The sequence below is a fragment of the Vanessa atalanta genome, chromosome 29, assembly GCF_905147765.1.
Source record: "Vanessa atalanta chromosome 29, ilVanAtal1.2, whole genome shotgun sequence".
Classification (NCBI taxonomy): domain Eukaryota; kingdom Metazoa; phylum Arthropoda; class Insecta; order Lepidoptera; family Nymphalidae; genus Vanessa; species Vanessa atalanta.
In genome coordinates, this window is record NC_061899.1 from 121,814 (window position 1) to 241,830 (window position 120,017).

At 33.5% G+C, this 120,017-nt stretch overlaps 6 protein-coding genes across 7 annotated transcripts; 3 read left to right on the top strand and 3 right to left on the bottom strand.

The window, feature by feature from the left end:
- Nucleotides 1-385: 385 nt before the first annotated feature.
- Nucleotides 386-9,068, bottom strand: LOC125075071 (wee1-like protein kinase). 2 transcript variants are annotated; one of them, XM_047686649.1, is made up of 12 exons: nt 8,719-8,854; nt 4,814-4,923; nt 4,296-4,307; nt 4,167-4,252; nt 3,584-3,672; nt 3,294-3,511; nt 3,065-3,211; nt 2,830-2,975; nt 2,351-2,476; nt 2,060-2,187; nt 1,502-1,668; nt 386-1,407 (listed from the first exon to the last, which is right to left on the bottom strand). In XM_047686649.1, exons 2-12 carry the CDS (start codon nt 4,879-4,881, stop codon nt 1,233-1,235), a joined length of 1,362 nt encoding a protein of 453 aa, XP_047542605.1. In that variant the 5' UTR covers nt 4,882-4,923; nt 8,719-8,854; the 3' UTR covers nt 386-1,232. The 2 variants fall into 2 exon arrangements, with proteins under 2 accessions (XP_047542605.1, XP_047542604.1); XM_047686648.1 differs by having other exon boundaries at nt 4,167-4,307; nt 8,719-9,068.
- Nucleotides 9,069-17,000: 7,932 nt separating this feature from the next.
- LOC125075072 (homeobox protein DBX1) lies at nt 17,001-51,159 on the top strand. The gene is made up of 6 exons (XM_047686650.1): nt 17,001-17,727; nt 19,778-19,783; nt 35,353-35,472; nt 37,216-37,287; nt 38,291-38,436; nt 50,809-51,159. The coding sequence occupies exons 1-6, from the start codon at nt 17,001-17,003 to the stop codon at nt 51,157-51,159; spliced, it is 1,422 nt and encodes a 473-aa protein (XP_047542606.1).
- Nucleotides 51,160-74,731: 23,572 nt separating this feature from the next.
- Nucleotides 74,732-82,090, bottom strand: LOC125075057 (zinc finger protein 630-like). Its single transcript, XM_047686625.1, has 3 exons — nt 81,881-82,090; nt 80,616-81,552; nt 74,732-77,511 (listed from the first exon to the last, which is right to left on the bottom strand). Exons 1-3 carry the CDS (start codon nt 81,947-81,949, stop codon nt 76,271-76,273), a joined length of 2,247 nt encoding a protein of 748 aa, XP_047542581.1. The 5' UTR covers nt 81,950-82,090; the 3' UTR covers nt 74,732-76,270.
- A 379-nt stretch (nt 82,091-82,469) lies between these two features.
- LOC125075000 (protein dj-1beta-like) lies at nt 82,470-87,770 on the top strand. Its single transcript, XM_047686529.1, has 6 exons — nt 82,470-82,627; nt 82,962-83,067; nt 83,713-83,832; nt 84,360-84,474; nt 86,598-86,740; nt 87,544-87,770. Exons 1-6 carry the CDS (start codon nt 82,521-82,523, stop codon nt 87,646-87,648), a joined length of 696 nt encoding a protein of 231 aa, XP_047542485.1. The 5' UTR covers nt 82,470-82,520; the 3' UTR covers nt 87,649-87,770.
- Nucleotides 87,771-89,477: 1,707 nt separating this feature from the next.
- LOC125075036 (uncharacterized protein C1orf198) lies at nt 89,478-103,506 on the bottom strand. The gene is made up of 3 exons (XM_047686588.1): nt 103,164-103,506; nt 102,445-103,048; nt 89,478-91,756 (listed from the first exon to the last, which is right to left on the bottom strand). The coding sequence occupies exons 1-3, from the start codon at nt 103,293-103,295 to the stop codon at nt 91,623-91,625; spliced, it is 870 nt and encodes a 289-aa protein (XP_047542544.1). The 5' UTR covers nt 103,296-103,506; the 3' UTR covers nt 89,478-91,622.
- Nucleotides 103,507-104,033: 527 nt separating this feature from the next.
- LOC125074985 (zinc finger protein 37-like) lies at nt 104,034-117,368 on the top strand. Its single transcript, XM_047686497.1, has 6 exons — nt 104,034-105,803; nt 112,139-112,433; nt 114,443-114,617; nt 115,084-115,236; nt 116,053-116,151; nt 116,652-117,368. Exons 1-6 carry the CDS (start codon nt 104,201-104,203, stop codon nt 116,880-116,882), a joined length of 2,556 nt encoding a protein of 851 aa, XP_047542453.1. The 5' UTR covers nt 104,034-104,200; the 3' UTR covers nt 116,883-117,368.
- Nucleotides 117,369-120,017: the final 2,649 nt, after the last annotated feature.

The window sequence follows — 120,017 nt, forward strand, 5'->3', positions numbered from 1 at the left end:
ATACACAATATAAAAGTATTCCACAAGTATCAAAGGTCGTCAGACCGCGCGTTAGTTTAAAACGTCTGACAGGTCATAATTTGTTAATGAATCCAACAACGAAATATTCCATAATTTCGCTGACTGGTCTCCAATGTCAAATCATTGCGTTTATTTTAATTATCAAAACACAATTGACAAAATTCGTGTCTACGTTGAAACGGGATTATTTAAAATTGAATTACAAGTCTCGCTAACAGGCAGGCGGCATATGGGCCACTCGATGGCGAGTGGTCACCACAATCCATAGAAACTGTCGCTGGAAAGAAGATTTAACCATTCCTTACATCAAAGCAACTAAATAAAATTTAAACTTGTAGGTGTTTATTATTGAAAATATATTAGCGAGACTAATCTACCCCAGTCGTGGAACAGGAAGAATGTTGTACGTTGAAATATGTCCTATATAACTGTCTCTGTCACTCGCGTATTGCCATCGCATTCACACACAGGTGCAATGAACGCCGTCTTCAGAATTTCAGACCTTATGCCCTAAACAATAAGGTACGTGACTTTTTAGTACGCTTTTAATTTAAATTTCTATCAAACTATACACATGTAGGAAGGTTTATTGTATATGTTTAGTGTTATGTATAAAATGGACACGTTTACACAGACACTAATTACATACCTTACATATTTGGTTTCTCTTTACTTATTCGCAATATTTTCTAATAATATTTAAACACCCGTCTGGTCGTAATAACGTCAATATCCGAAATTTTCCTGTTCCGTGACTGTATTGAGTCCCCCCACACAGACTATTAAAAATGGCTAAAGAGTTAACGTCCGCGCGTCGGACACTTCAGGGTCGTTTCATACTAAATATTCTCTCGTATTATTTCGTTTCCTATTGTACTTACAGTGTTTTGTAAATTCGACAATACTTAAAACAAAACGCCGTTTTAATTTATTACTACTACATAATATTTATATTGGTGTGATACTTTTTACTTATACTAATATTCTGCACGGTTCAGTTAGAGCTTTGCGTTTCCGGAGCGCTCGTGTTCACGAGGAGCCCGTTCGAAGTGGCAATCGTGTGGTCGCCACTGCGGTGCCGACCGTCGACCGCACCGACGACTGAATCAGAGTTAACCGGCGACACAGATCGTTACCACTGAATATAAAATTTCTCTGACGTTTATATATGTGTCAAATATTAATTTATGCGATAATATAACATCCGTATGCTACACTCTCTTCCTCCTGTCCGTCCGTCGCTCTATCCGGAGCGGCGACGACACCGACTGTATGATTTCGACGATGTTGGAGTCGATGCGCGGCTTCTGCAGGCGCTTCGCCGATCGCGTGCGGAACTTGGCCGACTCCTGGTTCACGAGGTTCGGCGTCAGGGACTTGATGCACCTGCAAGGAGAGCAGCTCCGATTAGCCGTCCGGCCGGGGATGAGCCTCCGTGCGGCGAGGCGGGGGTTGGGGGGGGAGGGGGTCGCCCGCGTACCTGGCGGCCTCCTGCAGCTTGCGCGCCAGCAGCTCGTTCTTGAGCTTGGCGGCGGCCAGCTCGCGCCGCAGCTGCGCCTTGCTCTTGTTGCCGGCGGGGTGCAGCAGCGGGTGGCGGCGCAGGCGCGCGGCGGACGGCCGCTGGTTGGGGTCCGGGTCCACCATTTTCTGCGACACGAGCACGACATCAGTATCAGCGTGGAGGAACCCGCTTTCGTAGGGTGGGTGAGGTGACGTATTCGATTAACGAATCGATTATCGACGCTAGTCGATATGGGGTAAAAATCGATAATAGATATCCATTTTTTTCGATTAAAAAATCTTTTTTGAATAAAAAAATCCTTCATTATGTTGACGATTTGAATGCGTTGTTATTTTCTGCCCAAGTGTCAGATTATCGTCGGATCAGATTGAGTTTGAAAGAATAATCAATCAGTGTGTACACAAGCACACCCTAGTGGTGTCCCTAATAATTCCCGAGAATATAGCAGGTCTTTGAGGCTAACGCCGGACTCTATATTCGTTTGGAGGTCCGTATAAAAATATAAACTATTCTCACCTTTAACAGCTGATTGAACTCCCTGGAGAGGTTCGGTAGCACCGGTAGCTTTCCATCTCTGATGTCGTGCCACTCCTGACCGTTCTTGGGCAAGGCTCCCCCTCCACCGGCCTCGTATAGAGTGAGACCTAGACGACAAAATAATATAATGTAAAAAAAATATATTACAAATTTTCTTTTTGTTAAAGTACACTTCTTTCAAACAAATTCTTTTAATTTTAAATAACAAATAACAATAATCGAACACTTGCAAAGTATTTCAATACAAAGTAAATAACTATTTCAACTCACCGAAAGCAAATATATCAGCCTTGGTCAAATGCGTGAAGTCCTCCTGGAGCACCTCCTTGGGAAGGTACCTGCAGTCGCCTTCCTCCACCGACGGTGACGACACGCAGGTCACATGACCCAAGTCACCTATAGCAGCGGCACGGTTGAGGCACGGATACGGGACAGGCATAGGCACTCAAATAATGTTGTAATGTAAAAACAATAATTGTGAAATATGACAATAAAATGAAAAACAATCTCGCTGGGTTTCTTTAGCCAGTTCTTCTCAGTTTCGAGGTGTTTGTTTCCGAGCCGGTGGTAGATTTTTGTCAGTCAATAAGCAAGCGTAATGCTTCTATATGGAATAGAGATTTTTGACCTCGGGAAAATAAACTTTTTTGTTGCAACTACTCAGCCGATTATCAACGACGTCTCGTCTGTGCAGACACAAACATGTGCAGAGTCAATGTATGTATGTATGTATGTATGTAATGCCTCACCGATCTTGTACTTGTGGTGCGGCAGGTCGGGCTCGTCGTCGTCGTAGCCGTCGTCGGAGTCGGGCGCCGCGCCGCCCTCGCCGCGCACGATGAAGATGTTCCCCGGCTTCAGGTCCATGTGCACCAGCTGCTGCGAGTGGATGTACCTGCACACGGCACAGTACAGTCTTCCCGATGCCGTCCTCGCGAAATAGGCACGCCAAGAGACAGATCTACTTCTCCGGCGGGTACTCACGCAAGGCCGTCGGCGACGTGCGCCAGCAACAGCAGCAGCTCGCTCTCCGGCAGCGGCCCCGCTTCCATGAGCTGCTGCAGCGAGCCGCCATCGCAGTACTCGCTCTGGATGATCATGTGGTCGTCCTCCGCCCACGCCGAGTAGTACCTGCGCGAGTATTCAACATGAGCACCGACGGCGGAAGGCGGAAGGCGAGGGAGGCGAGGGGGGCGAGGAGGAGGGCACTGACCGCACGAGGTGCGGGTGGCGGCCGAGCGCGGCGTGCGCGTACACCTCGGTGAGCGCGGCGCGCTCGGCGGCCGAGCCGGCCACGGGCCGCAGCGAGCGCTTGAGCGCGTACACGCAGCCGTCCAGCTTGTTGACGCAGCGCGCCACGCGCCCGAACGCGCCGCGCCCCACCACGCCCAGCTCCACGAACTCCACGTTGTAGCGCGAGATGTTGGACTCCTGCGGGGGCGGAGCGGGGTCTGATTACACAGGTCGGCTACTCCGGAGCTTTCGATCGAACGGTCGACTCACCCGGAGCCGCTTCGCCGGCTGCTCGGGCGTCGCGTCCCCCCACGTGGGCGTCTTGGACAGGGCTCTCTTCTTCTTATTTAGTGCTTGGCCTGAAACGAATTATCGCATCAAACATATAACACTAATGTGACGATAACATTGATGAGCAAACGAATTCTATAGTGCACCTATACTCAACATAATATAATATTATTTAGATAGTATATATATTCTCAACAGTTGTATGCAGTTGTAATTACCTATATATTATATCAGTCCAAGGTGTTAATATACAAGTGCCGACTCCTTGGACCCTCTTGCCACACACTTACCGACAGTATCCAGACACCCATGGTAGCTTAACATTTATACTCTAAATCTTACGAATAAATAACTTAAATACACTATAGATTATGTTACTATGTATGATAGATATAACTACACGGGTGATTCCTGGATCTGATGAAATAGTAATAAGATTACTAATGTCTAGACTCATTGACAAAATGACAGTGAGTCAAGTCTATGACTATGTCCATATAGTAATAACAAAATAATATTGGGAGACGTATGAGATTATACTGAGACTGCATCTAGGTGTTACCGTCAGGTGTGAAAGGGTTGATGTTTGCAAGTGGTCGCCTCGCAGGCCTCGTGTCGTCGAGCTCGTCCGGCGGCAGGCTGCCGAGCGCGCTGTCCTCGTCCGACGGTGGGTGAAGGTGGTGACTCGAGCCAGACGGCATGCCTGGTGCATATAAAAACAATAATCAGATGTTTTCATAGACAATGAATACTGTAGTATATTATTATTGGATGCTTGTGATCAAGCCAAACAGGACCAACATTTAAAACAAATCAATCAAGTAAAAAACGCATTCAAGTTAAGACAAACATCAGTGAGTTTTCAGGAAAAGCTTTGTTTGTGTTTGAAATTCCTCACAAGCTCGGTGGAGTAAGAGATCACACATACTCTATTCAAACCATAAGATGAGACATGCCAAATAAACAATAATTGACAGCAAATTGAAGCAATATAATTGGTTGATAGAATAAAGATATATTAATCATAAGCTCTTAGTAGCACAATATGGCTGAGTTATTAGCAAATCGCATCAAATTCGTAAATCTAAGGTTTGTTTATCTTTATTCCTACTTCAATCGGAACCTATATAATGAGCTGAGACCTTGCCCAGCAGTGGGACAATTAAAGGCTGGGAACATTTAACATAGTGAATAAAATGTAATTCTTACCAGTAGGTGCGTTGACTTTTGGCGGGAAGAGTCTTGATCTGGGGGGGTGATGGGAGGGCGTTGAACATTTCTCTAGAAGCGTTTTCGGCGTGTGAGGACTATCGAATAATCTAGAAATAAAAAACAAAACATGCTACTTACACACCAGTTTCGATTTTGAATTATTATTATTTATAATTAAATGCCAAATGCTTATATGATATTTTAAACTATTAATACTCCGTTTACGTTAGCCTTAGACATCAAGACATGACATTTTATCACTTAGATTATTTATTATTATAGCTCAGAATTTGTCTCTTCTTTAGTAGTTATTGCTCTATATACTTCAACCAAGTGAGCTCGTATATTGGTATATTTTATAGATATTCTTTTACAATAATTTGACTACTATTCTATAGAGAATCAAAAATAAATATTGTATTTAATGAAGTCTAGCGTCAATATAGTCCGGGTAAGAAAGGTGCGCACGGGAGAACGGATATGTTAAACTGCAAAAAACGAATACTAGACGGCACACAAAATAAGTTTCGTTTTACAAATAATAAAACTAATGATATTATTTAATGTTTTCAAAAGATCTCGCTCAAGAGTCGCAAGAATATAGCCTTTGTTCAACTTCCCCTAACCTCCCCTCACGCACACTTGCATAAAGTCTATAAAAACACTTGTAACCAAAGATTACACACACAAGTTCACTTCATCTTGAACACCTGAAGTTACAAGTGTGTTAAAAGTGATTCCTATTACAATGCAGTAAGGCACTTTTTTTTAAAGAGTCAATTTTCGTAAACTTAAATGCCATTCATTTTTAGAACACCTGACAATATTGCAATAAAGAGGTAATTTATTTTAAAATGAACTCTAAAGTTTAACAACTAAAGACCAAATTTACATATTCAGCTATTTCGAGAATATTACGCAATAGAAATCGTTTCCAAATTTGAATATCACTCTTAATGTTAATAAAATTTGAATATTATGCCTATAGAGTTTCGAGATTGGAATTGGTATTTTAAAAACAAGATAAATAGAGTTAAAAGTTGAACAAAAATAATTACAATTAAAAACGGATAAATTTAAATTTTTTTCGAAATTCCGATATATTTTTAAAAACAGAATGGTTTTTTTTTCATCTATTGTTAATACAAAGATTATATGCACGCAATAACCGACGTTATCCCTTTATAATAGAGGCGTAAAAGAGAATGCCACAATTTTTTTATTTAAATGTGTTTTCAAGTTCAACATTGGCGTATTTTTTTTCTGCGTAGGTGTTTTTTTGCGGCAGATGTCAGCTGTTGAATCATATGCTCGTGTTATTGTGCGTATAACTGTTGTTTAACTGATTTCAACCGAAATTTTAAGCAGAATCTTTAGCTAGATCATTTACGTATATTTACCAAACTGAAATGAATAATTCGTGTTTAATTTTTTCATAACTTATATAAAGCAATATAATTTTTAAAGATACATTTAATTGATTAAAAATCTGTTAGTGAAATACCTTAGCCATGAGGATTTAATTAAACAAAAAAAAAAAAACATGCTGTCAGATTACCCACCAAAATGTAATTCATCAAATTATCCTATTACTGAAACATTTTTGTCGAATTAATAGAGATCATGGGACCAATTGAATCATGTAGATAATTCAACTGATTGATTTCAATTGGTTTATCTGTATGTATGTATGTTCAGCTTTCATATACAATTCTGTTCATATGCTGTATAATATGATCTAGTCTAGATATATATTTCAACATTTTCATGATGAGTCTTATAATGCCAATAATCATCTATGCCAGTATTAAACCTTATATTAAGTTACACTGAACTGCATACAACAATTTTAGTTGTATCAATGCGGTAGAGTTTCTTTTGCTTGATTTACACAATGGAATGATGAAAATTGAATTGAACCTATATTGTTGGTCGAGATCTTATATAATCTATGATATTCACTATAGTGGTTTGAATATTGTTTAAGTTCTTTTGGAAATTTTTGAAGTAAAATTAAGAACTGTCTGTAGAGCATTATATAGCCATGTCCATTAATAAAATGCATGAAGTATGTAATTCTAAAGTTTGTTTATCTTAACTCCTTTAAATGGATCAGACATTTCACATTTGTTAAAAGTATTTTAAAGTAGCTTCAAAGATACACTCATGAATAATTTAAAGTTTAATTTAACTACAAGTTCTGAATACCAAGAAACGTCAGCAAGAAACTTAGCTACTAGCTAAGTTTCTTGCTGTTAAGTTTCTCTTTTACATAGATAACATGCAATTAAATTAATATATCATTTATGAAAATAAAAGAATACTCGCTAATTATCATCTACATAATCTTGTACAGTACATACCTTGTTTATTAGAGATATTTATATGAGATTTAAATGTATATATTAGTGAAATGGCAACTGTTATAAAATAAAAATATAGATTATTAAATGAAGGATCAGTTTTTTAAACATTTAACATGGTTAGTTATGTTTTTTATCATAATTTCTACATTTAATAGAACAATACTTTCAATAATATCACTGTAGATTTCTGTATGTTAGGAATTGGTTTTAAAAATTTACACTAAACTTTCCTGTAACATAAACAGGTATGATATGAAAATAATACTACATGTTTGTTTTAAATTCAGTATCTGTAAAAATAAAGACTAAATAAGTAATAGATTGAAGAAATGTAGACAAAACTTTAATTGAATGACTCAATTAATTATTTGGATTACCGAAGAAACAGCAAATTAGTGCAGACTTCTACTGAACATACAGTTGTATGTTATATATCCAATAAAACATATATATGAAAAGTCTTAACTTTTGTTTGGTTATTTATATTAAGTTAATTTTAATCTATATTCCTGATCCTAAGATAGTCTAAACCATTTCTGAAATGTTTATACATCTTGAAACTAATTTGGTAATACTAAGCCCTCTTTTTCTTATGAATGGGTTTATAAAGGACAGTCTTTTAATGATTTAAAAGCTTACTAGCTTAACAGATACAAAGTACAAGTATAATTGATAATCAAAACAATTACATTACAGGCTACTATATATATTTAAAGTAACACAACTTTAAAGAAGTATATGATTCTTGACAAATATTTTGTAGATTTTTTTTTAAAGAAAAGTGCATTTATTAATAGAATAACACAACACTAAATTAAACTTGTCTAAACACACACACATACATAACTTTCTTTTCTTCGACCCAAATAGTTCAAAAACTTGTCAAACCAGTTAACAATGGAATTATTCTTGTTAACGCATGTTTAGACAGGAAATCAGATCGCAATTTTGAATCTAGATGTATATTTCGTAACTATCTGTTTGATAAAATTTCTTATTAATCAAGATAAAACTTAATGTCAAATTTATGTTTTTATTAATTTAGTAAATTATAAGTTTAGAGTTACTTTGCATATTACAATCATATAAATTGTTATGATAGATATCTTTGGCTTTATGAACATGTTTCTTCTTAACTGAGAATCTTCTAGAAAGATCCAAATCAGGTTTTAATTTAGAAATTTCGTAAAACTTACGAGATATTTTTTCACAAGTTATAAGTAGTATATTATTTTAATATAGTAATTCATATTAAATGTATGATACGAAAAATGAATAAAAATAAATTTTATAGTAATTAGACACCAACTTGTTTCAATTTCTCGCAAAACATATTTTACCATAAAATGTTGTTTTTAGAGGTCATTACATAAATAGTCTAGAAACAGTTTGTTATATAAACAACAACTACGTGAATATTAAACAGATAACTATAAATACGTTTATTTAAGTCAGCTTTCTTTTCCTTTACACAATGCTATCGTTATGGAACGTGGGGTTTTCGCCCTGATTAGCTAATGAGAGAAATGTACTTACTTCAGAGCCTTGACCCTTTTGTACGGTGGACTGAGGGATGCAGGAGCTGATGTAGGGTCCCTCATACCCTCATCATCGTCCATACTACTAAAATCCAACTTTCGAGGCACAATTGAAGCCGGTATTGGGCTCAAATTATCAGAAAATATATTAAAAGAGTCTGACATATCACAAGATGTTTCCACTGACAATTCAGATGAATTATGTTTATTGTTGAAGCCGTTCTTCATCCTGTACCACTCACTCATCTTTATATACACATTTAACACACTTTTTAATAGTTTAATCACAAATTAATCGAATTATTACGATTAGCAAACAACATGTACTTTCTCAAAAACCAACGATATGGCGGATGACGCATAGCACCTGTTCAATAGGCCGACCAATCACAGCGCAAGATTTGACCGGTGAGATGAATTCTCGCTTCGTATTGGCTCGGGTTATTTTTTTTAAATAACGAAGTAGCTTTGGTGCTTTTAATTGAAGTCAAATGGATGCGTTCGCATTTAATGTAAGTTTTGTAAATTAAATACTGAACTGAATATTTCTTTCAAAAGATGCATATTGTACTTTCAATTTGAATAATATTTAAATTATTATGGTTTAAATAAATATGGTACCTTTTAAACATTTGTGTAGACTTTTAAATATACTTATTTTTTATTTCTTCAAATAAACGAACTTTAATAGCTGTAAATATAATAACATTATAAAATAATAAATGAATTATGGAAATAATCATTTTTATATAATTATGTTGTATACAAAATGTAAAAAAATAGTTATTGATACGCCATCTTGTATCATCATCATCCTCCTGCCCTTATCCCAATTTTACTTGGGGTCTGCGCAACATGTCTTCTTCTTCCATACGCCATCTAGTATATGTTTTAGTAAACAATAAAGTTTCAACATCATAATAAGAGATGTCGCCTTTTATAGTTGATGCTATTTACCACTAGATGGAAAATAATTTAATAGTTATTAGCATTTCAAGACTTCTTGTATTGTATAACACTTTCGTGTGCCTATTAAAATTAATTTAAGGTATTTTATTGTATTTTCTTATTTTTATTTAATGTTTTGCATAACACAAATATGTTATTAAAATGGATAATTGAATTAATTACAGTTTTCAAACAGTAGGGCGAAATTTATTTTTAAATGGTTTATCTGACTTTAATAAAATATTAGTATAATAGTTGGACATAAAACTAAGAAAAAACACCTTTTATGAAATATGTTCTAGACTTAATAATAAACGAGATAATTATGAGTAATTATTCCATTTATAAATACCCATCACTAGGTACGTAGAGTAGAATTTTAGTTTAAATAGAGACGTTATAATTTTATATGAACTTTTAATTTTAAATTAAAATGTATAGCTTTTATAGTTAATTCGTTTGAATGTCTTTTACATACATTTTTTTTACCGCCGAGCGCGAAATGTTATGTAAACACGAGTCACCTTAGTGAGAGCAAATGGATCACTTGATGGTAAGTGGTCACCACCGCCCATAGATAACAGCGCTGTAAGAAATATTAACCATTCCTTATACTGCTAATACGCCACCTGTCTTGGGAACTAAGATGTTATGTCCCTTGTGCCTGTAGTTACACTGGCTCACTCACCCTTCAAACCGGAACACAACAATACATAGTGTTGCTTTTCGGCGGATTTGAATCTATGTAAATGTCTGAAAATAGTAACTATTGAGTTTATTGCTGGTTCTTCTCCATAAATTCTACATTCGATCCGTCAGGTCCTTTTTGTTAAATAAAATAGGTCGGTGGACGAGTTAATAGACCACCTGATGATAAGTGGTCAACATTACCCATAGACATTGGTATCGTTAACCATTCCCTACAACCTTGGGAACCGTTAAGATTATCTTCCTGTTGTTATACTCGCCATTACCGCCTTTACAAACGTTACCAACAATTTCGTTCATACGTCTGTGCTTACGTCGACTGCTATGTATATTTTCGAAATTGCCATATTTGTAAGAAATAACTAACATATTTATCAAAAGGCTCGTGACGATACTCGATATTAAAAGTAGAAAACTATAGACGTGATTATTAAAGAATAAAGAAAGAAATTAAAAAATTACCGCACCGCTAATTTGAAACTATACTAAAGACATGACTATAAGTAAATTATTTGTACATGGTAGTAAATATTTATTAAAAGGGCCCCAAATTCATGGGTGCCCAAAGGCTCCAGCATAGCTTGAGACGGCTCTGATACTCACCGTGTCACCTTCGACACCGGAACACAAAAATTCTGAGTATTGTTATTTAGTGATTGAATATGGGATATGTATATGAGTAGAGTGTATTCTAAGCTCAGAGAAAGTTATGTTTATAAAGGACAAGTTTCATAACGATTTTATTTTTTATTTTAAGGCATTTTTGTGGACAAAAAAACAAAAAAATACGGAAATAATATCGTTATCCGTCTCATTATTCGTTATCATAAATCAGAAGAGAAAAATAGATTTTACTTGATACATTTTTTTTTAAATAAATTGGTGAAGTAGCATTTTTGACTTATTTTAAAAAAATCTAAAAAACGTGATAAATCAAAAATGATTCACTTTTGCATCATGCACATGGGGGTTTAAATTATCGCAAATAGTCGCCCCTATTACCTCATAACGGGAATACGTCGAATTGCCAATAACCAAAATATCAAATGACAGTTTGATACATATTTAATTGTTGTGTTAGAAAGAGAAAGAGCGCTTTAAGTATTTAAATCATCAATAACATAGCGGTTTAAGATGCCGTCGAACGATGTCAGTTAAAATAAAATTATTTTTATTCGAGCACTTTTGAATCGTCATTTTAGTGTTGAATTAAATGTAAAACTACCGTCGGTTGGGAAACTATATTCTAAAGAGAAGAACCGGTAAGAAATTAAGTGATTACTCTTTAAAGTAAGTACAGGGAACAATTAAGATTATATAGACCCAGCCTAGAAATCAACAAATACTAAGTTCACGCTTTTTAAGTTTTTTATCATTAATATAATCTTGTATTCATAATATAATTATCCAAGTTAGTTAGTTGTTTCGATGCTAGTCTTTTGGGATTTAACGTCCTAGCACAAGCTGTACACTTCATGGGTAAGTTTATAAAAACCATCTAATTAACAATGATAAAATTTAGTATTAGAAAGCCAATAAAACATAGATCGGTATATTTTTTCACATCGTTATTAATATGCTAATAATTAAACTCACCCACAGACAGACACGTTTATTTAAAAAGAAATAAAATCATTCATGGCCAAATGCGGTTGACAGTTGACAGAGATTTCGGCGGGAGCGCACGTGACGCCATCTATTGTCATTTCGTCGCGCTTCCGTTTAGAAATTAGTTACGCAGATTATATCATATTAATTGTTTTTTGTTATTATTATAGTTTTATTTATGAGAAAATATTTATGAAGGATTTAACGGTTCGTTAATTTGTTAAAAATATGGGACGATAGTTTATTGTCAATTTATCTTGTTAGGGATTTAATTGTAAGCTGACGTTACATTGAAATTAAAAATTTATATTCATTGAAAACCATATACATTAATAATAACAATATATATATTTTTAAGAAGTCTTTATCAAAGTCTACAGTGATGTCTTAATTGATCGGTAATGCAATCATTAGATTACCATTATCAATTAAATTTAGTAACATTTCTCTCGAAACGGGACATCTAGAATTGTATTCGTATATTGTGAAGGGAGGGTTGTGGTCTGTGACCGTCAGTGACGTTTTGGGGGACGTAAAGAGGTCGCAGTTTCTTATTTTTGTAGTTTGAATAATTTTCATTATTTATTAACGAGCTTTTGTTACTTGTGTTCGTATATCCATTTTTACCTAAGCATTGAAAACAGTTTAAATTATATATAAAATAAAAAATCAAAATCACAATTGAAAATTACTTTATTTAAGTAGGCACAAGCACTTTTGAATCGGCATTTAACAAACTATATTAAGTGAAGCTACCACCGGATCGGAATGTAAATTCTACCAAGGATAGTTAAGATTTTTTTTTTTTTTTAAATACAATTTAATTCATATGTTCTACTTAAAGTTCCAGAAATACATATCTATACCTACATATAATAAAATTGGAGTGTCTGTTTGTAATATTAAAATAACCCATTTTTACGACATGCATATGTATGTATACATGGTACATATACCAAAATATATTTTTTTTTCAATTTTTGTCTGTCTGTATGTTTGTTCCGGCTAATCTCTGGAACCGATTTCGACGGGACTTTCACTGGCAGATAGCGGATGTAATAAGGATTAACTTAGGCTGCTTTTATTTTAGAATTATATATTGAATAAAAATAAAATCACGCTACATTATCCAAATAACTTAAATTCCAAAAAACGCGCACGAAGTCGCGAGCACAGCTAGTTCTAAATAAATATTGGGACTAACTACTTAGTTATAGTTAATTTATCAACGTTTTTTTTTTGTTGGGCTTTGTAATTTTTTTTATATATAGTATTATGCACATAATCTTACGGAATATTATGAGACAAGGCTTAAAAAGTTAAAAATAATGAATATCTGTATGTGTCACGCGTGTTCGCCAATCCGTATTGGAGAGTCGGAATATCCCCCAAAAACTTTTAGTTCGATTTAGCGAAACTTTCCTCAGAAGTATTTGGTATATTTGGTTTATTTTTAAATAATATAATAAGGCGGACATGTGAGTCACTCGGCAAGTGGTGACCACCGCCCTTAGACAACGACGCTGTAAGAAACAATAATCATTCCTTACATGGTTCATGCGCCATCAACCTTGGGAACTAAGATGTCTTGTGCCTGTAGTTACACTGGCTCACTTACCCTTCAAATCGGAACACACCAATACTGAGTGTTTCTGTTTGGCGGTAGAACATCTACTGATCCAGATATCCAGACGGATTTGCACAAAGCCCTACCACCAAGCGAATGCAATATTTAATTTTATTTTGTTGATGACGTAACACTTAATTGTAATAAAAACGATTTTTATAAACAAACCAGTGTACGAGAGTCGGGCCGGACGGTCGGCGACCAATGATCTCCTCTGTACCCGTGATAACGTGATCGTCTTGACAGATTAAAACGCTCTTGCTTGTGCCCCGTAAGCTTATAACGCCGTTGAATATTCATGTGCTTAATTTGTGTTTATTCACTGCGGTGAAGAAAAACATCGTAAGGAAACCTGCCCGTGTCTAATTTCAACGAAATTCTACCACATATGTATCTACCAAGCCGCATTGGAGCAGCGTCGTTGAATATGGTCCAAACCTTCTCCTCAAAAGGAGAGGAGGCCTTAGCCCAGCTGTGGGAAATTTACAGGCTGTTAATGTAAACAGTTTTGACTGTACGTTGATAGTAAATCAATACAATTTTTCAAATCAATCGATTTTATTAGTATATAATTATTATTTAACAATTTTTACATTTAAAAATCAAAAGATAATACTAAATTCATACAATCCATTGTTAGAGTTCGTATAAAGGCATAAATATTAAACTTTGTTGTGACACGAACCCTTCCACAACTGTCCGTGTCGAATTCTCATAATTGCATAAATACTGGCGCAGCATTGCTGAGTTAGGGGTGGTTTGGATGCGTATTTAACTACCCTTTACCCCGGATTTCGTTTACAACTTTGTCACATATTTGATTCCAATTATTTCCACAAATTTATATACATTTGAAGTTTTAAAAAAATATACAAATATCTATACAAGTGACTTGGTAGGGCTTTGTGCGAGCCCGTTTGGGTAGGTACCTGCCACTCATTACCACCGCCAGACAGCAATAATAATTAGTATTGTTGTATTCCGGTTTGAAGGATGCGTGAGCCAGTTAAAGAGGCACAATAAGATTTAAGTTTGACGCATCGGTGTTGCAAGGAGCGGTTCATATTTTTTACACTGTATGTTTTGTATCTTTTTCATACCGGCCTATGTTTTATAAAACAACAAGACAAAATTATTGTTTAACTGCATAAAAGTAAAAACAGATGTTGAAATCGAATGACGGACTGAATTTTTGATCGTGAATGTTGCTGCATGATACGTACTTACTTGCTGGTAGGAAGTAGGTACCTACCCAGGCGGTAAGTCCTATCATCAAGTTAAATACATATACAGTATATATATTTTAATGTATTATTTTACAATAATATTATGAGAGATATTTTTTGGTTGTAATTGATTGAGTGGCTTGGTAGACAGGATACTTAAATTTCAACCGAAGGTCGCAGGGTCGAACCCAGGTCAGCGGAGATTCAATGCGCTTGCGTGTATTTATAATTAGACCCGTGCTCGGATCATCGTCAGGTTCGATTCCCCAATTTCACTGATAATCAGCCCCGCATGTTTAACTCATATTGGAGTTGTGTGGTGGAATATGATCCAATTCAAAAGAAGCGATGACTTCGCCCACCAGTGGGACATTTACAAACTGTTACTTAATTTTAAGGATTTTATAATCATTTAAGAATAAATTCATACGTTAATTATGTTATATTTGTTATTTACATCTATAGATACTTAAATACGAGATCACCAGGTCACTGAATTAAAGATATATATAATATAATACCACTGTAACATTTCGTTTAGAACAATTTACAAACTTTAAATAAATCAAAGCCGACGAAATGATTACGAAAATAATACGATAAAATTCATACAAAAAAATCTTCATAAAATCTCTATAGTCGACCATTATTCTACTTCAAATACAGTGGAATAATATTCATAGAGAACCCTTAAAACCTTTTTTCTTGTTACCTCCTTCGATACACCCCGAAAATAATATCAACTTTAAATACTAAATCATAAAGTCTAAATTGTAATTCGTGTATTATTGTAGTTAAGACATTCTGCTTCGAGAGAAGTAACCAATAACAAACGCGGGGTGTGGCTAATTTCAAAATCGAAACGCTTTTTTCTTCAACGGTCTTTTTCTTTTAATTTCAAGTCAGTCTTGGACGAGACGTCGTCGAGGGTGGTATTGAATGTGGAATTAACACAAGCGATACTTGTCTCCAATTGGAGATTATATTAATAAAATGACTTAAAACAATAACTATTAATAACTTCTGACTGGAAGTACTGACTTAAATGTTTAAGATTATGATTTATTAATAATTATTCTAAATAAATATTGTTTGATATGTCTAAATATATTCTAATTAAACATGTTTATTATTAAAAATATAAAGGATGTAATTTGTATATGAACTTTGATCATAAATAATTTAACAGTCTTAAACTAGTATATTTTTTATATATGTTAGTTAATTTTCAGAGTTAATGCTGTTATAAGTAGGTGTATGTCATTTATAAACTTAGCTCTACGGCAAGTGCTACGGAATTTCGTAGCTCGCAAAATAAATTATATAGTATTGATATTTATTGAATTATAAAAACTCACGTGAGTTTTCATGAACAATATATTATAAATTTAGTATGTACATAATTGGAATATGAGTTTCACTAATTGAATTAGGATCGTCGTCTTATGTTAACAAAAACGAAACATTATAAAATGTTCACAGAAAAAAAAACGAAGCACTAAATTACAATATGCACGCGAAAAGTTAAGCGTTATTGAAATTAAATATGTCAATATGAGACCATATCATTAATAATATACGGCGTAAGTCAGTGCATTAAGATGGAAATTGCAATCTAAATCAAAGTAATACGCGCACCAATAAATAAAACAACATCAATACACACACCACACAATGGACGCCATTTAAGTTAAAACATACACCCTTCTATATTTAACCTATGAATAAAACTTACATACAAACATAGCGTTGCATACATCTTGGCAACATGAAAACTCCAATCCAACAACGAAAGCAAGGACTCTTTCACAAAGCAATAGAGGCGTAATTGCAATGAAACCGAGGGCAAAATAAAATTGGTCGGCAAAACTAAGTGACCACTATACCAGACCTAAGACATTACATCCTATCTCTCTTTTACAGCGAAATGTTTTGTCCGCCACTAGCACAGGGAGAGGTCAACATAATTTGGCCATTCCAACACAAAAGCACCGCTAAAAACCACCCCAGTTCCCGCCCCTTTTACGTACACACCCCAGCGTCAGTCGAAATCTAGCCAAGCGACAGATCGCACGTCTCGCGCTCAACGAACTGACGAATAATATTACGCTATTTTGACATTTGCGTGACATTAAATAATGAGATTATTTTAAAAATAAAGTTATGTACCCAACCGATCTGAAGAATGGAATCAAGTTAAACCCTTTCGTCTCGAATCACAACATTATGTTGAAAACTATTCAGAACCTGTGCTACAATAAAACGAACGTTGGCACATTTAATATGACATCGCCATTTCTAGTCGACAACATATTGCATCAGCAGAAAACTGTTAATTTCCACAACCAATTCATCAACCAGCAGCTCGAGAACTACATGCAGCGTCAGAGCATTTCCCGAGAAAATACTCCAGACGTCGACGAGACGAAAACAGTTGAACACGAAGATGAAATGCGTGCGGATGAAATCGAGAAAGTAGATGATGAAGATTCTAAAAGTGATGATTTTAATACAAAAAACGATGCCATGTATTACAATCACGATCTATATCAGAGGAACGAAGACAGATGTTCTGATAAAGAAGTTTTAAATATACCGAATCTCTCGCGTCGCTGTCACTGCGGTTCGTTCGACTGCCCGCCGTTCGCCTGTAAGAAATCCGGTATCCGAAGACTGGAAGAGTTGGAGAAGCGCTTCAACTTGCATAGTTACCAAGAGACATCTGGTTATCATGAAAATTCTGGTGACGAAGGAGAAAAAGAGAAGTACAACACGGACGATATGGTTAGGAATTGTGAAGAGTATAATAATGAACAAAAGAAACCTTTGCTTAAATTTAGTGTTAGTGCCATTTTGGGTGAAGAACGGGAAACGACTAAGAATGTAAATGGTGAGTCATCTTTATGAAAGCTTTATTCAATAATGTTGTAGATTATTTTATGTTTGAATCCTTTAAACGTTATAATTATTATATTCACAATTATTATTTATCACTATTTTACCCTTAAATACCTATCTAGCATAGATACCTCTCTCTCCTTGAACATCACTGCTTTGGACTGTGTTGCGCATCTAGGATCGTCGTTTTGGGGATTGTCTATTGAGGGTAGATAGCCGTAGGTAGCCTTAGTATTTAGTGTTTAAATAACTTTGAACTGTGATTTCATTCAAGATATGTTAAACTAAACTAATTATGTTATTATTAATGTCATCTACAAACCTTTAATAAAACATGCAGTTTTCTGCCAAATCAATGACAGAAAGTGGTAAATTTCGTTTCGTATCTAAGTAATTTAGCAATATAGCCAATGTTAGACAATGTTTACCAGTGTAACAGACAGTCGTAAAATTTTGTACCCACGTGTCATTACTCTTGTATATGTAAGACGAACTTGACATTCCATCGTCCAGTACTCAGTCGTTAATAATGTTGTAGAGCGTTCTATGATGATTCGCTATTTTGATGTTTGAGTTAAGTGTTGTAATTAGTGTAGGTAATGACGCGTATCGCTGTCTTAAATAACGAACTCGCGTTTTTAATTAGTTTTTACTTAGCTGTTACAGAATATCTCTACTTAACCAAGTGATAAGTTATATCTTGTGGCTTATGACGTAAATTGTTATATTATTTATAGGTAGGTGGACTGGCCCTCTTGATGGCAAGTGGTCGCACCATCATCATAGATACTGGCAAAGAAATTTTGACCTTTCTATCAATATTGGCAATGAAAATATGCCCCTTGTGTCTATAGTTACACTGGTTCATTCGCCTTTTAAACTGGAACACAACAATTCTGAGAACCGCTATTTAGTGGTGAAATATGTGTTGAGATCTAATGTATATCTAACGAGCTTGCTCACATCCCTACCACTAAGAAAATATTTTATGATGTCTTATTAAAAGGAATATCTTAATTATAAAAAGTTACTTTGAGTTTGTTTGAAACCGAATCGTTAAACCAAATAATCTTATGGTTCGACTGATCCTTACATGAAAACCGTGAAAGACGGTGATATGGAATTATTTATTCCTTCAGTAGCTGGTGCGCGTGTATTCCTCTCTCATTGAACGTCACTGCTCTGGCCCCGTGGGCTGTAGTCTCATGTTATAGTAGCAGTTTCAGGGTTGTCGTTTGGGGATTGACTCCGTTGATGGTAGATTTTTGCTAAGTATTAAGTGTTTACTTTGCTAAAGCCGTTGAGCAGGTTCGCACTCAATCTTAAAAACAACCAACCCACGCGGTGATGATATGTACAGTAGTCATTGTTCATTTTGATCTGTATAAGTAATTACATTTATATCGCACCGCGCATTACGTAAAAACCGCTGATTATTTTGATACGTATGTGTTTGATGCCATTATATTCAGCGTGTTCCAGAGGTTTTTACTAAACATTATTATACTATATAATTCAAGGTAAAATGTAGCCTCTGTTACGCGTGACCGGGTTTTGAAGTTTGTCTATATAAACCTGTTTATATATCATATAAATACAGTTTAAGCGAAATACTACTTACGAGGAGATCTCCAAAATTATAGATTCGATTGACTGGAAATTTAGCATAGTTACTGCTTTTGCTAAGAAAGGTATTTTGGAAATTTCAGCTTCAAGAGGTGAAAATGTGAAGGGTACTTTGGATGAATTAACCGTACTAAGTCGGAATGCATCTATTTAATATATAGACGATATTTTTTGGGAACAAAATTATTTATTTATGATAAGATGGCGCTGCATATTAAAACTGTAATTATACTACACTTCAGTAGTCTTACTAACAGTTTTTATAAAACAGACACTCTTAGATTAACATATTCCATACGATTTGCTAATAGCTCAGCTATATTGTGCACTACTAACAGTTCTTGATGGTGGATTTGGACGGAGAGTGAGCTAGTGTGGCAACAGGCACAAGAGACATAACATCTTAGTTCCCATAGTTGGTGGTGCATTGGCAATGTAAGGAATGGTTAATATTTCTTACAGCGCTACTGTCTTTGGGCGGTGGTAATATTTTCCTATCAGGTGGCCTATTTGCTCGTCCGTCACAGATCCCGAGATTATGGGTTCAAACGCCAGGTCGAGTCGATAAAGAGTAATTGGGATTTTCTGTCGAAAATTCGCAGTAACAGCTCGGAGTATGGAAGTTGAAAGTAAAGCCTGGTCCTGCGCTTAAACTCTTTCCGGTATTGGGGATTTGCCGTGATCGGATTTTGCTGGAGCATGAGGGAATAGAGAATGCACCTGTTTTTGCCTGTCCTGTGCCCTGTCTGGCCGGTCTCCCTTGAAATTGCAAGCCGTAATCTACCATTTATTTATTATTATTTTATTTATTTATTTTTTTTTTTTATGTATCTAGTTTTAGCATTGAATCATCTCGATCAAAATATTTTATTCTTCCCGAAATTTGAGGGATCTTAATCCAAATCAAATCAAAATCCTTTATACAGTATAGAAACATAACACTTACTTATTGTTTGTCAAATTAATCACTACCACCGCTTCGGAAAAGAAAATACCCTGACCTGAGAAGAACTGGCAAAACCATTGACATATATTCTACGATAGACAAGAACGTACATTTAAACAATTTGAATCGTTCATGGTAACATTATTTACCGGTAATAGTTGAAACTAAACTTTATGGCGAACTTTAAGCGATACATTTTCATTATGACATCCAATCAAACAATTAAAACATACAGTGCTAGATCGTCTAATAATATAGAATAATTATCCCACGGCCAAAACGTTATAAGCGATGGCAATTTCATGGCGCTTACGCTTTTCGATATTATTAGCAAGGCATTTAACTATTTGAACAACAGGTACGTTTACTTACTAGACTACTGGATTGTTATTTAAGCAGGTTTACTAGGCCTATACTTTACCTTACACACCGAATGATTAGCAAAGCGACACTAAAGAACTGTGTCAGGTGAACAGTCTGCAGTTCAGTTAAGTCGACAGATTGACTGTTAGGATCGCTATATCTAGTATATATTTTTATATCGACGTGTAAAACTCATGCAATGGCTATCTTCGATAAGGATCAGAATGGTTACGAATTCGTTTCAATATAAGGCATCGCAGCCCAACCAAGTTCCACTCTGGTGGCAGAGCTTTCCTCGATAAAATATCTCTATCACTACAATATCTCGAATGTACATGGTTTGTCTTTGGGATTGGCTGATATGGCCATTTGATCATTTGATCTGGAAGCTATTATGGTTGTCTCTTAAGACGTCGAATGAAAATTATGTGAACGAAAAAAAAAAAATCCCCGATTCATCCTGACCAATCCCTTATTTTGATATGTTTTTTGACGTGATATACATAGAGAATATTATTTATTAATCAGTTATTTCATTTTGTTAATCCAATATGCCTTTTAAACGACCGTATTTCGTTTCATAATTAAATCTTTATTCAATATAGAATCACAAACTGATTGGTCGTCAAAAATGTACCTTAGACCTGAAGGTGACCGGCGAAAGCAACACAAAAACTGCAGAAGTTTAAAGGTATTATTTTTATTAAAGAGGCCTGTGCCACCTGATGGTCAGTGGTATATCGCCAAAGCCCCGTGTAAAGTGGTATATTGCCGTTTGGCAGTGGATTATATGATTAGTGAGTAGTACCTACGCATGGACGGGACGGGCATGCACTAAGCCCTCCCACCAAATAAAGCGCTTTTATTTAATCAACTGCCATAATTGCGGTGCAAATCATGACATGTAGTCCTCCTGTCCATTTGTAGCCTTTTTGCGGAACTAATTTTAGTGCGCATACTCTCTATATTTCCTCGCTCTCAGAATCCGGCGGCACGTGGCCGGCAATTCCGTAACGACCGAAAGAGTTCAAGCACAGGACCAAAGGCTTCCCATGTACACATCCAAAAACTTTTCACTGACCTAGCATAAGGTTTGAAAGAAGGACTTTGGGATCTGTAGCCTCGTGAGGCCTTCATAACAACGTCGCAGTTATAAAAACGATAAACAGAAATATCCGATACATAGAAAACCTTTGGACGAAGCCCTCCTTTCCTCATCCTTAAATATTCCACTAAGTTGTTTCATTATATTTATGCACATGTGACTCGTTTAGACTTCTCACAGCTTCCTTCACAGAGCACAGTCTGAATTTTAATGAAAATTAAGCGCGTGAAAAACTCACTGTCAACTCATATTAGATATTTCTTGCACTAGGTCTAGTGGGTCAATATATATTCAATCCTATTTTTACAAGCTTTTTAGAAGACTACTTGTTCGTAATGAATACTACACCGAGAGAGGCCGAGAGAGTCGGTAGTTTATCTTTCATACGTATTAGGTATAACAGATTCATGAATAAATCATTTATAACTTAATATAATTATATATCACCGTGGCCGATACAGTAAATAAATATAAAGCTATTTCATAAATGTTTCCACAAAAAAAAGCAATTAACGAAAAAAAATAACGTTGCCAATAACAATTTTCTCTATGCTACATCTTAATTCACTAACAGTCACAATATGGCGTCCGGACTTTTTCAATAAAACTGGCAACATCTGGCGGGACACTTAAGCTCGGGGGCGTGAGCGAGATACCGCTATACAAAGAGCAATTGTCGAGACAGAGATGGGAGATGTCGAAATTAATATGTCTTTTTCTTAGCATTTTCGTTGGACGCAAGTCGCTTTATTATTTTATTATTGATGTCAAGATATATCTCTATTATATTTTTGTTGATATTAAAGAGTTATTACAAGATGTTGTTCGGATTTTTTTCTTCACAACTCACGATGTTTAACGAGGTCCTCTACCTACGACTTGGCTGGTAAAGGGAGGTTTCATTTCTTCATTTTTAGAATGGAAAAGTCTAATAATGACTGATGAATAATTAATGATGGTTTCGATTGAGTTATATTATTATATTTATAATATCATTGAAACATATAAATTCAAAATCGCTTTTATAAATAACATTTTGATTTAATTTAATTTAATTGATTTTAATTGAAAATGCTTTTTCTTCATAATAAGTAAGTAAAAATATTACCTATAATATTGAATGGTAGGGACTTTCAGATAGTTTACATAGATTTATAACGTTCTGCATAAGGCGGCAATTGCCCCGGAGTAAGTTGAATTTGGTCAACAATATAACCATTATTAAACCTCAAGCTATTTGCTGATTCCTTATCGCGTGGTAAGTTAGTTGTTTATATACACGTCCATGCTGAATGTTGTAGCAGTTGATATGTGTAGCCTCAATTAGAGGTAAAATACAAAGAGCAATTGTCGAGACAGAGATGGGAGATGTCGAAATTAATATGTCTTTTTCTTAGCATTTTCGTTGGACGCAAGTCGCTTTATTATTTTATTATTGATGTCAAGATATATCTCTATTATATTTTTGTTGATATTAAAGAGTTATTACAAGATGTTGTTCGGATTTTTTTCTTCACAACTCACGATGTTTAACGAGGTCCTCTACCTACGACTTGGCTGGTAAAGGGAGGTTTCATTTCTTCATTTTTAGAATGGAAAAGTCTAATAATGACTGATGAATAATTAATGATGGTTTCGATTGAGTTATATTATTATATTTATAATATCATTGAAACATATAAATTCAAAATCGCTTTTATAAATAACATTTTGATTTAATTTAATTTAATTGATTTTAATTGAAAATGCTTTTTCTTCATAATAAGTAAGTAAAAATATTACCTATAATATTGAATGGTAGGGACTTTCAGATAGTTTACATAGATTTATAACGTTCTGCATAAGGCGGCAATTGCCCCGGAGTAAGTTGAATTTGGTCAACAATATAACCATTATTAAACCTCAAGCTATTTGCTGATTCCTTATCGCGTGGTAAGTTAGTTGTTTATATACACGTCCATGCTGAATGTTGTAGCAGTTGATATGTGTAGCCTCAATTAGAGGTAAAATACATTGAAGTGGATAGTAGAACACGCTTTCCTTAAAAATACAAATGTGAAAGCTTTCATGGTGATGAGTTTAGTCGAGGTATATTAATCACAAAGAAATATACGAATGTACATTTTATATATTTTTTTTTCGAATTTATATTTGATAAGTTTTCATACTTTATTTAAATTAACATAATATAATACGCTTTTCATCGATACTGAGAGTTTTTATGATGTAATATAACATTATATAAACGTGGTTGGCGTTTGAATGATCTAAATCATATACATATAGGCTTATGTTACTTTGTGTCTTGCTGTGTTTTATTTTACATGGATTTCAGGTTGGACGTTACAGAGCTATAGGTAATGAAGTGTTCATAATCTAATTTACAGCTAATCTCGTTATGCTTTGTAATTTTTTGAAGTTTTCTTTTTCGTTATTAGATTTTAATGAAATAATGATAATGCTTAAGCTCAAATTAAACTATTAATAATAATTGGTATTATATGATTGATTATTTTGTCATCATAAATACTTCAATAAAAAAATAATCCATAATTCAAGATTACATGAGCCGTTTTCAATAAATGTCTTACAAAGAAGTTCCTGGAGTCCTAAATAATGGTACAGACGCCAGTCTGTTTCTTAGAGTTTTGCCAAAACAAAAACGGTCAAGCATCTTATTGCCGTTTTTTTAACGGAATTTAAAAGTCGGTCAGTAAACATCATACATATCACACGTCAATCAAAAAGACGAAAACGTTACCTCATTTCGACAATATATGTAAATGTTAAAGCAAAAAGTAATTTAACTATACAGTAAGTAAGACAAAGCCGTCATTCCGGGCTAGTGTTACAATAAGAAGTCAAACATAAAGGAGACCGTTATAAGTCGATATCGGAAAAATTCAATAAAATTATACATTTCGGGTCCCGGACGCTCATATTAACATGTCATTCTACGCCATATTGCGATAATATTCGAATTCGAAACGACTCGCGCGCTCTAACTTCACTCAACTCCGAGTAACGTTATAACGTTAGATATAACAGTTACTCGATAACCGACCTTAACACGTTGCAATATGGTTTAACGTTACAACCGATTGCGTTATATAAGTCGGTCGGAGTTTATATTACTTAGGTTTTTTACGTGAAAGCTATAAAGTTCCGATGTAGAATCGATTGATCGGTATGAATCGTTCTGATTCCGATTCGATTATTGAGTGAAATAAAAGGGGAAAGCGTCTGCAGGTGCGTTTCATTGTTATTCTGTTAGTTAGTGATGTCGGATAGCTTATGGCTGCCATTTTGAATGGAAGGGAATGTGGATACCTTCTTGATTATATCTTTGGTAATAATTATTATTATTGTCGTGATTTAATTTATATTAAATTATTAAAACTTTCAGAGATAGTATATTTGACACAATAGCTAAATCAATGTTATGAAATCTGTCTGATGTCCCAGGAAGTTTTAACACGGTAAATTTACGTTTAGCAGTACTCATAAATACGTACATGTATAGTAACGTATATTTTTACGTTAATAACACTAAAATGCCTTTATAAACATTGAATTAAAAATAAATAAACTTTTTTTAACATTTGAATTCAATAATATGAACAGTTTTAAACATCTCAGTCAACCACACGACACTAATGCACTAATGTAACAACCTGAACACACGTTCTAATTTTGAAACACTCGGTGACGGTTAACACGACCGCAGACGCGTTCTGAATTTAAACGACCCAATGGGATGCGGTCGCGAGTTAACGCTATTCGAATTTGGAACGATTTCGGCTTTACGGGTTTTATATTATCTGCGTTTTGATTTGATTTTTTGGACTGAATTAAGGATTTTTTGGGTAAAAATTATGTTTTTATTTCCGTTATTAGTTTATAATTATGGAAAGTTTCTTAAATAATAAAATTCTGGTTTTATACGATATCTGAGAGCACATTCTTCAGTTAATCTTCTTAATTAACATAAACATTTAAAAGACATTGTTTTATTAGTTTTACTCTCTTTTTCATAGAAGGTATCAAGAATCAAGAACTTCGAAATAATACACAATAGACATAAGCGCCGTTTTAAAAAAAAATGAAATTTAAACCCACGAAAGCATATCTGTACTTTAACTCGCTCTATTTGTGTTTGTAGTATCTCTTGCTATGTTGTGAATGTAATACCTGAAACGAACGAATTATATCTAAAACCTGTAGCTAATAGTGATTTATGGTGGATCAGACTGCGAATTTTATACCTAAACGGCATAGCACTTTGTCCAACAGTAAGGTATTTACAAGTAGAAATACAAGTCTATGAAAACTGAATTTTGAAGAACATAATCAAGCCTTATACTTTTTAGAAAAAAAAAACCTGGACTTAGGCTCGTATCATAGTACTGATTGAACAATAATTATGAATAACAGCATTGTAAATCTGTTTATTTGAAAAGAGCACCTATGCGAGTTTCTCGGTAGAGGTTGCTATCCAAAACGGAGGTAGTGCTAAAATATTGACAATTCAAAAGGCTTCACTGTAAAAATTGAATAAAATACATTTGATTTGATATCAGTATGCCACTTCGTTTCGTGTACACGCAACGACTTTTATTCCTCATGAATATTTAACGAACCACAAAAAATAAGTGAAACAATTTCTCGTTAATACAATATAAACTATCATTTCCAAACATTATAATGCCAACAACACTCCCCGCAGACGAGCACACGGCCGCAATAAATACAGCGGGATTATCTCGTTAACTACATTCGTAAGTTAACATTCTAATTGCATATAAGAGTTCTATTTAATCATTTGCTATGACGCCAATATGTTCTTGTTATATACAAGTTGTTTAAATAACAATAACAAGTTTTAAAATAACGTTATTTTACTTGTACTAAAATGAAGTGTGTTACAACAGCGACAAACATAAAACGCATATTCTACAATATCCACTTCGATTTAGAGGAATGACATTTCGCCCCATTATAAACAAAATAAAAGCGTAAAGGGCGAAGTAAGACTGCATTTAAATATACATATATCTCTCGTTGGTCTACTGGCATATAATGATCATTTATATTCAAACTTATAATATACAAATCCGATTGTGTCAAAATATATTCATCATAAGTTGGAATGAAAAATTTGGTTCTACGCCGAATCTCTGTTCATTTGTCGGATATATAGTTCCTATATGTTTGCAACCGCTAATGTGCAGTTTAATATATTATCCTGCGAGGTTAGTCCTCGAGATTAACCACTTAATTATCTCTTGGACATGGCGCCGTGTTTGGCTGTTTTATTGTCCCTCAAACAGTCCATCTGTCTCCTTTTGGCCTTCCCCGATGTCTCAATATTGTAAATAGTTACTACACTGGTTTAGAACCAGTGTAGGTACTGAAATGTGATAATTCATTAACCACTATCCTTATAATATGATACTATTCTCATTCATCAAGTACTCAGTGCCAAATTGGCGAATGATCGCCTTGGTTCTCGCACACTTTACCACTGGTGAAACTATGATAAACGCCTAGATAGGCAACTCAAAGGCTATTCGCCACCACACAGTCCACACCTTATATATAATTTCGAACTAAATCTGCATTTTATGGTTTTTATTTATCGTTTAGTCGTTTTTTCCAGTAAGGCATTACAAAAAAATACATCTTCTTAGTTATTATAGATATGTAGAAATGTAATAATATCTTTAAAAATGTATTATATTATATTTCGCCATTTTTATTTGTCAATCTTTCAAACAAATCTGTGATTTTCTGTCAAGTAATCGTCCGACATATCCATGCGTGACATCCCGAAACCTCAAGTGAATCAATAGCGGTAGAGCCTATTATTAGATTTTGCTGACACATAATCTATACCCTGGAATAATATTGAAATATAAAATCACTATATATACACTATATATAAGTTTAATCCATTCAAATATATAAGGACTTTTTTGGAATTCCTAACTGAAGAAACTACTAAACCAATATACATAAAACTTATAACAGAAGATGCTTCGCAGCAGGATGGAGCTGATTTATATAACATCCGTTTATTGACATGACATGCGTGAATTTCATGTTCTTGGAAATAAATAATGTGGTCTAAATTAGCTAGTTCAATAACCAAAATATCAGTTTGAGTTGGCCGATCACTAAAAACCAATAGACAAGGCATATTATGGAAATAAGAACAAATAGTAAGAATGCCAGTAGAATTTCCCTGAATCGGAATTCCGAAACTCTGGGCATAAAATGAAACAGGAGAGCTGTTATCAGTGTAGACAAACGAGGTGTTTTAGTTTTAGTAAAGTTTTATGCATTATTACTCCAAGGTGTGTATTTTAACTGCTAATGGGACAAAGACATAATTTGGAATAAGAGACTTATATAAGCATTTGTTAGCTCCAGCTTTTTCCGCGGCCGCTCCGACTCTTAACACTGTTTACCTGATATAAGACGCAACCGGCGTGCCCACGCAGGTTGCGTCCCACACTACATCCCGACTTCGTTCCCAGGGAACTAGAATCAGTCCATCAGGCCTCTGGCCATCATCGCGATGAATTCCAATAAGAGCAAGAACGTTGAAGGTCGCAAGATCATTTTTATGGTATGATTGAAAGAACCCTAGCGGAAAAACTGATTTCTAATCCTTGGGCAATAAAGACCATGTAAGCCGAAATCATTATAAGTATACACTATGTATAATAAAAATTATAATTACATCAGCCTTAGCCTAGCTTTTACCCGCCCGTATTGGTCATACACTCAACGTCCCTTGGTCACCGACACGTTCAGTAATGGTCGTTATTAAAGCACGAAGAGGATTTAAAATACAAAACAAAATTTATTTACATTTTTAAAATAACGAGTCATTACAAATCACTTAAAAATCGTATAACAATACCGATACACGTATAACGTTATTTAATTAACTGTTATTCGTTAAGCGACTCCCCGTAACGTTTCGGCGCCAATTTTTCGCGCGGAGTGTGAAAATAATTGATTCCGAGGGGACGCTGGACTCTGGCGTATTGAGTGTGACTCGCCGTTTTGTTTTGAGGTTACATTTTAGCTGGTCCCTTTTCATGATTGAGAATTGTATTTAAAATAACATATAAATTTATTTCTGTTATTTGAAGTAAATATTTAAGTTTAAAGCGAAAAAGTTTTAGGCGTGTTGTAAAAATGCTACTGTCAATTTTAAGAGTAATTAAAAAAAAAAAACAAAACATTTTTTATTTGAGTACGGTATTAGAATCAAATTTGATATGTCATGATGTAGTATTTTACTAAAATATGTAGTAGCTGTCTACTACCGGTTTTTAATGTAGATTCTTCCAAGAAGTTCCTGTAAGAAACTCCGAAATTATTTAAGATACCAAGAATTAAATACTTTATTTAATATATAAAACATTACACCTACTTATTGATTTTCAACGTAAAAACTATCACTGAGAAAAATCCAAAGTGTTTTTCTGGCTCATACTATAGGTAATTGACTCAAATTATAAATATGAATAAGGTATAGAAATTATTCCCCAGATGCGATATAAATACATTATTTTTTATTTTAGCCCTCAAGACCACCTACCTATCCACTAATTGTATTGTATCTTTCACACACAAACGGTCCAGTACTTTTTTTGTTATTTAGCATCAAAAGGAGTTTGTATACATTAATTAAAATTAGATATAAATAAACCGCGTTCTATACGAACATATATTTTCCAACAATTAAATAAGATTCGTATGTTAATTGAATACAAAAGAATTATTATTAATCTTAACCTTAATCTTTTTGTCTAGGTATGTCATATACCTATTATATTATATTTATTTACTAATAGTCCACCAGTAGCGGAAATAATATCGGCCGCTATATCTCTAAAAATATGTCAAGTGTCAAAACAAACACATTTCACACAATTTTTAACGATCTGAAAAAATTTTTCATTGACATCTAAAGTAAAAAAAAAAAACAAAATGTCACCACATTCGAACCACATTAAACATTCGATAACAATGAAAGAATACAAAATTAACAATTACTAATACCACACAGCTAACAAAACAGCTAATAAAATGGGCAAACAATATAAATATTATTTTAATCCCATACAAAGTCGAATCGTAAAAGATAATTCATCTATTGTTGAAATGGCGCGCCCGCCATGTTGTTTTTTACGTCATATTTTTTTTAGGATTACCGTTTTGTTAGAAGCATGTTTTATTGCAATATTTTATTCGTATTTAATATTTTCTCAAGTGTACGTATTAAGGCACGTCTTTTAATGTTCTTTGTTGGCGAGTTGCGGATTATGGTCGCGATTTATGATAAAATATATTAATATTTCTTTGTATTGCTATCGTTTGTTCAATTGACTGTTAAAATATTGTATATTGGATCTATTATATTGGACATTGTTCCTTGGGCATGATGTTTTCTTCCTTAGTACCTCAAATACTTAGCTCGCCACTTAATAAATTGAAAACGGTTCTAACCTACAGGTAACCTTGGCCATTATACATTTGTAAGTTAAAAAAAAAAAACAATTATTTTATTAATTAGTCGAATATTAAGTCTTGCTTAATAAAGACCATTTTCATAGCCGCTATATCAAATCAAATAATTTTATCACTTATCTCGACTCAGTAATAGTTCATGTTTTAAATTAAATATCAATCATTTAATGTACGCAATTAAAAAAAAAAAGATTTTAATTTTAACAAAAATAACTACAGGTGTATTAAATTTTCCGTTAATTTTATCGGAAAGAAAACAAAAATCATTACGAGACAAAGTTTTATTTGTTAAAATAGAAGTAAAAAATGTTTTTTTTTTTATATTTTTCTAGTAATCTAAAAAAAAAGTTATATTAAGAATAATACTATTTAAACACGAGCAAGAGCTAACAATAAAGCAAAAGATGTCTCAATTTCACAGCACACCCCATCCCTTAAGAAATTAATACGTGAAAATAATTAAAATCACACCGGGAAGGGATGCTTGAGGGCGAAGTTTTCCGCGACAACGCCTCCACAGCCCTTAATGCACCCTGAGGGCTTCGATTATAAAATTAATAGGTTTATTTAATAATTGATTCGTATATTTAACTTCCAATTAAATTCATTTAAATCGCTGTTTTATGGAAAGATTAATCTTTGACAACTTTTTCCAAATTAACAAGGTTCCACAGACGTATCATATATATCTTTATATGTATATATCCTCTGGTGTGTCTGTCTGTTGTTTTAATTGAGTTTAGTAGTTTTATGTGTCTGAACGTTTTTGTTATCACACAGCGTCACAGTTACGAAATATCATTACAATTTTAATATTTTTATCTATTTTCGTTGGGTATATTTTTTGTTTGTAAATTTATGTCTACTATCGTCCTTAAAGGTATTTCTGGAATATGCAAGCCCGTCTCGAGGTATTCTCTCATCAGATTTTCCACCGACAATACTTAGTATTGTGTTCGGGCTCCAGGGACATAACTTCTTAGATGAGATGGAAGAAGTCATCAGGAACTTCCGAGGGGGCAAGTGTTGAGGAAGATTGCCGTTCGGAGTACCTAAGTGATGACTGTGTTGAGAACTGTAAAATATCAAGAGTAGGTAGTAGACTTATTAATATTATCTGAAACCGGGTTATGTTGGATTCTTACGCAACCGTTGCGATGGGCGTCTTCCGCACGGACTTGAGTGTCGATACAACGAAACCGCATCTCGTCTCGTGAATGCCTAATTGAAAAAAGTAATAAACCAATGTATAAAAACATATACACAAACATGCAGCGAGGATTGGAGAAGGTTTAAGTATATTATATTAAGCAGCGCTTTACAGTTTCCCCACTGTGCTTTGCAGTTGTAACAAACGTGAACTCATTATTTTATTATTGTAAATATAATTGCATGGCCGAGTGGTTACAAAGCGTTACAAGCGGGATGCGGGTTCAAGCCCAGGTAAGCACGACTGATTTTACATGTGCTTAATTTGTGTTTCAAATCCATGTCTTAATTCGTGAGGATTGCACATGATTTATTTCAATGAAAATTATACCACAAGCCTTAGCCCAGCTGTGGGATAGAGACAGGCTGTTACTAAATATCATTATATATATCAGACGATACACACCGCAGTGCTTAGCCGCCACACGCTACGTACATAAACGCAGAGAGCCGCCGGATCGCAAGCAAAGATCTCTCAATACAGTTCACATAATATAGGTTTAAATTAATACACGGAGTCAAAAACAAAACACTTTGAACATGATTAATGGTATTACAAAGGCCATACAATATATAACGCCCGGCGTGCCTTTGACAGACGGGGTGGTAAGAAACAGGGTGTCGGGGTGTGGTCTAAGACGCGAGCTGAGGGAAACGAAAATTGATTCATATATTTTTAACCGACTGGAAAAAAGAGGTTATCAATTCGACATGTATGTACTTATGTTACATTGTTAGAATTCAATTATATTCGCGTGTGGTGATCCATTTAGGCTTCCAATTTCGTAAGTTTATGTTTGTATGTTTTTCCAAGAATTTCTCGAAAACTAAAAGTTGTATCGAGATGATCATTTTTATTTCTTATTTGATCGCGTGAATAACAATTCCAAAGGGTTTTCACTATTGTCTTTACTCTATATAATAATATTATAAATAGGGAAGTAACCCTGTCTGTCTTTAAATGTTGAAAAATATTAACTACTGAGTTTCTTGTCGTTTCTTCTCGGTAGAATCTAAATTCCGAACCGGTGGTAGCTGCAGTTGATATAGTTTTGTGAAATGGCGATTCAAAAGTGCTTGTAAAAGCATACATAAAATATATTTTGATTTTGTCTGTGCGCTTGTTGCCCATGTCCAAAACACTGACCCAAATTTGATAAAATTTAAGGGAGGATGAACTACTTTTAAGCCTAATCTAACCTAACGAACAATACCTTGAGCGAAGCCGTGAGAAACGAGAATTGTTTTTCTTTTTATATTTGAACGGGTTTAATCGACCATCTATTGTAATCTATATTTAGACAAACAAAGAGAAAACCTTTATTGTTTATGAGTGTATTCACGACCATTACTGTTATCAATAAAATTGAAAAAATATATAAAAAATTCTTAAACATATCTAGGTTGGCCACTACTACTGAAAAGTACTTTATAAATTCAAAAACCATAAGTTTTAAATTATGTATACATTGTTCTGATTACTTTATTTTGATAAAAATGTAATTTTATAAAAAAAATCGGCAAAATGTTTGCACCTGTTTATAGTTTTGTTGTCAATTTCATAAAATTACGGAAAGGTTCGGTAACATCGCGTGTTGACAACACAATCGTTATCAATACTTTTAATTGTGACGCGTATCTATTAATACGATTTGTTATAAAGTAGTATAGACGCTTAAATTCTACTAAACGGCAGAGTTTTTATCATGACATTGAAGAAAGAAACAAAAATATATGCATTTAGATTTCTAAATAAAGATCTAATAAATAAATACAAGCATTTTCAAAAGCAACTTCAACGCAAAGATTCCAATCCAAAAAAAATACTGTAAATTAAATAATTTACTCCACACCAAACTAAAAATATTTTCTGTGATAGCTGTGTATAGTTATATACCTACCTGCCTACTTAATAAGTAATTTTGTTGCTCAAATAGCTCCACTAATAATAAAGTATTTAGTATAAGTTTCAAGTATGGCCGGGGTGACGTCATCGTAGATATAAAATTAATGAACACGCGGAATCCAGCCTTGTTTGAATCCGCTCTAACCGCTCGCAGCTCGTGAGTTGCGCCGGAAAACGTAGGATACGCTTTCTGTTTATAATAGCGTTATACGATTAGGGTGTTCAGCGATTAGTCGATCGTTTTATGCTCGTTTGAGAGGCGTCTTTACTTAATGGAATAATTGACAAAGTTTAATTTTTTACTTATACCACTTTGCTTTAAGATCGGATTCAATTTATGGATATTTTATTTTTTAATTCGATGATTGATTCACTGCCTCGTTGATGTAGATTCTGGTTTTTAAGGCCGCAGATCCTGAACTACTGGCTCATCATGAGGTAGGGGTCATTTAAAAATTATTTGGTATTTCTCTCGAGACCTTCGCCAAAGCGACACTCACCTTGGAAGTTTATATAGTTACTGGTAGTAGAGATAACTAATAGTAAATGGTCACCACGGCCCATAGACATCGGTGCTGTGAAAAATATTACAATAGCCTACAGCACCAAGCGACTCTAACGTTGGAAGTTAAGATGTTATGTCCGTTGTGCGTGTAGTTAAACTGACTCACCCAACACAGCATTACTTAGTATAGCTGTTTTGCGGTATATCTGATTTTTTTACCTACCCAAACGAGCTTGCACAAAGCCCTGTACCAAGTAAACATACTGTAATACACTGTTTTAATGCGTCTATACTTAAATGCTATATTTATTATATAATTATATGTATATTTTTTACATTAAGATAAAGTATATTAGTATAACGAACATAGCTAATGTGCAAAAAAGGATTCATCATTAAGAATTAGTTCAGTACTGGTACCGTTATCATATAAAACATTTTTTGGAATGAACCAAATATATTGGGCTCTACATTTGAACTGCGATCGTTTTTTAAAAAAGGAACTATTTATACAGCTTTATTTTGTTATGTCATCATTATGTTACGTGTATCTACGATTAAAATACCTATATAGATAATAATATAATATACTTTTTAATGTTTAAGTTACATTATAAAGCCATAGAGCTGTATGTTAAATTAAGTATCTATTTTAAGTTACAAATATAGAAAAATAAAAGTGTATTGTTTGAAAATGTGTGCAAACAGTGATCGAGTAATGGATGGATTTCCTTGATCCCTGGACTGCAAATGAGCGAGGTTCCCGTCACCAGCTTATGTAACACTTTCTTACATTTCACGACCGAGCTCTTGTTAGAGTATATAACTAAAATGTTCGTTAATTATTCGATCGGACAAATACTATTAGAAGTGTCTTTACTGTAGGGCTATTCTGTAACAAGAAACTCGAATCTCACTGCAGAACACGAGTGTTAAATGTCAGAATGTGTGATACGACAGTGACTGGTAATTATACAATTTATAGGACACTCCTATCTAAATGGCCTAGTTGTTAGTCACGAGTGAATTATTACAGAATCGCACTGCTAATTTTAGACTGATGTTGATTTTTTTTTTTTTATTGTAGATCATCGGGGTTGTTATTTTATATATATACAGTTAAGACACCCTTAAGGAGCGATTGCTTATCAAGGGAACTGTCGGTAATCAGTCACTTGTTAAGTTGAAACGGCGCTTGCAATCATTTAATTTATTTTTCTCAAGTAATAGTCTCCACGGACAGAGAAACATGGATGGGCTGTCATCATTTTGTGTAGTTTTTCTATTATTTGGTTTTTGATATTCTTAGTCTTTTTGGAATCAATTATTATATATTTTAAAGTGTATATATATGTATATATGATATTATATTTCTATTAATGGAATACAAATTAATATTTTTGTTAACAGAATACCGCCAACCGGTCCTTGGGAATCCTTGGCCCATCGCGAAGCCCATCGCCAGTCGGCCTATACCTGTCCAGCATCATCTGCAGCACCTGCTGGCCCATTGTCATCACCCCTATTTAGGTAAGGAACACCAAATCTGTGTTCAGTTTAATGCAAAGCAATTTATACATCTGTATAAAATATTAAAGTTATTGATGTTCTTGGTACCACAGTACTCATTAAGTAACAAAGAAAACTAAATCGTATTCATATAGGTTAAATAATCGTAAACTAAATGAATAATCACCCAGAAAGTGATGGAAATTGTAAACCTGTCGATTGTCGATTGAGATTGAAATGAGTAATATTCATTCGTGAAACTCAGTATTACAATATTCATTAAAATCCTGATTCCTAAACTAAGAATGCCTGTGTCTCAGAGGTCAGTAAAAGGTAATGGTAAATATTGGAAAAAAGGACATTTTGAGAGTTATTGTTATTCCTAGCTCCCAAATGCCTGATGGTAGTAGTCGCTCCACTCCAAACACTAGCCTCCCAACTGCCAAAAAAAATGCAATCATACTGCAATCTACATCAGGTGCTCTGTCTCTGTCAAACGGTGGCGAAGTTTATTAATATCATCTATACATATAATAAAATTTGAGTGTCTGTTTGTAATATTAAAATAACCCATTTTTACTAATTGCATATGTATGTATACACGGTACATATACCAAAATAACATTTTTTACAATTTTTGTCTGTCTGTTTGTTCCGGCTAATCTCTGTAACGGCTGAACCGATTTCGACGGGACTTTCACTGGCAGATAGCGCATGTAATAAGGAGTAACTAAGGCTACTTATATTTTAGAATTATCTATATAATAAAAATAAAATCACGCTACAATATCCAAATAACTTAAATTCAAACAACGCGAACGAAGTCGCGGGCACAACTAGTCAAAATAAACGTCATATATCAAAAATGCGTCAAAGCAATAAAATTCTAATTAGCAACACGTGTATTTTATTGTAAGCAGTCAAAAAACCGATTTCAAGATCTGTTTTCATTGCAAACAATAGACCGTTTGGTTTACAAATAGTTCTCTCCTCTCATTGTTGTGTTCTCGACCCTAAATTCTTCGATCAACATTAAAAATCCGCAACAATACGGAGAGATTACGTCGGTGTAATAGGGCGTTACAATGAAAACACTGTTTATAAGGGCATGATTAACTATGTATGTTTTTTAGTTGTCTGAGATCCCGCGGCTGGGCTAGGCCTTTAGAGAAGGTAATAAGAATTAAGTTCTGTTAAAAAAGAAGCAAATATTAACCAATCCTTACATCTCCAATGCGTCTCTAACTAGATATGATGTCCCTTATGCCTTTTGATGCCGAGCCGAGATGGCCCAGTGGTTAGAACGCGTTTTGTGAGTGAATACATCTGTATAACACTAGTTTTCGCCCGCAGCTTTGTTTGCGTTTTAGGGTTTGGTAGTCAGCCACCCACAAATATCCATACATACAAACTTTCGCCTTTATAATATAAGTAAGGAATTAAAAATTAAGATAGGAACTATATTTGTACCTCTTAAATAAATATAATCATCTTCTCTAGTCGTATCTAACATATAATTCATCTCCTTCCCGGCTAGACTTAGTAACAGAAGTAATTCGTATTCGTAAACTTAATCCAAGTACATCTCAAACTGTGTTAAATGAAATAGGTACACATGTCTTATTAAAGAATCAACTCTTACAGGACTTTTAAATTGGTTACGTATTTTTGACATAAACCTGGGGTTGCTGCTGGCATATGTTTTTATGAATTTTGTTTTACTTATAGTGACATTTTTTTTAATTTTAATTTTGTATTTGACAGTGAGGCCTGCGCAGGCACATACTCAAGTGTTCCCATTGCCCGGTGGCTTTCCCTGGGCGCATAGTTCTAGAGGTAAGATATATACATTTCTATGACTTAAAATCCAGTCGCTAAGACAATTCAACAATAAACAGTCGACGAACTTTATAAAAACATTGTTTTCTTGTCATAATAGTTAATTACAACATTCATTGTAGTTGACATAGTGCTTGACTGTTTAAATATTCAGCGTGTGTTGAGTTTAATGATGCCGTCTTTTTCCTTCTTAAGTCAAATAAATTGCGAGAAAGAGAGATATCACTGTTCACCAAACACCCACTTTAATTTACTATTTTTAAATAAACGATATTAAAGTCTTATAATAAATGATTCCCTAATTCAAAGCTACCTCGTCTCGATCACGCTTCTGTCCGAAACGCGTTCGCTCAACGATCGGCCGTTAACGGCCAGACACTAACGCCACACTTATACCTAGAGAAACTCTTACATAAGTATCGGCATTTATAGTTAAGCATTTAATTTCTCATGGAAAAGAAGTCCTTAAAAACTTAACTTACTGAACATCCCATAAACAATATTTATATGTATTATTATTCCAATCAGAGAAGGAATAAAGGTAAACAAACCCTTTTTTAAAATAACACTTCTATTCTACTTAAATACTTATACCTACTTTAATTTAAAGTTCCGATAACAGTTTCGTTGACGTTCAAAACGTTATTTTTATGTTATAAATCCGTTATGAATATCATAGACTATGCAAGCTCTCGAACAACGATATCGCGTCATATTGATATTAAATGTTGTTTATTTGGCTTTTGTCCTCTTGTGGTCGGAATAATGAGATGCGTATAACGTAAAACTACGTATACGTTAATAAATAGGATCCTATAAAGTATTTATCCAAGGTACACTTATGATAAGTGTACCTTGGATACACTTATCATAAGTGGACCCCGAGGGACATTCTTGATTCTACTAAGACCACAAAACTCGTACGATTACATTTTATTAAAGTATTTAATAAAAAAATAACGTTATATTCGTTAAATATTATTTTTAATCTGTTATGAAGGTAAACCAAGACGTGGAATGATGCGAAGAGCGGTGTTCTCGGACCTGCAAAGAAAAGGTCTGGAGAAACGGTTCCAGGTGCAGAAGTACATCTCGAAGCCGGATAGGAAGAAGCTGGCTGAGAAACTAGGACTTAAAGATAGTCAGGTACTGTGACCTTCGAATCTTTAAAATAAGTAGGTACTAAGGTTGTATGTTGTGTTTTAACTGCTCCTATAAAACCCCTATATAACGGGATAAATTATTCTATAATTATATTGGTGGAGGTATTATCTGTAAATAATCTAGATGTAATTAAAAATGGCCCAGTGGTTAGAACGCTTGCATCTTAACCGATGATTTCGGGTTCAAAAACAGGCAAACACCACTCAAACTCAACTCAAACTCAAATTCCTTTATTCAATATAGAAGTATTACACTTTCTTATTGATTGTCAAGTTAAACACTACCACCGTTTCGGAAAAAGAAAACACCCTGACCTGAGAAGAACCGGCGAAAGAAACTCAGCGGGACTTTTTTTTTTTTACGTCAAATTAATTATATACATAATTGTATATGAGTAGAAACAGCCAGGATGCGATCGTTTCATTCCCAAGGTGTGCTATCAAACATAAACTCACTAATTGTATAGTAACCTTTCGCACACAAGCGTTCCTTAACAATTTTTTTAAATTTCGCAACAGAAGCATTTTGAACGCTTTCTGGGATCCTGTTGTAGAAGCGTATACATTGCCCCACAAAAGAGTTACTGACTCTATGCAGTCGAGTAACAGGAGTAACAAGATTGTGTAAAACTGGATTTCATGTGCTTAATTTGTGTTTATAATTCATCTCGTGCTCGGCGGGTGAAGGAAAACATCGTGAGGAAACCTGCATGTGTCTAATTTCAACGAAATTCTGCCACATGTGTATTCCACCAACCTGCATTGGAGCGTGGTGGAATATGCTCCAAACCTTCTCCTCAAAGGGAGAGGAGGGCTTTGTCCAGCAGTGGGAAATTTACAGATACCTACCTACTAATGTAAATTTAAAAATTAGTTCAGTACTGGCAACGTTAACAGATGAAATACTATTTGTAATTAACCAATTAATTTTGGTTTCTATAATTTGAAATGCGATCGGTTTTTTATAAAGAAACTAAGTATATATTTCGACAGCTTTATTTTGTTATGTCTACCTATATATTTTAATCGCAAATACTTTTTAAATATTTAACTCGCATTTTAAAACAAAGGTACTAAGTCCACAAGCCATAGCTAAACATTAAATGATGTAACTATTTTGAGTTACAAATATAGAAAAATAAAAGTTGAGTCAGATCACATAAAATTAATAACTTAAATCATGACATGATTTAATTTTAATTATATTTTATTAAAACAATTCTCATGTTACAAATTCCGAAACTTAAAATCATAAAGTAAATGATGAAAGCAAACGAATATGATATATCAAATATTACTTCCATGTTCTGGGGGAGCGCGTTACAAAAAAATTCTTCATCCCCCAACAAGGGGTGCGTCAAAAACAGCCGCGCCTGCAAGCTCCAACGATTACATATTATTTGCATTTTGAGATTTTGTGTACAAAGCATTTGTAGGCTTAAGATAATACGACAATTGATCCGTTATTTCGATATGGGGGTATTTACACGAACATATCCAATGCGTCGACATTTTTACTTACTTTTGCAAAATAACTTTTATTAAGTAGCATAACGAACGTAACGAAATAACGTTGTGACGTTATAACTAAATAACAAGAATGTAACGATGTTGTATCTTTTTTAATCTGCGATATATTTTTACAGGGTTGTCGGATTTCAACAATTCTTGTTTTTTTTAAAAAGAAGATACCTTAGGGATGTTACTATCTAAATTTTACCAAGATTTGCCAATGGGATCCAGGAGAAATTAGCTAAGACATACATATCTGCACGACATGTTGGCAAATAATTCCTTACCACGTCAACCGCTTCGACGATTATTTGTTTGTTGCAGAGGTTTAGATGCTTCAGAAGTAGTTTATATATGTTTAGTTATGGCAACAATGTCTTATGATCTTGAATGATTGGAAGTTTTTTTTTAAACGTTATCTTGCCATTTAAATAACCTATTTTTGTAAACGTTCCATTGTTGCATTTAATTTTAAACAGATATTAATGTAGAGGAACACTGTGAAAGGATTAGGTACCTAAGCCAAATTTTAAAGTTAAGTCGGGCCTCCTTCTGAACAAGTTAAAACTTCATGCAATCACTTGGGTTTAACGTGTTAAGTAACTCGTATGTGTCTATTTGACCGTCTCATTTTGTTTCATTTATAGATTTCGAAATAAAAGAATTTTGATATCATAGATTTTTAACACCGATTTTTTTGCTTTATTAAATACGCTAGCAAGGAAGTGTGCAATAAAAAGAGTATCCGATTTCTATATTCACTGTATATCTCACTGATATCATCATTGGCTCGTCGTAATTACTTCCCCGATACTGTAACAGTTACTGTAAGATTAACAACTTGTCAAATCACTTATATACATAGATAATCAGATTGCTCGAAATGCTCTATAGCCTATTCCAATGGAAGTAGGAAAAAAGATAAACAAACCTTAGAATCACGTATTTCATGCGATTTACTAATAACTCACATATACACTACTATTGTATCTTTATTTGTAATACAACACTTAACCACTTATTTTTACTTCCAAAATTCCGATAAGAGTTTCGTCGACGTTCAAATCATTTCGCAAATCCATAGTGAATATCATAGATTAATCAAGCTCTCGACCAATGATATCGCGTCAATTTGCTGTCAAATGTTGTTTATTTGGCTTTTTCCCTGTTATGGTTGGAATAGATGGACGTACATGAAACCAAATATATTATCAGTCACGATATATATATTTCAGAACGATGATCAATACCATATAATATGTTCAATATTACCACATCATCTTTTAAATAAAATTTTCACAGATTAAAAATTAAAATTTTAACGAAAAAAAAAACGAACAAACGCTTATGATATTGTTTTGTTATAAAATACAATTTCTGATTTAATAATGCCCATTCAACCCCACGCTGATCTAAATAACCCGCTAAACCATTGAGACGATCATTCCAACCCAATAAAAACACAAATGAAAAAGAAATTGCGCACTAAACAAAAAGTTCATTTCTATGACACCTATAAATTTACAAAATAACCTCTAAACTGCTCAAGACAGGGCGATCTAAGCGAAATGGGAGTATATTTAACGTATAAGTTAGAAAGAGACGGTCGTATACTCCGTGTTACGTCTTAAAACGCGATTCTATTGGACGATTTGTATCGTATAAAAGTGTATCCGCGCGTCGTATTGGTCGTTGAGCGCTTAACTTTTTTTGCGTTTGGTTTCTCGTACCGGCCTTTTTATGATATCTGATTTTTATAGGATACTTCCAAGCAGGTTTTACTGTTTATTGAATGTTTTCGGATTAGGCAGTTCGAATGTGGTTTATGGTCTACTGTTTTTGTACATTTGTTTGATATAAAGGTGGGTTTAGATATACGATTTCACTCGTCGATTAAATTTCGTACTTTTTTAATAATTTCATAATTGGGCTTACATGTAAAAACAACACGTAAAAATCTGTTGGGTTTATTAATTAATTTAAATAAATATGTACTGATTTTAATATACACATGTATTTTTTTCTGGAAATATATGTGTTCATCTATGAAAGTCCATTTCAATGGTATATGTAGTATAAAATTAAAACAAATCTTTGTTATACATTTTCCATGAGATTGGTAAATAGCTCTACTATAATATTATGTTACATAAACAATTCTTAGGTAACATATCTTTATGTTTAACAAGACACAATTTCACAGAACGTCGTAAATCCAATTTAATTTCACTTCCAAGCTTCTGATAACAAATTCGCTTTTATCTAAGTCATCATTTTTATTGAACTGTCAATGGATAGCACACCCTTAACCAAGGTAGTTGGAATCAGTGATAAACTAATTAACTTTAATCGATTCACATATTTTTAATATCTGTTCCTTATTGTTTAAATACACTAAATAATGAACTGCAGAGTTAAGAGTTCTTTATTTAGTGTTGCTATAAATTAAATCATTGAATAATTTAAAAAATTATGACCTAAGATATTTGTCGCTTGTTTTTTCTTGCCAGCGAATTATCATCGTGTCAGCTTTCTTGTCTACCCATCAAAGTATAACAGAAATGCACTAAATAACGAAATATATCATTCGTTACCGTATCATTCATTCAATAAACAACTCATTCTCTATTTCCTCCGATATATTCCTCCTCTTTTGATTGGAATAGACATCGGAACAGCCTGTTTCCATTATTAAGCTCAAGCATCCTTTCCTTGAGAAGAAATATACTAGAGCATACATTTATTTGGTGGTAGGGCTTTGTGCTAGTCCGTCTGGGTATGTAACACACACTCATCATACTGCCAAACAGCAGTTCCCAGTATTCTTGTGTTCCGGTTTGAAGGGTGAGTGGACCAGTGTAACAGGCACAAGGGACATAATATCTCAGTTCCCAAGGCTTGTGACGCATTGGCGATGTTAGGAACGTTTAATATTTCCTACAGCACCATGGTCTACGGACAGTGGTGATCACTTACCATCAGGTGGCCTATTTGTCCCCCTAACTAAACCATAAAACAAAAACTTAACATAAGTTTCAAATTTAGCTACGTCATGCATTTCTAAATTATTCTGCGGAATATTAGTATATAATCTATTATTAAACAATATGTATTATCACATAGAATTGTGAAATAACGCCCATCGTTCCACGTGTACTTAAATTCCAAATCCCCTACACGAAGTTTTGGGATATCCGATATAGTTTAGCCACTGGTCGCCACAAAAGCACCCGGACCATAACTTACCCTCTTATACATCTCATGAAACATATATCTATAGTGTTTAAATATAATTTATTATGGTCTTTCGTATACTACTAGTCGTCGCCCGCGGCATTACCCGCATATGACGCACAGCTATTAGGTAATGTATGTATGTCTTTCTGGACTCCTGATAACGTAAGTATAAAATATTTATGACGATCGATTAAGTTAAGACGTAAAGGATTAACAAACTCCCATTTTGATTTATAATATCAACTCGAAAGAGTGTTATTAAAATGAATTTTGATATCACACATATATAACTAAGTTCATATTTGCACGACGGAAGCTTGAAATTTAGAAATTACGTATCAAAATGTAAAGTCACTTACGATGAAAGTATATATCTACATAGTTTTTTTTAATATATGCCTCAACTAGCCACTGGTTTTGAACACTAAATAAGTGGCGTAGCTACCGTAGGGCCAGGTGGTGCAGTGCACCAGGGCCCCTGAGCTCTGGGGGCCTAAGCTATGAAAGCTATGCTATGAAAAGCGCTTTGAATAGAGATGAAGTATGGATTTAACTTACTATATGTTCAACTCACTGTATCCTGTATCCCATTCTCATTACTATCTATAATTTTGAATGCCAATATACGTTAAAGAGGGGGCGAGAGCCCGATTCTTTTTCTATGCACCGGGGCCCTTACCCACCTAGCTACGCCACTGCTGTTCCACAGTACGGGCTTTTGAATACGAATTAAAGTCGGATTGTAAATAACATTTTATAGTTCTCATTTATATATTTATAAGCTAATTATCTACAAACCCAGTTTCCACCAATCTAGTAGGTATTATTTTCAATTAATTAATCCATTTTCATTACGTTATTTTTAATTGTGATGGTGGAAATTTAGATTTAAGCAAACAAAAATATTTACAGAATCTACTCGCTATTATTATTATTTTTTAGATATATTTATTCGTTAAGTTATATATTTTTTTGGTTAAATGTCACTCAAATTGTGTCTTATATATATAAAAAAATGGATTTAATTGATATTGCAATAACTTAGTCAAACAGCTAGAATAGTAAGTTATAGTATAACACAGTAGCATCGACAAAATTCGTAAAACGGAACACATTCGAATTAAGTGCTTGAAGCGGCACTCATCCATCTATCTATTTCTTATACAAAAATGATCTTTACACAAACGTAATAACTTATAATGTCCTATAACCAAATACATTCGCCAAATTGACAAGTGTTTTTTTTTAATTTGACGAATTTGTGTTGAGCATCTGTAATCGGTACTTGTATCAGACGGATGTTGTAATTTATAAGTTCAATATGTGTACTGTACGTGTTCCTATCTCAAATAAACAAATGCATAAAATTCATTTATAAAAATCTATACCTACGATAAAAGACGTTTCCATTAGTTACTCAAAAAGTACTAAATGAGTAAAAACATTTATAAGTATATAAAAGAATATTTTCTAAGATGTCTAATAAATAAAGGCGCGTTTTAAAAAACAATATCATCTCAGATATTACCATCAAAGATTACACAAAGGTTCCTAATTCGCGATAAAAATATATAAAAAAAATCTCTGCGCCCATCACAATCCGGCTCAACCCCTCAGGACGGCGTCATTAAATAAATTCCAACTTCCTCCCCAAACTATAGACTTAGCAATGAGATAGAGCGGTACTAATAATAAACTGTTTTTTTTTTGTCGAATGGTGAGCATCGTTTTGATTTGAAGCGAAAAAATAAATCTGTTTCTTTTTAATTTGTAATAAGAACTTAGCAATTTATAAGCAAGCAAGCAGGATCTCAACCGAATTAAATACAAAAAAATGTCAGACATATTTTTAAAAACATTATTTTAAATTACGGTTAACGTGTATTCAGTAAGTATCTAATTTTTAAATAATATAACAATAAAACCATGCTATAAAACAATTCTTAAAAGAAAATAAACAGCCGTGTCTAATAGAAGCTTACCGCAACCATCCCCGTCGGCGCCCAACAATTATTTAATGTCAAACGCAAGCAGCGCGCCAAGATTGCGGACACGCTCCGCGGGTGTGGAAGCAGCTTTATATTTATTACGTTCGATATTTAAATTTTTATATCATTCTCAAATTGACTTTTTTTTATAAATAAGTCAAGTTTCATGTCGCACGATTAATTAAGATTAGGTTTTTAAAGAAGGATGTATATTAAATATATTATTATTTTTTATGTTTAAACTAGACTGACAAATACCTACTGGTAAGTGATCACCACCGTCGGTAGACAATGGCACTGTAAGAAATATTAGCCATCCTTTACATGTGTCACCAACCTTGGAAACTAAGATGTTATGTTCTTCGTTATACTGGCTCACCCTTCCACCCGGAACACAACAATACCAAATATTTCCGTTTGTCAGTTGACATGTGATGAGTTAGTGGTACCTATCAAGAGGAGCTTGCACAACGCCTGCTATTAAAAATTAAAACATTTAATAATAATTAATTAAATATTGCAACAGCTGTGTAACTAAATCGCTTATTACCGATTAATCAATATTAAAAAAGTGTAAAACAAAGTAGGTAATAAAAAAAAACAAATAAACAATTTAAAATCACTCAATATCATATTTTATCTATAGACACTATTAAAAATTATAAAAGATTTTTAACTTCAAACTCAAATCCACCGACCGCCATCTTTAGTTTCAGAGTCCTATCAACTCAATCTATGCTTTGTTCCAATTAATTGTTCCAAACAATGGTTTAATCTGTGCTAGCTTTATTGGTTATCTGTGGCTCGGGGCTGCTTGATGTAATGACGAATTTAAGCGTTACTTATTTTATCCGTCTGTTTTATTTATCTAAACTTATTTTTAAATATGTTTGAATTGAATTCTAGTTTGGAATAATAATAATATAGAAATATATTCCCAGGGCCACCTGATAGCGAAATAAAAAAAAAAAATGACGCTCAAATAATATCCGATATTTAAATTAAATAAACATACAGTATCATGTCACTCATTGTGATCAAACTGTAAAAGGGTTATTATAAAAAGATATTCACAAACACTATTTAAATTAAACAAAATTTGACTAAGCAAATACATTCGAAAAAAATATTACCGCGAAATTAAACAAACAAACATGGCGTCGTGTCAATCAAACCGCGAAAACCGCGCCAACAAAAAGTTCCCGATTCAAAATAAATAAATGCAAATATTTCGAAATTGGAACGCCGTGAATGTAAACAGCGGGCCGTTTGAATATTCATACCAAATATGAATATTTCAAATTTGGAACGCGAACGTCCGAAAATCATTCATTGGACGAACGTCGAGTCAAAATAGATCCCTATGCTATTTACGTACGGAATGGACTCTGGAATTGTTAAAAAAATAACAAAAACCTGATCTATTGAAGCTGATAATTAAATCGAATTGATTGCATAAGAAAATGACTACAGCCTTTACGATCGCATCGCTTATACTCTAGTTGTCGCCGGCGCCTTCGCTCGCGTTTTAGGGTAAAAAAGTAGTCTATAAACCTTATAACCTTCCTTGGAGTTCAAGCTTGATTCATATTTTGATATTTCATCAATTCGTTGCAGTTCTTTCGCTGTTAAAAAGCAACAAATACATAGCTTAGACTCGATATGAATCTATCTGGTATATAAACATTATCATAATTAATTAACAATAAGCTATAATCGAGAAAAACCGTCAAAAACAGACTTCCATAACATTAAACTCAAAAATTAACGAGTACCAACTCGATACCATGTAGTTACTTTGTACTAAATTATCGAACAAATAATATTTTTAGAATAAAATGTCTTACTATATTTATAAGTATGACGAAACAGCTTCCAAGCTAATTAATCATAATCACAACACTATAACGGACGTCCCCCTTCCCCTCTTAGTTAGTCGCGCCTATCTCTTTATTCCGTATAATTCGCAATAAAAGTGAATATGCCAAAGAGTAATTAATTCTTAGTCGAATCCACCCCTGTCTTCTTAAGGGATGTGCTGCTATTAAATATTCGATATCGATAATTTACATCTTTTCACATATATACTTATACTAATATATTATAAATGCGAAAGTAACTGTCTGTTACCTCATCACGCTTAAATCGCTTAACTGATTTAGATGAAACTTGGAGTGGAGTTTGAGTTCCCAGGAAGGACATAGGTTTTTTTTAATTCATCCCTCGAGGGGTTAAATTTGTGTGCTAAAGGTAAAGTTTTATAAATTTTGCCGGAAAAGGTAAGCTAGATCATTATAAAGCGAATTTTGATTTAATACGTTTATTTTTAAATTACTTTAGCGAGGAGAGCGACGTACAAAAGAACTTGATGTTAACTGATCCTCTATTTAACTAAAACATTTCCTACATCGTGAAAGTATTTATTTAAATTCGAGTTCGTATTTCGTTACAAATAAGACAAAAACGTTTTGCAATTTCTTAATTAGTGTATAACTTAACTATCTGCCTATTTCACTGTCATATGAAAAAAAAGCAATTACAAAATTATCAAAAACCGCTGAGTTTATTTCATGGTATTTTCTTTTACGAATTTTCCCTTTAATATAACATAATTTCAACTTATCAAGTCGATTGAAACGTTTGCTTATTTCGAAGGAAATTAATAAAACATCGACATATTTAATCAACGACTCATCGACTAGAACCCCATCACTAACGCAAGTCAGAATCAGAAAGGGTCGCGTCATCTGGCGTATTGTCGCTAAATGTGCGAGTACGTGTCGGTCAAGGAGGGTCTTTAGGTATTGGAGTGAGCGGCATACTCGTGCGAGCTACATGCGGTTTTAAGCGATATTCCAAGATAAGCTTCTACGTAATAAGGGTGTAAATAAGACGTTTAACCGTAATCACATGGAGATTCTTATCCAATGATAAGGATGTCCTAATCGTTTTTTGTTTGGCCAAAATACCGCAAAAACGGAAAATATAATCTCGATAAATCGAGAGCAGTTTAAAAGTAAAATAAATAAATAATAATAATAATTTATTAAGAAAAAACACAATCATAATTTAAAGGCCAAATTATAGTTGATACGCAAAATAATTCTATGGACTACCAAGCTAGGATAACCTGTGTCTTGGAAGTCAAAAATACATTTACCTCTATCGTCGTTATGTCTCAGCCTACCTGCCTCATGAATCACTCCGTCCATTAGAGGAAATCTCATGAATATCCGTTCAGTAGTTTTTGATTTGGTCGCGTTTAATCAAACAGACCCAGCGGAGGAATTTTCTTTTATAGTGTGTAGCGACGTAAGCGCTTTACAATCGTTTCCATATACATTTATGTAGCAAGTAAAGTGCTGGATTAATTTTAATTCCACTGAGAAGAACCGGCATAATTCTCTGCTATATATGGACTATAATTTAAGTACATTTGCTTGGTCAATTGAATTATGGGGCTGCTGTAAGTTCTAGGTCATTGAATGTTGTATTTTTAAGTAAGTAAGTGTCCTCACGCGCTGTTATCCGCCCTTGCGAACATCTTGCGTGCGAGTTGGCGGCGGTGGGCGTCCTAGTGTCACGATGTATTTCATCGTTTCTGACATACCTTGGGGATGACATACCTCATATTAACCAAGAAATACATCTTATAATAACAGCCCATAAATGATCCTACCTGGGCAAACGCTCACCACGCTGCCCCACTACGTAGTAGGTCGCGACTTTAAGAGCTTTATTTACTTCTCAATTGCAGCACCAACCGGGTCCTATCTAAACCACCCAGACCCTTTCAAATACATCCAAATTGCATACATATAAAGGTCTCACAAATTAATCCAACATATAGAATAAAGCTGCTTTATAGAATAAGACTGCATGCTTTCTGCTTTGGTAGAGTTTAAATATTGCCGATTCAAAAAGCTATATCCTATTAGTTCGATTATTTTGAAATAAGAACAAATCACACGTTCAATATTTTCCACGTGAAACTTAAAGAGTTTTTTTTTTTAAATGATCCGATATCATTATCAAGATAATGTCAAATTAGACATCCATGTATAATCTGTCTCACGTTTCAATTATCAGATATTCGCGCCAAAAAAAACATTCGACAATCAAAAGTGACAAACGACTCGTTCGAATTTCAAAATCGATCAATAACTGATTGGTTCCGTTCGGTGAGAGTGATTTGTCATTTTGATTTCGTGTAGATTTTTATGCTAGATTTTTGGCTTTTGATAATGTTTCTCTTGTAATTGTTTGGTTCGAAATAACGGTTCTATTATGATATCATATATAATGAATCTTAAAAAATATATATTATAATTATTATAAGCAAAGGAATTTTCGATTCGGACAAAAAATAAATAAAAATGCGAGTCGAGAATATGCTTCCGAAGAGCGTTGAAATGTGTCAGTCTGAACAACATTTACCTAATTGTTTCTTTAGTGTAGTCTCTCGACTCTTATTTTCAACAGATAAAAAATATTTACTTACTGACGAATATGAATACACTTTTTTAATTAAGTAATTTAGGAACGATGACAACGTAATTTTAGTTTATGGTTTATATTTATTTATTGTGATTTTAGTTATAATGCACGAACTTTTACTAGAAAATATTAGTCTCATTTCGCTATAAATATACAAGTCACATATCAAAGACCCGCGCGGCCACGCCCCGCCATCAATAAAGCGTCACCCACACAATACACTCCGAAACTGTTAGATTTCACAAAAATAACCAGAAAATGAGGAATCGATGTTATAAAAACTGCCCCTTTGATGATAATTCATAAATTTAACGATAATGATGGTTTTTTTTATATTTTATCCGAATCACGCACGCGTTGGTTTTTGTTAATATTCATTTATAAAAAAAAAAATATTATATATGACAGTTGACATCTGGTAGTTGATACTACGTATTTGAACAAAAAATATGGAGGTTCTCAATTCGGTTGAATATTTCTACTGTTTATCACCTACCGTTATTTTTAACAGATTTGGTATAATTTTTTTTTCGGGGTGTTTAATTTCCTTTTGGTCCTATTTAAATTAGAAAAAAATATCTCCTTATGGGTGTACAATACAAGAAGAATTTTTAAGGCTCGAGTTTTATATATAAATAATACTTTTTAGAGTAGTACTTAAGAGCATTTTTTTTTGTTACAACTTTACAATATTCAGAATCTGTTACGTTGGTTTAGAATCAGATCTGTTTAAGCTAAAAGTAATTCAGATTACGACTTAAGTCAATAAAAGTTATGATGTTTTTTGAGTCATGATATTCTCAAAAGCAACGAAAATTAGGAAGTCGGTTCATCTCGCACGCGATAGCTCTTCAGCCGTGTAGGATTGTCTTCCTATCAGATAATCAGAGTAAGCAATATATGTATTGCGTGACTAGCGAGCGACTAGCCCATTGTCTAGTCACTGGAGAATTGTCGCGTGGTCGAAATTGGTGGCAGATTTTCATCCGCCACATGTAGGTTTTCTCACGATGTTTTCCATCTCCAGGCTTAATCTCAGAACCATCGGTTAAATTTAATTCTTTTAACCAGCTCACCATGGCTCTTCGATCTATTTATTAAATCATTGTGTTTTTTTACAGGTAAAAATCTGGTTCCAAAACCGTCGCATGAAGTGGCGCAACTCGAAAGAGCGAGAACTCCTCGCGTCAGGCGGCTCGAGGGAACAGACGTTACCCAACAAAAACAACCCCCACCCCGACCTATCCGACGCTGAAGCCGACAAGCCCAAAATGTCTCCAGTTTCGAACGAAGACGACGAAATCAAAAACAAAATGTACACTTCAACTTCGAACTGTCAAAACGATTATCGCTACGACGACAAAATGGCCGCGGGCGGTTTATTTGCGCGGGAAAACGTTTTCACGAACATGGAGGAGGACGACTACGAAAGCGACGCCAGCGCTTCCGACGAGGAGATCAATGTAACATGACGTGTTTCATCATTTGTAATTAATGCCATAGATTAATTGCCTAATTATATCAAGTGTAAATTTTAATGCATTCAGTCAGTGGTTGACAAAATGTTGTCTGGTAACACTAACAAAAGCCATACCCAGTTTTCACAAAAACGTAGACACAAGAAGCTGTTGCTACAACAAAAGAAAATGGGTCTCTTCATATTAACAAAAACGGTAAAATAATAATACCATAACCTTTGAAAATTAACAGACGCGTCTAATAAGATATCGCTAATGTAATTTCAAAAAGTCGTATCTACCAATTACGTGCTTTATCATTAACCATTCCCTTAAATTTTAGTAACCGAACGTATATTATTTTCTCTTCAATTTTTTAGGAAAGCGACATCGTTTTTTGTTTTTTTCTTCCATCTTCTTCTATATTCAAATTAAAAACAGCCACCATTAACCTCCAAATAACACAGGTGTTACACACTACAAAAAATCATACCTCAGTGTTCCCGACTGCAAAAACATCAAGAACCACTGAAATGAACACAAAAAACGGCGCATACAAGCTAATCTTAAATCCTATGCTGGTATTATTTAAAATTAACCAAAATAACATAAATTACGATCCTTTTTAATTTTCTACAAGACATTACCGCATGGTTCGACAAATAAAACTTTACAAAACATTTACATAATATAATCGATCTTTGTAATTTTTAACATAAATTATGGAATATGTAAACGTCGCCGTGCGTATGTGTGTGTATGTATATATATATATATATATTATAATTGTTTAACACTAACTTCAAAGCAACAATTTCATAAATGGCTAATAGTTGAATATATAATGTTTCCGCGTTTGGTGTGACTTTTTACGTTATTGAATATTTGAATAGTATGTCTAGTATTTTGACCTCCTTATCACGAATATCATACCGCAAAATTTACGCAAAAACTATATTTAATATGAAAAATCGGTTGGTAAGGTTTTTAAACGTGATTATGCACACCGAACGAAGAGGTTTTTCCTAGTTTAAGAAGATCAAAATACGTTTTTATAACAAGTTTCAGATAGATTCCTCCCGAATTCCGAAATCCGAAAAGCGCAAACCACCGATATGCGCTTTTCGGATTCGAATTCGCTTTTCGGATCGTTATTGAAATTTTAAATTGATTTTTAAATTTTAACAATATTCTTTGATAGAGGGATGAGAACAATCTTTACCAATCGGAAGTATTTTCCGCGTCATTTTAGGCGTCGTTGATTGGCTCCCGATGACAACATCCTCATCACAGAAGTGCCATAGTGGAACTAGAGACCCTGTTAGCTATCAACTAGACAGTCTTGATCTTGTCCTGCTGAGTAGGCAGTAGCTCGCGAGAGTTCAAATCCCAAGCCGAGCCTTTTGAATTGTCAACATTAAATTCTCAACGCACATTCGCCGTTCATCTCTTGTCCAAAATTTTCTGATATCGTGATCTATCTATGTTGTGTTTTTGTTGGCTCGTCTTTTGAATAAGCTGGGACTATTTGCCGATATATTTATTTTCTGGTTTAATGAACTAACTAACGGGTTCATTTTCGAATTAGTTTTTTCGGTCATTTATTCCGAAAAAGTTATGAAATATTTATTATCTGTAATGTTTTTAATTAATAAATTGTAAATATAGGTCATAAAGTGTAAAATAAAGTAATGACATTATTAAATATAAGTAAAAAAATAAATTCTCTAGTGTAAAATATATTTTTAATTCTTGCAAATAATACTTTATACAGTAATACTTTAACGTTTGGTAAGTGTGGCCGGAGCATAGCGTCGATCTGGATGTAGCTTTACAATCGAGTTTTTCTTTGCACATTAAATTTGTTTGAGAACGCTCTTTGCTTTAAACCTTTTTTCAGATAAAATTTCGGGAATAAACAATTTGTATTTACTTCTCAATAAAAGTCTGGGTATTACTGTACACAAGTATATATTTATTGTATGTAAATTGTCTACATTTATGATTATATAACATTCCAAATAATTGTATAAACTAAATAAAACACGTTTAAATGAATTTTAAAATAAACTTAAAATGCACCAAATATGTAAATATTAATTAAGTTTGAAAAATTACATAACATAATTTTATGTCATCCATGTGAAAAATAAATTTTGAAAATCCATTTTCGTTTTTAATTTTATCAAAACGCTCCTTACACACAAACACAATACATGAGCACACACGCATACAAACATACATAGTTGTAATGTAACCATAGACATCTGTAATATATCAATTTAGACCTGCCTGAAAATATATAATAAAAATAATTTAAAAGTATTTTCTAGTCAAACAAGACGCACTTATTAGATTTTTCGAGAGAAGAAGAGAGAGGTGAGGTTCTCTGTCTTCCTCTTTACGCTAGATATGTGTTTACAATTTTTTTAATGATTGCTATTTTATTTATATTGCGTAACTCAGAAACGAAACTTTAACATTTATAATATTAGAATTTTAAGATAAAACTTAAAAATTAGTGAAATTATTGTCAAAACATTTACATTGCTCAAAATAATTAAATATAACAATAATTCATACAAAAAAAATCACCGAGATTTTTTATGAGCAATATGAAGTTAAAAACAATGGACAGCTACTGAAATGAACGTCAGAAAATAATATCACATCACCCCCCAAGGGGCGGCTCTACGCGGTATAAATACCGAGGTGTCGACACGTCGGACGCAGAAAAGGTTATTTATTTAGCACCTTCGTCGTGTGGTCACGCCTTTAGGTGTTTTTTCATACTAAATTCATGATGTTATATCAAAATATTTAGAAATTATTCTGCGTCAATATTATTATTACATAAAACATAACGATTTGTTAGGAAATGTTTATAGTTACTTGATGGTAGGGCTTTGTGCAAGCCACATAGGTACCACCCGCTTATCAGATATTCTACCTCCAAACAGCAGTACTCGGTATTCCGGTTTGAAAAGTGACTGAACCAGTGTAACTACAAGCACCAGGGAAATAACATCTTAGTTCCCAAGGTTAGTAGCGCAATGCCATGAGCCATAGTATAGCCTATTCCAATGGAAGTAGGAAAAAAGATAAACAAGCCTTAAATTTACTACGTATTTCATGCGACTTGCTAATAACTCAGCTATGTTGTGCACTACTAAGAGTTTATGATTGATATATCTTTATTTATACAAATTTATAAAAATTTATAAAAAATACAACACTATTGCATTTAAAATTTTAGTTCCAAAATTCCGATAACTGTTATCGTCGACGTTCAAAGCGCCATTTTTTCGCAAATCCATAGTGAAAATCATAGACTAATCAAACTCTCGACCAATGATATCGCGTCAATTTGCTGTCAAATGTTGTTTATTTGGCTTTTCTCCTCTCATGGTTGGAATACATGTGTGATTACTATAATAAAAATACGGCTTAAAAGATCGGCTTAGACGACGATGTGACTTTGTTTTATAGATACTATTTATAAAAGTCCTGTATGTTCGTATCATAGCCAGGCTTCGATGAATCTTTTATACCGATGGGCTCACCAGAATAGTTTTAGCTAATTTAACCGTGTAGGTGACGCTGATGTTGATTACCATGTTTTGTTTTAATTTGTAATGGAATAGGCGTTTGTCTTCCATCTCACCTGATGGAAAGTGTAGATGAAGAAGGTGATACACGCCTATCCAAAAGAAACCTGTTCACTCTACTCTTAAAGGCTCTAGAGTTCAACTTATCAGGAAAAATAGACCCAGGTTGCGACTTGCGTTCCAAATCTTGGCGACTCTCACCAAAAACGAGCTGACAAGCCGCTTAATACCATGATTACCATGTTTTTTTAACATTACGACTAATTTCTACTTTTCAGTGCTTTAAATAGAAAATACTTCACCTCTAAATATATTTTTATACAAATATCTGTATTTATAACGTTTAAATCTGTTGCATTCCACTTGTTTTATTTATGTCGAAATTAATTCGCTAAATTAACGGGAAAGCCAAGATATGCCACTAGTTTACAAAATCATTTCTAAATAATGAATATTTTTACTCAGGTCAAATAACACGAGTTATAACTGCTTTGGAAACATCAAAAAATCATGGATCGATGGCCACCAGACGGCCCCACACGTGTCGCCCCAACCGAACTAACGTCAGGCACACGGGTGCGTTTGATCTAAACGCCACTATTTAGGGCAGATTAAATAAATTGCTCCTCGAGATGTTTTGGAAAGACTAGCATGTTATTGTGGCGTCGCTTGTAAAATATCATATAAAAAATTAAAAAATTGTATCTGGTTACCAAATAAACAAATAATGTTTTTTATAAATCAACACGTATGTTTTGGTACGAAGGCACTCATAATAGGCTGAAATAAATATGAACAACTAGCGCGATAATCTTGCTACAATATGTGTGTGTATATTTACAAGCGTCTCTTTATGTACATCACAATCAGTGGCGTAGCTAGGTGGATAAGGGCCCCGGTGCATAGAAAAAGAAACGGGCCCTCACCCCCTTTAATTTATATTGCACTTCAAAATTATAGATAGGAATAAAAATAGGATACAGGATACATTGAGATGAACTTATCATTAGTAGGCTAAATCCATATGTCATCTCTATTCAAAGCTTAGGTTAGAGGGCCCCCTGAGCTCCGGGGCCCTGGTACACTGCACCACCTGGCCCTACGATAGCTACGCCACTGATCACAATTAAAAAAAATTAAGGCAATTAGTTTTAGGAACTGACTAATAAAATAATTACATATTTCCGATACATTAATTGTTGTATACAAGTAAAAAAACACGACCATTATTATTATTATTTAGAGAAACAAGAAAAATTATATTAGCTTCCTATTCAGATAAAAAAAATTATAATCAAAATATACTTCATTCATGTAGGCTTTTTTTACATAACTATATTAAGTGAAACTATCGCTAGTAGGTTCTGCCGAGAAGAATCGAAAAGAAACTCAGTGGTTACTCTTTTTCAACATTTAAAAGCAATAAGCTATCAGCAAGAATTAACCATTATAAAAATTGGTTGGAACGAAAAAGTCTTCCCTATATATTATGTTTTAAATAACACACAATTATTAAAATGATTACTACAAATCTTTATGAAAAAAAGACCTTTAAATATTATTTAGAGACAAAGAGAAAGTCTGGAGGAAGCATGACGCTTTTCACTCTACTGTAAGCGAAAAATAATTTCGTCCCAAAAAGAAAATACAATATAAATATAAGTGTGTTAAATGTGCAAAGTTAATTATTTATTAATAAATTTTAATTTGTATTATATAAACTATATTCTATACCAACCATAACAGGAGACGCGCCAAATAAACAACATTTGACCAAAAATTGACGCGATATTCACTATGGATTTGCGAAAAAAGTGCGTTTTGAACGAATTTTTTATCGGAATTTCGAAAGTAAAACTAAACTACTAGTTAAGTGTTGTATTAAAAATAAAAATATATTAATGATAAACTCTTAGTAGTGCACAATATAGCTGAGTTATTAGCAATTTTTTTTTAAAGATATCTGTAGGTGGATAGATCAAATGGGCCACCTGATGGTAATGGCGCTGTAAGAAATATTAACCATTTCTTACATCACCTATGCGCCACCAACCTCGGGAACTAAGATGTTACGTCCCTTGTGCCTGTAGTTACACTGGCTCACTCACCCTTCAAACCGGAAAACAACAATACTAAGTACTGCTTTTTGGCGATAGAATGTCTGTTGAGTGGGTGGTACCTACCCAGGCGGGCTTGCACAAAGCCCTAACACCAAGAAAATCGCATGAAAAACGTAAATCTAAGGTTTGTTTTTCTTTATTCCTACTTCAATTGAAATGGGCTATATGTAAATAATATCTACAGTGACATGAGTATCGTAAATCGATAACTGAGACTCAATTGTTATTTAGGCAGTCCTCGAGCTTAAACCGGCTGTGAGTCCGGGACTTGAGCACTTGAGCACTCCCGTAAGTCATACCCGATCTCAGCCCCGAACCCTACAACTGTCTATATGAATAAATTACGATCAATATTGACGATAGACAATACAATCTCCTGACTATTGCCAATTAGACTACTTTTCTAGGTTGTAGGGCGAGCCTCTATGGAAAGGTACCACCACCACATATTTACTGTCAAACAGTAATTCAGGCGAACGGACATATCATCTTAGTCGCCATAGTTTGTGGCGCATTGACGATGTAAACTATGGTCAATATTTGTCACAGTGCCTTCCCATTGTACCTTTCCAGTATCTTCCACTTCCACTTTCGAAGTATAAGCCAATATCCTAGCCCTGAACTCAAACTATCAAAATACTTAATTTCATCTAAATAGTTTCAGCGGTTTAAGCGTGAAGAGGTAACAGAGTTACTTTCGCATTTATAAGATTTATAGGGATTTGATTTCCTGAAATATACATCTTTATTAAATAAATTTTAGCACCGGCCAGAGCCCCATCAGTTGCCTACACTGCCTAATGGATAATCCGTCCCTGAGTAGCGCTCTGGTATATATATATATATATATATATAAAACCAAAATATTCTTTAATCATGTAGGCTCATAAAAGCACTTTTGAATCGTCATGATACAGTGTTGAACTATATGTAATCACCGGTTCAGAAAGTAGATTTTACCGAGAAGAACCGGCTAGAAACTCCCATTCTAATAACAGAGTTTATCTCAATAAAAACCGCCGAGCACGAGATGAATTATAAACACAAATCTGAGTTTAAACCCGAAATCATCGGTGCATCTTAACGTACGCGTTCTAACCACTGGGCCATCACGGCTGACTGACTTTACTTACGTTTAATTCAACTAAATAAAAAAATAATCCTTAAATCTAGTCATAAAATAAATCAGTCCATAGCGAACACGATAATTTCTGTCAATAAAATAAACGCACATGTTTGGAAAATCCCGCCAAGTGGACACGTGACCTGCACGTGCCTGACGTGACATCTGCTGTGCGAGCGAGACGGGTAGACGAGAGGTTGATAAGTGAATTACACTCATCTAACTGCAGCAGCCAATAGTGTTTTGAATAATGGAGATAGTATCTTTGACATATATTTAAATAATTGATAATTCGAAGAGCCTAGGTGGCCCAGTGGTTAGAACGCGTGCATCTTAATCGATAATTTCGGGTTCAAGCCCAGACAAGCACCACTGAATTTTCATGTGCTAAATTTGTGTATATAATTCATCTCGCGCTCGGCGGTAAAGGAAAACATCGTGAGGAAACCTGCATGTGTCTAATTTCAACGAAATTCTGCCACATGTGTATTCCACCAACCCGCATTGGAGCAGCGTGGTAATATGCTCCAAACCTTCTCCTCAGAAGGAGAGGAGGCCCAGCAGTTGGAAATTAAGAGGCTGCTTATGTATTTTAATTTTACGATAAGTTTGTTAAATATTTTGTTACATTGTTTATTTGTAACGGAGACCCACCCCCCAGTTCTAAACTGCGTCATGAAAAAAATTGACAGGAAAATCAGATGTCATATTTCTAAACAGATTATAAAATAAATACCTATTCACTCAACGAATTAACCTTTTAACGAATTATATGCCTTATATATTTATAAATAAAAGTGTCTCCAAAGATTAAAGATAAAAAAGAACAATTTAAAATCATGTCGAAGAAAAGCTTATTAGGTCATTAAGTTGTTTCTACCGACAACAAGCGGCAAAAAAACTCAGTTTTTAATCTTTTCCATCAATCATTATTGCATTTAATCAGCATACAGTTAAACCTGTATTTAAGTGCACGATTGACAAGTGCTGATATACGCAATAGTGGTAATTAGCATTATCTAGCATTTAAAGGGGCCCCGCGTCTCTAAACCACTCCTGTATATGTAAAGTGTAGTGGAGGGGAAGAGATGTAGAGGAAGAGCGCCGACCCGGTGGATCGACACTAGGCGTCTACAGGATCAAGTGCCCAGGCTTGCCTACGAATGGCACAGAATAGGAATGCCTATTAAAAGGTAATGCAAAGTGTACAGGTTAGCCACACGTATAGTGGTCATGACCCTCAGTAATGAGGAAACGACTAGGAAGAAAGAAGTCATAGTGACGTTTCCGCGCTATAGAAGTAAAGATATTAGCATTTTTTAAATAGAACATTTAGCCTGTCATAAAACGGGTAGTTAGAACGAAATTGCGATCGCTATATATTATGTAATAAATAAATCAACAAAATAGGACAATAATTGTCAAAAAGATATCAAATTTATGTTATAAAAAAACTTGCCCACTTCTGGGCCAAACCCTCCCTATGAGGAGGAGGTTTCTCATCACGGGACTTAGCCGCGTAAAAGAACCTCGATCCAAACACATATATAAAACTCAACTACAAAACTAAAATGTATTTTGGGGCTCTTCCACCACCAGAAGGCATCACAAAATTAACATACATAAAATATTGATTTAGCCACTGACAACAATAAGATATAACGCACACATACGCGTCTGCTACAGTGTAACGTGTTTTATTGTAACGAGAACTAGTTTAAACGCTCTAAATTAGTTTACGCTACATAAAATCGTTGGTAATTATTACGAGACAAAATAAAATAACTCCCCTAAAGAAATTATCATTGTTGTCGATGTGACCTGCTCTTCGTGCTACAATTAATGTTTTATCTCTAGACTTTTTTTTACTAAATAAGTCGACGACATAGCAGTCTTTTTTTTTATTTTAACGATTAGTCGCTAAGATTATTTCATAGCAGCCGAAATGAAAATCTTTATTCAATATATTTTATGCGTTAAACTTGATAATTGAGTGTCAATAATCAACTACCGGTTCGGAGAAAAGCACCTCAGACCTGTAAAGAACCGGCAAAAAAATGCTCAATTAGATATTTTTTTGGATAATTAATTATAAAACATAAAAACGTTTCGGAAATCCACACTAAACGAACAATTGCAAAGTCGCAGCAAATAACATGCATCCAAAGTTTCTTTTAATTGTGTGTTACTAATATTAAATTAATTTTTAGTATCGTCTTCATTATTATTGTTAACATATATCAAATAAATACAAGGTTTTTTGTCTCTGCAAATATACCGATATACAGAAAAAAAATATGCGTTCCATTTTAAAACTTTTAAAAAATTATATTCGCTCGACACCTGAACTTCTCCCGTGGCGTGTCAAAACCGTTCGAAATTTGAAATAGGCGGGAGGCTCAATCAAAGCGAGAGGCTGCTTCAGGCAGCTGCTATTTTGTAGCGTTCTGTTGTTTTACGTTTTTTTCCCACCTTTTTCAGCCTTCGCAAAATGGCGGATTAAACGAATTCAGAAATTTTCGTTTCGACGAATAAAAATCAGAAAGTTGAAATGGTCATATAAAAAAAACTGTATAAACAAATTAAAATAGTGTTTTATTAAAAATAAGTAGCTATAATTATATATAACTCTATTAAAAAATATTCAAATTAATCAAACTAAGCTTTATAGGTAGATATAGGAGGCATTATACTTATCAACCTTTTAACATAAAAAAAATCAAATGCTATTTCTATTGCTAAAATTGACAATCTTTATTTTTTTCTTTTTTAAAAACTATTTCAAGACTTAGTTGAAGATTATTTTTATTGTACCAAAACAGAGAATTTTTATCAATATATCTCAAAATATTAAATAAAAATATTTTAACGATTTATTATCACAAAATCAATAAATAAACTAATCGTCCGGAAATCCGTTATAAATATTACTGATCAATACTTACGTATTGAATTCCCTGAGTTACGACCCCACAGATGTTATATTAAAATATCGTAAAGTAAAAACCCTTTCTGTTACTTGTCACCTTTTAAAATAAACATTCTATAAACTTGTGTATCTATTATCTGTAATTGTTTTGTAATTTGTAATATTTTTTTACTGTATTATTTAGTGACACAAAAATGATAAAACATTAATCATTATAATTATACACTTAATTTTATTTAAATAATTAATTTGCCTTATTTAGCACCCATTAAAGGGGCTTTACCCGCTTGAAATTTATGAAGTTTTATAGCACACAAACCTTTGACCGTATTAAATTAAAAAAAAAGTAGCCTATGTCCTTTCTTGTGGCTTAGGCCTACTCCGTATCAAAAATCTGTTGAGTATCTTAATCTTGAAAGCATAACAGTTACTTTCGTGTGTATAATTTTAGCAAATAAAAAAAAAAGAACTGAAATAGACATCCTTCTTAATTATATCTTCTAATATTAACTAATAAATAATTTTTCAATAAACGTTTAAAAATTGTTTAGTTATAGTTATATAATTTGCATAATGTTAAATTATGAATTGATAATTATATCAACACTAAAAAATTTACAAATGAAAGTCCGAAGCATATTTCTCGATTTACTTTACTCAACATACAGATATCTAAATATTTTTACTTATATATTAATATTGTGAAGTATTTAAATAATACATAAAAGAAATAAATACTAACCAGTAAAATAGAATTTTATTTAAAGAAATGCTTCCGATTTCGATAACAGGCCAACGTTTCTTAATAATAAAAGTACATGAACTATTTAACTATTGTTTGACATATTTATTTAAAGGGCTCTATCAAGAACGACTTGCAAGAAACTTAGCTTACCTAAGACATTACGACATATTTTTAAGCTGAATAAAATGTCCTCAACATGCATGGCCTGTTAATTTGACAAATTAATTTCTTACAAAACAGGCACAGATAAAAAAATACAAAACAAGTCTTCATATGAGTTAACAACGACAATTCGTAAACATTAACATTTTAATCTTTAAAATTAACTGTTGCGTGAAATAAATATTATTTATAGCTTCTAAATACGAGAGAATGAATTTAAAAAGGCCCATCATTAGTTTCAAAACGTTTATTATCAAAACATCGATAAATTATCTGACAATTGAATTGGCGCGTTTTTTAATGTCAAATTAGCCAGCCATATTGTCAGCCATTGTTCTTTTTTTTGGGTGCGTTCATGCGTTTATTCCTTTTTTTTAATAAGAAGGGGTGACTTTTTTGGAGCTTGAAATTTATACTAGTGTATTCATATTGCCTTGCTTCTACCATTTTATTTAATAAGTAAATATTATATTATAAAATATTTTGAGCTTCACAACGATAATAATTGTCTTTGATTATGTGATAATTTATGTAATACATATTAATTACAAATGTTTTCTTAAAAAAAAAAAATCTACACTCCTAAAAGTCTGTGTTTAAATTGACCTTGTTTAATTTAGTATAATAATGATTTATTTTTATCGTTTTGAAAATTAAACCGGCAATAAATACATACACATACTGACAACTATGCCGATATATTTGTGAAACATGTTGGTCTTTAATATATATTGTTCTATTTTTTTTTTTAATTTAATATAGAATAAGAGATAGACTTGATGGCTTGGAACAAATTTATTAATTTAGTTTAAAATAAATTGGTTTAACTTTTAAACTTTCGGTCGTAGGCAATCATTGTAAGACGGCCACTGAAAATCAGCGTTGGATCTCGAGACCCCGCGGCGGCATTTAAGCTGCTGACATAAGCTGAGTGCTATAAATCTTCTCTGAGCGGACGTTTCCAACTGTAATTAAAATAGATACATTATTAACATATCTCTAAGTATTTAAATTCTATAAAACAAATAGAAGATGGCCAATAATGTCCAGCCTTTGAGTATAACCAAGAGTCATTTTAAAAAAATACTTTTTGCGCCAACGTTCACAGGTTCTATTAAATATTAATAATTTATTTATTTATTTATTACATAGGTCGCTAACAGAGCATACATTCTTACAATTGTACATGCTAATAAACAAAAGAAGATCTAGACTAAATGATGCCCTAATTATAAGCAACACTGCATTCTAATAAGACAACAACATAATACTTAGTACTAATAGTTTAGTGAGCAACAAAAATTTTTTTTAAATAAAAGTTAGTATATGTACTCGAACAAAAATATAAGAATGTGTTTTTTAGTTATTACAATAATTAATTAACCATTTATAGAAGAATGAAGAAATTTAAGTTTTATGGTTTTCTTAAATTTATAAAGTTTTAAGTGAGCATAATGTTTTGTGAGATCGTATCATTCTATTAAGTGGCGCATTTTGACCCAGGTTGGTTTTACAAAGTTTTTCATGAAATAATGAAACATTCTTTGATCTAGGTAGTCTTGATGGTATGGCAAAGTCGATTTGGGTCAATAACCATTCGGACTCAAATACACCTCTTACAAGTTTAAATAGAAAAAGGTTGTCAAGCATATGTCTTCGATCTGATAGAGATTGATAATATAACTACTAACAAATAAAACCTCATTGTTTATATATGTGCAACGTACAAACATACGCGTATTTTTTAAAGACATGATAACTGAGTTGCGTGTGGCCCTATAAAGCCTTTTTGGATTAAAACTTTTTTCAAAGTTAATCCCAACAGGTATGTCTCTAACGCCATTTTGTTACAATTACACGTGTTGCGTGTGAACGTATTAAAAAAACAACAATAACGTCCTTCAAACACATCTGAGTATAATTGCTGAGCCCGAAGTTTTACTCGCGAGAAATTTGGATTGTTTATTTTTTAAAAAATTTTTTATATTCACTGTTATTCTTCATATGTTGTGATATTTTTACCTGTCCTCACCTCTTCCTGCTGATTATGGTCGCTCTAACGGCGAACAGGAGGAGGCACCCTGCTGCATGCTTTTTGCCGACGATTTTGTACTGGTTGGTGAAGATGGACCTGAGATCCAAAGCAGATTGGAAGACTGGCAACAGAAACTGGAGAATGTTGGCTTGAAAATCAGTAGAACGAAGACTGAATATATGTTCTGCGATTTCGGTGGTCTCTCCGGTCCTGAAGCCATAGCGCTTGATGGCGTGGCCCTTCCAGTCTACTCCGACTTCCGGTATCACGGTTCACTCATTCAAGGCGAAATATAAGCACAGGATTAACATAGGGTGGATGAAATGGCGGCAGGTTACGTAAACAATTTCGAGTCGAGATTTCAAGTTCAATTTAAGTTTGAAGGCATAATAGTAGTAGATTATTTGTTAACCCATAACCTAAAACAACACAATAATAAATAATTAGATAAATATAAATGATTATTAAGGCAACATATAAGAACAATCACAAAAATATTCCCAACTTAATTTGATTACGCTCAACGTATTTACATAAAAGTTTACAAAGTGAAAACAAAAATAATTCATAATGTTGTTTGACGGTACGTGTCAATGTCATTGGTACGAGAACTCTACCATCATAGCTTGAAGCGTGCCAACTATTTTAAGGCTAATAATTATCGTAAAATATATAACTAATTTAAATATAATTAAGAGTCAAGATGGCCCAGTGGTTAGAACGCGTACATCTTTACCGATGATTGCAGGTTCAACCCAGACAAGCACCACTGAATTTTCATGTGCTTAATTTGTGTTTATACTTCATCTCGTGATCGGCGTTGAAGAAAAACATCGTGAGGAAACATGTCTAATTTCAACTAAATTCTGCCAAATGTGTATTCCACCAACCCTCATTGGAGCAGCGTGGTGTAGAATATCCTTCAAACCTTCTTCTCAAAGGGAAAGGAGGCCTTAGCCCAGCAGTGGGAAATTTACAGGCTGTTAATGTAAAAAATGTAAATATAATAAAACATTTTTATAAATTATCTGTGGTCTTACTGTTCTTAAACCACACTATATTTATTGTGTCCTAATTAAATATACATATGTATCTGTTATCATAAGAATTATTAACATTAAGGCCTTAATTATATACAAATAAAAAAATGTTACTGTACAAATCATGAGCGCTTGGAATGGTAGCAAGAATGCTAGCAACTGCATTTGAATCCCAATTCCAAACCTCTGAGCAAAAAATTAAGCCGCCCTCCTGTCACCAGTGGATGTAATAAGGCGAGGTGTTATATTTTTAATGAAGGTTTTTGCACCAGTACTCCAAGGTCCAAGTGTTTCAACAGCAAATGTGAAAAAAACTTATTTGGAATAAAAGCGACAGATTTTTTCGTGGCGGTTCCCGCTCTTAACATTATTTCCTTGATATAAGACGGGGCCCACGTTTCAACGCATGTAGCGTCCCACACTAAGGCCTGTCCTCGTTCCCAGGGTACCAGTGTCCGTACATCAGGTCTCTTGCCATCACGACTAATTTCACGGTGCTCAATAAGAGCAGGAACGTCGATGGTGGCAAGAGCCCTTTCTGTTGTGTCATTTAGAGTACCCTGGTAGAAAAGCCTATCTGAACTCCTCGGACAAGAAAGATCATGTAATCGGAAACAGCTCACCTCCTTACCACATAGAGCATCTGTGTTGTGACATGTGTGTGCTTCAAGCAATGCGGTGTTCCTAGTCATATTAAATTATCATTTTTTATGGCTTAAATTGGCGGACGAGAATATGGGCTACCTGATGGTAAGTGGTCACCAGGGCCAATAGACAATAGCGCTGTAAGAAATATTAACCATTCCTTATATCGCTAATGCGCCACCTGCATTGAGAACTAAGATGTTATGTCCCTTGTGCCTGTAGTTACACTGACTCACTCACCCTTCAAACCGGAACACAACAATACTGAGTACGGTTATATGGCCAGTGGCATAGCTAGGTGTGCAAGAGCCCCGGTGCATAGGAAAACAATTGGGCCCTCACCCCCTCATTCCATCCTCTCTTTATCTTATATTGGCCTTCAAAGTTATAGATAGGAAAAAACAAACTCTTTTCAAAGTTTAGGTCAGAGGGCCCCCTAAGCTCCGGGGCCCTGGTGCACTGCACCACCTGGCCTTTTGATAGCTACGCCACTGTATATGGCGGTAGAATATCTGATGAGAAAGTGGTACCTAAGTAAAATTCATACAAATTATTAATTTCAATACTTACCTAGCAGGTTTGATATTTTCCGTTATTCATTAAAGTAGTAAACATAATCAAACTATCTTCTAATTCGTATAAAGTTGCTAAACTCTTGCAATTTAAATTAAATAATTTATATATGAATCACATACAATATATCCATATATTTTATGTCTTGTATTTCTTAGTCGTATTACATCTTATGATAAATTGAATGTTTGTTTAAAGTGTGTTACGTCACAACTCCACAACGATGTGCGAAGGTAATCGAACGTAGGATATTCCCGTGTCCCAGTGCTAAAACGACCAATATCAAGAACACTTACTTTTGAAAATCAGAGGAGAAACAGTGTGATGTCAGTTACTTGATATGACATATGCCACTTTGCGTTATATTGTGATGACTGCGGGTTGAAACTCAGACAAACACCATTGAATTTCCATGTGCTCATCTCTTACTAGGTGTAGGAAAACATCGCGAGGAAACCTGCATGTGTCTAATTTCAATTCTATCTTATTCATCAACCCGCATTGGAGCAGCGCAGTAGATTAAACTGCAAACGTCCTCCTTAAAGGCTCTGGAGACATTAGCCCAGCAGTGGGATATTTATTTCTACTTCTAGTAATGTTAAGCTTATTTGTCTTTAATGGATATATATTTTATTAATGATTTGGCAAATTGCAAAATATGGTTCGTGTTTTACTCAAAATTGTACTTTTAGCATCAGACCACATGTTTGTCTTCAATTAAATAGTTGACATTAATGAAGTATTATAAGAAAACAAAATATTATAAATCTTCGAAAGATAACGTTTCGAAAGACAGGGTTTTGTGGTTTCCTTATCTACTGCCTCACTTCGTGTATTTTATACAAGCATCTGCATCGGTACCGTACACCCAACAAATATTCCGTCTACTGAGTTTTATACCCCGGCAAGAAACTCAATCAGATCAGGTAGAATCAACTTGCCGAACCGGTGGTAGCTTTACATTAATTCAACACTGTAACTCGACCTTTTGAAATTGCTTCATAGTTAAATTGTCTTTTGATTTTGATTCTACCGCCTACCACCTATGATCAGTGTCGTTGCGTTTCGTCGTCAATGTCTATGAGTGGATTTGACCTTAGTTGACAGTTGCTATAGAAAAATACATCGATGGATATACGAATCAGAGGCTACAGGATCGTTTTCACCGACGGTAATTATCTCGTCTCGAGTTTCGCTCTTCAATTTAATACGAAAATAATTCTAAGCTCATAAAGTACTTTTGAATCATCGTTTATAATAATAAATAATAAAATAAAATAAAAAGCCTTATACTACTTGCTTAATTATAAAAAAAAAACTATGAAAATTAAATATTCTTAAGTATATTCTTATTTTCTAAGAATCTTGTTATTTTTTTTTTTCAAGAATTAAATTTTTAATCATATATGTATAACTAAGAAGAACACCTCGTCTCGAAGGTGAAGGTCTCCTCCAGAGTTCGCCATTGGTCTCTATTGCAAGCTATATTCATCCAGTGTTTTCCAGCCACTTGCACTATGTTATCAGCCCACCAATCATCAGTTAACAAGATTTAAATTAAATTAAAAATTGCCACAGTTTATATATCATACCGTACCGTTTAAAACTCCCCTACACGCTGAAACTACACCTTGACTCACCCGCATGTAAAGAGAGGTTGCAAGTGCTATTCCAGACTGTAATCTGTCTGTGTACAACATTGAATTCCATTCAATCATCATCCAAACTTTCGCATAACATTACGTTTAATAAAATGTGTATTTATTGACCAAGCTAAAAGTATTGAGTTTTATTAGAAGGGAAAACCTTGATAATAAACACCATATAAATAACAATATTAGTAAAAAATTAATTAAATGCCGTATCCAAACTATCAACATCGCATAACAGCCATCAATAGTGAACATACAAGCGTAGTGCCTGTAAACACGCCGCTTGACGTCGACAGGGACGGACTTCGACGCCATATTGGAAACTCTATGACTCATACCTTCCGTGGAATACTTCTAACTTAGCTTGGAATGTAAGTGAACTAAATGGGGACGAGTTTGAAATGCAATATTTGACTTTTGTTTTAAAGTAAAATCCGAATATAATTTTACAAAATACTATTGAATCTTATATAAAACCTGTTCGGAGAAGACTCTTTTTCAAATATAAAATAAGGAGTTATGACACTTAAATTCAATGAATATATTATTAAATAAAAAACAAAATTACTTTTAATATATATCTATATAACGAGAATATATTTATTAATAACATAATACTTTTATTAATTCCTGATTTGCGAATATTATTACAAAATAGAGTAACAAATACGCATGACCGATTTTCGCTTTACTTCCCGCCAAAAGTTAATAAATTTAAAACCAATCTGACAGCTTGACATAAAGACGTTCGGATAGTCTGACTAATTCCCCTTATAATATTACGTCCTACTTACACCAACAAATACTAACTCCATGCTTTTTTACGATCTGTATAATCTTGTGTGGAGTATTTTTTATGAAGACACTTCGAGGTCAATTTTCAAACTTTATAAGAGTTAAATTGTATAATCTGTGATATAGGGATTGTAGCTTCGTTTGAATGGGTACCACCAATTATAAGCTAGTCGACTAACTGAAGAGTACGTACGTCGCTTGATCTGACCTGACCTTGCGTTGAAATCTGACTATTGGCAGCCTGGCATTGTATAAACAGCAGTGCTTCGAAATGCGAATGTCCTGGAATTCTACCCGAATATTACAAGTTTTCTGAATGAAAAGAGTAACGGGATAAAGAACTGAAAAAGAAAAGAAAGTGCACTATTTATAATCTATCAGGACAGATTCCTCAAGTTCCGTGCATGGCAAACACAAGCTCGTTTAAATTGAAAAATTTAAACACATTAAACCCTGCTGCCTGATATAATAATAATAAATTGATAATTAGTATAACGAGCGTTCTTGCCAACCCAATCCCTAACAAAACACCAATAACAAGAACATCAAACCATTTAGAGTACGTCCCTGCGCAGTTTCTCTCAAAATCGCGAGGTATTATGTTTCGAGCAAATTACTCACTTCGATACAAAGTAACACACGAATCGCACATAATGGACTTTTATTTACTACATATTGTCCGATAAAATGGAGGATTCGGTACATACGAGTACATTAAATACAGTGACTGGTTAGTTTAGTAGTCAGCTTATTTCCTTTTTACCTCGAGCTCCTGGGTTCAATATCCTAGTCAGATCAATTAGTTGTTTAGTTTTTCTACCGTTTAAAAGGGTCACACTACAATCACTTGCTAATCCATTCCATATGAATGAATATTCGAATTAAAATATAATATAACTAGCCGAACCCGCGTCATCGCCGGCGTGAAATTCAGTTTGTGACAAAAAACTTGCGTACAGCACCTTATCTACCATTTTACCTCCAATGTTTCTCCTTAGGTTCAAGCTTGCCTTGTAGGTATTTTATTTCATCAAAATTCAATAATTACCCGTGAAAGAGCAACAGACAGAGTTACTTTCACACATTATTAATTAATAAATATATAATAACCTTCTATAATTACATAAGTATTTTTTTCTCTTCTTTCTCTTTACTAATAAATAATGTTTTATCTTATGCCTGGAGTTACAATGACTCACCCTTCAAACCGAAACACAACAATACTTATGATTGACTGAAGAAAAATTTTTTTTTTTATTTAATTAACAACATACACGGGCTCACAGTTGCCCGTGCCTTTTTTTACATTTTACTTTTATAAATTTTGGCGTTATTTTATCTTATTACTGAACATCAGCAGATCTTCGCTGGACTTCGAGCTTGGCGTCTTCTTGGAAGACGTGGCTCACACTGACATTTTTTTTTTTTTACTTTGAAGAAAATGTTACAAGTACAAGTACACAGTTACAAGGTACACAGATGAATTAAACCACTAATGTTCGGATAAGATTCACGCGTTCTAACCACTAGGCTATCGCGGCTCGACTATATAATGCTAAAAGCTTATGTATATTCCCAGCCTTCAATCCTCAGCCGTCAACAGCATCTTTAAACCGTATGACAAGAAAATAAACGATTGGAATCCCCCTCTTTATTTACCGAAGCACTTTATATCGTCTCTGGTTACAATATATTGTTACGAGATGACCCCAAACTGTTACTCGATAGTTGCGGAATTAATGTAAACAATATTAATTGTTACTGAGATGAAAATATTTTGTTGGAACATAAATATCTAGTTGAAACTAGCTGAGCACGCGGCTTCGCCCACGTCATCGCCCGGACATCATTACGTGAAAATTTTAAGAAATTTGTGTTTTACCGGCTAATTCACAATATATTCAAGATATTGCAAATGTTTATACGGAAGAATATACAAAAATATTTGATATTAATACTAGAAATTGAAATAAACTTATAACCTCTACTTTCCGCTTGCATACGGTACAGAGGACATTTTCGAGCAATGGTAAACGCATATATAATATAATAACGGAAAATATAGTCTGAATAAGTCTTTGATTATTCAAGAAATAATATTATTCATCATTATACTCTTATTAAACTTTATGCGACAGAGACGTTCATAAAACTTCTATAAAAAAAATTCCTAATGTATCTAAGCAGATAATTGAAAATATTACTAAAACTATTTTTTCTATTAGATCTTTACCCTTCTTTAAAAAAGTACCGCCACAGATAATATAACCCGGGTTCAGTAACCCCGGAAAGATAAAAGATGAAAGACGAATACAGATAAGATAATGTTCTTGCAAGTGACAGTTCCACAATGGGATGCCTTTACCCGGTTCCTTTTATTTCTTTTTAAATTACATTTTCTTATGAGGTTAGTTTTGTTTACATCTTTAAATATTAAACTCCAAAAGTCTGATGGTTAGTTCATGAATACAAATAAATTCTAAATTAATGACGTCATATTGTAGAAAAAAATATATTAATATAAAAGTGTCATACAAATTTATTATTACGTTAAATATGACATCAAGATCTATATTCTAAAAACTGATAATAAAATGATTATTATAAATAATTTACAATTATTAAAGTGGTTTATTTTAAATTAAACAGTTTTAAAGTTTATAAATATAAATGCCAATTTAAATATAAATTTAATACATACTCGTAAAACCATACTGCAATTCAGCTCACAAAATGAAAAGCTACGTATATTCGGACCGTAGCGTCCGTAGCTCGATATGCAAACTTTTTAAAAACTCCCCAGTGTTGCCAGTTACCGAATCAAATTGATTTAAATGAAGGAAGCGTGTGCCTGACCGCGCCTCGGGCCACGTCAATCTATTCGAAATTCGAATTTCCAAGCTCGCTAATTGTTTCTGTTACGGATGGCGGGAAAATGTTTTGTTTTGTAATAGTATGGCGTTTTAATTATTGTTTATCTTGTTTTAAAACTCTGTATCAGTCATAATTAAAGTTACCTTAATTCGCTAAATATAAAAAGAAAAAAATATATCACAGTTACAAATAATTACTGTATGAATTGAATCACTTTTAGTAGTCAATTCTTAATTAAAAATACTTTATAACACTTAAAAAAGTCATTGTCAGTATTATACAATTATACATCGTCTTTTCTTAAATCATCATTTCTTAAATCAAATCGAAATATATTATTCATCAAAAATAAAATACTACTGGTGGAATATAGAATCAACCGAGAAGCCTTAGTAACACAGTACCTAGTTACTCATATCCGACGTTTCAAATACACTTTTTTATAGTAAATATTGGAAAATTTTACCTGTGTGTGTATTTCAATTAATTACAATTAATTAAATATATTGTATATATTAATTTATATTGTATATCCTGTCTGAAAGTCTAAGGGTGCACACCCCACGCTTTTTTATCATCTATCTATCTAAAAGAAAAAGCCAAAAATATGAAAAAAAGGTTATATTCGTCATTTATAATGTATAAATAGAGGATCTCTGGAATTGTGAATTCATGCTGGTGATGTTTTATTCATACATCAGTTTTCTTCAGAGATTAAATTAATTAGACTATTAATATTTGACAAAAACTTGATAGCTTTGTACAAGCACTTATGGATAGGAACCAATGTACCATACTCTCATCATATATTGTACTGCCAAGTAGCAATAATTAGAATTGTTGTAAATGCGGGTGAGCCAGTGTAACAGCAGGCACAAGCGACATAACGTTGGCGCATGGGTTGTATAAGGAATGGTTAAAGTTTTCTAACGGCACCAATGTCTAGCGGTGACCATCGGTGGCCCACTACTCGTACGACTATATTACAAAAAAAAGTATAAATTATTAGGCTTATATACAGAGACTAATCTATATATTTATTTAGTCTTTATTGCACACAATTAAAAATAGACATAAAAGAAAAACAGGTAATTTTTATATATTTAATTTATTCGAGATGTTTAAAATAAACGTTTGTGTCAGTAACGCCATCTACTGTTGAGAAGCTGCTAACCTCAAGGCGTCATCTCTTATTCAAAAGCAATACCATAACGTATAAAAATACTAATTCCATTGTTTTGTTCAAACGTATTTCTTAAATAAGTATGTTGGTTCATATCTCGACTGAATTTTTAACGCGTTTGATTATATAAGTTAATTTATACACGCCACCTGGTAATAAGATCTAAGTCTCCTAGAGGAAGGTAAGCCCTTTCCCAACTGAGGACATTTATAAGATATTACTTTACCTTCCGTGAATGTGTAATTCATTGTACTGTTACATTTAGTTCTTAACAATTCCTACAAAATCCCTAAATTCTGTCCATCCAACATCTGGTCGTTCTTAAGGAAGATTAGCCAACTACGCAGGACATATTTGTGCACAAATGTGTACGCAAACACAGGTGCACTATTTCCCCACGCCCACAACCCGATGGGACGGCATTTTCGACACTACGTGTTTAATGTACGGAAGTGTACACATTTCTAACTTCCTCCACTGACACCGGGATGGTACTGAGTTTTCGTCAGAAAAACACTCATCGGCCCGATCTGGGATTTGAACCCAGGTACTCGGGTTCTGTGATCTTATATGTAACCTCTAGGACGAGTCTTGTTATTAAAAAAATCTATTCATATTTTTCGATTCATAACGTATCAGAAAGCTTGTTAATATTTATAAAGTAAATTCATCTCCAATAACTCGTATTCGTATAAATAATATCGAAAAGCGTAACAGATTAGTTCGGCATTACTAACAAAATCTAACTGATAATCTCGGTTGAACGGAATAAAATGAGCATCAGCGCCATCTAGCAGCGTATTATCAAAAATAATGTGAGCAAACGATGATGGTAACAGGTAAATCGGTGCCGAAGTCTATAATCTCAACAAATACCAACATTATTCGTCATAAGATAAATGAAATGAAAACGCGTAGAATAAATTCTGTACTCATTTGAAAAACAATTGTTTCGTTTGCCAACCATCTTTAAACTTCCAATCTTCGCCACTGGTAGTTATCAAGGGCATTAACAAGCAGATAATATTAAACAAACACTTTATTTCACTTTGGTAAGCGGCGTTTAATTATAAAAAAGAACATAGAAAAGATTAACATTAAAAATATCACTAGAAATCTTAAAATAAAACTTACAATTAGAAAAAAATGTGATGTCAAAACATTAGGTACATTAAAATCTCTTGGTAACGCTAATTTATTATGGAAATACCATCACAGCCTATAGGCATTAGTAGACCATTCCACGAGCCGAATTCCTACGAAAAAAAAAATACTCGCAACTTATTGGTCGATGCGTGCGGCTGGACAGGCGAGACCAATCCCGCATGTAGAAAATGTTTTGACTAATGAAAGTCACACACATCACCAATGAGTGCACAAGAGCTATTTCCTTTGGGAGTTCGTTTCGTGGAATGGTCTCTATATTATGACGACACACGCTCCATACAACATGGAACCGTATTAAGTAAAAAAAAATATATTTTACATAACATTATCTCCTTAGTCTTCAATCAAAATTTAAAATTATACCATAAAAGTCTATCATTACTAATTTATAGTTTTACAAAGTTTTTTTGTCGTATAATCTGTTACATCACAAATCAAGAAACTGTCAAACTTGTCTGTATATCTTTTTTCGCGGTATTTTATAATTATATTTTCGGCACAAATAAAGTCACAACTAAGAAAAAATACTGTAAATAAACGTTTCAATTCCTCTTTTATAAATGTTAACCATTGAAATAAAACTAATGAACAAGATAGTGTTAAATAGTCTTCTATTAATAAATTATGATTGATTTCTTGTATGATAATATAAAACTTGTGCTCCTAACCTCGGAATCAAATCCAAATATGTAACTAATATATTTATATGAAATAAATGAGAATGCTTTTTTATAAATTAAATTATAGGTCTCGCTTTCTTTATTACAAACAAGCATTTTACTACACGGAATCATTTTCTTTACTACTTTACACTTCACGCGATGTTATTGAAAATTATAATTTTTTAGAATAAATTCAAAATCTCAGTATAAAACTATTACAATATCTTAAATATTGTATTACATAATTTAAAAAAATGCATCAGAAAATCAGAAAATAAAAAACTTACAAGTACATTCAACAATTTTCGAAGCAATTTCGAACTCGGCTTTGCTTTAAACTATGGAGATTAGAGGTAAGGATGATTATCTTTGCATTTATAGTGTTAACCAATATGTATGAAAATTTAGAAGGAGCGTACTTGACATACAAACTTAATCATCCACCTTAAAGAGGCGCTACTTTCATATTCTTCTGTGAATCAAGCCAATCAATAAATGCTACTTTAAGATACTCTACACGTACAGTAGTAGTCTTATTATAATTTCATACATTTCGGTACACTAGTTCGGGTGAAGAACCATATGAGGAGCTTTTCCTTACCTAAAACTCCATAGTCACTGAATTGTTTATTACATCGAAAAAATCTACTTAATAGACAATAACTGTGGTTATAGATCCACACTGTAAGACCTGTAAGACCAACAAGTAACATTACTGTAAAGCTAAGTCACACCTGTGTACCGCACCAAAGCCACAACCAGACAACTATTTTCAAAAAAATTCAACACTCATAAAAGTAGTTGTGATAATGTGCTCAAGTCTTTTTTAACCCTTACTAGAGGTCTATGCGGTCACTTTGTACCCCCAAAAACAAACAGTTTTTAAGGTATAATTTACAAATTACTATTAGTATCATAGTTAAACGTCTTTAATAAACAATAATTATTATTCCTTGATTTCCAGAAAGGATATTTGTAAATTTAATTGTACTTCATCAATGTAACTTGAAATTAAAATGATGGAAAAGAGTAACTACTGTGTTTCTTGCTGGTTTCAGTGCAATCTGCTTTTAAATTGGTGGTAGCTTTACGCTAAATGCAACACTAAAATATGACCTTCAAGAGTGCTTTTATGAGCCTACAAGGTAGGCAATATTCTGTATCTATGTAGGCTCTACATGGATACAGAATATTTTGTTATAATATATGAAGATTATTAACGGGCAAAATCAGTATGTGAAAATTAAAAAAAAAGAATTAACACATTAGCTTTACAGAATGCCACATCAATCTCTACGAACAATAACCTTATTTTATTGGAAAGCAATCTTGAGCACAGTTTATTGTAAAAAAAAATTACATGTTAATCCAAGCTAGATTAAAAAAAAAACTTGACAATTGACTAGCTTATAAAAAATTTCAATTCCAGGACATTAAAAGTACATAAGCTTGAATTAATATTGTCACAGTCTACAAACCATTTGACATTCAAATAAAAAAAAAAATTGTCTATGCCAATATCATAGACACAAATGGTATTAAATTTTACAAATCTGTAATAACCTTACCATAATATATTGTGTAATTAAAAAAAATAAATTGACTAAATATAATACACCCAATAAAAACACAGATAAGAGAGCATTAACATTATAAGTACACCGCATATAAATCACACAATCCCTTTGTAATTCACCTAGCTACGTAGCAAAAATAAAACATTTGCACCATTCCATACAAACATATGGAAACCGTTAACTCACAATTAACTTCAGTCACACTAATTCAAAAAATATTTACACTAAAAGCTATGCTACGACTGCAATGGTAAAGGTTCCAACACTTTATCTTGCGGCAGTTCGTAGTCAGCCTTCTTAACACTCAAGTTCTGTATACTATCACATGTATTAGACTTCATTAAATTCAAACCACAGTCACTATCAACGATATCACTATTTAAATCATTATGTTTGAATTGCAAATGTTTTTCCAAACTTGATTTTTGAACACATCTGTATGAACAGTGCGGACACTTGACCGACTTCTGTCTTGGCTTATAAGGCTTGATCGGAACTTTGGTATCAACTTTATCACCATCCTTCTCGTTCAAATGTCTCTGTTTATGTTTCGTGAGGTTCGTTTTCTGCACACATCTGTAATTACACATATCACAGCTGAACGGCTTCTGATCTGTGTGTAAATACATATGTTTAACTAAGTTGGGTTTCTGAACTGTTCTGTAATCACAGAATGGACATGCAAACGGTTTGTAGCCGGTGTGAGTCCTTTCGTGGACCACTAAATTGTTCTTCTGTGCACAACGATAGTCACAGTATTGACAACCGAAAGGTTTCTGTTTCATATGGACAAGGATGTGTTTTGCGACGTTGTTCTTCTGACCGGATTTGTAATCACAGAACGTACATGCGTAGGGTTTCTCGCCGGTGTGCGTACGTTCGTGTATCTTCAATATCGCCGGCGACTGACATCTATAAGCACACTGGCTACAACTAAATTTACCTAACTTTTCTAATTCGCTATTTTCGCCGTTCTCGCACGTTTTTGCGTGTTGTTTCAACAAGCGTTTCGATGGAAAGACTTCGTTGCATTTGTAACAAACATATTCACCTTTTATACTCATTGACAACTCGTCCGGTATTTTATTATTCGAACTCGGATCGTTTTCATTTTTTTCAGCAACCATATAATCATTCGAATATTCGTAATACATTTTATTCTGATCGGTCGGTTTTAGATTTTCCTTCGGCTCTTCGATTTTCGAATCTTTTTTCCCGCCTTCGCCATCTTGGCGCAACTTTTTAAACTCCTCCGTGTACGGACTGGAATTGTCAAATTGTCTATGGACGACTAGGTTTTGGGGATTTTCCCGGGAAACGTCAGTGATGTAGTTCTGGACGTAGTTTTGCTGGCGGGAATATAGATCTATCGGATTTAAAGCCGGAATGGGTATTTGGTTATTATATAGGGAGTATATTTGATCGTGATGGAGGTTCGAACTCGGCTGACTGTGGTCCGCTTGTTGGGGAATTTCACCTGAAAAACGAAACAATTTTTTTAATTTATTTTTTATTTATACGCTCAAATTATGTAAAGGCGTAGACTCGGACTTTTAACACAATGCGAATCTCGAATAAAATAAAAAGGATATCACACATAGAAAAAAAATTACACAATAAAAAGACCTAAAAATATACCAAAAGTTCTTATAATGAAAGATAAAAATAAATGAACACAAATCAAGCTGAAAACTAAATAATGAAAGAAATTGTGTAGACTCAGGGCCCCGTAGATTCAAGGGGACCCCAGCTATGTCAAGTCAAAGTCAAACAAAGACGATAATGCCTATGAAAGAATCCATAACTTTATTAAATTAAACAGATTGAGTCCTGAAATTAATCAAACCCATTCAATTAATTTAATTCAAGTCAGATATGTCTTAGATGGGCCCCTAAGTAGTGTAAGCCCAGGAACCCCTAAACTTAGGGTCCGGCCCTGACTGAACCAGGGTGACTACGGGCACAAGGGACATCAAAATTGGCGTCGCATTGGTGATGAGAGAGATTAATATTTCTCTCAATGGGCAGTTGTGACCACTTACCATTAGGTGGCCCATTTCCCAGTCCGCCTACATGTTTGACATGGAGTAAAAAATTCGACCTTGAATCGACACGACATGATTGGTTGATTCATTTGTTAACATTTTTCGAGCTCTCGTCCAATGACATCTCATCAATTCAATGTGTTTTTTATTTGTCTTTATTCATCTTGTGGAGTAGTGTGTTAGTTTATTTATTCCAACATAACTTTTAAACGCCTTAACAGATTCGGATGGTTTGGGTATCGTTATAATCCTTACATTAAACCCAGGAACACTGGCAAATATTCAAATGAATTCATTCTTCAATTCATGATAGTCTTTTTGTTGTAAAAATTTGTTTTTTATTTTTTAAGTCTGAATATTAGCAAAGGTCTACATCTTGATGTCCCAAAGTTTGATTTCGAGTTTTTAGAAAGTTTGTGTTTAGTATCGTACACATATATAATTATTGTTTATACATTTCTTTGGCCTTGCATATCTTGAGAAATGATAACATTGACTTTAAACATATGTTATCTGACGCGTAATGACATAAAAGCATATAAATACTTTTTCATTCATTTTGATTCAATAATTCAACACGTAGTAGTTGAGGAAGCCATGGATTAAACCCCCAGTTAAACAAAGTAAAACTTATTTAAGTAGGCCTTTAGAGGTACTTTAATATCGTCAAGTTACAGGTTTGTATTAAACTAGTACCCGCATACGACTACGGTCATATGGGGTTGGGGGTCCGGGTATTAGATACCCTACGTTCTTTACTGTGTGTGTAAAGCGATAAAAATGAACAAACCAATATATTCATTGATAACATTAGAGTGTGAAGCTACCACACATATAGTAAAGATAAATTTACGCGGAAAGAAAAAAAAAATAATTGCGGCTCTTCGTTATATAACTGGAACTATTTTTAAAGACTATTTCAACAATCAAAGCGAATCTACTCATACTAATATTATAAACGCCTTCACGCACGCCGCTGAACCGGTTTAGATGAAAATTATTATGAAAATAGTTTGAGTCCCGGGTAAGGGCATATGCTAATTCTGTTTAATTTTTCTCAAGAGGTTTCTTAATGGAAGGTGACGGACGGTAATAAAGTTATACAAATTTTCGTGCGAGTAAAGCCACAGGTTCAGCTAGTATTTAAAAATGGGCACAGATCAAACGTATTCAGACAAACACGTATTATCCAAATTGAAAGAGGATAAATATTGTCACATATATGATATTAGTCAAATCTATTTCCATTACGATAAATGTTATCTGTGGGTAATTCCAGTCGTTGATGTGTTATGTCATTGGCTTAAACAATGTCACTAGAGCCGAGATGGTCGATTTGTTAAAGAAAGTGACTTATAATCTTTAATCCAATTTTTTTTTTAAATTTGTTAACCAGTTTTTATTCAAGAAAAACACGTATAGATTAACAAGTCTTATGATAACACATTCACCAGTTTCTGTTTAATCAAAATACAATTTTCCACGAATCAACATTGAGTACCATAGACAATTTAAGATATCGACCAATGATATCGCGTCAATTCAAGGTCAAATATGTTTATTTGTTTTGACTCCTACTGTGGTTGGAATACTGTAAGCTGCTTTTAAGACGTATATACCTACGCGTAAGCCGTGACGGCAAACGGCATGACGTTCTCCTATGGGCAGAGAGCGTCACCCCTCTCCTCTCCGCCTTAACGCTTTTGAATTCAACTACGTTGCTATATATTATTGTAATCATAAGAAATATACGTTTATTTTAAACCGAATTTATGAATTGTTTTCTTTAATTATAAATGAATCCAAAAATTATCAATTTCGCTGTTTCACATCTGCCGATGCCGGGCGTATCGTGACGTCATTCGTCACGTTAAAATAAATAAAAAACGCTAGTATATATTGTAAGTTTTATCGATTTTTTTTTTAATTCTACGATTGAGTATTTATGCAACTTTAAGGACACATGTTTTACACGTAACATCTTTCCTCTCTCTTTACTGCTATTTGTTTGAATGATTTCTTGACAAGGGACGGAAGTTTGTAACGCGGAGCAGGGGATGCGTACGTTATTTAATTCGACCAATGAGCGCGCGCGACACTAGGGTTGGCCGTTAGATGGCACCAACCGATTATCCGAGAGGATATAATATGTTGTTTATTAACAAAGTTATCCATCAGATTTAACACACCATATGCAATTAGTGTAAGGCTCTTTTTTTAAACATTTTTTTTTCTCAATTTGACACATTCATTTATATATATTATATCTATGACCATGCATAACTTTTTACTGAGTAATCCAAATTAAGTTTATTCTGATTGCTTACGTCAAATAAAAGGTATAAAAATAAAGGATTGAAATACCATATTAAATTATGAAATCATCCTCAAAAACATAACATTATGAAATGAATGTAACTTGTTGTTTTCAGCAATAAAAAGAGTAGTCTCACTAATGTAACATATATAAATTGTTTAATTTTAGAAAATATATTAATTCTAGAGTATTTTGCTTAAAAAAATAAATTTGTCTTACCATTTAGTCCAGTGTTGGCCATGCCTTGATTCATATTGTCATAGAAATACCCATCATCCTCTTGCTCAGATTTTATATGACATGCAACTGAGTACAAATGTTCATTTGGTTCCAACTTTTGTTCGTGCAATAAGCTTGAATTAAACAATCTTTGATCCAGCCTCTGAGCCAACGTTTGATCTAATCTTTGTGGTAAACTCTGATCCAATCTCTGTGCTAATGTTTGGTCGACGCGCTGGTTTAATGGTTGATCTAGTCTATCTAAAGTTTGGTCCAATCTGAGGGCCATGTTTTGTTCCAATCTATGTACCAACTGTTGTTCCAATAAATGACTATCAACGGCAGCTTGGACCGAGTGACTTCTTCTAGAATCTTCTTGACTTAATATAACATCAGGCTCTAAATTTTGCCGACTCAAGTGTGATAAATCAATTTCATTCCCTAGCTCATGAGGAATATCACGGCCTATATTCTGTGATAAGTCATTGACTCTACTTAAACTATGGTTTAACTCTGCACCAATATTTCTTGTTAACTCATGTTCTTGTAAGCTTTGAACGTGCGATAGAGTGTTCTGCAGTTCCAATTCATTATTCAACGTCCGTGCTAGTGTTATATCAAGATTTCGAGACAGATTTTGAGTTAACATATCATCATGCCGCAGATTATGAGGTAAATCGTTTGGTAGAGATATCAGCTCCATTTCCATCGTCAGATTTTTTGGTAAATGGGACGGCAGTTCGTTGAAGTTTAGTGATCGAGTGATGTGGTTGGTTTTAAGCATGAGAGTGGACATTTGTCTTGGTGATAATGGTAGTTGAAAGTTGTGAACCAGTGAGCTGGAGTTGAGGGATGACTGCATCGCTTGGTGGAGCTGTTCCATAGATATTGCAGTATGTTGGTAGTCTGGTGTGTCTATCATATGGGATTTCTGCAACTGAAATAAAACAATACTTTAATGAAATAAACATAAGGGTAAGGTAACTAGTTCAAAAAGGAAATCCGCTTTCAAAAGTGTGAAATTAATAATTACAAGTTAATTTGTTTCCAAGTTGACTTCTAAAACATTTTATCCTGTTAAGATAAAAATCCGATAATTTTTTTTTATATTACTTATTATTTTTTAAATTTAGAGACCGTAAACACAAATATCATTATTTAATTTTATATATATTAGGTTAACGATAAATTAAGCCACTATCATTAACGAAGTACTAAAAAGTTTTAAATCTTCAACAAGTTTTGAAAAGTTTTTTATTACTTACAGTTTCCAAGTACATTTTGTAAGTTTCTTCGTCGAATATATTGTTATCTTCTCGTTTTACGAAATCCATATTTACTTTATTATATTTTAAATGACATAAATGAGAATTATAGGTTTTTTATAACGTCTAGTTCCTAACCTAACAATGTTTTTTACACTTATTAATAACTTAAAACAATCACTAAAAATTATAGGAAAAAACCAAATGTTAGCGGAGTTAAGAAATTACATGATTCATTTATAAAGGTCAAGTTTATTCGTAAAAGTAATAAAACAAAAAAAGAATATTTTTTTGTTCGCTTGACGTTAGCGAGCAAAAGAAAGGAAGCTGGCCATAGATATAATAGAGTTTCCGTCAACGAACATCTGTCGTGTTTGTCATTGGTTTTACGATTACCATATAAAAAAATAATACTTATGTTAAAAATTTATCCAAATATATAGACTAAACTCTAATATTTAAAAATATTTATCATTTCAAATAGATACATTTATGAAATGTATTGTTTTTATAAATAATGTAGATATACATAATCATTGATATGTTATGTTCTTAAATTACGTAATCAAAATTCTTGTTCAATAAAATTTTGATAAAATTGTTTGACCTTGACATTAACTGTCAATTTTCACAGTTTTTAATGTTTGTGTTTCTGCTGAAACGATTTAGTTTGAAAAATCCTAAATCAATATCACAATTAGCTTTAACAACTAAATATACTGCTGATTTTATTTGGCTACAAACTAAGTAAGTCTTTATATATTTTACACTTTTTTATTTAAAATACCTACGTAGTCTAAGAAATTAAGTATAACCTTTAAGCTTAGTCGGTCTTTCGTTAAGAATAAAATTAGTTCATTAAAAATACTAATTTATTTTACTACACAAATTTCGGAGCTATTATATTGTATCTGTTTTTCTACTTTAGACCTATACTTCTTTCTAATATTATCAATGCGAAAGTATCGGTCTGTCGTACTTTAACGACCACACTATTAAGCCGAATCCTTAAAACGTAGGCAAAGTCGCAGGCGTCAACTAGATATATAGATATTACTAATATCTTATGTATGTTATGCAGGTCACTCTCATCATCAACTATGTCAAAAACGGCACTAATGATATTGTCTCAAGGTGCTGAAGAAATGGAGACGGTCATTACTGTTGATATGCTGAGAAGGGGCGGTGTAAGTCATCTATTGTATAATTGTTGTTAGTATTTCGGAAGTAAAATTTAAAGTGGAAATAAGTAGGTTAGTGTAATAGTGTTGTATTATAAATAAAGATATATTAATCATAAACTCTTAGTAGTGCACAATATAGCTGAGTTATTAGCAGATCGCATGAAATACGTAAATCTTAGGTTTGTTTATCTTTTTTCCTACTTCCATTTTAATAGATTTTAATTATCAATATATAAAAAGATAGTTGATTTTTATAAAGGATTTGTTTATGATTGATTGGAAAAGAGCAACAACTGAGTTTCTACCTTTATCTTCTTGGTAGCTTCTATATTTCTGAACTGCTTTAAATTTAATTTGTCCTATATATATTTTTTAATTTATTTAATAACATCCACTGGCTCACAGTTGCCCATACCTCTTTTTAACTTAGTATTGGTTCACAATTTTCTTATTGATTAAACATCAGCAGATCTTCGCTGGGGTTGAGGTGATCACCATTCTTCTTAAATGATATGACCCACACTAACTAATTTTTTTTTAATGTATAGTATTTTTATTAAATAGACATTTGGCTGTAATAGCTGAAAGAGATATAGAGGACATTATTAACTTCAACTCATGGCTACTTATAATTAAACCTTGCTCCAGGTGACAGTGACCCTCGCTGGATTAGACGGGGACGCCCCTGTTCTATGCTCGAGACAAGTAACGCTTGTGCCAGACAAATCATTGGCCAATGCACTGGCTGAAAGTCCTCAGTATGATGCTGTGAGTATGACATTTTTTCTATTTATTTATACAATGTGAAGTATGACTTTAAACATCCCACTACTGGACTCTGGGCTAAAGGTTTCCTCCAAGCATTGGCATAGCCAGTTTTGTTATAGCTGGCTTGTACCAATCATAAAATTATGATTGTCAATGTGATTAATTGTGAACGTAACTTTACAACAGCAGTTTTGAATCATCAATATTTCAACTCTGCCACCGTTTTGGATAGATTTACAATGATTGTTTGAACCTGATAGGCATATTTATCCAAAAAGTATTCTTGTTATTGTTCATTTTTGTCTGAATAAAATTTTAAACTTGTTTAATGGTAAATTGATTATATTTTCTGGTGTTTTTTTTATATAATCATTTCGAGAGTATTAGCGTAGCTAATATCAGGCAAATATTAGTAAATCTTTTCTTCAAAAGAAGAGAAGACTTTAGCCCAGCCATGTGACTTGATTAGTTTTATACATATCAGGTTTCAAGTATTTTCATAAGGTATTATTATTCTTTTATTCCAGGTAATACTTCCGGGTGGGCTGGAGGGCTCCGAGCGACTCTCCAAGTCGGACGTCGTGGGTACTCTGTTAAAAGACCACGAGAAGTCCGGGAAGATAGTCGCCGCGATATGTGCTGGTGAGAGACAAACTATCATTAAAATATTTATTTTTATTTATTATTTTTCTATTCATTTCTTTAGTAAGGCAAACTTAGTAAGGCAAAAGTAGTGTTGCATATCGATAGTCCACTATTGATAGACTATCGATAGTCTGTCGATAGTATCGATAAATAATAGTATCGATACTATCGATAACACCTTGACGTGTTATCGATAGTATCGATAGTTCTCCATGACTAATACTATAGATACTATCAACAGTATTGCAAAAACCATTGCTTTTTATGTAAACTGTAAACTATGTACTATCGATAGCCAGTTATTTTTTGATAATATTACTTTAATTTTATTTCTTTTATTATTCTTTAATGAATATGTTATTTCGTAAACTAGGTAACGACAATATATTTTAATAAGTTTCATTAAATTTGCGCCAGTAAATAGTATAAGAAATAATACATTCAGTACTTTTTTTCGATTTGTGAAAAAAACCTTAGATTAGTTGGTCTCTGTACAACCGACTAATCGGTTAAATAATCGGCAAATTTATAGTCGGGACATCTCTAGTTTTAAACTTAAAAGTATAATATATTTAAACAATTATTTAGTTATTATTTAGTTATTATTTAGTTTTTTAAACTTGTAAGTATAATATATTTAAACAATTTTCCCATACTTTTTGAACTTTCATCAATTGAGTTATAAAATAAATATTAAATTACTCACACGACTAATAACAGCGAAACGCACTTGCTGCAGCCCACCAAACTTGCCGATTCGCCGATATATTTTTTAATAATAATCTGGTAACATAAGTGAATCAAAATCAAAATATACTTTATACAAGTAGGCTTTTACAAGCACTTTTGAAACTTTATTTTTAGTCAGTCAGAAAAGTAAAACTACCACCGGTTCGGAATGTAGATTCTACCGTGAAGAAACGGCAAGAAACTCAGTAGTTACTCTTTTTCAACGTCTATAAATACAGTCATGTTAGTTAAATACAATTATATATGTATGTTATGTCTCCTGCCTGGAAGTCAACAAGCATTAACTCCACGCTTTTTTGTCATCAATATAATCTTGTATCGAAAAATATGCCTTCTTTACCAATGTACTTTTTACGATTGACTTGAATCTGTGAAACGGCAAAGTTAAAAATGTCTAAATTTTTTTATAGAAGCGGATACCCAAGAGTGATTTATTGACTTTGCGGAGTCGGAAACTTGGCGTTCTAAGCTTACCCTTACTTCTTGTGCACATACAATGATTATCACTGATTTTATCAAAGTGATCAATGCCACTGTGAATATACATAAAATTGTTGTAAATATATTGTGATGCAACAGTAGGAATACTTCCTACTTTGTTAAAAATATCCCGAAGAGAGTCCCTAGCTCCAAGATTATAAATAGACCGGATTGCTCTCTTTTGTAAAATAAAAACAGATTCAATATCTGCAGCATTACCCCCAAGTAATATGCCATATGACATAATACTGTGAAAATAACCAAAATATACTAGACGAGCGGTATCAATATCAGTTAGTTGTCTAACTTTTCTAACCGCGTATGCTGCGGAGCTGAGTCTTCCTGTCAGGGTTGATAAATGAGGACTCCACTGAAGTTTGGAATCCAATACTATTACCAAAAAAACCATAGTATCGGCTAAATCAAGGCGGCCACCATTTAAAGATATATTATAATTTTGCTTTCTAACATTGGGTAGGGTAAAAACTAAACCTTTTGTGTTTTGAGCATTCAAACCTAAATTATTTACTGTAAAACAATCGTGTATCTGTGATAATGCACCGTTCACATCGTCATAGTCTGTTTTTTTTCTGTCTACCTTAAAAATCAGTGAAGTATTGTCAGGAAACAACACTATATCACAAATATCTTTAACATAAAAAGGAAGATCATTTATGTATACTAGAAATAAAAAGGGACCTAAAATTGATCCTTGTGGAACACCCATTTTTAACGTAGATCCAGAAGACGATGCCATTAATGAATTTTTATTGGAAATGATTTATAATGTTCCTCTGAGAAAGCAAAGAGATTATTAATTACCATCAGTTCCCAATGTCACTCACATACTCATTTTCATGGAATTGATTGTCTCTTGTTATATGTTTCAGCCCCCACAGCCTTCGTAGCCCACGGGGTGGCGAAGGGCAAGCGCATCACATCCTACCCGACCACCAAGGACAAGATCACGTCGGACTACACCTACGTGGAGGGCGAGAGGGTGGTCGTGGATGGCAACATCGTCACCAGCAGAGTCAGTGTTGCCAGTTGTTAATTAAATATATAAGTAACTAGAGTAACTGTCACAGGACATTGGAACAGATCTAAAACCCCCTCTTCAAGATCTTAGGTCTTGGCCTAACTGCAGGCAAATGTACATTAATTTTTTTTCGAATGGGCAGTAGATGGATGAGTGTTGGTGGAACACAAAGTGGCCTCGATAACGTATAAATAATTAAATACTCAGCTGGATATTGGAAGCCCTCTTGATGGCTCATACACGCATTCCCTGGGCCTCCTGTGAGATCAAACCTCTGCTTTGGACGCTGTGTACACGTTGTCTGTTACTATTGATAATCTTGCTATTATTTAGAGTTGGTTAGTTTGATCTGTCGACAAGTTCTTATTTCGAGGAAGCATCACACTCAACATTAATGGATTACAATTTTAGTTTGTCTTCATCTGGTTACTTATGTGTCGTTCTTGGGTTGTTGTTGTTGAATCGTTATTGTAAGATCTATAACCTTCCGTCTATAACCTCCGCGATCTCGATGGTAGTGATCTGACCTATTCCAGAGTTTAAAGTTTTTTTCTTTGAATATATCAACAACAAATAAAAGTATATAAATAATGATACATTGTACCTTGTAATTTTAATATTATTATAAAAAAATTAAATAATTTCGTATCTGAAAGCGATAAAATATTATTCATACCCAGATCCAAAATTACATATCCATAATGTCACTGATTTGAAATCGTACACTGTTGTCTTATTGACATAATATTATATTTTAAAATAATTAGCTGTTCCTACATGTTAAATGTCTTGTCCAGGGTCCCGGCACAGCTTACTGGTTTGGACTGAAACTGATCGAAATGCTGACCGGCAAGGAGAAGGCTGATCAGGTGGAAAAGGGGATGATCATCTCCGGATACTAGTCTCATCTAAACATATATAATATTGTAAGAGAGTGCTTATTGGCTGTTATTCGAATATGTGAAATTTGATTTCAACATATAGTAAAATAAATTAAGGGAACTAATAAATGTATATAAAATGAGTTGCTTTTAATTGAAAGTGTTGGTTTGGAACCAATTTACTTTTTCCATATGCACATTACAAATTCTAGAAAAATCTGTTTTCTTATTAAATATTGTGTATGATACATACAAAATATATACATATTGCAAATGATATATATAATATGACGCACACACTCCTGTGTAAACATTAGTAAAGAGTACTCTTATAACCTGGGTTCCTTCAAACGAGGCGTGAAGAGGCATCTTGTGGGCCGGTATGGCGAAGGCTTAGTGCAGTTCATTCTTCTTGACTGAACGCGTTCGGACTCCACTTCCACTTACCGTCAGGTGTAGTTATATGACTATCCGGTAAATAATAAAAAAGAGATAATTTTATGGAGATCAATCTGTTCTTTTCAAAAATAGATGGAAAGTTTTATAAACGTAAAACAACCATATAAAAAAACAATAATCACTTTCGTCAATAAGTGTAAAACCAGTGAAAACGGCTATTTTTTTACAAATCTCTTTTAGTCATTTTATAAGTGGTTTATTCAAATGTATATTTAAAGACTTAAGAAATAAAATTAATTTCCGCTTAATAAAATTGCATTAGTTACGGGGCATTACCTCAGAGCAGAATACCATGAAATTTAGGACTTTAAATTATTAAAATACACCACAAGTAGTATCTACATGAGTGTAATTTTTTTTTTGTACCGCGAATAAGGTGAAGACGGGATTTACTATATAATTTATACGATGACCCATTAGAGCCTTTGAAATATATTCAATACATTGATTAATAAATTAATAAATTCAAACACACATTTTTCTATCCATCACAAACAAAGAAAATGAAACAAAACTTCTTATTCACAGTATATTTATTATTACAATTAATAGCACATTTTCGTATAAAAAAATAATAAAAAAATAAATGCAGTGAAAACGAGAGCATACGAAAGTTCAAAGAACAAAAAAACAAACAGCTGAACTATTCTGTAAGAACTCACTCTTGTAATTGAAAATCGACTTGCTCTGATGACACTCTATTTTGAAAAGACAGTGTCTTACTGTTTTAAATGTTATACTACTGTTAAGGGGCCATTCATTTGTTACGTAAGACGATTTAGGGGTGAGGGGTTCGACCATGTGTTATCTTTTCTTACAAGAGGTGGATAGGAGTTTCGATAGTTCTTACGTAAGATCAAAAAAAATTAAATTTATTTTAAAAAACGCAGGAAACGAAAAGCGAAAATAGTCTAACTTAATAAATTAATGGTCCCTAATGTCAGACATAGCTTTCTGACATATTATAGTCTGTGGTGAGTTTCGAATTAGTTCTCAACAAACAATACTCAATAGCTTTAGATATTGTCCCTAGTTCTTATAGAATAGTTCTAAGAACCACAACATAATTACTTAACGCTAAAGGCTTGTCAAGTTCGATTTAAGTTACGACTGTTGGTGAATACAGACCAGACTGCGCCTGCGCGAGCATGAATACGGCTTTAGATCTTCTCAAACAAGAAAAATTTAAACTGCAAACCCGTCTAGGACTACTCTCTTATCACATATTCAACCGCTAAACAACAATACATAATATTGTCGTGTTCCAGTTTGAAGTAGTGGTGCATATCGATAGTCCACTATCGATAGACTATCGATAGTCCACTATCGATAGACAATCGATAGTCCACTATCGATAGACAATCGATAGTCTATCGATAGTTAATGGGTTAGCGATACTATCGATAGTATCGATAGCTCCCCATGACCAATACTATTGATACTATCGATAGTATTGCAAAAACTATTAGTTTTAACCTAAACTATCGATACTATCGATAGACAGTTATTTTTCGATAGTATTACTTTCTCAAGATAAGTTATTCTATATCGTATATATATCGATAGTATCACCGTTATCAATAGTATTGCTCACGGAAAGCCATCGATAGTGTCGATAGTATTGGTCAAAACGATACTATCGATATCCTGAATAGTTTTCGAGGTCAACTGTCGATAGTTCAGCAATCCAGTGTAACTTTACGTCATACGAGACCGTTTTTATTCTATAAGCCCCTGCGTTACATGTACATTACGTGCGATACATAATAACGCACTGTTGATTTAAATTATAATTCGTAACATAAATAACACTTATAATAAACAAACAGTCTTTTACTGAGATTATATATTGCCTCAATATAACGAATCATTGAATATGGCTTACGTAGTAGAAAGGTGTCGAATCTAATGACGCCTTCGAGATGGCTGACTGTAAGTCAATACAAACCTGGGATAGCACCGCTTTTTAATGAACTTAATTTATCTATTGAAGCAGCATAAACTTTACTTCTTTGCTTAAATTGAAGATAATTTTGCTCGGAAGTTATATTTAAAGGGTTATTACATTAATAGCGGCACTCGGCGTAACCTGTTCGCGTATTTACATTAACTGTCCGAACACTGCAATATGTACAGGACGTATGTATTGAGTAATATTTACTGAGCTTGTCGATTTTCATACGCCAAACGAATCAAACACGTCCGTTGTTTCTTTACAGTTCTTTTTGTTATATTTGCAAATACACTTACTTACAATTAAGTATCATAATATAATCGCTACGGGAGCACCTTAAACCGGCGAGTACTGCAATTAGTGACAATGTCTTCCTGACCCAAATCGTCCACATTCAAATGATTTTCCGGCAGTTATGTATAAATGCGTCACAAACAAACGATGCAAAAATAGTAAAATCGCCATTTATCGAGGAAAAATACCTTATAACATTTTTTCCCGCCAATACCAATGATTTGTTATGAGTATTTACAGATTAAAAAAAAAACTTGTATACAATATAAAAAAACACAGGATAATTTATAAAAAAAATGTTTATAATTTTAATTCGTATTATAGGTATATCATGATAAATTCACAATAATACATTGTAAATAAAATTATTCAATTTTAATACTGGGGTGATAAATCTAGGACAAGATTAAATTGAAGACGAAACATTTTAACTGTATTAATCAACTAAGGTTATTTTCTGTTCTCGTAACATTACATCTCAATGACAAATGACATGTTATTTCCGATCGCCGAGAGAACGCGTTGCCGACGTCTGACACGTGACTAGGGAAACATTACAAGTAACAATAAAAATAACAGCTCGATATGACTTTTTTTTTTTTTTTTAATTAAATTTTGTGCCAAATTATAATATTTATCTGAAATTAATTGACATCATTTATAATTTTTTAGTACGGCAAATAATCGATAGTTATATTTTATCGTAAATTCTTTGCTACTTCAAAGTTCCATCGTCCATTCAACCACAGACCTAACATTCTCTCAGCCACCGGACAATATGTCATTCAATTTACGTATTTCATAATTGTATCTTAGCTTAGAATTTAAAAAGTTGTTCGGAAAACTAGTAATAATAATTACGCTCTTTTAGCACACTTTATTATAAGCATTTTTTTAATCTCATTTCGACGCCTTATGCTGACTTAAAATTACCTTCAAATTAATATACTATACCAATGGCGTTTTGGATATATTTCTATCACTGAGAATAGAGTTAAACATTCTTGATAATCTACTCCTATTTTTATATCAAATTTAGATTCCAATAAAAGGGAGACGAATTTTTTATTTCACACTTGATTATTTCAATTAACAGTACTTTTAATCAAATATCAAAAAGTTACGAGTTAAGTTTTTTCCAAAACTGCACAAACTTCAAACTGTCGAATGACATGCGTTACCATTCGATATTCAAACGGACTATTCAATTCTGCATTGAGAGTATGTTAAAGGCCATACATATTGTGGCTAGGTTTTAACAACATACATAATATACAAGTATCATATATTACCAGTTATCTAAGAAATCGTAACCTGTCTTTGGTAGCGTGCTCGTTTCCGTCAACGTCTCCGTTGACTGGAAGTCAGTGCCCGAAGACGCCTGACTCGAGGACAGTAGGCCTCTGTTCTCTTCTGAGAGATCTGAAAAAAATAATCATTAATTTAAATAATACCATAGAAATTAACTTTTAAAAAACAAGATAGCTCCATGGTTATACGTGAATCTTAATATCAAACTTTGCGAGTTTGATAATTCTCACGTGTTTAATGTGTTTATAGTTTATCTTGCGCTCAAACGTAAAGAAAACCATCGTACATGCACCGACTTTCTTTGGAGCATCTTGGTAGAATAAGTTCTAAACAAACTCCTCAAGAGGCTAGGACCTCCGCGGTAAGGTAAATACCTATTTACCCACCAATGGGAGATCCATTGCTGAGTAATGTCATGCTGCTTTTAACTTAAATAAAATGTTAAAATTTATGAGTGTGCAATGTTACAATTTATACGAAAGTTTGGTTCGATGGATGTTTGTCACTCAATCATGCCTAAAAGCTAAGAACAGCTTAAAGGATCTGAATGAAATTTGACACAGAGACTAATTATAGTCTGGAATAGAATATATGTATATATCTCTTTTTTAAACCATTAAAATAAATACGGTTCAATCCTGAGATTTGTTGGAACCAAACAATTATATGCTCCCGTTTCCCTTTGCCTGCGGGCAGGGCCGTGATGCAATATAAATTAACCGAGACCGACATACAGAACTTAATCTATGTATGAGTAACGCGAGGCGTACCGTAATTAATTAAACAGAGATAAGGCATGTTCCACTGACCGACGAATAATAAAACAAACAACGGAACATAACGGAATAGCTGTGATTGTTTATTTTATTACAAACTTAACAGTAGATAAAACATGCTCTTTGATTTAAATTGGTAAATCAAAATAATCTTTTTTCCAGTAAGACCTTATAAGTACTCCTGGTACTAAGAGTACGTGTGTGTAGGGCTTTTGGTGGTTGCAAGCTCGTCTGATCAGGTTCGGAACAGAACAAAACTAAGCAGAAGTACTGGCAGGTATCGACAAGGAAAAGAATGAGCCAGTGTAACTACAGGTTCGAGGGACACAATATATAACTTAGCTCCCGTTGGCGGTTTGAGCGTATCGACGATGTCGATGTAAAATATAGTTAATATTTTAAATAGTGCTATTAATGTCTATGGCTAATGGTTACCACTAAACATCAAATGGTCGACTATTTACACTCAATAATAAAAAAAAAACATACAATCAATTGTAGAATATATTTAAAAAATCCAACTAGAGACTCAATAGTAAATATTTTCCAACAATTATATTACATAGATATGTTAATAAAACCCATTACAATTATTATTTATCCTGCGTGAATCATCGAATACCATTATGCCCTTTGTGTTTGCGTGCATTAAATAAAATTATCCTAAAACGTAACAACATTAACGGAAGCAAAATATCGTCTTCTTATCATATCCTGTGGAATTATTGAATTTTGATAATACTATGCCCAAAAATAGTAGTAAGGAAATATGTACCTAAACTTCAAATCAAAGATTTTGAGAGACCCAATAGATTTTGATAAAGAAAAGTGTAAAAGTTGAGAATTAAAAAGCAGCAGCTTACGAAAAATTGTGGGAAAAACTCAAGGAATTGGCGCCAAAGTTTTATGGTCAAAAGGATTGGGTATGGCTTCAACTCTAGCTTAGCTGGCGGGTGTAAATGTACAAATCAAATCAAATCAAAATATACTTTTTTCAAGTAGGCTTTTACAAACACTTTTGAATCGTCATTTGACAAACAATATTAACTAAAGCTACCACCGGTTCGGAATGTAGATTCTACCGAGAAGAATCGACAAGAAACTCAGTAGTTACTCTTTTTCAACATCTAGAAACAGGTAAATCTGTCAGGTGCCGTGTAAACTACCTTAAGGAATACTTTCTATAATAATGTAACATTGAATATTTTGAACAACCGGAGAAAGAGACAAAAATAAAAACACACTTGTTTTAGTTTTGGTAGCTTGCAAATAGCTACATTACTTATGAACAGGCTATCATTTTGAAATCACAGACAGACACTTAACAGATGCTCCAGTGTGAGACGGTGTTTACATATGTCAGAATTAAATTCCCACTAGCGCTTTCCGAGCACGAGATGAATTATAAACAAAAAATAGTCATGAGAAATCATTATTGGTTCAAAGATTGCATGTTTGTGTGTTTTTATGTATTCTAAATGTGTATTTGCAAAACATTTCGACTGCTTATGGGAATCCTCCTCACATATCTTATTAAGCAATTGCTCCTCAGCACAAAGGTTGTCTATTTATTGTAAGCCTATAATTATTTTAATTAAAATATTTAAAAATAATCATTAAAGGTTGCATAGCTTCTAGCTATTGAGTTATATAATAAAATTGGAGTGTCTGTTTGTAATATTAAAATAACCGGGTTTTACTAAATTCCATATGTGTATACACGGTTCATATACCACAGTTAATTTTTTTTTTCAATTTTTGTCTGTCTGTTTTTCCGACTAACCTCTGGAACGGGCGGACCGATTTTGACGGGACTTTCACTGGCAGATAGCTGATGTAACAAGGAGTAACTCAAGCAAAAACTGGAGCTATTATAATTGTTAATTATATTGTTTATTTAGGTATTTTGTTTTTCATTTGATTATATTGTAGTCATTATATAATATAATCAAAATCAAAGTATTATTTACTCGAGTAAGTTCATAAAAGCATTAAAACTAAATGTAGAGCTACCACCGGTTCGAAAAGTAGCGAATGCCGAGTAGAACCGGCAGTAAACTCAGTAGTTACTCGTTTTCATCAAGTAATTAATTGATAATATGTATTTCTTTAAATTTTATATTATTTAATTAAAATATCCACACACAGCGCGTATAAGCATTAGAATTATTAGCATTAGCAGCCTGTATATTTTCCCACTGCTGAGCTAAAGGCCTCCTCTCCCTTTGAGGAGAAGGTTTGGAGAATATTCCACCACGCTGCTCCAATGCGGGTTGGCGGAATACACATGTGGCAGAATTTCGTTGAAATTAGACACATGCAGGTTTCCTCACGATGTTTTCCTTCACCGCCGAGCACGAGATGAATTATAAACACAAATTAAGCACATGAAAATTCAGTGGTGCCTGCCTGGGTTTGAACCCGAAATCATCGGTTAAGATGCACGCTTTCTAAATTAAAACAGAAAGTAAAACTACACTAAACTAAACTTACGGTCCGGCCCTGAAATTAACGAAATATTCCTGAAACTTTTTATCTGACCAATTGAGGCGTATTAAAATTAATCGTCTAAAGATAACGTAACAAAGCTATTGACATTTTATTTAAGTATAAAATTATTTATGTAAATCTATATGTCAAGTGATTAAAAACTAGAACAGTATAGTGCAAACTTATTTCAATACATCTTCAAATCAATCGGTGACACCTTTCATCTAAATTAAACGCGTGTACGTCAATATTCCAGATTGTTTGCCGAAATACGTAACTCACTGTACTGTAACTTCTCGGGATGCCCGGCAGAAGTGATTCATCGAAATTCAAGGTTATAGAAAGTTATTATTTAAATAAAACCGAAGTTATATAAACTAGTAATTCAGGAGAACATATTATGATGTTGTCTTAGATTTTCGCGATTATTACACATTGAAATAAAACTAGTTTTTTAACGGATTTAATCGCGTATATTAATTATTTTTAACATCCCGAGGTTTCGAGCTGTTGGAATATACAAAAATTCAAGCCTCTATACATAATAGATTTCTCTTTCATTATATTATTCAATCTTTCACTCATTCACATTCGCTCACCACTCATTCAATCAACGAACAGCTTTACTTGATTATTTAATATTCATTATTAAAAACATTGTCAAACAGTGCAGACGTGTCTTATTATACCTACCCCATTTCCCTTCAGGTTATGGGCCCAGGTCATGTTTAAAGTTGTTTAAATAATTAAAATTAATAGTAAAAGTGTTACTCAAAATGGATTCGCGAAGTAAAAGAAATATACAACAATTTAACGGTGATCGCTATAGTACTTGGAAGTTTCGTATAAGGTCACTACTAGAAGAAATGCAGTTATTGCCTGTTATTGACGAAGAACCACCACCAATACCAGATAATGAGTGGATTAAGAAGAATATGCTAGCAAAAGGTACGATTGTAGATTACTTGGGTGACACATTTTTAAGCTTTGCAAGAGGTTCTTCTACTGCAAAATCCATAATGGCCGAACTAGACAAAGTATATGAGCGGAGGAGCTTAGCGACTCAATTGGCTTTACGTAAACAGTTACTTAATATGAAACTACAGCCAGATGTGACACTATTCGAACATTTTAACAATTTCGATAATATCATTACTGAATTAATATCGGCTGGTGCAAAATTGGATGAGATGGATAAAATATCACATTTACTTTTAACTCTACCCACATCATACGATGGTGTTATAACGGCACTGGAAACACTTGGAGAGGAACAATTGCATCTATCTTTTGTAAAAACTCGTCTTCTAGATCACGAAGTCAAACTAAAGAATACCACGACGACAGAACTCAAAGTTTTACATACATCAACGAATAAATTCAAATCGCAGAACAAAATTGGATTCGATAAAAGGAAATCATATAATTATTATAAAAAGAAGTCATACACCGGAAATTCATCATATAAAATTTCAAAATTATATTGTGATTATTGTGGACGACGAAATCATATGAAGAAGGATTGTCGATTTTTCAAAAAGTTACAACAAAATGGAGGTAGTAGCGGCAGTAAAACAGCAGCTGCGAGCGCTTTGCAAATCAGAAACGATAACGAGGACAGTTTCGCATTTATGTTTTCAACGTGTAAGTTGTCAAATTCTTATAAATATCATATTAATAATATTGTTTTCATTTTAGATTCGGGTGCAACTGACCACGTTGTAAATAGTAAGGAATTATTTTCTTCCTACTCAGAGTTCACAACACCGATTAAAATTGGTATAGCTAAGAACAATGAAAGCATTCAAGCGTTTGGTAAAGGTACAATAAATGTCACTACTAATTTAGGTTTTCAAGGGGCGATTAATAATGTATTATATGCGCCGGACGTGCCATGTAATTTAATATCTGTATATCGTATTCAACAAGGAGGTATGGTTGTTATATTTAAAAATAACAGTGTTTATATTAACAATAGTATCAAGTGTTTAGTATCGAGTGTTATCAGTAATAATTTATTTAAATTAGTTTTTCAAGTGCATACGCGATCTCAACATAATTTAAATTTGTCTCAAACTTCTACATCTTACGAACTATGGCATAAGCGTCTAGGTCACTTAAACAAAAATAAATTTAACATTCTAAAAAACTTAATTGATGATAGTTACCTAATTAATGATATTATGCCTAATGATACATTATGTGAGTCTTGCATACTTGGTAAACAGTCGCGGTTGCCCTTTGCAAAATCAAAAGATAAATCAGTCAGAAATAGGCCACTTTTTATAGTTCATTCCGATATTTGTGGTCCTATTACACCACCTACATTTGATGATAAAAATTATTTTATTACTTTTATTGACGATTTTACTCATTATACAGTAACGTATTTGATGCATTCTAAATCTGAAGCATATAAATGTATGAAAGACTACGTAACAAAATGTGAAAATTTATTTAATTCTAAAGTTGTTAATTTATATTGCGATAATGGCCGAGAGTACCTTTCAAACGAATTCAAAGAATTTTGTGTTGACAAAGGGATAATGTATCATTTAACGGTTCCTTACACCCCACAACAAAATGGTGTATCAGAAAGAATGAATCGTACATTAACCGAAATGGCTCGAACATTGGTTACAAGTGCGAAATTAAATAAAATATTTTGGGGTGAAGCTGTTTTAACAGCTACTTATTTAATTAACATACTACCCACTAAAACTCTGATAAATAAAACACCATACGAAATGTGGCATGGTAAAAGGCCGAAAATAAATCATTTAAAAATGTTTGGATCTACTGCATACGTTCATAACAAAGCTAGAAAAACTAAATTTGATGAGAAATCTTTCAAGTCAATATTGATCGGTTACGATACAAACGGTTATAGATTATTCAATATCGAAAATAATCAAGTTTTTATAGCTCGCGATGTTATTTTTGACGAGTTAAACTTTGAAAAATCACGCCCTACACGTAGCAGTAGTGACAACATTGAAACCCTTTCAAAATTTAGTAAGCCCGAAATTGATTCGGCAAAGCTAAAAATAGATCAACAACAAGATTCTTTTAATGACAATTCGTTGGACGGTTCATCGAATACCACTAATTTAAGACGTAGCGAAAGAATTCGAGAATTACCCCCAAAGAAATATAAGCAAATGCACGATCCTGATTTATTTTTATCTCTTTTTAATGATACGCAATCTTTACCTACATCATATACGAATATTTTCGATAGGCACGATTCTGATAAGTGGTTGAACGCTATACAGGATGAAATTGAGTCGCTTCGAAGCAACCAAACGTGGACATTAGTTATTAGACCGAAAAATGTTAATATTATAAGTTGCAAGTGGGTATTTACAATTAAAAATAATGAATTTGGTGAACCTACACGTTATAAAGCTCGGTTGGTTGCTCGAGGTTTCACTCAAGAGTATTTACAAGACTATCACGAAACGTTCGCACCAGTGGCTCGGATAACTACTTTTAGATTTATATTAGCACTGGCAAATCAGTTTGATTTACATTTACACCACATGGACGTTAAAACCGCGTTTCTAAATGGTATATTGAAAGAAAATATTTATATGGAAGTACCGGAAGGTATTTTAGCAAGTAATAACCAGGTTTGTAAATTGAATAAAACATTATATGGCCTAAAGCAGTCGTCCAGGTGTTGGTATGCACGGTTCGATCTCATTCTCAAGGAAATGGGTTTTAAGAACTCTGAATTAGATCCTTGTCTGTACATATTAGATAAAAATTGTATAGATAAAAACGTGTATATAGTTCTGTACGTTGATGATTTAATTATTACTACTAAAAATAGTAATTTATTACAAGCGTTTAAAAACAGTTTAATGCAAAAATTTCAAATGACTGATTTGAAGGACTTAAAACTATTTCTTGGTATTAGAATTCAAAGAACAACTAATACAATTTCTTTAGATCAAACAACATATTTGCAAAATGTTCTAAATAAATTTTCTATGAAAGATTGTAATCCATCGAATTCACCTTTTCCTTCTAAAATCAATTTTGTAGCTTTAAATTCAGACACTCACTATGATGCACCTTGTAAAAATGTTATAGGATGCCTTATGTATGCAATGCTTTGCACAAGGCCAGATATTTGTGCTTGTATTAATATATTAAGTAGATATCAATCTAAAAATAACGAAGAGTTGTGGAAATATTTAAAACATCTCTTACGATACATTAAAGGTACAATTAATTTAAAATTGGTTTATAAAAATTTGAATATAAAGAGATAATAAGTGGGTATGCAGATTCCGACTGGGGAGGTGACGAGAACGACAGAAAAAGTACAACTGGCTATTTGTTTAAGGCCTTTAATAATTGTACAATTTCGTGGACCACATGAAAACAAAATACTGTCGCCGTCTCTTCAACGGAAGCTGAATACATGGCTCTCTTTGAGGCTGTGAGAGAAGCAGTCTGGATAAGGTCATTGTTAAATAGTATTTCTATACAAATAACAGAGCCTATTGTAATATTTGAAGACAATAATAGTTGTATATGTATTGCCAATAACCCCACAAATCACAAAAAATCTAAGCACATAGATATAAAATATCATTTTATTAGGGAACAAATCGCTAATCAAATAATAAAGCTAGAACCTATTTCCACAGGAAATCAACTAGCTGACATGTTCACAAAAGCGATACCTTCCAAGAGATTTATAGAATTAAGAAAGAATTTAAATTTGTTTTGAAAAATAATTCATGTTTTGTGTTAATCAAGTAAATGAAGGAATGAGTTTATTTAATAAATAAAACTATGGTTTATGTAACTAAATAGTTAGTATTTTATTTGTAAAAATGAGTAATGAAAGAAATTATGTTATGGTATTGTTATATTATATTAACTTGTATTTTTGAGGGGGACTGTTGGAATATACAAAAATTCAAGCCTCTATACATAATAGATTTCTCTTTCATTATATTATTCAATCTTTCACTCATTCACATTCGCTCACCACTCATTCAATCAACGAACAGCTTTACTTGATTATTTAATATTCATTATTAAAAACATTGTCAAACAGTGCAGACGTGTCTTATTATACCTACCCCATTTCCCTTCACGAGCACTTTGCAGTGTACGTGGTCACGGGCAGACTCACTCAGTCTGATTAAAAAACTAGTTTTATTAAAGAGTAAAGTAGAGTTAAGAGTCATCAATAGCCAGAAAAGAAAAAGGCTATAGAGATAACAATAAACACTAACAAGTACACGAAACGTACAATATATGCGCATTACCGTCTTTACCATAGGGCACATGGGGCCCTCATCCTGAGAGGGCCCCAAAGAACCAACAATTTCTTTCACACGTTTGTTCTCATATTGACTGCTATGTATATTTTCGAAAGTGATATATTTGTAAGAAATAACTAGCATATTTATCAAAAAACCCTATACAATAGCTATAATACTGTGCAACCAATCAGATTCCTACGAATAGATATATCTACTAAAACTACCGCACCGTTTATTTGAAACTATACTTAAAGCCTGGCCAAAAGCAAATTATTTGTACGTGGTAGTAAATATCTACCAAAAGGGCCCCAGCATAGCTTGAGACGACTCTGTATATGCGCCACACACACAAGGGAAAAATGACGGGGGCGGAGAAGACGCATCTGTGACCTACATGCCGTTTACCGTTACGGCACACGAGTGGACCCTACATCGTTCTTCATTACACACGAAAATTATATTTCCTTGAACAATTACCGACTGTCTGATTCGTGATCAAGACTTATTTAAATACCGTATTATATTCGACCTTCCATCCCACTAGGCTGATTATAGTATGCGTCAGAATTACTGCAATTGTATTATTGAACTTAAACGTTCGTCGCAGATACACACAATTTAAAATTCCCAAACTATTTAAAAACTCATTATATTAATAGTCTGAGAATTTGAATGTCAATAAGAATAACTTATCAAGTACCTAATATTATCACAAAGTAAGAAGTATCATTAGTTCTATATTACTTTGTAATATAACTTGCTGAACCCGCGACATCGCCTGTGAGGATTTCAATTTGCCATGTAAATCCTTCAAGAACTTGCTTCATACCAAATTTCAACAACATTGGTTTAGTTTAGCCTCGAAAACATAACAGACAGACATACAGAGTAACATACACATTACATACATATCTATAATATTAGAATAGATGTTAGTATTACCTATTTCTAAACATTAAAATATTAAAAACATCCTTCTATAGACATGAAGTATATATTTATAAACAATAGTACGTGAGACGGTAATTGAATAATAATAGCTCATACATGCAAGATAATAAGTACATGTAATCCAGAACTATGTTTAGAAATTATATTATAAACTTATAGTTGGGATTATTCATACAAAATAATATATAATATTACCCGCCTATGTTAGATATATTGAGTCAGTATGTATGTTCATCCAATCCCACATAACTTCTAAACTAATAACAATTAAGATATTGTTTTAAGAATATTATTTACTATACCTTTTAAACTGTAATTCTATTATACATGTTTTGGAAATTACGTTCAAATAAAAATTTAATAAATATATGTCATAATATAAAAATTTTGGTAAATAAGTCTTATTAATTTAAAACATCATATAGATGATAAAGAAGCGTGCACGATGAATAACAATTTAATTGTATTTAATTAACATTATTAAAAATCTTAACATTATAATAGAAGAATATTAGTTATTAAAGGAGGGACTCGAGTGGATGCGAAAGACGGAGACGCACTTTTTCTAACAATGGATTAAGATTGGCTGATAGTGATTTATTAAAAATCTTTTATTTCATTGTGAGATGGCCCCCTAATGGTAAGTTGAAGCCATAACTCCGAGCTGCTACCGGAAGAATGACGGAAAATTTATAGGTTTGATACCAGGACCTTTGGCTGTATAAGCCACAATACAATTGCTATATTTAGTGAGAGTTGCTGTTATTATATAGTTAGTATTCTGACTGCAGACAAAGGTATGATAATAAAGGTGTGTTCATAAATTATTACAAGTGTTTCCTGTTGTTATGCATGTATATGCACATTTCCATTGCATTTATTTACATTATTGCGATATATAATTATCATTTAATGTTTAAAATATTTATCAGCATTGGATTATATTTTAAACTATTTTGTTCTAAGATAACTTAATGGTAGGAACATATTATTCATATTCAATGATTATGTTGGTTGGGTTCAAAACTGGGCAAGAACTGCTGATTTGATTTGATTTAAAAATATTGTGGTGGAGATAGATCCAAGCCTTGTCCTTAAGAGGAGAGGCCTGTAATATTTGCAAACTACCCCCGTACTCAACATTTACACCAAAGCGACCAAAACTAATTAGACCAATATTTTTATAACTTAACAAATAAATATATATATTATTATTTTATAATAAATTCTAATATATTTACTATTACTGAGCTACACAAGTCTTTTAAAACTGAAGATAAACAAATGTACTTACCACTATGTGATTTGACAACACTGCTTCTATAATCCTTATCGAATTTGCTATCATTCGGTGGACTCTTAAAATTTGTTCTGAAAAAGTTCTCCGATGAAGCCACAATCTGAGTTTGAGGTAAAGATGGCATTAAACATTCCCGTTCCTCGTCCTTGCTCTTAAAATTCCCCATAAACTTGCTTATAAAGCCAGTGGGAGATATCACATCCCTGTCGTGAGGTTCCTTATCTTTAAAAGTGCTTTTTAATACGTCATGAGATTTTAAAGCGTTTTTTAATTCATTAACAACTTTTGAGTGAGATAGTGCTAGTTCAGTCATTATGGGTGGCGGTGATGTACATTTTACATCTTTGGACACTCTGTGCTCACTCAGCACACACAAATTCAATTGACTCTTCGTCTGATAAATGAAAGGGGCAGAGTGTTCGTCACGATATGATGTGTTCTCATCTTGTATCATTCTTAATCCGTGTTCACGTCCAAAGAACGACATTAAATTATCTTTTCGGACTGGTGGTTCATTTAAATCGAATTCCAAACTTTCCAGCAATGCATATTTGAGTACTATTTCGGGTTTAATGATCGATTCATTTATAATTTCCGCCTGTAATAAAAAAAGACTTTCAAATTTGCCACAGTTTTGTAATTTTTTTTAAACATAATCCTATATTTATCCTATATTGTTTCAGTATTGATGTAAGAGAAATTTTAATAATTACCTTTTCTTTGTCGGTGAGCGTATCCCAAATGTTTTCATACGAATTTTTTGCTTCAGTAATATCTTCGTGAATTTTTGAGGCTATAGGATTCATAGAACGAAAATAATCTTCCGCAACGGCGCTCAACGCCATGATTGCGTGTTAATTTCACTTATTTATAAAAAATATACAATTCTTAATACATTAGTCACGTAATTGCATAAAACATAATTTGCTAACACAAATAGGAAATGCACAACCGATTACGCTCACGTCAAAATACACAAATGAATTTCGCTACATTCAGATTTCAGAATGATTTATACATTATAACATTATTCTGGGAAGCGTACATTCTTAACCCGTAACTTTACATCCAGTTTTTTGATGTCAATGAGCAAACAGTACAGATGTAATTAAATTTTAGATGTTTCAATTTTTAACAATACACCAATATAGTTAATTAATAAATAGGAAAATAACAGTCTTAAGCCATTAATAATTTATTATAGTTAAAAATAATTCTGATATCATTTTTTAAAAAATATGCTTACCATTTACCATATTAAAGAACTTTATCAATTATTTAATTTTAAAGTTTAACATTATATAACATGTACATTTTTTTTAATGTATTGTATCAAAAACATTTTAATAAATACTAACATATATATCAGAATTAAAAAAAAAAACATTGATATAACCTGCGCAAAACTAAATGACGTGTAATATTCTGCTTATTACTAGATAGCACTCTTATCGAAATAATTAGACAGGGATAAGAAAACCACTTCTCCAATGTAGAAAAGGGATAGCAATTGTTTACATCTGTGTTGAAAGGAAAGAGTGTTATTTATGTGCTTATACATAGCAATGTCTTTATATTGGTCGGGTAACAATATACGATAGCACAGGCGTTCCCACATCAAAAATCATTTTATCGCATCGAGTGTATATGAGAATGTCAAAATGGACATCGGGGATTGTGTTTATGCAGTGTTTTTGTGTCGATCGAATTACTTTAAACTAAAACAAATCGGTTAAGTGAGTTTTTAACAATGTTGCATAATACAGGACAGTTTGGAAGCGATGTTCCAATGAACGTAAATCCTCAAACAAACATGACATCGATGAACGACAGGATGAACATTGATAATAACATAAATAATTTGGGTAAAATAGCCCATCCTCAACCTCAGCCGTCTTCTCACTTCAATCTACCGGATTACGGTACTTACGGCTTAAATATGAATACAAATTTGAGTCACTTTCAAAATTTTCACCCGATTGGCTTTCAACCGAGTAACATAGCCCCTAATCCGATGCACGACAGTTGGCAGACGAGCATGTTGCCAATGAATCTGAACATGCACAGTGATCAGCATAGTATGCTCGGCTATCAATACGGTAAGCCGGATCCTTACACCGAACACAAAGAGCACAGTGTCAATAAGACGTTGAACATACCGCAAGTCCAAACGAAGGCCTTTCACAAGCAAATGGGCATGGATGCCCACAACTATCAGTGTTACAAACCTAATTTTAGACAATACACAGATTATAGTTTACATATGAACGCTAAATCAAAACCGGACTTACATAAACAGATGGATGGTTATTCTCACTTAGATAAAGAGAGGCTCGTATCTCCGCGGCCGACGTACTACGAACAAAATATAGACTTAAGCAACAAGCCTCAGAAAATGTTGAATATCTTTTCAAGTCCATATCAAAGCCCTGAAATAAACGTACCGTTGAATAATCATGAAAATGGAGGGAACCAAGACAACCTTGATTTGAGTGCAAAATTACAGAAATATACACCTATCGTACAGAAACCTTTAAACACATACGAAGAACCGGTGTTAAGACAAGATGTTATCCCTCAAAAGACAGTTGAGCCTAGTTTCTCGGACAATCTCAATATTCCCAAACCCCAAAACCTTGAAACTAATTTGACTCCAAATTATCCCTACATTAGTTCAGATTTAGGCAAAGGGTTTTTAAAAGACCAAGATTCAAGACGACGTAGCTTGGAGAATACCGTAAAAATGATAGAAAATATTTTGTCACATTCGTCAAATTCAAGGAAGAGCGATTACATTAGTCAGGATAGCCCTTCTGACGATCGAGGCTTAACAGATAAGACTAAATCAAACTTAAGAGAATCTGAAGCATCAGTTTCAAACAGTAGTCAAGCATTGAACAGTCAATCAAATTCACCCTCACCATCGAATTACTCTAACGATGAATCAAGTCAGGAGAGTACGAATGTAAGTAACGATAAAATGGACACTGAAGATGAAAATATCACTAAAACCGATACAAATACGGAAACTGCTAATACTGATAACAGCAATAATGAAAATGACAAAGCGAAAACTGGTAAAGATAGTCAGAGTGCCAGCGACGAGGAGTCATCTGATAGTGAAGATGTTAAACCTCCTTTAATGACGGACAATAATGCATCAACAGAACATGAAATTATTATAGATAACTCTGTCATTATAAAAGTTGAAGTTGTACCGAGTATTGTCGACATGGAACATTTGAATCCATTTCACCGAGACATATTTGGTATACAGAATGAAGATGTTGCGAATAATGATATAATAGATTCTGAAAGTAGTATTAACGTGGCGAAAGAAGTTATAAGGAACGGTAAGATTATATTCATATTTATTTCAGAAAAGACATTTATGAATATGTTATGATTGACTGTCCTAGCTGGGGCAATTTATTGTGGCTATATATACCCTATAGTTGAAAGTAGAATATTTATAGCCTATTCCACAGAAAGTAGGAAAAAATATAAACAAAAATTAGATTCACGTATTTCATGCGACTTGCTAATAACTTAGCTATGTTATGCACTACAAACAGTTCTGCAATTTGCTAATAACTCGGCTATATTGTACACTACTAAGAGTTTATGATTAATATATCTTTATTTATAATACAACACTATTGCACTTTACTACTTATTTCCACTTTTATTTTACTTCCAAAATTCTGATAACGGTTTCGTCGACGTTCAAATCATTTCGCAAATCCATAGTGAATGTCATAGATTATTCAAGCTCGACCAATGATATCGCGTCAATTTGCTGTCAAATGTTGTTTATTGGGCTTTTCTCCTCTTGTGGTTGGAATAGGGTATACTTGACTATTTTTTTTTTTTTTTTTTTTTTTTTTTTTTTTTTTTTTTTTTTTTTTTTTTTTTTTTTTTTTTTTTTTTTTTTTTTTTTTTTTTTTTTTTTTTTTATTTAAACAAGCACACTTACAACATACATATTAAACATTTACAGCCAAAGCGACTATATTAAAATATCAGATATGTACGTCAATGACAAGTGCACATAACATATACAAACTACAAACAGTGTACAATTAAAAAGTCCACACATTAATTCAAAAATAAAACAAAAACATTACGCAAAAATCACAAAATAAAAACAAAAAACATCACTACATAAACTTAGGAAAACTAATTAACTTAGAGAAGAAAAAAAAAAATAGTCGACAACTTTTCGTTTGAATACATGAAACGAATCACAAAATGGGTCCAGACCTGGCAACTTTTTGGAAATTTCATTACAAAATCTTGCCAATTGCACCACGGGAGACTGGGATCCAAGATTAGTTTTAACGCGCGGGATGTGAAATGTGTTCGGAATAGAATTCCTTGGGCATTTATAAGGAACATTTAGAAGGAAGCGTTCGACTAGGCCACTGTACTGAATATCACCATTAAGTATTTTATGTAAGAAGCAAAGACTCTGCACGCATCGTCTGTCACGAAGAGACAGCATTTTGAAATGCAGAAGCCTTTGAACATATGGTTGTCTATGCGAGAACTCATTTGAATGGAAGGCAAGATGCCTAGTGAAGTTACGCTGAATACTCTCAACACGTTGAGAATGAATAGTATAAATGGGATTCCACACAATACAAGCATATTCCAATTGACTACGCACAAAAGCATTGTACAGCAAGATCTTGGTAGTCACGGAAAATCCTTTTGTGTTACGTTTGATAAAACCTAATGTTTTAGATGCTTTACCAATAATACTGGTAATATTAGAAACAAACTTTAATTGGCTATCCACCATGACACCAAGATCCATAATCTCAGTTATTTTTTGCAATTGTGCGTCGCCAATAGAATAACCTGACACAAGTGGTTTTTTTTTTCGAGAAAATCTGACATGAAAACATTTATTGATGTTGAGAGTCATAAAATTTGTTTTGCACCATTTATAAATTCTATCTACATCGTCCTGAATTATCTTAACATCTGATTGACTTCCAACCCTTCTATATATCTTTAAATCATCAGCAAATAAAGAGACTTTACATGATTTTATGTGGTTTGTGATATCATTAATAAATAATAAAAACAAAACAGGACCCAAGTGAGAACCTTGTGGTACACCCGATGTGGTAAAATAAGCATCAGATTGAAAACCATTGACCGCTACCACCTGTGATCTATAAGACAGATACGACATGAACCATTTTAGAAGAGAGCCCGAAACACCACATCGACTTAGTTTTTCAAGAAGTAACGGATGACTAACCTTGTCAAAGGCGCTGCTGAAATCGGTATAGATAGCATCTACTTCATACCCACTGTCAATATCTTGTGCTAGGTCTGAGACAAAGTTTACAAGATTGGTTTGAACCGAAAAACCGTTTCTGAACCCATGTTGGTCATTTGATATAAAGTTATTTAGATGATTATAGATTATGGGGTAAAGAAGACTTTCAAAGAGCTTAGAAAAACAAGACAGAACAGATATAGGTCGATAATTTTTAATATTTGTTAAATCACCCTTTTTATACACCGGTACAATACGCGCTTTTTTCCATTCATCGGGGAAGGTACCTTCTTCAAGAGACCGATTAAATATCATAACCAACGGTAAAGTGAGGGCCGAGCCACATCTTTTAACAAATAGAGCAGGAAGGCCATCCGGGCCTGCGCCTTTCTTATAATCAAGCAATTTTATTTTATTAAGAATGTCATTTTCAGTGAATTTTGCTTTTGATATAGTCGGAATATTAAAAGGTTCCATAAAATCATTAGAAAGTATTCCATTATTATTTGAAATCTGGGTTGAGGAAAAATGGCTGGCAAAAAGATTTGCAGTCTCATGGCCGGAATGTGCTGTTTTATCGTCCAATTTCATTAATTGAGGCAACGACGAGTTAGTTTTTTTGAGATTTTTAAAATAATTCCAAAAATATTTGGGGTTCTTGGTAATATTAGACTCAACATTCTTTTTATAGTTTTTATAACATTTGTCATATAATTTATGACAGCGAGTTCGTATGAGTTTGAATTCTAATTTATCACGTGGGTTGCCATATTTAGAAAATCTGTCATGTAATCTGTCTTTTTCAGCAAGAAGTCTGACCAGGTTCGGCTGAAACCAATGTGGAAACTTAGATCTCGATACATTTCGTTTCGGCACATATTCCTCAATGATTTTAGACAACAAATCATAGAAAGTTTTAACCATAATATTAACATTTTGACAGACGGAAAACTGATCATGCCAGTCAATCTTTTTCAATTTAGACTTAATTGACGTAAAATCACTTTTAAAATAATTAAATCCTGTACGAGTTTTTGGACGAAGATAAGACATATTAGTGAAAGAAACTTTAATCAAGAGATTTGGATGTGAAAAGTCTAATTTACTCAATAAATCAAGTGGTGAAACAACGGACACATTACAAATATTACTTATTACCAAGTCTAAAATTCTATTGTTACAATTGCTTATACAGTTAAATTGCTTTAAATCTGTTAATGTCAAGAAATCGATTAATGAGAAACCTAATGTGTTCTGATAATTTGTTGGAGACATGAAAGTAGACTCATCACAAGGACTCCAATTTATAAATCCCAGGTTGAAATCTCCCAAAATTATAACATCATTTACCTCTTCCAAGACTGAATCGACACTATCAAACCAGCATTTTAAAGAATCCAATTTAACAGGTGGGGGAAAATACACAACACAGATTGCAAGTTTTTTAGTTACTCCATGAGTCTCAATCTCAAGCACCACCCAAATAGCTTCTAAGTTATCATTGTCAAAACTTGTAATATGAAACGAGGAATAATCTCGTGACACAGCAATCATTACTCCTCCCCCATCCTTCTTAGATTCTGTTGAACATACTCTATCTTTACGGTAGACAATGTAGCGATCATCAATCCATTCGTTGTTAGTAACGTTTGAATTTAGCCAAGTTTCTGTAAAGGCAATTACTTTATAATTTGAATTAATAATATTCTTCAAAACATCATCCGTTTTAGTTCTTATGCCCCTGACATTCTGGTAATATATCTCAAGCATTTTAAAGTTGAATAGTACGCCAACATTCGATATTTATTATTTATATTATTAATTTATCACATGAAGACTATCGAAGCTTTTTATTAACTTTGCCTGGCTAAATTCGTCTTTCCTTACATATATTCTTCCATTCCGTATCCAAGTGAACCTGTATTTCATTTCTTTTGCTTTTTTACGAGTGGCTGCATGAAGAGATTTATTAAATGGAGTTAGGTGCTCAGACACAAATATTGGAGTTCGAGTACCTCCGATGCCGAGATGGTGAGAATTTAACTTATCCTGAACGTTTAATTTATTATACTTAACGACAGCTGCTAAGAGAGCATCACGGTGTTTTTGACTGCGTAATTTGACAATCACGGAGCGTGGTCTATCGCTATCTCTATTTAGTTTTGCCACCCTTGTTACATGTTGTATGTCATCAGAGGACAAAGGATTGTTAACTACTTGGGCCATATGTGAGATAATATTAGTTAAATTTTCGGACTTATGCTCCGGGATACCATTAATTTCTATGTTACACTCTCTCATATGTAATTCTACTACATTTAAACGAGTGGCAAGATCTTTAACAGTATCTTTTAAATGATCATTGTCTTTCTTTAGCTGTTCAATAATTGTAGTTTTCTCGTCTATTATGTTTTTAATCTCTTCGTATTGTTTATTTATAAAAGAAAGGTGAATCGCAAAACTCTGCTATCTGGTCATTAATGTTATTCAACTGCGCACTGACTAAGTCTTTAATGGTTGCAGTAAGTTCTTGCTTGAGTATATGGCGGAACCCTTCCTCAGTAATATAATTCTGCATTCCACTTTCGGATGCCAGCGGAGATTTGCTTTGTTTTTTACGCGTAGTAACAAATGATGTTTCATTATCGAAGTTGTTGCCGCAACTAGCATTAGTAAGACCAGAGCGAATAGGTGTATTGATATTGCCCATTTTTGGTTGTTTACTGCAACATTCGGGACACTTCCAACCATTCTTAAGTTGTAAACTCATTAGGTCATATTGTTCAGAAGACATGTTAGCACACTGAATATCATATTTCAATTTACAAGATGAACATGTCATAAATTCTTTCTTAGGTAAATTTTCGTGGCATCCAGCACAGGTCGGCATTTTTGTAGAATCCTTACTTGTTTAGATTCTTACTAATATATCATTTGAAAAAAAATATTTTGATGTATTGCGTAGGCTCGATCTCGTGTTCGCCGCGACTTGAATCCGCTACGATACCACTTGAGCTACCGAGGATGTTAATGATGTAGCGAAATTGGTGAACGCTTTTTAAAAGTAATGAGTAATTGTTAATATCTTTCTTGTAAGTGGGTATAATTGTTATTAATTCACTATCACATAAATCGTACGCACTTTTTCCTTTTATAATAAATTAACACTTATTTCGTATTCACGTATATTTAGGTTTCAATCAAAAAATTAGTTCACTTAATTGACTTCATCAGACACTTACAAAAATAAAGAGTACTGTCACTTTTTCGATGGTTTCAAACTAAGACAAGATCTTCTGTTTTTTGTTCTTTTTACTTTATTTTGTGTAAAGATAACACTGCCACATTTAATTTATATACTTAATAAAACTTTTATACGGCAAATGACTTAAAAAACATACTTTAAATCTTAAAATCGATTTTTAATAGGACACTGTTAATATTGATGCTTTAATGCAATGAACGAACATATTTAATGACTATTGCTCATTATGTATACAAATATTATATTCAGAGAGTTTAAACTCTTTAACTTTAGAATCTGCTAGATCTGTCTGTCTCTCTCTTGCACGGCCCAACCAATGAACAGAATTTGATGAAACTTTTTATTTAATTTTATTTTTAAAAAAGAAACGAGAATTAAGGAATTAATAATATTCCTAATTACGACTCCTTTTAAGCTTACCACTTGTGTTAGGAGTGGCGACAACAATAGGCCAAGGGGTCAGGGTCGATCCTGCGACTTTTTACACAGCTAGGCGGCCACTTATTTTGGTATGAACCTAGCTAGACTACTTTTACTTTAAACCTGACGACCATCCCCTAAAACGAAATCTGGTAGCTATTCAAAAGAGTAAGACAAACGAACCTTAGATTTTCATATTCCATTCAATGTGTTTCTAGCTCAACTATGTTATACTACAAATAGTTTGTGATTAATATATCTTTATTTATAATACAACAGTATTATAATCCATCTCGTGCTCGATGAAGGATAACTGCATGTGTCTAATTAGAACGATTTTCTGCCGCATACTTACCTACCGGTATTAGAGCAGCTTGGTGGAATTACCTCCAAACCTCCTCCTCAAAAGGGAGGGCAGGTTTTAACCCAGCAGTGTACCATTTGCTGTTACTTAACTTTAGTTTAAGTAAATAGATAAATATTTCCAATCTTATTTAGATGTAGTGAATCCTTAATATTTTTTAAAACACCAATGTCTATGAGTGGTGCAGATTACATCTAGGCGGTCCATTTGCCACGATAATCTTTTCCACCTTTTTCTTTATAAAAGGTAGGCAACCTGTAAAAAAGAAAAAGGTGACAAGGGCTGTCATGGCAGGAACCACTCAGAAATACCATCATCGTTATAATATTGCCGTACATAATTGCAGGTGCATCAGTAAAAGGTGCGTTTTTCGAATGTCCACACTGCAACTTGTACTTCAATCATCCGAAGCGATTCCTTATCCACACGAAGTGGCACTCCTTCGGCCTGACCAACGAGAAGAGACTGGAACTTCAGAAGGAAAAGGAGATGAGGCGCAACATGAGGAAGGAGGCGAGAGTGGTCGAGCGAATGAATCAGAGCGAGGTGACTGATGTGAATACTCCAGGACGGAAGTTCAGCTGTAAGGACTGTGATAAAGTGTTCAACGCAAAGGCCAGTTTAAAGAATCATAAACAAAGGTTCGTTTTTAATCTAATTATCTACTGGTTTCCGTTCGCGGCCTCACCGGCGTAGGGCACTTACCCCACACCTTCCCTCGCACCTATCAGGTACAGCCTAGTTTCCTTTCTTTTGCCCCTTACACACCTGGTCCATATGCTGCAAATCTGTCTACAAATTTCATAATGATCGGATGAGTAGTTAAGTGTAATGAAGAAACATATAAAGGAATATGGAGTGTTTATGCCCGTCTGCGTACAGACACAAGGGACATATCCTAGTTCTCGATAGATTATTAGTTAATTCCGGGATGAAATGCGATTCCGATATACCATATATCACGAAATAAAAACTTTTAGGTCATTTAAAGGCAATAATTAAACAATATTATCCCCAATTTTAAATCTAAAATCGTAAAAAGTATACTAATCAAGCAGTATCAATATCAGTTACTTGTCATTTCTCAAAAATATCTTAAACATTAAAAATAAGATCATTTATGTATAACAAAAATAAAAAAGAACCCAAAATTGATCCTTGTGGAACGCCCATTCTTAGTACAGATCCAAAAGACTTTATTCCATGAATAGACCCGTGAATTTTTTGATTCAAGTATAAATCAATGAGATCAAGAGCTTTACCGTTAACAACGTAATATTTTAGCTCGTACAAAAGAGTTACGTTGTAAACATAAGGCATAATATAGCGTAAATGTGAAATATAGCGATGCCATGTTAGCGATTTTGATCCTTAACACAAGTTATTAAGACGTAATATTGCATATATAGTTTTCATAACCAGTTTCGAGTCACGACAAACTCCTAAACAAACATGGGTTGTTTGTACAAATCGTTATTTGTTTATTGCGTCATAATACAATTGAACATTAATGTCTGACACAAAATTCAGCTTAGATGATATTTAATGGTTAGAGATTTGATGGTGGTCACCACTGCTCATAGATGTTGACGCTGAAACAAACATCCCTCTCTTTATTGGTAGAATATATCCAGATTTGAGAAGAACTGAAGCAAGACCTACAGTGCGTTTGTCTCCTTAGATATGAAGTATTTCTTTGTCAGTCAATCTGCAACTGTAACGCTTACTTGCTACGCCTTATCTTGAAAGTTTTAGACAATAACTTTTATAAATAATCAAAATATACTTCATTAAAGTAGGCTCTTTGATGCTCTTCAATGTTGAAAAAGACTTACTGAGCTTCTTGCCGGATCTTCTCGGTAGAATCTAAATTCCGAAGCAATGGTAGCTTCACTTAATACGGCTTTGTAGAATGACGTTTCAAAACTGCTTATAAAAGCCTACTTGTATAAAGTATATTTTGATTTTAATCTTTACGTGCACTTTACACTTTGAATCAATTTTGGATGAAGTTAAATTTAATGTGAAACTAGTATTATTATTACATTATTACATTGTACAATGCATCAGAAAAATGTCGTCAGACTTCCGGTCGGAACGAAGTATCTTCGGCTATATATTATATATTAAATAACAGAAAAACAGGAATAAAGAATCAACCGAGTTTAATTAAATTAATTAAAACAATAACAAAAAATTAGTTTAAATATTATGATATAAAACCGTATACAATAGACAGAGACAAACTGAAGGAAAAGAGAGAGAAAGGTTGACTGGAGGGGGTATGACCTTAAGATTATTCTTTAAGTGATATCTGCCAGTTCATTCTACTATAGGACGCGTTAAGGAATTTTATTACAAAGAACAAGATGATCAGAGATGGGAAATCTTTGCCCAGTTGTGGGAGATTCACAGGATATAACTCTTACTTAATTTTAATTGAAGTTATATTTCAACATATAAATATATATCACAGTAATGATACTTTCAGAATCATTTATATTTTATGGAATTTCATTTTATATTTTTATTTAAAGAAACACCATATTCTTTATTCTATTCAGGATCGGTGAGGAGGGGTGGGGGGGGGGGTGGTTGACGTTTGGTACATGTTCAGGTTGTTTCTTTACTCCAATACTTATGTTCCCAGGTATCACCCAACTCGGTCTCGAGACTGTAAGATCTGCGGTAAGACCCTCACGGGCTGGATGGCTCTGCGGGCTCACCTCGCGACCCACACCAGCGACTCCGGCTACCAGTGCAGCGACTGCCCCAAGAGATTCAAACATCCACACTCGCTGGCCAAGCATAGAGATACACACTTAGTGAGATTTTGCTACTACTGTATATTAATTTAATAATTAAGGCTATGCCAGCCTACCTACCTATTTCAAATAAAAGAGGAGGGATAGGTGGGCCTCTTATATTTAGTTTTCTTTTAAAAACATTTAATTTGAACTTTACTTATATTATAAATGCAAAAGGAACTATCTGTTTCATCTAGATGACGTTTAGTATTGAGATAGTTTGAATCCTGAGGGAATTCATGGACTATTTTTTTAATTTAACCCTCGAAGGGGTAAGATGTGGGGTTGAAGTTTTGTAAGTTTCGTACAGGTAACGCCGTTTATGCTAATTTAATTATGAGAGACCAAAGACAAGTCGTTCACGGTCATCTATCATCATCGAACCTTAAAGTCACTCAAGCGACGATAGGAGACAATAAAAGTAATAGAGACCAAAATAGTCGGTTCCGGCGTGAGTTGCCAATGCCCCAACGCTTCCCCGCAGGAGAAGACGCACGGCTGCGCGCAGTGCCCCAAGAAGTTCGGGTCGCGCGCGCTGCTCAACGTGCACATGAAGACGCACGAGCGCGTGCTGCGCGGCGCCACGTTCCGCTGCACGTACTGCGGGAAGGGCTTCTTCGAGGCCTACAGCCTGCAGGTGACAAAACTACTTACCAACGTCACGTACTAAGCACGACCCTCTCACTCTCACCACGGCCTCTAGATTCTTTATTTTCTGAACTTTTTTTTTAAATTGGGCGCTTTTGTGTTGTAGTAAAGTTTACTTTAAATAATTTTCTACGAAAAGTTATAATGTAACATTATTGATGATTTAATTTCATTTTATACTCTTCGCACCGTATCATAGGTCTATCCGAGTCGATTATTTATTAATTAGTCATTAATTTACAATCAAATGATTAGTCATTAAACTGATAAATATCATAAATCTGAGTATTATTTAAACAGCTTACAATATCGTTGATAAATATTCGGAACAATGAGGGGCCGAGGTGGGAGCCTTGTGGAACTCCAGATGTAGCGACGAATGTATAGGAGTGATATCCCCCAATAACAACATTCATTTCTCTATCTATTCAATAAGATTTCAGCCACTTACCAAAACTTCCGCATTTACCGTAGCTTTCAAGCTTATGCAGAAAAATATTATGGTCAATTACATCAAATGCTTCAGAGAAATCCGTATATTTGAAATCTTTTTGATTATTATACTCTATGCTTTCCGTCACGTCATCAATAAATAGTGTTAAGGCAGACAATGTAGATCTCGATTAAAAAAAACAGCGCTGATTCATTGATATTACAGATTTCATGTGCCATGTTAACACTGGACAAATTAATGATTCGAAAATTTTAGCAAATGTCAACAAGATACATATTGGTCTGTAATCAAGTCAAGGGAAAGTCGTGGGGCGTATAAATACTGACTTAAACAATGTTTATTCTTCAACAGGTCCATGAGCGCACCCATCGGAACGAGAGGCCGTTCCTCTGTGAGATATGCAACACCAGCTTCGGCACCAACTCCAGTCTGAAGAGGCATTTGAAAGTTGTGAGTGACCTTGGAATGTTACTTAATGATTCTCGGGTGTAGTTCAATTACGGCGCAAGAGGCGTAACATTTTGATGGTTAATATATCTTATAGCATACCTCTATTCCAACCATGAGAGGAGAAAAGCCAAATAAACAACATTTGACAGCAAATTGAAGCGATATCATTGGTCGAGAGCTTGATTAGTCTATTATATCCACTATGGATTTGCGAAAAAATGCCGTTTTTAACGTCGAAGAAACTGTTATCGGAATTTCGGAAGTAAAATTAAAGTGGTAATAAGTAGTTAAGTGTAATAGTGCTGTATTGTAAATAAATATATATTAATCACGGACTGTTTGTAGTGCGTAACATAGCTGAGTTATTAGCAAATAGCATGAAATACGTGAATCTAATTTTCGTTTATCTTTTTTCTTACTTCCATTGGAAAAGACTATACATACCATCACACCAAGCCTAGTATTTTTATCAATTTAACAAAATCATTCTCAATTTTCAGTCACACAGCACATCAAAGCCGTTCGAATGTTCGACGTGCCACCGCTCCTTCATATCGGAGGCCATCCGCGACCGCCACTCGCTGAGGAACCACGGGAACCCGGAGGACTTCAAGTTCCTCTGCAAGCAGTGCCCGTGCAAATACCTGAAGCTGAAGGATCTGAGGAAGCACATGTACAAGGTTCACCCCAAGGGCAAGAGGAAGAAAAAAGTTCAATCGGACAGCGAGTAAACTGTACACTGTCCGTTTTATTATTTATATTTAATTTGGAATGTATACGTATATATTGAAAATCGATATTGTTTTGTTTCAACAAATTTTATTAAATAGGGTTGTCTGGAGTGTTCGGTCTGATTTAGTGATCTGATCGTCTCATGAGATACTCACCGCCCACTGGCTGCAGGAGTCATGTTAAATAAAATACTTTGACCTTGAATTGACATGACATTGAGAACTATATAATCTGTGGTAGCCATTTTAATATCAGTGAATTATTATAACGGAGCTATTAGCAAGTTATTTGGAATGTTTAGATCTTAGTTTATTGTTTTTGTTTGGAGTATTATGTTAAAAGTACTGATTATATTTACTGTAACACGCATCGTAATATGTACTAAGTAATCTTAGTATATATGTTACTGTAAAAGCTCGAACTAACATCGATATGAGTTGGTATATGTAAGTATTTATTACAAAGGGGTCGTCCCTTTTGTCGTCCCTTTTTTCGGACTTTTACCATTCCAACCTAACCTTTTTTTTTCTCGCTGAAAAAACGCGTTACGCGCTTCCCCCACGTGATGGAAAGTGGGGGGGTGTGTGGGACTCCCCGGAGTCTTGGACGCCGAGTGCGCCCAGGTACGCCGGGTTTACCCACTAAAAAACCAGCGGTACCCTCTCCGTCTTTCGGCGTCCAATATACCAACCTAACCTAATCTAACATGTAAATCCTAAGATTTACCAAGTGAACGATGGTAAAAGTTCGAAACCCAAAGTTTTATGGACCTAATCGGTAAATCTTAGGTTTTACTGGAAAATCTTAAGATTTACCGTAGTTCGAGCTTTTACAGTAACATATACATGTGACATCATGGCAGAACTGTCCGGACAACTATATATTCTTATTTTGAGCTGTATGAAGGGAATCTTATCGAAATTGATTCAGAAATTTATGTATAGTGAGTGCAGAGTTACATTTCAAGTGCGTCTAAGTGTTTGTGTGTCTGTTTGAGTAATGACTAATGTAGATGTTATTTAATTCGGACTGCGGTGTAATCTCAAAGTGTGGCTGAAGGTACCACCACGCGTTACTCTAGAAAATAACGTCTGATATTGAAGGTGAAACATATCAATGATTATTATTACACGTTGAATTATTTGAAAATTGAATATTTCTCATTATTATCTACAATAGAAAAATTTTTAAATTTCAACACTCGCTAAACTAGTGATCTGGTGTTGAAACGGCCTGGGGTTGTTTTTTAAATGTAACTTATTTGCCAAAACATTTAAAAGATAATAAAATGATTGTGTCATAACAGCACAAGATTACCCAATCAATCAAAATATACTTCAAATTAAAGCTAGCACCGGTTCTGAATGTAGATTCTAACGAGAAGACCCGGCAAGGAACTCAGTAGTGTTGTTAATAATAATAATTTTACTCAAAAAGGACAATTTTCGTTTCTTTAGCTTTATAAGCCAGTGTATGTTCTTACGCCCTTTCAACACCAGGTCACACAATAATGTAATTATGAAAATTAATAAAGTTTTTAAATATTCTTAAACAATTGTAAAAAAAAATCGAAGTAGGTTCTAATGTAACTATTGAATAAGTCGTTCGTAGCGCTTTATGATGTCATACAAACTGTTGTTTCAGTATAACCGGTGCCAATAAAGATTATTTACAAACGGTGTCCGATGTCGTGCTGTCTCGCTCGCGAGTTATTCGTATCTCTGTCGCACTCGGTACGGTTAGAAAAATAATTCGCGAACTTAAATGAATTTGATTGTATTCATGTTATAAATGTGGAAGTAACTATGTAGATAAGAATTAGTACGGAACCATGCCGTTGTTTGTTGAGGCAGAAATGTGAATTCTGACTGACTGACTCTGCATTGTATAAAACACTTCTAAACTAGCTGTGCCCGCAACTATAACAATAGTTATTGATGTAGCCGAAGTTACTCCTTATTACATCAGCTTTCTGTCAGCGAAAGTCCCGTGAAAATCGGTCCAGCCGTTCCAGAGAGTCGCAAAAAGACAGACAAAAATTGAAAAAAAAATAATGTTTTTTTTTTGGTATATGTACCGTGCATAAATACATATGCATTTATTAAAAAGCGGTTATTTTAATATTACAAACAGACACTCCAATTTTATTATATGCATAGATATTTGTTCTTTAACCTAAAGGTTGCATATAGACCTTTATTCTATCCACGTGAAGCCGCGACAGATAGTAGTATAAAGGCGACAGTGAATTGATTTGGTATTTGTTAAGCTTTTAATTGCTCAACCAATCATCATGAAATTTTTAATAATCGTACTCTTAATTACAGGAAAGAACGTAACATAGGGCACATAACACCTCCCCCCCTCCAAACACGGATACTGCTAGTTCAGACGAAATAATATTATATTTAGTTTTTTGAATAAAGTATTTACGTATTGTTTGTTTTGCTGTCCGTACTGACAAAGGCAGAATATACTTTATTCGGGTAGTCTCTTGCAAGCAGTTTTGAAACGTCGTTTTTAGTGTATTCAATATAAAGCTATCACTGGTACGTAATGTCTGAGACGAGTCTATAAACTCAGTATTAACTCGTTAACACCAAATTCAATTATAAAGTTAATTTAATTGAATATAATTATATTTGTATGTAAATTCGCTTTTCGTTATTAAATATTTTCTTTATTGGCACACCGTTATATTATCTGTTTGCTATCTGATCGCTCATTGGCCGCGACGGTCATCACCTGATTTCGACCAATGGGCGTTGAGATTAAGACCGAATTAGTCATTTGATTGTTAACGTTTCAGAATACGGAGGTAAGTTTTTAAATTATTGTCCATTCCAGTCATATCTCCGCGCTTATTTAAATTAAATTAATATACGTCTAAAACTTAAAGTGACGTAGTAAGAGTCCCACAGCTGGGCAAATATCTTCTCTACAGTGAGATGGTTATGGAATTTATTTAAACACGTTTCTCTAAGGAGTGACTATAAAAAAAATACAATTTGTTATTTCTTGCCTCGGATTTACGAATATTAAAGTTTATATGTATGTATAAATTAACAAAAAAATATATACATAGATTATAAGACGACTCCCCCTTCCAGAATTAAAAAGTAAAATATTTGTGT

What these genes read in the sequence shown, in the direction of transcription:
- LOC125075071 (XM_047686648.1), bottom strand. Translation starts at nt 8,966, where the DNA reads ATGAGTGAGTGGTACAGGATGAAGAACGGCTTCAACAATAAACATAAT. An exon ending in CAACCCTTTCACACCTGACG is followed by an intron (nt 3,673 to 4,166) that starts GTAACACCTAGA and finishes AATTCGTTTCAG; the next exon opens with GCCAAGCACTAAATAAGAAG. An exon ending in CGCCACCCGCACCTCGTGCG is followed by an intron (nt 3,212 to 3,293) that starts GTCAGTGCCCTC and finishes ATACTCGCGCAG; the next exon opens with GTACTACTCGGCGTGGGCGG.
- LOC125075072 (XM_047686650.1), top strand. Translation starts at nt 17,001, where the DNA reads ATGTACCCAACCGATCTGAAGAATGGAATCAAGTTAAACCCTTTCGTC. An exon ending in TTGTCATCACCCCTATTTAG is followed by an intron (nt 35,473 to 37,215) that starts GTAAGGAACACC and finishes TGTATTTGACAG; the next exon opens with TGAGGCCTGCGCAGGCACAT. An exon ending in CTGGGCGCATAGTTCTAGAG is followed by an intron (nt 37,288 to 38,290) that starts GTAAGATATATA and finishes TCTGTTATGAAG; the next exon opens with GTAAACCAAGACGTGGAATG.
- LOC125075057 (XM_047686625.1), bottom strand. Translation starts at nt 81,949, where the DNA reads ATGGATTTCGTAAAACGAGAAGATAACAATATATTCGACGAAGAAACT. An exon ending in ACAAAATGTACTTGGAAACT is followed by an intron (nt 81,553 to 81,880) that starts GTAAGTAATAAA and finishes GTTTTATTTCAG; the next exon opens with TTGCAGAAATCCCATATGAT. An exon ending in GGCCAACACTGGACTAAATG is followed by an intron (nt 77,512 to 80,615) that starts GTAAGACAAATT and finishes TTCGTTTTTCAG; the next exon opens with GTGAAATTCCCCAACAAGCG.
- LOC125075000 (XM_047686529.1), top strand. Translation starts at nt 82,521, where the DNA reads ATGTTTGTGTTTCTGCTGAAACGATTTAGTTTGAAAAATCCTAAATCA. An exon ending in AGTCGCCGCGATATGTGCTG is followed by an intron (nt 84,475 to 86,597) that starts GTGAGAGACAAA and finishes TATATGTTTCAG; the next exon opens with CCCCCACAGCCTTCGTAGCC. An exon ending in GCAACATCGTCACCAGCAGA is followed by an intron (nt 86,741 to 87,543) that starts GTCAGTGTTGCC and finishes TGTCTTGTCCAG; the next exon opens with GGTCCCGGCACAGCTTACTG.
- LOC125075036 (XM_047686588.1), bottom strand. Translation starts at nt 103,295, where the DNA reads ATGGCGTTGAGCGCCGTTGCGGAAGATTATTTTCGTTCTATGAATCCT. An exon ending in CGCTCACCGACAAAGAAAAG is followed by an intron (nt 103,049 to 103,163) that starts GTAATTATTAAA and finishes TTTTTATTACAG; the next exon opens with GCGGAAATTATAAATGAATC. An exon ending in TGTTGTCAAATCACATAGTG is followed by an intron (nt 91,757 to 102,444) that starts GTAAGTACATTT and finishes TATTTTTTTCAG; the next exon opens with ATCTCTCAGAAGAGAACAGA.
- LOC125074985 (XM_047686497.1), top strand. Translation starts at nt 104,201, where the DNA reads ATGTTGCATAATACAGGACAGTTTGGAAGCGATGTTCCAATGAACGTA. An exon ending in TTAAAGAATCATAAACAAAG is followed by an intron (nt 112,434 to 114,442) that starts GTTCGTTTTTAA and finishes TTATGTTCCCAG; the next exon opens with GTATCACCCAACTCGGTCTC. An exon ending in TCGAGGCCTACAGCCTGCAG is followed by an intron (nt 115,237 to 116,052) that starts GTGACAAAACTA and finishes ATTCTTCAACAG; the next exon opens with GTCCATGAGCGCACCCATCG.